Raw genomic sequence first — 143,184 nt, forward strand, 5'->3', positions numbered from 1 at the left:
GACACAAAATTGTTAGCGTGGCCTACAAATTAGTGTTCAGGTCTGAGGCTAAAGGGCCTTACCAGGAGTAAAGCCTCAGGGAAAGGACTGGTGCTTCCCAATACCTCTGTTAAGTGTTCAGCTATCGAATGCCTAGAGGATGAGCTACACGCCCAGTGGTGGATGACTCGAGAGAGGGCTTGGATGGCTCCACCAAAGGGGAGGGTGAAAGCTTACTCTCCAGCATTTACATGGGAATGCTGCTTAAGGTCTCGTGGAGAATAGGTACTGTGGACGCCTGTGATCTCCATATCAGCCCTGTTGAGAGGGGTCAAAGCAAGGGCCCTAGCCCATATTTTATAGTGCAGGGCATTGAAATTTAGAGAGATGAAGTGATCTGCCAGAAGTGGTCATGATGATGAGTGTTGGATCCAAGACAAGAATGTGGTTGGTCCCTGGGTGAGAGATCTAAACACCTGAGGCCTGCCCAAGGCCCCTGAGGAAAGGCCCCGGACCTCTGAACCAAGAGCACTCTGTACTTTCTCAATTTCTCCTGCCCCACAATTTCTGGGGGAGAGAGTAGGTACCCTAAAGGAGGTGTCAGGGCCAAGAGGATTATAGGAAACTTACTTCATGCTCCCGACTCTGTATTCAATCTCTGACAGAAAAACAGGATGGTTTCCTCCCAACCAAGCCCCTTGGAAGGACCAGGGAAGTTCAACTGTGGCCCTCCTCCCCGAGCTTCTTCCCACAGTCAGCTTTCTCTCCCAGGGCCTTTCGAGGACCAGCTGACCACCCTCAGTGACTGGTGGGCTGCTCAGCCCCCAACTGACTCTGAATCCATGGCATTCCAAACCAACTGTCATGTGATGGCTCTGCCACGAATCAGCTTCCCTTCGGCTGGCCAACCATACATGACCAGTTACAGCATGCTAATGGGAAGGTGGTGTTCTGGGCTAGGGCTCTAGTGTTTGAATGAATTAATTCTGCGATGCTCAATGTCTTACTACTGATGTGACCGACTGAGCAGGGTGTACTTAGGCTTGGCTGACAGTGGGCAAGGCTGCACTGGCTGAGCGTGTGCCTTCCCTGTCCTGTCCTCCCACACATACAGTCTGTACTCTCAGATCTCTTCTCATTCATCTCTACACCCTGTATTTGCCAGGAACAGGCTTTTCCCTCCATACCCATCAAACCCCAGCCTGGATACCCCACCCCTTTGAAGGTCACTCTTCAAAGACCACAACACAGACCTTCATCCTCAGCTCCCAAACTCTCAGTTCCATCAGGCCGATGGTACTGTCCCTTCTCACCATTCTCCCGGGCTTCACCCGGTCAGTTATCCCAATCATGTCAACCCATAAAAACCCCACAGGATATCCTGGTTTGGGGACTTTGTCCCTTTTTTTGAGGACTTTTGGAAATAAACTGATAATCCTGGCTTCCAGTTTCGACATCTCAGTTCAGGAAGACTTGACCTGTAATTCTCCTACCCTGTAATGTCTGTCTCTGGGATGGCACCATCAAGACTCTCCTCTTCCTGTGAAAGCACTGTGAATTTGTTCCTTTTGCTTGTTCTCTGTATGGCTGTACAGAAAACTGGCAATTGGCACACACATACAATGGAATATTACTCAGCTACCATAAGGGCTGAAATCCTGCCATCTGCAGTGATGTGGATGGAGCTAGAGTGGCTCATGCTCGGTGAAACAAGTCAGTCACAGGAAGACAAATACCATATGGCTTCTTCCCATGTGCAACTTACAGGTAGCCAGAACTCAGTGGCTGCTAGAGAAAGCTTTTTGAGTACCGTTTTGGCGCCATCTCGTGTCTAGTACTGAGATCAGCATGTACAAACAAGGAATCAAATACACAGAGCAGAGAGGTGTGGAGGTCTTGAACTACTCTGCGAGGGGTGAGTAGCCAGGTGTCCCTGAAAGCTTAGGGACGGAAGGGAGATGCAACTGGAGGAGCTGGCCCGAGCCTGATCTCACAGGCACTGAGGGCAGGGGGCAGTGAGCACCTCAGTAATGTCATCAGATGTGCGTTTTAGAACAACTCAGCTGTAGGCGTCTAAGCAGGGGTTTCGAGAAGGCATCAGCGCTGATTTAGTCAGCATGTGCAAGACTACGTTTGCAGTCTCAATTGTTCCGCCAGATCACAGGAAAGAATATCTGCCTTCTATCAGAATATAAGCGGGGATTGCTGGCTGTATTGCTCACATCTCTATCCAGACTGCCTAGAACCGTGCCTGGTACAGGATCGTTTTTATCCAAAAACAAAAGGGGCATACTTTACAATATAAAGGCGACATGATGGGCGTCTGGGTGGCTCAGTGGTTAAGCCGCTGCCTTCGGCTCAGGTCATGATCTCAGGGTCCTGGGATCGAGTCCCACATCAGGCTCTCTACTCAGCAGGGAGCCTGCTTCCTCCTCTCTCTCTCTCTCTGCCTGCCTCTCTGCCTACTTGTGATTTCTCTCTGTCAAATAAATAAATAAAATCTTTAAAAAAAAAAAATAAAAAAAAATAAAGGCGACACGATAATACTGTCAAAGTGCGGATCCCCTACCCCATCCATCCCTAAAGCACCTTTTTAGAGACTAAGGGACACGCCCCCAACTTCTCACCAGCTCTATGGGCATACATACATCATTCTCCTGAAACCTCACAGATGAAACAAGAAGCGTCAGTGAGTTGGTCCCGCTAAGGGACAAGGCGCTCTTCCCATCTGTGACTCTTTTCACTACTCATGCCCCAGAAATCTCCTTCCTGCCAGTTTCAGGCAAATACTTTGGGACCAGGCAAGGCTGACGGGTGTGTCAGGGGGGTCACACACACCCCTGATGGACCGCCAGGTTACAGCATCCCCCGCACGCCTGGGAAATGTTCTCTAAACAGCGTGAGGGACAGTTACAGCTTCAGAAAAACACTCTTTCGTGTGACCTTGCCCAGGACGCACCCCAACGACAGAGGCAACATTCGGTGCCACTAGAAAATAGGAAAAGTCAGTATCACCCCCTGAGGGGGAGGCCTTAAGAAAGGCTACACACACCGGAGTCTACGGCATCCTTCCATTGCCCCAATTTTACAAATGGGGAAACTGAGGCCACCAAAGGAAGAGAGTCTCTCTGAAAGCTACTTCACAGGCTCAGGAAACACGAGCGTGCGGCTTTCCCGCTGGTCCTAGAAAGGAGGGGTCCAGCGGTGACGCGCGACAGGACTTGCGGAGCAGCCTCACCTCTGCACACACCCACCGCCTCCACCAGCCATGGACACACTCGGCCTCAGTCCTGGCTCCCAGCTGCTTGGCTCCCGTGGCATCCACGTTGCCCAGCCACTCGGCTCGGCCTGGCCCGCCTGGGTTCCACCTGACCAGCTCGGTCCACCAGCTGGGCTTCACGTGGCCCCACTTGGCCCAGTTCGGCTCACCAGGACACTAAAGAAGAATTGAAAAAATCCATAGAAACAAATGATAATGAAAACACAACTGTTCAAGATCGGCGGGACACAGCAAAGGCAGCCCTGAGAGGAAAATACATAGTGATACAAGCCTCTCTCAAGAAACAACAAAGGTCTCAAATACAACCAAACCCTACACCTAAGGAGCTGGAGAAAGAATGGCAAAGAAAGGCTAAACCCAGAAGGAGAAGAGAAATCGTAACTATCAGAGCAGAAATCAATGAAATAGAAACAAAAAGAACAGTAGAACAAATCGATGAAACTAGGAGCTGGTTCTTTGAAAGAATTAATAAAATTGATAAACCCCTGGCCAGGCTTATCAAAAAGAAAAGAGCAAGGACCCAAATAAATAAAATCATGACTGAAAGAGGAGAGATCACAACCAACACCAAAGAAATACCAAGAAATACAATTATAAGAACATATTATGAGCAACAATACGCCAGCAAATTTGACAGTCTGGAAGAAATGGTTGCATGCCTAGAGACAGAGACGTATAAACTACCAAATCGGAACCAGGAAGAAATAGACAACCTGAACAGACCCATAACCAGTAAGGAGACTGAAGCAGTCTTCAAAAATCTCCCAACAAGAGCCCGGGGCCAGACGGCTTCCCTGGGGAATTCTACCAAACATTTAAAGAAGAATTCACTCCTATAATCCTGAAAGTATTCCAAAACATAGAAACGGAAGGAAAACTGCCAAACTCACATCATGGGGTCAGCGTTACCTTGATCCCAAAAGCAGACGAAGATTTCAGACCAACATCCTTGATGAACACACACGTGAACATTCTCACCAAAATACTAGCCCATAGAATCCAACAGTGCCTTAAAAAGATTATTCACCTAGACCAAATGGGATTGATTCCAAGGCTGCAAGGTTGGTTCCACGTCTACAAATCAAGCGGTGTGATACAATGCACTAATTAAAAAAAAAAAAAAAGAGCAAGAACCATAGGATACTCTCAATAGATACCGAAAAAGCATTTGACAAAGTACAGCATCCTTTCTTGATCAAACTCTTCAAAGTGCAGGGATAGAGGGCACAAACCTCAATATCATCAAAGCCATCCATGAAAAAGCCACAGCCAATATCATTCTCAATGGAGAAAAACTGACAGCTTTTCGGCTAAGGTCAGGAACACAGCACGGTTGTCCACTATCACCACTGCTATTCAACATAGTACTAGAAGTCCTAGCCTCTGCAATCAGACAACAGGAAGAAATTAGAGGCACCCAAATCAGCAAGGAAGAAGTCAAACTATCGCTCTTTGCAGATGATAAGACACTTTATGTAAAAAACTCAAAAGACTCCACTCCCAATCCGCTAGAACTTCTATGGGAATTCAGTAAAGTGTCAAGGTATAAAATCGATGCACAGAAATCGATTGTTGCATTTCTTTTTTTTTTTTTTATTTACTTTCAGCGTAACAGTATTCGTTGTTTTTACACCACACCCAGTGTTCCTTGCAATCCATGCCCTCTCCAATACCCACCACCTGGTTCCCCCAACCTCCCACCCCCCGCCCTTCAAACCCTCCGATTGTTTTTCAGACTCCATAGTCTCTCATGGTTCTCCTCCCCTTCCAATTTCCCTCAACTCCCTTCTCCTCTCCATCTCCCCTTGTCCTCCATGCTATTTGTTATGCTCCACAAATAAGTGAAACCATGTGATCAGTTGCATTTCTATTCACCAACAGCAAGACAGAGGAAAGAGAAATTAAGGAGTCAATCCCATGTACAACTGCACCCCAAACCTTAACATACCTAGGAATAAACCTAACCAGAGAGTCAAAGAACCTCTGCTCAGAAAATGGTCAAGTACTCAGGAAGGAAACTGAGGAGGACACAAAGAAATGGGAAAATGTTCCATGCTCATGGATTGGAAGAACAAATATGGTGAAAATGTCTATGCTACCTAAAGCAATCTACACGTTTAATGCAATCCCTATCAAAATACCATCAACTTTTTTCAAAGAAATGGAATTAAATAATCCTAAAATTTATATGGAACCAGAGAAGACCTCGAAAAGCCAGAGGAATGTTGAACAAAAAAGCCAAAGTTGGTGGCATCACAATTCCAGACTTCAAGCTCCATTACAAAGCTGTCATCATCAAGATAGTATGGTACTGGCACAAATACAAACACATAGATCAATGGAACAGAACAGAGTGCCCAGAAATGGGATGCCCAACTTTATGGTCAACTCATCTGCGACAAAGCAGGAAAGAATGACCAACGTAAAAAAGATAGTCCCTTCAACAAACGGTGTTGGGCAAATTGGTAAGCAGCCACATGCAGAAGAATGAAACTGGACCATTTCCTTATACCACACACAAACACAGACTCCAAATGGACGAAAGACCTCAATGTGAGAAAGGGATCCATTAAAACCCTTGAGGAGAACATAGACAGCAATCTCCTTGACCTCAGAGGCAGCAACTTCTTCCTAGAAACATTGCCAAAGACCAGGGAAGCAAGAGCAGAAATGAACTATTGGGACTTCATCAAGATCAAAAGCTTTTGCACAGCAAAGGAGACAGTCAACAAAACCAAAAGACAACTGACAGAATGGGAGAAGACATTTGCAAACGACATATCAGAGGAAGGACCAGTACCCAAAATCTGTGAAGAACTTATCAAACTCAACACCCAAAGAACAAATAATCCAATCAAGTAACGGGCAGAGGACGTGAACAGACATTTCTGCAAAGAATACATCCGGATGGCCAACAGACACATGAAAAGGTGCTCCACATCCCTCGGCATCAGGGAAATACAAATGAAAACCACAGTAAGATACCACCGCACACCAGTCAGAATGGCTAAAATTAAGAAGTCAGGAAACGGCAGATCCTGTTGAGGATGCGGAGAAAGGGGAACCCTCCTACACTCTTGATGGGAATGTAAGCTGGTGCAGCCACTCCGAAAAACGGCATGAGGTTCCTCAGAAAGACGAAAATAGAGCTACCCTATGACCCAGCAATCCCACTACTGGGTATTTCCCCTAAGCATACAAAGGCAGTGATCCGAAGGGGCACATACACCCGAATGTTTATCACAGCCATGTCCACAATAGCCAAGCTATGGAAAGAATCCCATCAACATCTGTAGATGTCCAGCAACAGATGAATGGATAAAGAAGAGGTAGAAGGCAGCCATCAAAAGAAATGAAATCTTGCCATTTGCAATGACATAGATGGACCTAGAGGGTATTATGCTGAGTGAAATAAGTCAATCAGAGAAAGACAATTATCATATGATCTCCGTGACAGGAAGAATTTGAGAGGCAACATTGGGGGTTTGGGTGGTAGGGAAGGAAAAAATGAAACAGGATGGGATCGGGAGGGAGACAAACCATAAGAGACTCTTAATCACACACCAAAAACTGAGGGTTCCTGGGGGAGGGGGGCAGACAGAGTGGTTGTGTTATGGACATTGGGGAGGGTATGTGCTATAGTGAGTGCTGTGACGTGTGTAAACCCGGCGATTCATAAACCCGTACGCCTCGGGCTAATAATACATTATATGTTAACAAAAAATAAAATAAAACAAAATAAATATTTGTATGCTTGAATTAGTACAAAAATGGAGCACCTGGTTGGTTCAGTCACTGGAGCGTGCACCTCTTCATCTCTCGGTCATGAGTTCAAGTCCCACATTGAGCATAGATCCTCATTTCTAAAAAAAAAAAAAAATTAAAAACCCAGAAAAAAATGTTCACTACCATTTTGATTGCTCTGTTTTAGGGACATGAACCAATGAAAGAGAAAAGAGAATACTCTGGATCAAATAAATGAGGAAATGTCCAGAGTACTTTAACCTGGGCCACCTGTAGGGTCTACCCTTGTGAGGCCACACCAGTGAACTTCCCAGAACGGCCAGAAGGGGCCAGAAGTTGATGTTCTGCACTGGGTGTTTCCAGCACGCCCCAAACAAGATCCTGGGGAACAGGTGTATAATAGAGAGCACTGTTGGCATCTTGCTGACAAAAGACCATAGGGAAATTAGTAATCATTCAGAGTGCCATCTTCTCCTCCCTTTCCCCACCAGCTGCCCAGCAGAGCCTCCTGAATCAACGTTGAACTTAGGAAGATGTTGCAACTTGGTGTGCCCTTCAAACAACCAACAGACTGGCTTTGTGGGCAGATCCCTTTCTTTAGCTCAGACACTATAGAAACACAGCAGAGTGACCATACCTGATGGTCTAGGTTCACATACAATTTAACAGTGACACATTCCTGAGAGAGTTATAGAGACCCCTCTGTGCCTCAGTTCCCTGTTCTGGGACACAAAATTGTTAGCGTGGCCTACAAATTAGTGTTCAGGTCTGAGGCTAAAGGGCCTTACCAGGAGTAAAGCCTTAGGGAAAGGACTGGTGCTTCCCAATACCTCTGTTAAGTGTTCAGCTATCGAATGCCTAGAGGATGAGCTACACGCCCAGTGGTGGATGACTCGAGAGAGGGCTTGGATGGCTCCACCAAAGGGGAGGGTGAAAGCTTACTCTCCAGCATTTACATGGGAATGCTGCTTAAGGTCTCGTGGAGAATAGGTACTGTGGACGCCTGTGATCTCCATATCAGCCCTGTTGAGAGGGGTCAAAGCAAGGGCCCTAGCCCATATTTTATAGTGCAGGGCATTGAAATTTAGAGAGATGAAGTGATCTGCCAGAAGTGGTCATGATGATGAGTGTTGGATCCAAGACAAGAATGTGGTTGGTCCCTGGGTGAGAGATCTAAACACCTGAGGCCTGCCCAAGGCCCCTGAGGAAAGGCCCCGGACCTCTGAACCAAGAGCACTCTGTACTTTCTCAATTTCTCCTGCCCCACAATTTCTGGGGGAGAGAGTAGGTACCCTAAAGGAGGTGTCAGGGCCAAGAGGATTATAGGAAACTTACTTCATGCTCCCGACTCTGTATTCAATCTCTGACAGAAAAACAGGATGGTTTCCTCCCAACCAAGCCCCTTGGAAGGACCAGGGAAGTTCAACTGTGGCCCTCCTCCCCGAGCTTCTTCCCACAGTCAGCTTTCTCTCCCAGGGCCTTTCGAGGACCAGCTGACCACCCTCAGTGACTGGTGGGCTGCTCAGCCCCCAACTGACTCTGAACCCATGGCATTCCAAACCAACTGTCATGTGATGGCTCTGCCACGAATCAGCTTCCCTTCGGCTGGCCAACCATACATGACCAGTTACAGCATGCTAATGGGAAGGTGGTGTTCTGGGCTAGGGCTCTAGTGTTTGAATGAATTAATTCTGCGATGCTCAATGTCTTACTACTGATGTGACCGACTGAGCAGGGTGTACTTAGGCTTGGCTGACAGTGGGCAAGGCTGCACTGGCTGAGCGTGTGCCTTCCCTGTCCTGTCCTCCCACACATACAGTCTGTACTCTCAGATCTCTTCTCATTCATCTCTACACCCTGTATTTGCCAGGAACAGGCTTTTCCCTCCATACCCATCAAACCCCAGCCTGGATACGCCACCCCTTTGAAGGTCACTCTTCAAAGACCACAACACAGACCTTCATCCTCAGCTCCCAAACTCTCAGTTCCATCAGGCCGATGGTACTGTCCCTTCTCACCATTCTCTCGGGCTTCACCCGGTCAGTTATCCCAATCATGTCAACCCATAAAAACCCCACAGGATATCCTGGTTTGGGGACTTTGTCCCTTTTTTTGAGGACTTTTGGAAATAAACTGATAATCCTGGCTTCCAGTTTCGACATCTCAGTTCAGGAAGACTTGACCTGTAATTCTCCTACCCTGTAATGTCTGTCTCTGGGATGGCACCATCAAGACTCTCCTCTTCCTGTGAAAGCACTGTGAATTTGTTCCTTTTGCTTGTTCTCTGTATGGCTGTACAGAAAACTGGCAATTGGCACACACATACAATGGAATATTACTCAGCTACCATAAGGGCTGAAATCCTGCCATCTGCAGTGATGTGGATGGAGCTAGAGTGGCTCATGCTCGGTGAAACAAGTCAGTCACAGGAAGACAAATACCATATGGCTTCTTCCCATGTGCAACTTACAGGTAGCCAGAACTCAGTGGCTGCTAGAGAAAGCTTTTTGAGTACCGTTTTGGCGCCATCTCGTGTCTAGTACTGAGATCAGCATGTACAAACAAGGAATCAAATACACAGAGCAGAGAGGTGTGGAGGTCTTGAACTACTCTGCGAGGGGTGAGTAGCCAGGTGTCCCTGAAAGCTTAGGGACGGAAGGGAGATGCAACTGGAGGAGCTGGCCCGAGCCTGATCTCACAGGCACTGAGGGCAGGGGGCAGTGAGCACCTCAGTAATGTCATCAGATGTGCGTTTTAGAACAACTCAGCTGTAGGCGTCTAAGCAGGGGTTTCGAGAAGGCATCAGCGCTGATTTAGTCAGCATGTGCAAGACTACGTTTGCAGTCTCAATTGTTCCGCCAGATCACAGGAAAGAATATCTGCCTTCTATCAGAATATAAGCGGGGATTGCTGGCTGTATTGCTCACATCTCTATCCAGACTGCCTAGAACCGTGCCTGGTACAGGATCGTTTTTATCCAAAAACAAAAGGGGCATACTTTACAATATAAAGGCGACATGATGGGCGTCTGGGTGGCTCAGTGGTTAAGCCGCTGCCTTCGGCTCAGGTCATGATCTCAGGGTCCTGGGATCGAGTCCCACATCAGGCTCTCTACTCAGCAGGGAGCCTGCTTCCTCCTCTCTCTCTCTCTCTGCCTGCCTCTCTGCCTACTTGTGATTTCTCTCTGTCAAATAAATAAATAAAATCTTTAAAAAAAAAAAATAAAAAAAAATAAAGGCGACACGATAATACTGTCAAAGTGCGGATCCCCTACCCCATCCATCCCTAAAGCACCTTTTTAGAGACTAAGGGACACGCCCCCAACTTCTCACCAGCTCTATGGGCATACATACATCATTCTCCTGAAACCTCACAGATGAAACAAGAAGCGTCAGTGAGTTGGTCCCGCTAAGGGACAAGGCGCTCTTCCCATCTGTGACTCTTTTCACTACTCATGCCCCAGAAATCTCCTTCCTGCCAGTTTCAGGCAAATACTTTGGGACCAGGCAAGGCTGACGGGTGTGTCAGGGGGGTCACACACACCCCTGATGGACCGCCAGGTTACAGCATCCCCCGCACGCCTGGGAAATGTTCTCTAAACAGCGTGAGGGACAGTTACAGCTTCAGAAAAACACTCTTTCGTGTGACCTTGCCCAGGACGCACCCCAACGACAGAGGCAACATTCGGTGCCACTAGAAAATAGGAAAAGTCAGTATCACCCCCTGAGGGGGAGGCCTTAAGAAAGGCTACACACACCGGAGTCTACGGCATCCTTCCATTGCCCCAATTTTACAAATGGGGAAACTGAGGCCACCAAAGGAAGAGAGTCTCTCTGAAAGCTACTTCACAGGCTCAGGAAACACGAGCGTGCGGCTTTCCCGCTGGTCCTAGAAAGGAGGGGTCCAGCGGTGACGCGCGACAGGACTTGCGGAGCAGCCTCACCTCTGCACACACCCACCGCCTCCACCAGCCATGGACACACTCGGCCTCAGTCCTGGCTCCCAGCTGCTTGGCTCCCGTGGCATCCACGTTGCCCAGCCACTCGGCTCGGCCTGGCCCGCCTGGGCTCCACCTGACCAGCTCGGTCCACCAGCTGGGCTTCACGTGGCCCCACTTGGCCCAGTTCGGCTCACCAGGACACTAAAGAAGAATTGAAAAATCCATAGAAACAAATGATAATGAAAACACAACTGTTCAAGATCGGCGGGACACAGCAAAGGCAGCCCTGAGAGGAAAATACATAGTGATACAAGCCTCTCTCAAGAAACAACAAAGGTCTCAAATACAACCAAACCCTACACCTAAGGAGCTGGAGAAAGAATGGCAAAGAAAGGCTAAACCCAGAAGGAGAAGAGAAATCGTAACTATCAGAGCAGAAATCAATGAAATAGAAACAAAAAGAACAGTAGAACAAATCGATGAAACTAGGAGCTGGTTCTTTGAAAGAATTAATAAAATTGATAAACCCCTGGCCAGGCTTATCAAAAAGAAAAGAGCAAGGACCCAAATAAATAAAATCATGACTGAAAGAGGAGAGATCACAAACAACACCAAAGAAATACCAAGAAATACAATTATAAGAACATATTATGAGCAACAATACGCCAGCAAATTTGACAGTCTGGAAGAAATGGTTGCATGCCTAGAGACAGAGACGTATAAACTACCAAATCGGAACCAGGAAGAAATAGACAACCTGAACAGACCCATAACCAGTAAGGAGACTGAAGCAGTCTTCAAAAATCTCCCAACAAGAGCCCGGGGCCAGACGGCTTCCCTGGGGAATTCTACCAAACATTTAAAGAAGAATTCACTCCTATAATCCTGAAAGTATTCCAAAACATAGAAACGGAAGGAAAACTGCCAAACTCACATCATGGGGTCAGCGTTACCTTGATCCCAAAAGCAGACGAAGATTTCAGACCAACATCCTTGATGAACACACACGTGAACATTCTCACCAAAATACTAGCCCATAGAATCCAACAGTGCCTTAAAAAGATTATTCACCTAGACCAAATGGGATTGATTCCAAGGCTGCAAGGTTGGTTCCACGTCTACAAATCAAGCGGTGTGATACAATGCACTAATTAAAAAAAAAAAAAAAAGAGCAAGAACCATAGGATACTCTCAATAGATACCGAAAAAGCATTTGACAAAGTACAGCATCCTTTCTTGATCAAACTCTTCAAAGTGCAGGGATAGAGGGCACAAACCTCAATATCATCAAAGCCATCCATGAAAAAGCCACAGCCAATATCATTCTCAATGGAGAAAAACTGACAGCTTTTCGGCTAAGGTCAGGAACACGGCACGGTTGTCCACTATCACCACTGCTATTCAACATAGTACTAGAAGTCCTAGCCTCTGCAATCAGACAACAGGAAGAAATTAGAGGCACCCAAATCAGCAAGGAAGAAGTCAAACTATCGCTCTTTGCAGATGATAAGACACTTTATGTAAAAAACTCAAAAGACTCCACTCCCAATCCGCTAGAACTTCTATGGGAATTCAGTAAAGTGTCAAGGTATAAAATCGATGCACAGAAATCGATTGTTGCATTTCTTTTTTTTTTTTAATTTACTTTCAGCGTAACAGTATTCGTTGTTTTTACACCACACCCAGTGTTCCTTGCAATCCATGCCCTCTCCAATACCCACCACCTGGTTCCCCCAACCTCTCACCCCCTGCCCTTCAAACCCTCCGATTGTTTTTCAGACTCCATAGTCTCTCATGGTTCACCTCCCCTTCCAATTTCCCTCAACTCCCTTCTCCTCTCCATCTCCCCTTGTCCTCCATGCTATTTGTTATGCTCCACAAATAAGTGAAACCATGTGATCAGTTGCATTTCTATTCACCAACAGCAAGACAGAGGAAAGAGAAATTAAGGAGTCAATCCCATGTACAACTGCACCCCAAACCTTAACATACCTAGGAATAAACCTAACCAGAGAGTCAAAGAACCTCTGCTCAGAAAATGGTCAAGTACTCAGGAAGGAAACTGAGGAGGACACAAAGAAATGGGAAAATGTTCCATGCTCATGGATTGGAAGAACAAATATGGTGAAAATGTCTATGCTACCTAAAGCAATCTACACGTTTAATGCAATCCCTATCAAAATACCATCAACTTTTTTCAAAGAAATGGAATTAAATAATCCTAAAATTTATATGGAACCAGAGAAGACCTCGAAAAGCCAGAGGAATGTTGAACAAAAAAGCCAAAGTTGGTGGCATCACAATTCCAGACTTCAAGCTCCATTACAAAGCTGTCATCATCAAGATAGTATGGTACTGGCACAAATACAAACACATAGATCAATGGAACAGAACAGAGTGCCCAGAAATGGGATGCCCAACTTTATGGTCAACTCATCTGCGACAAAGCAGGAAAGAATGACCAACGTAAAAAAGATAGTCTCTTCAACAAACGGTGTTGGGCAAATTGGTAAGCAGCCACATGCAGAAGAATGAAACTGGACCATTTCCTTATACCACACACAAACACAGACTCCAAATGGACGAAAGACCTCAATGTGAGAAAGGGATCCATTAAAACCCTTGAGGAGAACATAGACAGCAATCTCCTTGACCTCAGAGGCAGCAACTTCTTCCTAGAAACATTGCCAAAGACAAGGGAAGTAAGGGCAAAAATGAACTATTAGGACTTCACCAAGTTCAAAAGCTTTTGCACAGCAAAGGAGACAGTCAACAAAACCAAAAGACAACTGACAGAATGGGAGAAGATATTTGCAAAATACATATCAGAAAAAGGACCAATACCCAAAATCTATGAAGAACTTATCAAACTCAATACCCAAAGAACAAATAATCCAATCAAGAAATGGACAGAGGTTGTGAACAGACATTTCTGCAAGGAATACATCTAGATGGCAAACAGACACATGAAAAAAGTGCTCCACATCACTCAGCATCAGGAAAATACAAATCAAAACCACAATAAGATACCACTTCACACCAGTCAGAATGGCTAAAATTAAGAAGTCAGGAAACGACAGATGCTGTTGAGGATGCGGAGAAAGGGGAACCTTCCTACACTGTTGGTTTAAATGCAAGCTGGTGCAACCACTCTGGAAAACAGCATGGAGGTTCTTCAAAAAGTTGAAAATAGAGCTACCCTCTGACCTATCAATTGCACTGCTGGGTATTTCCCCTAAAGATACAAATGTAGTGATCTGAAGGGGCACTTGCACCCAAATGTTTAAAGCAACAATGTCCACAATAGCAAAACTATGGAAAGAACCTAGATGTCCATCAAGAGATGAATGGATTAAGAAGATGTGGCATACAGTATTCCATTATGTATATATAGATATATGTGTGTGTATACACATATACATATATGTTTATATATACATATATATATTCACACATACAATGGAATACTATGCAGTCGTCAAAAAAATAAAATCTTGCCCTGTGCAATGATGTGAATGGAACTAGAGGATATTATGCTGAGCGAAATAAGTCAATCAGAGAAAGACAATTATCATATGATCTCTCAGATATGAGGAATTTGGGAGGCAATGTGTGGGTCTTGGGGGCTAGGGAAAGAAAAAATGAAACAAGATGAGATCAGTTGGGAGACAAACCATAAGAAACTCTTAATCTCACAAAATAAACTGAGTGTTGCCGGGGGAGTGGGGTAGGGAGAGGGTGGTTGGGTTATGGACACTGGGGAGGGTATGTGCTATGGTGAGTGCTTTAAAGTTTTAAGCCTGACGATTCACAGAACTGTACCCCTGGGGCTAATAAAACATTATATGTTAATAAAAAAATAAACATAGACCAGTGGAACAGAGTACAGAGCCCAGATATGAACCCTCAACCCTATGGTCAATCACTCTTCGACAAAACAGGAAAAAATATACAGTGGAAAAAAGACAGTCTCTTCAATAAATGGTGCTGGGAAAACTGGACAGCTATATGTAGAAGAATGAAACTCGACCATTCTCTTACACCGTACACAAAGATAAACTCAAAATGGATAAAAGACCCCAACGTGAGACAGGAATCCATCAGAATCCTAGAGGAGAACATAGGCAGTAATCTCTTCGATATCAGCCACAGCAACTTCTTTCAAGATATGTCTCCAAAGGCAAAGGAAACAAAAGTGAAAATAAACTTTTGGCACTTCATCAAAATAAAAGCTTCTGCACAACAAAGCAAACAGTCAATAAAACAAAGAGGCAACCCACGGAATAAGAGAAGATATTTGCAAATGACAGTAGAGACAAAAGTTGATATCCAGGATCTATAATGAACTCCTCAAACTCAACACACACAAAACAGGCAATCATATCAAAAAATGGACAGAAGATATGAACATACACTTCTCCAATCAAGACATACAAATGGCTATCAGACACATGAAAAAATGTTCATCATCACTAGCCCTCAGGGAGATTCAAATTAAAACCACATTGAGATATCAGCTTACACCAGTTAGAATGGCCAAAATTAACAAGACAGGAAACAACATGTGTTGGAGGGGATGTGGAGAAAGGGGAACCCTCTTACACTGTTGGTGGGAATGCAAGTTGGTGCAGCCTCTTTGGAGAACAATGTGGATATTCCTCAAGAAATTAAAAACAGAACTTCCCTATGACCCTGCAATTGCACTCCTGGGTATTTACCCCAAAGATACAGATGTCGTGAAAAGAAGGGCCATCTGTACTCCAATGTTTACAGCAGCAATGGCCACGGTCGCCAAACTATGGAAAGAACCAAGATGCCCTTCAACGGACGAATGGATAAGGAAAATGTGGTCCATATACACTATGGAGTATTATGCCTCCATCAGAAAGGACGAATCCCCAACTTTTGTAGCAACATGGACGGGACTGGAAGAGATTATGCTGAGTGAAATAAGTCAAGCAGAGAGAGTCAATTATCATATGGTTTCACTTATTTGTGGAGCATAACAAATAGCATGGAGGACATGGGGAGTTAGAGAGGAGAAGAGAGTTGGGGGAAATTGGAAGGGAAGGTGAATCATGAAAGACTATGGACTCTGAAAAACAATCTGAGGAGTTTGAAGTGGCGGGGGGGTGGGAGGTTGGGGTACCAGGTGGTAGGTATTATAGAGGGCACAGATTACATGGAGCACTGACTGTGGTGAAAAAATAATGAATACTGTTATGCTGAAAATAAATAAATTAATTTTAAAATAAATAAATAAATAAAATAAAAACCTAACATAAAATTAAAATTCAGGTAACTTGAAAAAAATATATAAAGAATATGAATAATTTTGAGACATCTCAGTGTGCTTTCCCAAAGTTAGTATTAATTTATAATCTCACAAATATTGCAGGAGTACCTGTTTTAATATTGAGAATTGAGAATGTAGATTATAAATAGTATTTCATTGTGGTCATTGTGGTTCTATTGCATATTTCTCTATCAATGAGTATTGTAATTTTTATGTATTTTTGAAATTGATTTTTTCAATCTGTAATTGTCTTCATGTTCTTCTTTATTAGAGTAATAATGATTTTTAGAGCCTTTTATTATGTCTTAAGGATAGTTACCTCTTGTCAAAATTATTTTTACCAACTAAGTATTTATTTTTATGTTATGTCTTGTGCTTGTTTTTTATGATGGACAGAAATTTTAACTTTAGAATTTTACTTTATTGCATTATTTCTTCCTTTGTGATCTCTTTTACTGCCTTTCTCTTAGAAAATTCCTTTTTACTTTTATATCATTTAAAAAGACATATGTTTTCATCTAGTATTTTAGAGTTTCATTGTTTACACTAAAATATTTAATAAACCCTTTAATATGGTGTAAGTTACTTGCTTATTTGTTCTTCGATAGGTACAGTTCCAAAAGTCTTTCCCGAATAAATCATCCATCTCTTTTGCATTTGTTTATGACGCTTCTTCACAATATACCTATTTCTTCTGTATGCTAAATTTTAAAAGTAAAATACGGAGCTAATTTAGACTTGAATTTAATGAAAGAAAACGAATTTAATTGAAATAAAAGCAGTTAGCTTTACTCATTGTTTTGTTACTGTATCAGATATTATTTCCTAAGATATTATTCCCCTAAGATTATAAAAAGCATTAAGAAACTGGAGGTCATGTATTGGTTTAAATTACATGTTTTACTCTCAGCTCTGTTTTTCCCTGCTGTGAAGGATGAGAAAAGTTAAGTTCCTCACACTCTCTTCCCTGCCCACACCCAACACTCTGCCACAGGGTTATTTTTTTTATAATGCCAAGGTCTGTGATAATCACATTTACTCTGCCACCTCCCTTCCCTTGGATGTTTAGACCTAGTTCTGGGTTTATTTGGAAGTATTGCTTACCTCTGGTCCTGTTACTTTGCCTTTTCTCTCTTTGAGTTCCCTGTCTAAATTTATCTCTGTGCAAAACTTTTATTTCTCATAGCAGAACTGGGAAGCTAGTAAGTGTGAAATCAGGCTTGTTCAAAGACACTTTGCCCATGGCAAATCAGTGCAGAAGTTGAAGATTCTCATCTATACTCACCAGACTCCAGAGACTATGCTCAGGAAAGCAATGGAAGCCATGAGCTTTTAGTCTTGAGCGGGGTGGGGGGAGTACAGTACTCTCTCTTCTGGAAACTTTTAGGGAGGCCAGAGGAGCCTGGATAGGATTGCAGCTAACTCTGATCTGGCGGATGAGGTTTGGGGCTGGGCAGCCTTTCTGTGGTGCCTCTGAAAGGGCTGAGGAGGGAATTAATGAAACAGGTTGCTGGTCCTCGTGGCATAGATTTATCTGGAGTCTGACAACTATGGACAGAAAGTAGAACAGTGAGTGTGCTCGCTCTTGGGGCACATATACAAAGATTTGAACGATACAGAAATTAACATGCCCCCTGTGCAAGGGTGACACACAAATTTGTGAAGCATTCCATATAAAAGGGGAAAAAAGACAGTAGGACAGTGAGGAAGCCCAAAGCGTCTGTTTCCCTTCTATTAGAAACAAAATTCCCCAACCAGGAACCTAAGCAAAAAGAGATCTATTTTCATTTCACTTGGGGGAAAAAATGAAATCCCAGAGGGGTAGTCTGGTCTATAATGGCAGCTCATTCATGCTGCAAACCCCAGAGTCCTTCTTGGTTTCCATTCTTCCCTTCTCAAGATGGCAGCCGGAGGATTACCAAGAAGGAGAAACTCAAGGGACTAAGAACTTGTGACTTCCACCTACATCTCTGGCCACAACAGAGTCCTGGCCACTCCTAACAGCCTCAAATGCTGGGATATATCATTTTGTGAGTCTGTCAAAAGACAAGAGCTTTGTCTCATGATAATCTCATGTTTCTTCATTGCTTTTCAAGTTATGGTAGTAACCACTACACTTAACTCATTTACAGATATTTGTAGTAAGTTCCAAATGTGGGTCAGGCACAGCACTCACTGCCGTGGTCACGGTGGTGAAGTGACAAGAGTCTGTTCACATGCATCACTTGGGGTGCTCACTATGTGCAAAACTTTTATTTCTCATAGCAGCACTGGGAAGTTAAGTACTATTATCCCCATCTTGTGGAAAAGTAAATAGAGGCTGTGAGAAGTTAATAACCAATTCAAGTGTCCATAATTACGTAACAGAGTCAGAATCTGAACCTATGTTGGTCTCCTCCAAAGATTCGGCTCTTTAATAATTTTTCTACACTAGTGCTTTCCATCCCTGGCACATCCAGTGCCTGGGACCCAGCCCTCAGATTCTGATTTAATTGGTTGAAGGAGAAGCCCAGGTATCAGTAAGCTTGTATTATCTTATTTAATCCCCACAACAACTGGAAATGGAGGTATTTTTCTATTTAAAATTAGGCAAACTACGATCCAGAGAGGTAGACTCACTTGCCCAAGGTCACACAGCAAGTCCACAGTGGAGCTGGGATGTGTGTCCACAACTCTACCATCTCCAAAGGGCTGTCCTTGGCTCCAGAAAAAGATGACTTCCATTAAGTTGTTGAGTACACTGGCCACCCCCTCTGCTCTAGCCAGCCCAGAAGCCTCCCTGGGAATGTGTGTGCCTGAAGCGCAGGGCATCATGTGGAAGCTGGGTGATAATCAGGCCAGGTTATGCCAGGATGTGCGGCGGAAGCCCAGCCTGTTGAAGGCAGGGGTGTGTCTGGGCCAGGGTGGGGGCCAGACACGGGGATGCACTTTTTCCCCAGCACAACAAGCTGTGGGCTTCCTCCTCCCTCGCTGAGCCCTGCCTGATATGTCCAGCCCCGAACAGGTCATTAACCAGGGACTGGAGGGCTGGCAGGCAGGCAGGGGCCCAGGGCCAATCCCCAGAGGAAGTCACACGGCAGGGGTCATAGGACTGACCCAGGAATGGTGAAGGGAGGGAGATATTTCAAGCTTGAGAGGAAGGGCCCCGCCCACGAATGAATCACCCGGGACAGATTATCCTGAGGAAGACCTTGGGGTGGAATTGTGATAAGCACCATCCTCCCAAGGTGACCAGGAGCCTGCGGTCAGCTGGCCAGTGATCAGCCAGGCCACATGGGACGGGCGCACTCAGATGTATCTAAGAAGCCCGTGATGCATTGTCGAAGTGAATTCTCAGAGACCTTACACATAAGAATGAGCATCTCCCCTTTTCAGGATGAGAAAACGAAGTTCTGGAGCTAAGTCACTCACTCAAGGTCACATGGCTGAGGTGGGGTTTGAAATGGGAGCCTGGCTTTCTCTTGTGGCCCCCTGGCTTCCCCAAAGCAGGAAGCTGAGATCACAATAGCCCTCCCTTTCCACTTGCTCCCTGTGAGGACCCACAGTTTCACAGACAAAATGACCAGGTTCTACCCGTAATGGCAAGCCTGGCCTCAGGTCTCATGCTTGCTTCTGGATGAGGCACTAGACTCGTCCAAACTCCTCAAGGTATGAATGGGAACGATGGATCTCAGAGAGGGCAAAGGACTTACCCAGAATTCCAGGGTAAGACAGAGGCCCACCTGATTCCTGCCTCCTAGCCCATGGGTCTGTGCACTGCACTAGTATTTGGATCCTCAACAGCTTCCGCTCCAATGAAGCCAGACATGGCTGGTACCCAGGGAGCTGCTTAGAAGCGGAAAAGTGACTCCCACCACTGCCAGGAAGTCCTGCTTGATCTGGAGGGGACCTGGGCATCTGTATTTGTAACCAAGTCATTCTGATAGCCTAAGAAGTTTGAGAAACACTGGCATAGATGATCTTTAAGATTCCTTCTGGTCCTGAAGGCTGGGTTCCAGTATATGTCATTACCATTAACATCACCATCATCATCATCAAATACCAACATATGTTGAGTGTGTAATATATATGAGACACTCTTCTAGATGCTTTACATATATGACTGTGTGTAACTCAGAGGTAGCATTATTATCATCCCCATTTTACAGAGGAGGAAACTGAGGCTGAGGGAGATTAATCATTTTCCTAAGATAGCACAGCCAATGGCTGAGCCAAGACTCAAGGCTAGATCTGCTGCTCCGGTGGCCTCAGCAGCCTTTTTTATGTGACTTTTTCCCAAGATGGCCATGTTTTGGGGCCCTCTAGTACCTGCTTTGGGGTTCAGTCTCCCCATTTATGGGAAGGACAGTCTCCTTGCACCCTTCACGCCCTGCCCCAAATTTGCAAACAGCCCTTTGTGTTTGCTGCCCAGCCAGGCAGTTAACAGGGCTTTGGCAGCAAGAGGAGTGAGATGCTGCTTTTCCAGTCCTGCTGCCCATGTTCCAACTCCTCCCAGTCAGGATGCTTTGGCCCTAATCATCCTGGCCCTGCTGTGTTGCACGCTGAATCTGGAGTAAGCAGAAACTCATGCATAGCAGTGGGAGGGCTGGGATGGAGATGAAACCAGCGGAGAGCATCCCCACCTGTTGTTGGCAGGGGTGGGAAGATGCAGGGGGAAGACAGATAGGGAACTGATAGTTAATTTTTATGAAGCACTCACTGTGGGCCAGACAGCTTGTTGCCAGACAAGCATCTGAACCTCTCAACACCTCAGTTTTGTCTTCTGGAAAATGAGGTGGTTATGAGGAGTCAGTGAGACCCATTCTATGACTTGGTTATCCAACTCTCATCCCCTGAGGGCTGATTGTGTGGCAGCTGTCGTTCTAGGAAATGCAGCAGCAAGGCGATAAGTATCCGTCCCTCACAGGGCTAACAGCACAGCCGGGAAAACAGGCTTATAAAAATAAGTCAACAAAGAAACACATCGTGTAAAGTGGGACCAACTAGCAATAAATGCGAGGAAGTGAAAGAAAGCCAGGGTAAGGTATGTGTAGAGTGCCGTGAAGGGACAGGATGGATGGTCAGGGACTGCTTGAATGAAGTAAGGAAGCATTGATAAAACTACCTGGGAGGAGTGTTTCCAGGGAGAAAAGAGATAAAGAGTCCATCTGGGAGCACACAGTAGGTGCTCAATAAATGCTGAATGCCATCATAGTTCAGAAGGAGGGACCATTTCCTTATTTCACTAGGTGGGAGGTCTCCATGTTGCTGCTGCTTCCTAGCTGTAGAAGGCTAGGGAACCTGCAGTCTCCCCCTTCTCATCCCACTTGCCTCCACCCCCAGGACAGAGGGCCTGGAGGTCAATAGCACCAAGCAGGAGGGGGAGGAAAAGCTTCTGTGGAAAGGTTGCACAACACCAACCAGCCTGACACATAGTAGGAGCATTCCTGAGTGGAGACTGTGCTGCCAGTCACACAGAGGCTTGACACTGTTCAGCCACAAGATAAGAGAGGCTCCCTCTCTTGTGAAAACCTCCACAGGACTGGGTCACTGCTCTGCTCAGATACAGGGGATATTAGCGGCTTCCCACACTTACAGAATGAAGTCTACAGGCTCTCAATTCCTCTCTCAATTCCTGATCAGCTTTAGCAGCCTTCTTTCCAGCTCCTCCCCATCTCCTGCCAACTCGTGACTCTCTACAGGCTGGATACCCTGAGTCCTGTGAACATCACCTGAGCGTGACATCTGTGAATCCTCTTCTGGAAGTTCTCATGTGAGGTCAGGGAAGACAACCAGCACAAGTTGTATCAAGGTGATACAGTGAGCTGGCTTCTGTGACAGGAGCCAGCCTGGGGGCTTCTGTGACAGGAGCCAGCATGGGGACCCATGGAGATTAATATTCTTTGTGGAGTCGTCTTCCAGGGATGGCTTCTGGAGGAGGGTAACTGCATCTCAAAGTGTGTTTTTTGTCATGCAGTTCTCAGAGGAGTCCTCAGAGAGGTCTTTTCTGGCCACACTGGCTGAGGGACCCCGCCAAGCCACTCTCTTTCATGTTACTTATGAAGACTGCCCTGTGATGGTGACTGGCCCCTGACCTCTTGGAGATCCCCCTTCAGCATGAGGAGGCAGACAAGGAGGAGACAGGGCACAGGAAGAAAAGCAGAGTCCCCTCAGTAGCCAGTTCTGTAAAGGGAATAGATGGAGGAAGGGAGGGAAGGTGGCTGGAGGTGAGGCTACTTTAGACCGAGTGGCCTGGGAAGGTGTCTCAGAGGGGTGACATTTCAGGGACTTTCTCAAAGCCACACAGGGTCATGACAAAGTGGAGAGGAGAACTCATTCTCTTGGCTTCCTTAGAAGAGCTTCTGCTTCATGTCCCATGGTGCCAGAGCTCCCCTCTGCTGAAAAACCCACACTTTTCTAACAGCTTTCCCCAGACACCCATCACCAGGGACCTGGCTCATGGGAATCTCTGCTCCTCCCAGTCACTCCCAGAGCTCTAAATACTTGAGTTATAGAAACTTTCTCTCTGGCTTGTGTTGCTACAGTTTTCTTTTAAGCACAAATGAAGAAACAAAAGAAGCAAATACACATGGGAAGATTCTATGACCCAAACCCCATGAATCGACACCAAAGGCTGTCTTTTAACACCGACATCCTATCCTGATTGGTGGTGGCACCAAGTGGTGCCTGGGATCCTTCCATTAATTTAATGCTATAGTAGCGTACACAGCATTGTAAACACCTTATGATGGGGCATCTCAAACCTCACAACAACCCTAAGAGGTAGAAGCTGTTATAATCCCCAGTTACAGATGAGGGAACTGAAGCAAAGAGAATTTAAGTAACTTTCCCAAGATCACAGAGATAACAGAACGAAGCCAGAATTTGAACCATCCTAGAGCCTTCATTTACAACAGGGTCTGGTAACTAGCAGTGCTCAGGGCATATCCCTAACAATGTTAACAAAGCCTCTCCTTCTGTATCCAGCAGGGGGTGCCAAAGGTCAGGGTCCTCGGCATCCCTGCCCCAGGCATGCTTGGCAGGATGGCTGCACCGGCCAAAGAGACACCCTTCTCCCTTGATCCAGGCAGAAAGAGACAAACGGTGAGAAAGCCTCTTGCTTAGCATAGCTCTGTTAAAGAAGAGCTTTCTGCAATAGATCCCACTGAGTCATGAAGCAGTTAGTTAGCCGGTTCAGGGTCTTGCAATGAATCAGACACAGCTCCTGCTGGTGGAGCTCTCAGTCAAGTGATTTTCAGCCCTGAAGCCCAACAACTCTTAAAAAAAAAAAAAAAAAAAAAAACTGACCTGGGACGCCTGGGTGGCTCAGATGGTTAAGCGGCTGCCTTCGGCTCAGGTCATAATCCCAGCGTCCTGGGATTGAGTCCCACATCGGGCTCCTTGCTCAGCTGGAAGCCTGCTTCTCCCTCTGCCTCTGCCTGCCACTCTGTCTGCCTGTGCTCACTCTCTCTGACAAATAAAATAAAATAAAATAAAATAAAATAAAATAAAATAAAATAAAATAAAATAAAAACAAAACTGACCTGGATTTTGCAGCTATTAAGTGGCAGAGTTGGTATTCAGACCCAAGCCTTTTTGACCCCAAGGTCTATGCTCTTTTTATCAAGCCATAGTTGTCCTCGGTCAATGCTGGCTGCTGGGGATACAGAGAGGCAGGAGAGGGGGTCCTGTCTACAGGGATCTCAAGTTCTAATGGGAAAGGGAGGCACGTGAGCTCAGATATCCTTCCAGGATCAGCTAAAGGGCCATGGAGCACAAAGGGAAAAAAATGCATTATGATATTCTCTCCTCAAAGGAGGGAGTCATGTCCGCTGTGTTTACTGCTGGATCCCATATCCAGCACACTTTTATCTTCAGTGAATGTTTGATGGATGGATGGGTGAATGAAAGAGGAAGAGACCAAGTGCCTTGGACAGAGGCAAGGTTAATCAGGGAAGGCTTTTCAGATGAGTTCCCATTTGGGAGGACCTTGAAGGATGAGAGGCATTGGCCAGGTGAAAATGAGGGGAAAGGCATCCCAGACATATGAAAAGGAATAGCAGGATGGAGTAACAGTCCCAAGTTTGTTTGTTTTTTATTTGCACTCACAGTACGCACACACAGTTGGAGACTTATTATATACAATATCCTGTTATTTTCTAGTCTATTTTCATTTTGCAAATATTAGTGGAAGCTCACTAATTTTTCATGATACGGGTACAGGGGATTTGGACAAAGTGGAGGCTGGAAAGCCAGACCATAAAGATCTCTGGATTCTTGAGTTGATGAGTTTGGACCCTTTTCAGTCCTTGCTTCCCCCTCTGAGGTCTGACCCTGCAAACTCTTTTCTCCCTCTCTACCTCTTCGAGAAATTTCCTGCCCACTCTACCTTCTTCCTCCTCAGTTCGTCTTTTCAATCGTGCTGAGCTGGGGCTCTGTGCTGGCTGTCCCCACTTGGCCTTCTCCACCTCTCCAACATCTCACCCAGGCCTTGCGGAGACTGTCACTCTCGAAAGCCCACACCCGCCTGCCTGAGAGCCTGGCCCATTTATCAGCGGCCCTTTCAGTGACCACAGACACATCAGCCTCAGACCTGCTTCTCCCTGTCTCATTTCTGTGTTGCCCTCACCAGCCACAGTGCCTCCAGGACGGAATCTTGTTCTTGGGGATGTCATGCTGTCTATTCTTCTTTCAAACCAGATCGCCCCTCTGTCCACTTTTCTCCTTGCCACCCAGCACCACCCTTGTGTGCACTGGCCTTCCTGCTCCACCTATCTTGTCGACAACCCCTGCCTCCACGTGTTGCCCCTTCTCTCAATTCCCCGTAAAAGCTGCCATGAGCCTTCCGAAGCATGAATCTGATTGTGTGACACCCTTCTTCCCTTTATGATAAAGCCCAAACCCATTAATAAGCCCTGTGTCCCCAGACTCCCTGTTGGGTCTTATCTCCGCAGCCCTCCCTAACCCTATTCCCTCTGATGCTCCATTCACCAGGCTCCTCAGACTTTCAGAGGCCCTGCTTCCTCGGGCTTTGAAAGCTCTGCCTGGTGAACCCCAACTCATTCCTTCTGGATCCCAGATTAGGAACATATTCCATGACCCACCCGTTTGGGAGCCCTCTTTTCTGTGTTCCCACAGCCCTCTGTGCATCTCCCTCCTCGATGCCTAATACCTTCTTCACTATCCCAGTGGCCCCTGCCTCTCTTTTCCACTAGACAGGAAGCACAGTTGAAGGATTAAGAGCAGAAGTCAGAACTCCATAGGTTCAAATCCCAATTCTGCCATGTGACAGCTGTGGGAGTTTGGGATTTTATTTAATCCCTACATGATTTGCCTTCTCCATTCTAAAAGATGATGATAATTATGCTAATAATAATATTAACAAAAAGAATGGCACCTACCTCAGAGTATTGTTAAAGGATTAAATGAGTCAAGGTGCTGATGACAGAGTCTGGCACATAGGAAGCTCCACCTGTATGCCAGATCATCGAATCAGTCCACAGACTAGGTGCTCCAGGAGGGCAGACACAGGATTTACTTTACCCACTGTTACATCCCAGCACTTTGCCCCGATGTCCCAGTCGTGAGTGTCCCCCAATATCTGTAACGCAAATGAAACTTTGGTCTAAGAGGAGGACAATGCATACAGGAAAGAGAGGACACATTTGAGTGATGCCTTGAAGGAAAACTGCTCAGAGCTCGTCTGAGAGTGGAAGAGGAGGAGGAGGAAGACAGGAGGAAGAGCATGGCTAAGACACACTTTGTGACTGTTCGTCCCAGTCCCTTGGCTGCTCCATTCTTCCTCCCCCACTGTCATTCACTGCTACCTTCGTCAATGGGAAAGATCCCGCCAGCCTAGGGGTCACTGTTCATTCCTCTCTTTCCCTCCCCCTTCTCAGTTGGGCCCTTCCAAGTCCTATCAGAGCTGCCTGTGACCTAGGCCCAGCATCCCCCTTCTCCCCACACCTCACTCCCACCTTAGTTGTTACAATTACTAGGTAACAGGCACCACCCCCAAAAATAGTGGCATAAAGCAATCATTTCATTATATTCACAAGTTATGAGGCTTGGAAATTTACACAGGGCACACTGGGATGAATGCAGAAATCCCTGTCCACAGTGCCTCAGCGGGAGGACTCCAAATAAGGGGATTCCAAGTGCTGGAATCATCTGGAGGTTCCTTCACTCACACGTCTGATGCCTGGGCCGGGATAATCCCAGTGCTGAAGTGGGACTGTGGACTGGGCTTCCTCACATCATGGCAGCCTCCAGACTCCTTCCAGAATAGCTCAGGGCTCCGGCGGGAATGCTCCAGCCAACAAGGCGGAAGCTGCATTGTGTCTTATGACCTAGCCTGAAAGCCTTGCAGCATCACTTCCGCCACACAAGAGCCCACCTGGATTCAAGCAGGGAGAGCACAGAAAGCCCACCTCTCAATGGGAGGCATGTGGAATAATTGTGTGGCTGTGTTTTAAAGCCACCAATGTCTCGTGCCTGGACCCATGGGGTAGTCTCCTTTCTGGTCTTCCTGGCTCCACCTTGCCCAGCCTTACACTTCACCCCTCAGCCGCCTGGGGGTCTCCACAGGGAGCTTTTGAACACACACATCAGATGAATCACCTTTCCTCCTATCCCTCCAATGTCTTCCCGCTGAACTTCCCCTGTGAAATCTAAGCTCCCTGACATGCTTACGCAGCTCTGTGGGATCTGTGAGCCCCCATCTCCTCCCATCTACCCCACCAGGCTTCTTTCTTGTTCTTGAGAACAGCCCCACATCCCCTCCTGGGGTTCATGTGCACCTCCAAGCTTCTATATGGTTGTCCTCCCTCTTGAAATGCTGGGACCCCAGATCCTGCATCCTTCAGGTCTCAACTGGAATGCCACCTACTCAGATCTCAGATAAATCCCCAGGAGTCCAATGTGTATCTCTCTCATCCCTCTGCCTTATCATCTTCACCTCTCCCTGTGATGTCTGAAATTATGTTTTTGTTGACCTCTGTCTGTCTCCCTGACTCCAAGAGAGAAGGTCCTTTGTCCTTCTTTCCTTGTATCCTTGGTGCCCACCATGATGCCTGGCACAGACACTTGTGTGATGCGAATGAAGGCATGAACAGCGGTTTTCAGGGAAGACTTAGAAAAGCAATTCTAAAGGACAGGCAAGCCCTGCGAGGTGGTGGTTAATGTGTGTGGTGGGGGGGCTGTTTCCAATCTGGCTCTCCCACTTACCAGCTGGTGACTTTGGGGAAACACCTTCGCGTCTCTGAGCCTCAATTTCTTCAGCTGAAACGTGAGCCCAAGGGCTCCGCTAGCTCACTGGACTGGGGTTTACGTCGCAGGAAGCTCAGAGCACCGGGTTTGGGGAGGAGGTGAAGCTACAATACCCGCCGTGCCCACCAGGTGTCGCCGCGAGCGCGCGCTGAGCTACCGGCCGCGCCAGGCGCCTTCGGGCGGCTCGGGCTGCTTGGGAGGCCTACGTCTGGGTCCTGTGCGGGGCATCCTGGCCGCAGCCCGACTCCGGCTGTCCGCTAGGAGCGGCATTCCAGAATAGGCTGCCCTACCAGGGCACCCACCTGCCGCACCTCCTAGAATAGACAGGGGTGAGGAAGGAATATGCTGAGCCAGTTATTCCCACTCCGCGGAAGGGGGCGCTCTCTGAAGCTGGGCAAGGAAGCCTGGGGAAAGGGGGAACCCGGGTGCCACCTAACACCACCTAGCTCTGAGCGCCCGGCCGGGCGGGAAGGACAACGAGGCAAGCCAGGGCGCGGGAATTCTCGACTGAGCCTTGATCCTCTCAATCCCACGGGCAGTCGCAGGGCGCCAGCTCGACCGCAACTTGAGAGTTAGCGACCAGTGGGGGTCCAGAGGACTCCCACCGCCCCCTGCCCGGCTCCGCGCCCTGGAGCCGGGAGGGGGCGCCGCGGGAGCGCGTGGGGCAAGGCGTGAGCGCGCTCTTAGAGCTGGCGGCCGGGTCCCGCGGTCGCGGGGGTGCGGTTCGGGCGCTCCCGAGAGACGGGAGGGGGAGGGGGAGGGGACGGGGGAGGGACGGGAGAAAAGAGGGAGGGAGGGGCGGGGGCGGGCGGCAGCAGCGCCCCCGCACTCCCCGCGCCTCACACACTTGCACCCGCCGCTCGCGCGCAGCCCGGCGTCGCCCCGCGCCGCGCTCGCTCCTCCCTCCCTCCTCCCGCTCCGTGGCTCCCGCGCTCCCCGCGAGGCTCAGGCGCCGAGCGAGCGGACGGGCGCACGGACAGACGGCACCCGGGACGCCTAGGCCCGCGCCTCCCGGGCGGGCTATGTTGATAGCTCCGCCGGGGCCGGCCCGCGGGATCAGCACAGCCCGGCCCGCGGCCCCGTCGGCCAGCGGGGACTATGAACCGGAAAGCGCGGCGCTGCCTGGGCCACCTCTTTCTCAGCCTTGGCATGGTCTACCTCCGGATCGGGTAAGGGCCGCTCGCATCCCCTGCACGCGTGTCCCGGCAAAGTTGGCCTGGCCCGGGGAGGGGGTCGGCCGCTGGCCACCAACTTCTTAGGCCCCTCAGAGAGTCTGGGTGGGCGCACAAAGACACCGCCCCCCCGCCCGCAGGCGGGAGCCCTAGGGGCGCTCAGGGCTCTGGAGATTGGGCAGAAGTCCGGCCTTCCTGAAGATGTCGGAGTCGGGTAACCCTCAGAACCAGAGACAACCAGTACGACGGTGCAGCCTGGGGGACTCCGAACTAGCTGCTGCAAAGGCCAGCCTCTCCTAGGGTCACTTCTGACCCGGGCATAGGAACAGCAGGTTCCCCCAGGAACACCGGAGCCAGGAGTCAGGACGACAGCCGCTCCCAAGGAGCTCAGACCCCAGAGCCCGAGAGGACTTCTGTTCACAGAGTCACGGACACAGCTTCTCCTAGAGACAGGGCAGTCCCCCGGTAGCAGGCGGGGCCGGTCCTTGCAACGGGGAACAGGTACCTAGAGGGAGGGACCTTCGCTGGCACAAACACAAACCGCTCTCAGATCCCTGACACCACCCAATTTCCAAGAACCCTCAATACTCCTAGAGCCCTTCCCCAGGCCAAGGGGACAGCTCCTTCCATCCCCAACGCACACACACAAAGGTGGGACGAGAGATGGCCCTAGACACCCAGAGAGGCAACCTCCAAGAGCCAGCGCCAAAGAGAGGCGGGCCACCCCGCCCCCTAAAACCCGGCACCAGAGTCCTCTGGCGCGCGGAGCAGCCCTCCCTGCTGCACTCCAGCATTTCCACGGAGGTGGGGCCCGGGGCGGCGCTCTGGCTGGAAAGTGGGAGGCGGTGGCTCAGGACGCGTCTTGGAGCCGCATTTACAGGGCCAGTCACCCTTTGTACTTAGGAGATAATGCATGTGAAGCACGGAGGGGTAGGGGTGGGGGGCTTTAGGGTTTGATAGAGGTACTGGCGCTAAAGGGTCACCTTGGCTGGTTTCACAAAACCTGCTTTCCCACCGCCGGGGGTTGGGGGGAATCTCCCCACTGCCCGGCTTTGGGGAGGCGGCCGGCTGCGGGGTCTGCAGCGAGAGTGTGTGTGTGTCTGTGTGTGGCAGAGCCTTTGTGTTTTGCAAGTATCACTCCTCCCCTTTTCCCACCCCGCGTCTCGGTAGCGGGCTTTTCGCAAGTTGAACGGCCCTGGCTGCAAGCAGGTGCGCGAAGAGCGGACGAGGCGGCCGCCGGCCGCGACCGCGGACCGAAAGGCGACCGCAGGCGGAGAGGCGGCTGCGGGGCTCGCGCGCTGTCTGCCTGCGGGTGTGTTTTAAGTGTTATTGATTCGTCCGCGTCTGGGTGGCTTTTTTCTCCCTGCTTTAATCTTCATCTTGGCCCGGGCCCCGCCGCCCCGCGCGCGTCCAGCATCCAGGAAGCTGGTCGGGCTGATTGGCGCTGGCCGCGTGAGGCTTTATCTTCTTTTTAATTAGAATCGGGGCGGAGGGACCAGGGAAGGGAGAGAGAAAGGGAAAACAACAGAAAATAACCTCCCCTGGCTGCCCCGCCCGCGGGACCTCCCGCCGACTCGCAGAGACCTCGTTGGCCCGGCGGGGGGGGTGGGGAGGGGGAGCGGGGGCGCTGCCCTGGAGGGAGGGAGCTAGGAAGGACGCTAGCTAGCCTTCAGCCTGGCAGTCGCCCTTTGTGGCGGGGAGAGATCCAAGTCAGGAAAAGGAATTGCAGGGTGAATTTGGCCCTGGGCCCTGCTGCTCCCTAAGCCTCCCGTTATCCATCTGTAAAATGGGCATGGGGGGTAAAGTCCCAAGGTCCTCAAGAAGCCTTCTGGCTCCCCAGATGTGCCTAGTTCCTCCCTGCCAAGGGCTGATGGCAGGGCATCTGTGGTATTCTTACTTAATGTGGCTTGTTCCAGCGACTCAAGCACTGTCCCCCTGTAATAATCAAATCCCATAATAACAAAAACCACAAAGCAGCACATTAATTGAGTACATACTAAGTGCCTGGCACCTTTTGAACACTTTCTGTGTTTTAACACATTTAATGTTCACAGCAACACTGTGAAATGAGGATTAAAAATCAATATCCTCCTTTTAGAGATGGAAAAGCTGAAGTACAGAGAGGGGATGCAACTTGCCCAAGGCCGCACAGCTAGAAGGCCAAGGGAGCTTCAATGGCACTCTAGGCCCGAACTTTTAGCTGCTAGACAACTGTTCCTATGAATTTTTTACTCTAATAAATCATTATACTCTGTTGGGGTGGGAGTTCCCTGGCCGTCAGCTAGGGCTTGACAGGTTCTCGCTGACTTGTGGCCCAAACATCTCTGCTTGATGATCTTTCCATGCTGCCTCTTCCTCAAACATTTCAAACATTCTAGCTCTGGCCGTGTTAGACTCTCTTTCAGTGGCTGAAATGAATGAATGAGAGCTCTAGCAAGGCTTCTGTTTCAGATCGGTGACCCACTAGCCTCCAGATCTCAATCTCTGTGAGCCTCAATTTTCAGATATGTGAAAGGGTGAATCCTGCCCACCAGGCTGTTTAGAAAGGTCACATGTATCCCGTGTTTGCAGCAACACTTATGCTCCTGCCTTGGCATGGTAGGGATGCTGCAAAAGTTCACTGATGCATTCGGGGCATATTTGGGCAGGCACACCTGCTGTGTCATGGGTACTTACCTTGAGCGATATTTTAGAAACTCCATAGTTCACCCATTCATCATCCATTCATTCAGAAGCCATTTAGTGAACCGACAGACATCATCCCTACCTCAAAAAGCTCATAGTCCAATGAGAAGGACAAGTGATAAACAAAGTGGGCACACAGAACCAACCATGGCAGAAGACCATAAGTAATCCAGAGAATGACATAAACAAAACAGAGACTGTGATGCCAAGTTATGAGGGGTGAGAGGGTGAGGCAGATTCCTGTAGCTGGGGTGGTCAAAGAAGGTATCCCTTGAAGCCAAGCCTGTGAAGCTCAGTGGGAAGAGAGAGATTCCAGGGAAGGCAACAAGTAAGGACAAAGGGCAGGAGGCAGGAAGAGGGCCAGTGTAAGGCAGGATTGAGGGAAATAGGGTAGGGACCAGTCAGTAATGTGCTTGGAGAGGAGTGGGGGTCACCTCTTCTCCTGCACTCTGGGTACACAGATCCTCGCTTTAAGAAATTCCAATTCCAGAACAACTTCCTGTAGCTGAGTCCCAGGATGGAAAGTGTGAGGCACTTTGCCCAGGGCTGGCTGTGACCTTCAATAAATGAAAGCTCTCTCTTATTATTATGTCCAGAATAAGGCATCAGAGGTGAGGTCTTCTCTTTAAAAGCTCCAGACATGTGGACCATCTTTGTGCAAAGGAAGGGCTACCTGCATCATCAGGGTCGTCACTGGAGCTTGTCTGGGGTTATCTTGATATTAGGAAATGGCCCTACCCCCCGCCAGATACCCCGGAGTCACACTGACGCCTGTCTTTCCCTCATACCCTTCCCCATTCCTCTGCTCAGCTCCACCCTTCAGTCAGCCCATCAGGAAGTTTGGTCAGCTCCATCTGCTGCCACCCCAGCTAGTGCCTAGGCCAAGCCACCACCCCCTCTTCCCTGTCTCTTCTCCAAGCTCCTGCTCTGGCACCCCACATCCCCACATTCCTCTCCCCTGTGGGGCTGGAGGGATGGGACCCCGTCAGTTTCCTGCATATAGCCTTTCAGTGCTCCCTGATACACCTGAGAAAATTCTAGCCCTTTCTACCAGATTGTGTCTTCAGACTCTCTCCGTGCCTGAGCCCTACACCAGATTCTGTGGCATCTTTCTGCTTGCTGCCCCTGCCATCCCCTACCAAGAAATGGACATTTGCTCTTCCCTCTGCCCAGATTACTCTGCCCCAGACCTTCCTATGACTGGTTCTTGGCCATTCAGGCCGTGCTGCACTGCACCTCCCCAGGAAGGCCATCCTTGACCACCCCAGCTAAATTGTCCCCTCTCTATTCCCTCCCAAGCCCACCCTCCTCATTTACGGCCTCCTGGTTTACTCTCCTCACAGTGCCTACCATGGTCTGAAATGGTCTGTTTTATTCATTTATGAAATGGGTGTGGTCTCCCTCCAGAACTCCTGGAGGGTAGGCCCCTGCCTCTCTCCCAGCATAGTGATTGGCACCTGCGAAATAACCAATATCTACCTGCACAGAAGGTGAATAAAGAAGACAAGAACTGTATGAAGAGTCATAGGCATCCTTTAGGACTGATCATGCCTGGAGTGGGGTACACATGCTCCATGGGCACACAGAAAGAAAACACCAGACCTCCCATTCACAATTACTTTTTGAAGATATAGATCATACATACTGGAGAGTATATATAACATGTAAAAGCAGTTGCAGTTTTTTTTTAACGTGTCCCCACAACCTTTCAGGGCCCCCGCTGCAGGAAACTTGTGATTATCGTCCCCTTGCTTGCCTTTGCAGTTTGATCACACAGACATGATTCCTAAACAATAATGGGTTTTAGTTTGCATGATTTTAAATTTCATCTCAGTTGAACCCTACCATAAATCCGAAGGCAACTTGCTTTGTGCACAATGTCATATTTGCAGCATATGTCGTCTTTTTTGTGTGTATAGTAAAAGGAAATCAGGCCTCACTCATATTGACTATACATTCTAGGCAAGTACCGATATGGGTTGCAAAATGAGTAATTGTGGGTTTGGGGTGCAGTATCAAAAAGTTGGGAGACCCCTGCTGGGAGCAACGGGGTAGGGGGCTAGTATGATCTGTATGTGTGTGGGAGGAGTGGGGACAACAGCCTCAGATACCCCGGGAGGGCGTGGAGGCCATGCCCCCACCTTGCTGGCCTAACACTCCTTTTCTCTGTGTCCCCTTGCTCCAGTGGCTTCTCCTCGGTGGTAGCTCTGGGCGCGAGCATCATCTGTAACAAGATCCCGGGCCTAGCTCCCAGACAGCGGGCAATCTGCCAGAGCCGACCCGACGCCATCATCGTCATAGGAGAAGGCTCACAAATGGGTCTCGACGAGTGTCAGTTTCAGTTCCGCAATGGCCGCTGGAACTGCTCAGCACTAGGGGAGCGCACCGTCTTCGGGAAGGAGCTCAAAGTGGGTATGTGCTCACCCAGACAACTTATGCAAGGTCTGAGAGGCTGTGCGAGACCAGAATAGCCTCAGGATCCCTCAACGAACCTCTCACCTGCCCCATGCTGCAATGCTCCCAAGCATGGGATCTGCAGGTGTCATGACTTGAATCAGGTCTCCTGGGGAGGGTCGGCTCTCTAATTCAACTCCAGACCACTCCAACCACCTATGCAAAGTTGAAACCCAGCAACCAGTGGCCTAAAGGCTAGTCAGCTGAAAAAGCACGGATGTTTCTTAAATTGAAGTCCAATTTTTAAAAAAAATAACTTTTCTACCTCAAAGTATGAATTTCTGGCTTCTTTTTAAAACATGGAAGATCTATTGATAACTTATGTATGTGCCTACACAATTATTAGGGGGTCAGGCTGACAATGAAGATTCCTTTAAATGGAACCCCTGCCACAGTCCTCACCACTCCCTATTATCACACAGTCCACTTTCATGACTCACCAGGCTACTGTGGACATTTGAATTTACAAACCCTGTTCTGTGGGAATTGTGTGTTGCTCAGGCATGCATACATGGGACATGTGTCTATGTGTGTAGACACACACGGATACATGCACTGAGACATGGGTCAGGTCACACTTTTGGTTTTCAAAGCAGTTATGAAGAAAACCTGGTGGAAAGGAGGTTGGTCATTGGGAGGCCTCCATATTTTGTGGAGAAGGCCATGTTTTGTATTCTGCTTGTGTGTGTCTGGACTATGGGGCTGGGAAGTCCACAGGCTTGCTGCCAAGCTGTGAACTTCCCTAGAAATAAGTCCGCTTCAGGTCTCTTTGGGCTGCAGTGGTTCACCGGGCCTACTGGATGGCGCTAAAGGCACCCCCCAAGTTCTCTCTCTCCCTCATCAGTAAATTCAGTGGATATGGAAATGATTCACCCTAAATCCAGCCATTTCTCTGTGTCCTTACTTCCTCCCTTCCAGTCACACAGCTGGCGCCTCTGGGCTCCCCAGCACCGCAACCCTCCCCACCCCATCCCTTGGCATCCCACTGCCCCCTGGCTATTCTGGAGACCTTCCTGCAGGCAGGGTCCTCCTTTGTAAATGAAAATGAAGTCATGTCATTTTCCCTACTTAAAACTCTATGGAGTCTTCCTCTCATTTGAAAGCACTGCTGACCTCTGCCCCCTTCTGCTCCCATCTTCCCCCCCCACCCCCCCACGCACCGACACACCACACTGTGTCCAGCCCTGGGTCCCCAGCACCACACATTCCTTCTGCCTTAGATCCTTTCTCACAGCCAGCACCCCAGAACGCCCCTCATTCTCTGTGCAGACCTCTCTGTCATGGCCTCCGGGCCTCCCTTGATCACTGGGGTCTAAAGTCCCTCACACCACGAAGCTTCAGCTCATTGGCACTGTGACTCCTTCCTCACCCCTTGGGAATGCCAGCTCCATGAGAGCTGGGCTCCCCGTCGCACTCATCACTGGGTGTTTCCTTCCTCCTTCTTGGTCCTCTCAGTCCTGAGCGGGTCTTGTTTGGTCACCGTCTTCTGTAGGCACCTGCTTATCCACTCCTGAGGGGGACAGACCCCAGCTTCACGGTGAGGTTGGCAGGGAGCACTGTGGCCTCCTCTTTTAGAACTTCTCTTTACACCGTGTGCCCGTTCCAACATCTCCGTGCTTAGATTTCTGCCTTGTCCCACCTGCCCTTCCTTCTCTCTCTTCCAGCCTCAGGGCTGACTTTTCCGATAGAGAACGGGGCCCAGAGCGGGGTGGGGGTTGCCCTGGCTCACACCAGGAGGTGGCATCCACACTGGGAGTCCAGTTTAGGTCCCTGAAATCCCTGTCTGGGGAGCCTTCTGTGGGCACCCATGATTTTTCTGCCTTCTCTTGCTCACATTCCCCAGTCCCCTGTCCCTGGGACCCAGGCCTGGGCTCTGGCCTTATTTTAAACTTGTGTGTTGCTGACATATGAGATGTTCCAGACGAGGAAACAGGCTCAGAAGGGACTTGTCCAAGGTCATTGAAAGTTAGTGACAGGGTGTCCCGGGACTAGGATGATGGCACCCTGGAAGAACCCGCAGTCTTGGAAGAACCAGCCCATAGCCTGGCATTATCACCATGCATTTGGGGGATACAAGGAGGGTTATGGTTCCAGGAGCCCTGCTGTCCAGCAGCCCTTCCAGCTGACAAGAGTTGTAGAATTGAAGACGTCCATTGCACGTTGAGTGGCCTCAGGGAACCAAGGCAAAGAGAGGAGCCTAAGAAAACCCAGGGCGTAGCAGTGGTAGGGGCGACAAGTCCACAGGCCTGGAAGTGACTGGGAGCCAGGTCCAAGAGGCATGTGGCATCAGTCTGACCAGTCTGAACTCAAACTAGGTGGTGGGAGCCATTGCAGAATTGGAGCAAAGGCGTAGCTTCCAAAGTAAGGTCATTCTGTATGAAATAGCCTCTATTCAATGATTTTTGACCTGCAAAAATGGCAACATCACATGATCCAGCTTAATAGTCAGTCATTCTGGAAGGCTCATTGAAGAGTCGCTATAAAATTCATTCGTTTGTTTAACTCATACGTTCACCAAATATTTACTGAGTGCCCACCATGGCTGGAGGCTGCTGTTCCAGCCTGTTTGGTCAAGGAAGGCCTCTGGATTCATGAGGGAGGTGAGCCATGGGCATGTCTGGGGAAGGGCATGCTGGGCAAAGAGGATAGATGGGCAAAGGCCCCGAGCCAGGAACATATTTGGCTGTTTGAGGACCAGTGAGAGGGCTGGTATAACTGGAGTACAGTGATCAGGGGGAAGAAGAAGTCTCAGAGGTCAGAGAAGCAGCCGGGAGCTGGACAGTATGACATCTGTCAGACCAAGTCAGAGATTTGGGTTTTCCTCCAGTGAATGGAGAGCAAGGGAATGACAGGATCTGACTTTGGATCCTAGTAGCCTTGCTCTAGCAGCTGGGAATAGAATGAACTATGGAGGGGTCAGGGTGGGAGTTAGGAGTCTGGTCCAGTTTTCCTGGCAAGAGGTGACACTGTGCCATGAGTGAAGTTCTGCTTTGGTAGTGATGCTGAGGATGGGGGTAGGATTGATGACCTGAAGGCCAGTTAGGAAGGAGTTACCCTGGCCTGGAACCTGAAAGGTGGTAGCGGTGGAGCAGAGGACAAGGAGGCCCACATAAGACCCCCAGGTGTCTGAGAAGTCACTTCTCCTCTGAGCCTTGGTTTCCTCATATGTAAACATACCCTGCTTGAGGACACCTCAGATTTTGGCTCCTGGGCTCTTCCTCAGTGCCTTCGGGGCTCTTGCCCTCATGGGATTGCCTCTTCCTGGCAATGACCAGCCAACAAGCCTGCCTTTTGGTGAGGCATCAAGAGTAAGGTCTTTGACTTTGGGAAGAGGTCTGGCCATCAAGGCCTCACTCTGGATGGCCTGAAACATGGCCTCCCCCTGCAACCCCACAGTTCTACTTATACCTCATTGGCCAGAATTCAGTCACATAACCACGTCTAGCTGCAAGGGAAGCTGGGAAGTGTAGTCTTTTATTCAGAGTAGCTCTGAGACCAGCTCAGGGTCTGTGACTGAGGAGGAAGAAGGGGAAAATTGACATGGGGGGGCGCTGCCCCTTGGCATAGTTATCCGTCTCATGCTGAGACGCGAAGCCTCACCTTCTACCACTTCCTCAGCCTCCACTCTGGTCTTTGGCTCTGTGTTTCATGGCTCTGTCTCCCCTCATGAATGTTCTAAATTTTACTGTCTGTATCTCAGGAGAAGGCCATGGGCATGTACCCAGCAAAGCCTTCTTGCATGCTAGAAACGGAAACCCAGTTCAAGCCCTCTCATCAGGCCAAGAGAGGAATTTATGTTTGCTTAAGTCATTGCAAAGTCAGGGATGGTGCTGATCCTTGAAATGGTTTCTACTGGGGTGCCTGGGTGGCTCAGTGGGTTAAGCCGCTGCCTTCGGCTCAGGTCATGATCTCAGAGTCCTGGGATCGAGCCCCACATCTGGCTCTCTGCTCAGCAGGGAGCCTGCTTCCTCCTCTCTCTTTGCCTGCCTCTGCCTGCTTGTGATTTCCGTCTGTCAAATAAATTAATAAAATCTTTAAAAAAAAAAAAAAAAGAAATGGTTCCTACCAACCCCAGAGTGGCCTCTTGGGGCAGCCAGATGGCTCTGAATATGCCAGAACCACAACTTCCAGGTTCTAAATTTGTGTGTTTGTTTGTTTTTTTAAAAAAGCATTAGCTTTTCTTTGGGGGCACCTACAGAAGTCCTAAGGTCCATCCCACCTGGATCAGCTAACAGGACTTGAGTTTGGGTCATGTGTCCCATCACATGCCCAAGCGAAGCAGTGCTTTTGTTGGCCAGACCTGGGAGCCCCACCTAGACCACCTCTCAGGGGAGAGGGCCTGCTCATGAGTCCATTAGCCAGCTCGGGCTTCTGTAACAAAGAACCACAGACTGGGCAGCTTAGACAAAGATGCTCCTTTTCTCACAGTTCTGGAGGCCAGAAGTCCAAGAACAAGGTGTCAGCAGGTTTGATTTCTTCCGAAGTCTCTTTCCTTGGCCTGCAGATGGCCATCTTCTCCCTGTGTCACATGGTCTTTCCCCTGTGCATGCCCTTGATGTCTCTGTGTCCTAATCTCCTCTGTGACAAGTGAGCTAGAAAGTGGAGATGGCCTTTGATCTGGGTCTTAAAGAGTAAGAAGAGTTTCACCAGTGAATAGGGTCCTGGCTGACATGGGGCAACGACATGGAAGTTGGATTGCTAAAAGGATCTTGAACACGGGTCTGCAGCCTCTGGAGGTAGGGGGGTTAGTAGTCTCAGATGAGATTGTGGGCCAGCTCTTCATGGGTCTTAAATGCCAAGGATTATTAAAATGCTGTATGTGGCCCCACATCAGCTTTATCGCCTACTACCTAGTGTGGCCCTTGACAGCTTGAGAAGGTATTCACTCCCTTCAGCCTTTTCCTTTTCTTTTTTTTTTAATTTATTTATTTGACAGACAGAGATCACAAGTAGGCAGAGAGGCAGACAGAGAGAGAGGGGGAAGCAGGCTCCCCGCTGAGCAGAGAGCCCGATGCAGGGCTCGATCCCAGGACCCTGGGACCATGACCTGAGCCAAGGCAAAGGCTTTAACCCACTGAAGCACCTAGGTGCCCCTTTTCGTTTTCTTAAATAACACAATGAACCTCCCTCCTTGAATCTGCCACACAACACAACAACTAGAACAAGAATGAGTAATTTACACGCCCTCCTCTGACCATCCCCTGTGTACCCCTGCCACTCCCTCCTGAGCCATGCTTTCTCCATCCTGAATCTTGGGTTTCCCATTCCTTGCTTGTTTTTGTCTGTTTTATCATATTGATATAGTTCCCAGAAAGAAATTATTTGGTTTTAGTTGTATTTAATCTTATAATGAAAAGACATCATCACTCTATATCCGATCTTTTGGATTTACTTTTATCCCTCAATAGCAATAAAACCCATCCACGGTGTTCCTTCAGCTGTTGTGGATCCCTTTTGGCTGCAGTAGTAGACTCTGATCTATGCTTCCATGCTTTTGGTGGTGGGTCATCTGGACCACCTCTAAGCATTGACTTGTCACATTGCCACCATGGGCCCCTTTGTGCATGTTTCCTGGTGCTAGTGTATGCACGTTTCCCTTGGGTGTATACAGAGGAATGGAATGGATGGTCACAAAGTATGAACAGCAACCTGATATCCACAGTGACTGTGCCAAGTGCCACTCCTGCCAGCCTGTGGTGTTGATCCACAGCTTCTCCAACACTTGGCATTATCCAAGACTTCATTTTTGCCCAGGGAACAGTGGGAAACACTGCTGTCTTGATTTGCATTCCCCTGAGAAGTAATTCGGGTGAACCCTCTTACTGTATTTATTAGCTATACACATTTTACTCTTCTGTGAGTTGCCTGTTCATGCTTTTGCCCATTTTCCCATCCACTTGTGTGTTCTTTCCTCGGGCTTGGCCATCATGATTGTAATATTGAGTCATAGCATAGGGGAGGAAGGCTGGATTGGGCAGCACCCCAGGAGTGATGGCTCATGTGGGGCTTCACTCTCCTTTCTTTTGTCTTTTCGTTGAGGATCCATGGGGCCAGGCCCTGTGACAGCCCTGCCTCATGCATAGCCTCATCTGTCCCCATGAAAGGAGGTCTGTCTACCTCCATCTTGGGCTCTGAGCAAGCTGGAGGCTGACCAAAGTCACATGGCTCTTTTGTGGCAGAGCTGAGATGGATAGTTAATTCCCTTATTCTGGAAGATTCTTCTATTTTTGTGAGCCTGCTTGACTTCAGATTCTCCAAGCAGACAAGTTTTTGAGAACCTCGTCTTGTGGCTGGGCCATGTGACAGCCAAGTGAGCACTGGCATCAAAGTCATATGGCTGGGTTTCCATCCCAACCCCACCCCAGAACTCTGAGAGAGTACCTCACTTTCCTATCTCAGTCTGCCCATCTGTAGAATGGGGGAGTTGCATGACCCACCTTGCCAGGTGCCAGCCTTGTGCAGGATTATAGACCCTGGCACCTGTAGATTAGGGCCATCAGAAAGCATCCCTTTGCCCCTCCCAAGAGACTCACATGATCTCTTTACAGCACTTACCACTCTCAGAAGTGACATTGCTTACTTTTGCAAGGATATGTCCAATATCAGTCATCTCCCTGACCATGGGGGTGTCCATGGAACCCAGGCCTGTCAACCTTCTTCTCCTGGAGCACCCCCAGGGCTTGGCACACAGTAGGTGCTCAGGAAACTCATGAAGAGATGAACCACCCTGAAGCTGCTCTCTACCCTGTGTGCCAGCAGTAGCTCTGAGCCCCTGAGGACAAAGCCTGGGTTCTTCTTTCTCTTCTGCCTCCCAAGTCTGGGTTGTAGCTCCCTCATGGGAATCACTCTGTTCCCTCCATTGTGAGTAAATGCTTTTCATTCTGATCCCAATTCAAAACTGAACATGCATTCTTGGTCTGTTGGGCAGAATGGTAGGGTCTATCCCTTCCTTCCCCTCCTTCCTCCCTCCCTCCACCAGCTTCTCTGGAGAAACATAGGAGGTTGGTTGGATGATAAATTGGGGAGCTCAGAATGCTGTGCTCCCTGCTTGAGCTCAGCTACAATGGCCACCCACATATTAAAGGCTCTGAAAAGTCTTACAGACAGGAGAGCAGCTTGAACAGGCTTCCCCTGGAGGGTCCATTCATTTCTAACCTTGGACTAATAGACCATCTGGTGGAGCTGCTCTTCAGAGGCCCCAACACACCCACTCTGGGGATTCTCACAGACTGACCAGGCTCCTAATATGGGTTTGGACCTAACCAGGAATTGACCTAGGTGTATTCACTCACCAAGTCCTCTGTCTTTCCCCAATGGCTAGCTTCTGACATTGGCATGTGCAGTGAAACCTATCCGAGTAAGCATTACCCCTGAAAGTCCCTTGAATCAGCCACAAAATTTCAGAATACCTGATTTTCTACCATAAAACATTCATATGAATGTATAATATATAGGTAGTAATGCCCACTATAGAAGAGTATGCATCTAAAATATAAGTATATACATTAGAGTTCTTTTGTTTCTTGATTCCACATATAAGTGAGATCATATAGTATTTGTCTTTCTCTGTCTGGCTTAGTTCACTGAGCATAATGTCCTCAAAGTCCGTCTGTGTCATCACAAATGGCAAGAGTTCCTTCTTTTTTTATGGTTGGATAATATCCCATTATCTATCTATCTATCTATCTATCTATCTATCCATCTCACTTTTTTTTTTATCCATTAATACACTTAAGATACAACATATCCATTGATGTTCACTTAAACTGTTTCCACTTCTTGGGTATTTTTAAATAATGGTACAGTGAACACAAGTGTGCAGGTATCTTTCCAAGAGAGCTATTTCATTTTTGGGGGGTATATATTTGGAAGTAGGATTGCTGGGTCACGTGGTCATTCTGTTTTTAACTTTTTGAGGAAACTCCATACTCTCCTCCATAGTGGCTACGCAAATTTACATTCCCATGCATTTGGTATTTTCATTTCTTTTCCCCTAGGTGCTTTTGGTTGAATTCATATAATTTAAATTCTCCTGGGCTCACACACCACAAACGCTCCCTGCCCCACAGTTTGTCTACCTATTCATTCACTTACCCGTCCCGCAGATATTCTCTAGAATCTTCTGCATGGTAGACTGATGAATCGGCCACAGGCTCCTCCCTCAGGGTGCTCATTGTTTGGTGGGGACAGACAGCGAGGCCAGGGCTGGAAATGGGCTCTGGAATCTGATAAGAGAGGAGAGGGCACTGGGCAGAGGACCAGGTGGACTGTAGGTGGGCTGGTCTACAACTGAGGGAGGGAAGGCTGTGGCAGAGGAGAAGCAGTCAAGACAGGCTTGCAGGTGTGACCCAGCACGGAGCCAGTGTATCCAGAGGGACCCAGGTTCCCTGGACTCTAGGGTATACAGCACGGAGGGCAGAAAGAGTAGGACATGAATCAGTCCGGCAGGGCTTTGCCTGGGAGGGGAGCTGTTGGAAGAATTTCTTTCCCCTGTGTCAGGGGAGAGACAGGATGTGGGAAGATAATCACATTCTTAGCACATAGAGAAATTTGCAATGTCCCCAGCATCACTGTCAACAAAGAAATGGTGATTTCCCGATGTGTGCTCCTGGGGACGGCTGCATTCTTTTCCAGATACTCACAACCTCCTGTTTGGTACTCCCCTGCCAGAATTTTTCCAGGGATGGGCACCAGTGACCTAGGATTCAGGCCCCAGGAGGGGAACACCATCTTCCTGTGTCTGCAAACCAGGTGACTTGGAAGCATTTCTGGACTTCTGCTCCGGTGGCATTTGTCACCACTTCTCGAGACCAGTCACTTGAGCAGCTCTCCCTCTCTCCCTGGAGTGACCTGCTGGGCCTCAGATCCCTCCTCTGGGAATCCGCCTCTCACACAAATGGCTCCATCTTTTTTTGCCCATTTTGGGCAGTGAAAGAGACTAGAGCACATGTCTGGTGAGCTAATGGCTGCATGGAGGGACAGATTCGAAGGCCTTTCCAGTGAAGGAAAGAGACAGAAGCAAGGGGCGGGCCAGCTCCACTTTCTCGGCGCCATTTCTTAACAATACGCCATCTTGCCCCAGCGAAAGACCTATTCTTTCCCTATTCTTGCTTAGAAGCAGTGAACAAAGGACTTTTTGTCTCGTTTGCATTTTTTTTGCAAGCCTCAGTTCATCCTGGGTTTTAGCCCTCCTGACGCTATTCTTTGAGATGAGTCTTTTGTTCTAATGTTCTCTTTCCAACTCTCATATGGTGGACAGGCAGACACACACACACACACTCACATGCTTACACGCTTTTACACGCACTGTCATTCATTCAGCGACTGTGGACGCTTCTCAGAGAAACAATCCTGCTCTCCACAGCCTACTGGGGAGGGACAGAATTCAATTCAGCACAAAGTGAGGAAAGCGAAGGCCCTGGGCCACAACCAGAGGGAGGGAGGATCAGGAAGCTCCCTCAGGGAGGGGACACTGCCTCTGCGTCCTGAAGAATTGGGTTAACCAAGCATGCATCTTGTGAAAGCTACTGTTTATTGATCCCTTACCTGGTGTGGACCGAGTCTGTCATGAGCTTTCGAGTCTGTCATGAGCTTTCGTTTTTTTCACCATCCAAACAACCTTAAAAGGTCCCCGTATTCCCAATTTACAAAGGAGGAAACGAAGGCCTTTGAGAGGCCAATTAACTCACTCAAGGTCCTGCCACTCGAACCCAGATTTATTGGCGTCCAGAGCCCTGCTTCTAAGCCCTGGCTACATTTGCCCATCACCAGGCAGATGGGAAGAAGGGCATGTCCAGGCTGAGGGAACAGCACACACAAAGGCACGGAAGCAGGAGGGGCAGACGTTGACACTTTGCGGATTGTCAGAGGTGTGTGCCTCAGGGGGAGGAGAGACCCTTGGTTGGATCTGACGCAGTTGAATCCAGCTGCACACGCCCCTCTCCCAGTTTCCAGCTCTACTGACCTATTATCTTAACCAGCCTCAGCCCAGACAGGTACTCCCTACACTCCCGATTCTTCAGTTGTTCACCAAGAGGCTCTGTGCGTCCTCTGGCTGGAGACAGCCAGCTATGTGGCATTCCAAGCCCAGAAGGGCTGAGAGCCGCCATGCTATGGGACTGGCAAAAGCAGCCTTTTTCCATCTGTATATTTTCCAAATCATCATATATTTCAGCTCGTGTCACGGCAGATTGCTCACTCTCTGACCCACTGGCTTTAAATAGCAAATGAAAAAAAAAAATACAATGCACTTTGTGGTTTCCAGTAAGATACCGTAAATACACCCAGATAATATTCCGGTGCAAGCCATTTACAGCGATTGCACAGGGCGGTGGAATGGAATCTTTTGGGCAGACTGGCTCATCAGTTTATTTCCTCTGTACCCGCTGGGATCATTATGGAGCTGAGCTGTGTGGAGGGCATTAGCCAGACTCCCCATTTTCCCTCAGTGTTAACACAGTGCTTTACTGAGCACCTTCTCTTTACCCAGAGGCTGCATTGACCCTTCACGGCAACTTGCCAGTGTCCTCCTGGTGGTTCCTATTTCACATATGGGCAAGCTGAGACTCAAGGAGGCAGAGTCCTTGCTCAGGGTCACCCAGCTGAATAAAAAGTAGAGAGGAGGGATGGACAAGACCCATCTTATCCAAGCTTTGAGCTGAAGCCAGCCACTGGGGCTTCCGGATGGAAAATTGACCTGCATCGAGAGTTAAGGAGGATGGGGTGGAGGTGGGGGGAGAGTTAAGGAGGAATGGGATGAAGGTGGAGACCCCATGCAGGAGCCAAGAGAGCCTGAGTCTAGTCCACCTGGTCTCACTGAGTCACTGCTGACCTTGGTTGAGACTCCTGGTCTCCATGAACCTATCATTCCAGGAGGAACCCATGGGCTTTCTCTCTGTGGCTCTAGGAGTCTATTTTCTGATTCTGGGGACATGGGGAGCCTCTGTGCAGGGCAGGATGGTGGACCTAGCTTCAGCTCCCCTGTGTTCCTGGTTTACCTGCTTCTGCCATTGGCTAGATCACACCAGGGTCATCACATGGGCCTGGAGCCCTCTGATCCACAGAGAGAGCTGCATGACTGGCCCCTCCGAGCCACCCCAGTTGCCCCCTGCTCCCAGCACTGCTCTGTTGTATGTTCGTCAGAGTTCTCAGCTGCCACTGAGTGATGTGATTTTGTTGTCTCTCTCCCTACGGAGATAAGGCTGTGTCTGAATCTCTCCTCTCAGCATCCCTAAGCCCCAGTGCTAGTAGATGCTCAAGAAATATCTGTGGAGCGAAGGAACATGGCACATGGCTTGGTCGAGGAGATTTGATGGAGGTTCTTCCTCGGCTCATGGGTAGAAGGGACAGATGGATGGTCTAAGCAGAGAGTGGTAGGTCTGTTCTTGGAGGGCACGTGGTCAGCAATGGCCAAGCCCAGTGTGAGCTGCTCACTGGCTTTGTGCAGAAGACCCGGGAAAGAGCCGGGGCTGGGGTCAGTAGGACTGAGTGGGTATCATGGCCTTGGGACAGGAGAGTGGGTATCATGGCCTTGGGATAGGAGAGTGGGTTGGACTCTGCAGCCCAGCCAACTGGGTTTAAATCCTTGCAGGCTGCATCACCTCTCTGGGCCTTAGATTCCCCATTTGTAAAATGATGACCATAATGGTCCACACCTCATTGGATAGTTGCCAGGATCGACTTGATCTATAATGAGTGCTTAGGGAAGAGCCTTGAAATTAGTAAGCATTTTTTTTTTAATTTTGCTATGGTTATTGTGAACTGTGCCATTGGGCATAGTTTCTGCAGCAATAAAACAGATATCCTAGACACACTCTTGCAGATGTCTCCTAAGACACAAACAAGGTGGCATTCAGGAAATTACCCAGCTGAAGGGGCTTCCTCAGGCAGATGAGACAGAGGCTGTGCTGCGAGTCCCAAGCATGGTCAGGGTCTAGAGCAGTCCCCTGGAATGGCTGGAGACAGCAGGTGACCTCCAAGTTTGCACCCTGGCTCTGCCTGAGTAAATCCCTTTTCGGAGTCTCAGTTTCCCCTTAATAAAATAAGGTGTTGTTATTCATCTGGGATGGGTGCAGGAGGCACGAATGGATAGGCTGTTATATAGCCTCTCACCCTGGGAGTGAGGTTTTAAGATTTTGGGATCCTTGGGGCACCTGGGTGACAGTCAGTTTAAGTGTCTGCCTTTGGATCAGGTCATGATCCCAGAGTCCTGGAATCGAGCCCCACATCGGGCTCCCTGATCAGTGGGGAGTCTGCTTCTCCCTCTCCCTCTGCCCCCCCAACTCATTCTCATTCTCTCTCTCTAGTGCTCTCTCTCTCAAATAAATTTTTTTTTTTAAATCTTGAAAAATAATTTAAGGGTCCTTTTCTACATTCTTCCTGCCATCAAAACCTGTTCTTAGCTTAGCAAGCCATCTGATTGCAATGGTCTTCTAAATTATTTGTTGATACGTTTTAACTGATAACAAATGGCATTTTGATAAGCATCCATGCCTTAAGCCAAAGAAATTTATGTTACCCATGGACTTTCAGATGCTTCAAAAAGCCAGGAAGGGAGGCGGGTGGGACTGAGAAAGGACACAGGGGCCTGGAGTCCCAGTTCTGGCCAGTTTGTAGGTGTGGGGCCTCAGTGAATCACATCTACCTCTCAGTCTCGGTCTCCTCCTCCGTAACACTGTGGGGAATGGTGTCTACCAGTGGGGCTTTTGGGAGACACCACACAGAGAGCCAAGTGTGGGTCTGGCCCATAGTAGGTGCTCAGTGCCCTTCTCCCCCCACCACAAAACTCCACAATCCCCCCACCCCAGCCTGTGGCTAATTCTGGTGCAGACATTCTGGGGGGAGTAGGCTGTCAGACCCTCTCTGAACTTCACCTGGGGTGGTTTTCCTAAGGACTAGGTGAACATAATTTTCTGAAGTGCCTAGGAGGGCGCCTGGCAAATAAGCCCTAAAAAACGGTCACGTGGTTGTTGGCCACTGTTTGGAGTCTTCATCCATCCATCTGTCCATCCATCCACCCACTCATGCACCCATTCATGCAACAGAATGTACCACTACCTACTATGTGTCATTCTTGGGACCCAGTGGGGAATATGACAGAGTTCTTGCCTTCAAGGAAATTATACTCCAGTGGGACAGTGGGAGTGGGAATGGTGTATGAGGAACAAATGATCAACACATAAATCTAAGATGGCAGGAAGGGCCATGGAGAAAACTAGATTAGGGGTGGAGAGAGTTTCTGTACCTCCATCCCAACGGTGTGCCTGTAAGTTCATCAGTTATCATCACTGTAACACTCACTAACATTTAAATACCAGCTATGTGCCAGGTGGTATATATTTCCTCCTACAGAAATAGGTAATACTTACAGACATGGACTTGGAGGGGCAGAGAGGTTAAGTGACTTACCCAAGGTCATCCAGCTTCTGGCAGGGTTACAGCTGGAATGCAGGCCTGCCCATTCATTCATCCCTCACATCTTGTGGTGGGAGCTAAAAAAAAAAGGTGGAGGGGTAGTGAGCCAGACACTGTCCTTGTCCCCTTGGGAACCCAGAGCGTGGCTGAGCAGAGAGACAGACTAGGCCGGATCAGCCCCATGCACTTGCCTCTATGTGAGGCTGTCCTGACCTCCATGGCATCACGGAGCAAAATGGAGCTCGGAAGTAATAATAACAAAAACAACCATGATGTCTGGCATTTCCTGAACACTTGCTACATGCCAGGCTCTGTGCTCAGCACCTTCCCCTTGTTCTATGATTCAGTCTACTTACACAGCCCATGATGCACAGATGCTGTCATTATGCCCATTTCACAGAGGAAGCAACAGAGGCTTCAGAAAGTTAACAGACCTGATGGGAGTCATTCAGCCTGCCTGATGCCCAGGCCAGTATCCTCAGTGTTCAGGTGGGTGGTAGGAAGAAAAGGAGGTGGGACTGGGCAGTGCCAGTCTGATATTGGCGGGCAAACCCAATGTCAAGGTCAACGGCAGGGGTTCACAGTGACCCTATAGCATCCAGAGGCATTGGACTTGAGCAGCCAATACCTGGGTTCCTGAGAACTCTGAAGCCACAGAGTTGGCTTCTCTGGGGGCAGTGGATGCTGAGGTGAGGGCTGGCTTGGCAGGGAGAGGAAGACCTTGGCCCATGATGGGACTTCACTCTGGTGTGGGGGTTCCACCTTGAACTCAGGGGAGTTAAAAGTGTCAAGGTACATCTCCCTTTCCCCAACCTTAAGGGAGGTGCCTGGGAACTGAAGCCATGTTTAGGTAGCTGTCAGTCCGTCACTGTCTGCATCGCTGTGTGTTCAGGGGCTCAGAGAGACCAGGGGACCATCAAGCACAGGGGTTAGAGCAGCCCTGCACAAAATTACCAGGAAGGGTGCTGGTCCTGCCCCTCCTCACCATACCCTTGGCCCCACCCCCAGGGAGGAGTCTGGAAGAAGGGTAATGCTCGGATGACAAGCCTGACTTCCCGCCCCCTCCTCAATTTGCATACTCCATTCTTGGTCTGATAAAGTGGACCCAGTCTCCTTTCAGCTTCCAGAGCCCGCCAGCTGTGCCCACTGCACCTCAAGTCATTTAAATCCTGCGGATCGTTCTTGATCTCTATGAGGTGTCTAGAGGCCGTGTCTGCAGCTCACCTCTGCTGTCTACTGGATGGGTGGCCTGGACAAGCTGGACTTTTCTCTTGGCCCCTGTTCCTCCAACCATAAATGAAGATCAAGGTAGCCTGGACTCTTTACCTCCCCAGCCTCTCACAGAGAACAGTTACTACCATCATCAATAGAAATTTTAATACATCTAATATTGGGGGCTCCTTCTTCATACCGGGCTGTGTTAATGCTTTACCTTTGTTAGTTTTTCTCATCCTCTCAGCTACCCTAAGAAAGTGGGTGGTTGCCATCCCTATTTTATGGAGGAGGAGCTGGAGCACAGAGAGTTTAGGTGACTCACCTGAGGTCACACAGCTGGCAAGTGGTGGAATGGGGAAGACCCCAGGCCCCTCATCCTGTTCTCTGTATACGCTCCATCTCTTTTCTTTGATGTCACTGAGGGTCTAATCGCACTGTTGGCTGTCTCCAGTATATTATTTTCTTGTGTGTCTGATAGTCTGTGCTGGGAGCTGGTGCCTGGGGGCTTTGTCTTTGCTTCTCCAGGGATCTTAGGGAATCACCAGCCTGGAGCCAGTCTTCGCCCTTAACTGGCAGCCTCTGAGCATGCAGAGGGACAATTCGGAGCCAAATCTCAAAGGCAAGGGCAAGACTCCCAGGTCCCAGGAGGTTCTGGTTTCCTCATCCCTTACCCTCACACCTCCTGTTCTGGCTATGTCAGACCTGCTTACTTGTTGTCTAGCTTAGCTGGGTGCATGTAGGTGTTGGCGGAGGGGGTGATTTTTCCAATCTACCCTCTTTCTGGGAGTCTGTCCATCAAGTACTAGCTCCTTTCCAATGTCCTGCCCTGGTGGGACTCAGGGCCTGATCACTGGTCCTTGAGGCCTTAATTCGTCAGCTCCCTTTTCTGCAGAGCCCAGCAACATGAGATGGCCACCTTCTGTTCCTGCTTGCCCTACTGGTGGTCAGCTCTCTCTCCTACACATGGCCCCCATGGGTTCCCTTTCCTTCCCAGGAAGCCCTACCATGCACTGGAAGATCTTACACAGCATTTCTTAATTTCACATAACCGTTGTCAGGTATCCAGCCTGCCCAGAGGTTGAGTCTGTGCATGTGTCCGCTGTCGATGCCACTTTGTGCCCAGCCCTCTGCAGGGCCCTTGTGACACACTTACGGTTTCTAATACTGATACGATCGGTGATGTGTTTAGAGCCAGGAATCTGGGAGGTGCTCAAATCATGTCCTTCTCCATGCCCCAGAGGTTGAGATGCAGTTAAAAAGAGAGTGCCCAGGGTAGGGGTGTCTGTTGACCCAGGCACCGGGCTAAGATTGTCACACATACTACCGGAACTTCACAACTCCTCTCAGGTAGACACTGGCATCGCTTGCATTTCCCAAGCAGGGAGACTGAGGCTCAGAGAGGAGGACGAACTTGCCTAAGGCATACGCGGGAAGTGGTGGACCTGGGATTGGAAGCCCTGTGTGAACAAGGGTACCAGGGATGGGCTGGCGTGGAACATCAGAGCCAGGGGCTCTGGTGTAGTAAACCCATCCCACAGGTGGACACAGGCATCTGTGTCTGTAGAGCGCGAGGGTGGTGGCTGGGGATGGGGTGCGGAGGCAGGTTGTTTGTGTCTTAGCAGCCTGGGTGAGGGAGGCCTGGAGGTGGATGAGGGTTGAATGGGGATATCATCTACCTGAGCGTGGGTCAGCATGATCTGAGGCCAGAAGCAGGTTGGAGGCTGCCTCACCCACCCGTCACCTATTCCCCCCACCCCACCCCCACTGAGGTCATCTACATCACAACACCCTGGAACCCTTCTCCCTGCCCCTTCCTGAATGGTGGACCCTGCTTCATCTGTGTGGAGCCTCTTCCTCCAGGGAGCCCTCCCTAACCTCCATTCTACCCCACTGCAAGAGCTAACTTGCTGAGTGCTCACCTGGGGCTTCCCATGCCTGGGTTCATCTCTGTCCTGACACTGCTCTTGAACCCATTTTGCAGATGGAGAGACTGAGGCTCAGAGAGGTTAAGAGATAGGGGGACAGCACTGCTGTGCCCAGCTACTCAGACCCTTCCATTATCACTTAAAACCTTGGCACCCTCTTGAAGAGCTTTTGTAAATCCCTACTGACTACTCCCAGCCTCCTGACAGGGCCATCTCCAGACAGCCAGGAAGACCTGTGGGAAAGCACAGCCTCAGTGCTCCCCAGACCCCCTCCCCACATTGAACCTTCCTGTCCAGGTTCCTTCCTGCCCTTTTCCACCCTAACTGTGGGCAGTCCCTCTCCCCTTCCCCAGCCCTTGCCTTCTATATCAGACTGATGCTCAAAGACACAGACATGAACAGGGGCCAGCCTTCCCTGGAGAGGCTCACAGTCTAGTGAGTAGACTGTGGTGAAGAGGAGGGGCTGGACCTATAAATGTCAGGTGACCCACAGCAATAATAATAGGGACCATGAGCCTAAGACCTGCTGTGTCGGGCAGGTGCTGTGAGCCAGGCATGGAGCTGACAGCTTGACATGGACAAATTCTTTTTTTTTAAATTAATTTATTCATTTTCAGAGAAACAGTATTCATTATTTTTCACCACACCCAGTGCTCCATGCAATCCGTGCCCTCTATAATACCCACCACCTGGTACCCCAACCTCCCAATTCTTAATGCTCTCCATCATTGCTCTGAGAAAGTACACTCGCTTTGTCTCCATTTTACAGCTGAGGAGACTGAGGCACAGGGAGGGGTCATGGCTGGCTGAAAGACACAGAGCCAGGGATTCCCGTTACTGGGATTTAAGCCCCGGCCTCTGTGCATACCGTAGGTGTTTAAGAAATGCTGCTATGGTGTGTCGCCAGATACTATGAGCGTGCACGGGTGCACAGTTTACACAGCTATGTCAAGGGTGGTGAGCAGTAGGTGGTCATCAACAGAGGGGTCCCCAAATCCGATCTTCCAAAGGCTGGACAACTGGCCAGCATGCCTTTCTCGTGCATTGCTCAGTTGACGTCCAGGAGCATTAGTGATGGGACTGGGTGGGTGTGTGCATGGGGGAGTGGGGTGTCATCAGGCAGGGCCATCAGCCCATGATGGAGATTTCTGGAAGGTCAGGAATGGTGCTCAGTGAGCCCAGCTCCCCTTCTTACCCAAGTCTGGCCTTCTTCCGGGGTGCCTTGGACTTGACCCCCGTCTTCCTACTCTTCCCCTCACAGGGAGCCGGGAGGCTGCCTTCACGTACGCCATCATCGCCGCTGGCGTGGCCCACGCCATCACAGCTGCCTGTACCCAAGGCAACCTGAGTGACTGTGGCTGCGACAAGGAGAAGCAAGGCCAGTACCACCGGGACGAGGGCTGGAAGTGGGGTGGCTGCTCTGCCGACATCCGCTACGGCATCGGCTTCGCCAAGGTCTTTGTGGATGCCCGGGAGATCAAGCAGAATGCCCGGACTCTCATGAACTTACACAATAACGAGGCAGGCCGAAAGGTAGGCAGCCAGGGAGGGGAGCCGGGCAGCTCTTGCAGACGTTCGGGAAAACAGCTGATCCCTAATGACTGGTGTTGGGTCTCTGGTAGCGAACCACAGGGCTCTGCTCTCAGCCGCGTTCTGCTTGATGCTGTTGTCCATTTGCTGCTGGTCAGGACCTGTGTACTGCATAAAGCGTGGCGGTTACTGGTGGGACTGAATAAGCGAATCTCTGTTAAAATCAATTGGATGTAACTCGGCAGGATGGAAAGAGGGAGGGACGGATGCGAAATCCTTGGGTCCACAAAAATCAGCTATACAAAACTCTGACAATGGGGACGGGTTGAAGTGAGTTCTGCCAGGGCCGCTAAAATGTCCTTGGTCACCTTAACCAAGATCTGGAGCTCAAAATAAGGGAGGCAACTGTTCCATCTTTATTGTCTCCTCAGATCCTCCTGGATTCTGGGCTCTTTATAGAAGAGAGTCAGGGATGTTTCAGGGTATTTCTATCAGAGGTGGCTGGAATAGAAAGGGGGCTGGACACCCTGTCCCATGAGGAGCTGGCTGTCCCAAGGCAAGGGAGTACAAGGCTCTGCAGGCCCAGAGTATGGATTGAGGGCCCATGGGGACTGAGGTCACAGAGAGGCAGGTCCTGCCAGTGTTAGGACAAGCCAGGGCCATGGAGAAACAGATTGAGATATCAAGAAAGTGAGATCCCCGTCCCAAGAAGTATTCGAGCACAGGTATCTTTACCAGGTGACTCGGGGCACCCACTGCCTGGTGTGGGCAGTCTTCCAGGACAGAGGCCTGAGGTTGGGACCAGGTTCTGGGAGTGCCTGTGAAGGCCAAGGTACTCAGAGCCCCCCCTGGAGCTCCCAGGGGGGGTGCTGGGAGAAGGTGCTGGGAGAGGAAAGTCTCTGGGGACTGGTTGGAGCTCCATAGGGAAGTGCCTGAGAACCAGGGCAGACAGGGAGTGGGGCTCCATGCCACCTGGGTGAGGGACAGACCACTGTGGAGACAGGACATGTGTGAGCACCACCATAGGCCACAGGGGCCAGGCAGGAGCAGGAGTAATGAGAGTGAAGGAGACCATGCATAAGAGATGGTGAGCCAGGGAACCCAGGCCCCTTTTACCAGACTCCACCTTGGTTCCCACCTGCTGGGGCCCTGCAGGAATGCCGGCCCTCCGTGGCCGGACTCAGACTTGACGTGTAATTGCGTCCTTTTTAAGTGTTGGCATTGAGAATGGGTAGTCACCAGCAGACTCTTAAAAGCTACAGAAAAGATGAAAAGAAAAATCGCCAGAGGCTCAGACACCTCCATCTCCCAGCCGAGAGTGGGCCTCAAGCTGCTCGTTTTGGGGGACAGGTGATGACATGGCCCAAGTCTTGTTCTGCAAGAGCACGTCCGTGGAACGGGCTGCCTTCTGGCTCCCGATGTTTATCAGCTCACTTAGTCCTTAAGGTGTCCCTGTGAATGGCCTTGTCCTTGTCCCTGTTTCACAGGTGAAGACATGGAGGCACAGAGCCGTGAAGTAACATGCAGAGGTTCCCACAGCTAAGGAGCCAAGTCAGAATCCGAACCCAGCACGTCTGGCTCTCCAACTGGCCTTCTTGGCTCGCTACGTGCTGCCGCAGCCCCCTGGGTTCCCACTCTGGCTCTGTCACTCCTTCCTTCACGGCAAGGAAGCAGAGCTGGCCAGAGTGTCCTTGGGGCTGAGGTGGAGAGCTCTTACCCCAGAGCCTGGCACATATTTAGTCCTCTGCCCAGGTTGGGTGGGATGACAGATTGTGCAAACGTGTGTCACGTTCGAGGGAGTGTGTCTGGCAAGTGGTGTTGGGGGTAGCCCGCACACCAGCAGGGAAGCAGCCCCCCTGGCAGAGGAAGGAGACCGGCTTGCTGGCCCTTCCTGCTGTCTTCAGGTCCCCCACCCTCCTCCACCTCTCCGGCCTCCTGCCACATCCTGTGTGTCAGAGCTGCCCAGGCTGCGGCAGTGAGTCACTCATGCAGAGCTGCTCACCTGGCCCACCCCAGGATGGTGTCCTGGAGTAAAGTGTGAGGTCCTGCCTATTCAGTCCCATGCCAGAAGCGCCTTTCTGGGGCCAGCACAGCCCTCCAGGTTCTCAGTTATTCATTCTTTTCTGTTTCTGTGGTCACATCGCTCCTTAGGGCTGAGGTCACAGCTCCCGGGCTCCCTCCTGCCCTAGCAGCTCTTACTCCCTGAAGGAAGGCAAGTGGCTTCCCTCTCCCTGTGCCTACCTGGTTGGGCCCCTGGGAGAACTAAAGGAGAGAGAGTTCTTAGCCTGGGATAAGAAAGGCTCTGTGACGTCACAGGTGAGAGGGGTCTAGAAGCCACACCACTGCAACAGGCATGATGGCCATGATTGCTGTTCCAGGCAGCTCTGGGGTGATGCCGATGCTGGGAGCTGTCAGAGTTCATGAAACCAACCTCAGTGGGCTTCCTAGAGGAGGAGTCCCCCAAAATGAGTGAGGTTGGACTAGGCAGAAAAGAGAGGTGAAGATAACCCAAGTCTGGTGTGGGGATCTAGGGGCCAAAAGCCCAGAGATGGGGACTTAGGGCCAGTTCAGGGGCCCAGGGAGGCTAGTCTGTGGATCCCTGAAGGGGGTCACAGCAGCCAAGGAGCTTCAAGGTCACTTGCCAAGCTAAGGAGTGAGGGCCTTGCATTCTGCCCTCAGATTTTTCCTGTGGCTGCTTTCTTCTTGCTGTTCAGGTTTCAGCTCAGATGTCCTCTCCCCAGAGAAACTTCCCTTTCAATTCCTTCCAAGCCTTTTTTCAGATGTTGCCTTGTTCTGGGGATTTCTCCTCTCCCTAGACCATAAGCCTGATGTGAACAGAGACCCTATGTGTCTCGTGCACGGCCACACACCAGAGCCTGGCATAAGAGGCATTCCACGTATATACGGAGTGAATAGTTGGGTACCTGATGGTCACTGGTGAGCCACGGAAGGTTCTGGAGCAGAGGAGAAGCAGAAGTCCTAGGCACTGACTCCCAGGGGAGGCAGAGTGAGGCCTTGGACAGGATGAGGAATAGGGTCTGGGAAGACAGTGAGCTGGGTCCAATTTGATGTTTTTGAGTAGGTGTAACTGTCCCAGCTCAGGGAAACAGAGCTGAAGGGATCCTCACCATACCTACTAACTCTGGTTTGGGAGAACCCTTGAGCTGCCTTCCTGGAACAGCCGTTCACTCAGGCACTAAGTATTTTCCACAGCATGGAGGTGGAATTTGGAACTTCCCAGCATACATAGGGAAAGGCCTGAACTACTACCAGTCCGGCCCATTTGTGGGGTACAGACGGAGGTCACCCAGGGCAGTGGCCATACCACTCAGGCAGAGCACAATGGGAAGACAGCTTCCCAGCCTAGCCCTGCAGGTGCCAGACCCACACCCTGCTCCAGGGCACCCTGGAGGCCCAGGCACATATCCAAGGGGTCAGAAGCAAGGACAGCCACTTAGCTGGGGGTTAGGAAGGCTCAGTGTGTCTCTCAGCTCTGGGTCCCCTCCCTATCTGAGGCCTCCATTGAGCCATCTAATCCCCAGGTGCTAGGCAGGGCCAGGTAAAGGCATCAGGGGGAGATGGCCACAGGGTCTCGCAGTGTGCAATCTATTAATTCAAAGGCATGGGGTCTCACCACGGGGCCTTCCCTGCAATAGGCTTCCATGGGCCCCACGCACAGCAGAGGTAGGGAGCCAACAGGAGAAAGGGGGCCAGCCCACAGCCGCTCCTGGCTGAGCATCTTGGAAAGGATCACAGATATGTTTATCACTGGCTCCCTTGCTCCTACTGTGAGAAGACAAGACTCAACCCGACTGCAGGCTCTGAGCTTGTTGGCAGTGATGAGAGAGAAAGGGAGGAGGAAGTCGGGGAAAGGGTAAGTGTCCTAAGGGGCAGAGGTGGTGGCAGGCCCCATGAGGGGGGACCCGGCGCAGCCCACTGCCTCACCTGGCAGATGAGGTAGGGTAAAGGCTATGGGGCACCCTCGCCTTACAGATTTCCAGCTTGGGTGTGGGCCCGGGAGGAGCCAGGCGCTCCCCGCTGCAGATGTGGGCCCTGGGCCTAGGGAGGTGGCAGCAGTGCTGCAGGCCAGCAGGGCTTTTCCTCCCCGCATCGTCTCCTGCAACTGTGTGGTCCACAAGGTCGAGTGAGAGTGGCCAGGTGAGAAGATCCGGGTGGGGGGGGGGGCGGGGGGCGTGGTTCCTGACAGCTCTTTCGGGAAAGTGATTTTAGAATTGCAGTCTCTGTCTACTGGCATTTTAGGGCCATAATATTTCTGGGTTGAAATCCCAGACTGTTCAGGTTGGGGTTGTAGAATATTAGGTCCACATTCTCACAGGTGGAGTTGGGAATCATAGGATCTTTGGCTGGGAGGGAGAGAGGTATTGGAGGCATGGGGCTGAAATCTTTGGGTGGTGGAATCTGTGGCTTTGCGTGAATTCTTTCCGGCCTTTTGGGGAGATGAGCTAGTCTGGAGACCTCTAGGAAGAAAAAGGGGATCCTAAGCAGGGCTTTGAAGGCTAAGTAGGAGTCCTATTCACAAGGCAGATGGGAAGAAGGAGGATAGTTTAGGCAGTGCGGGCAGCTGGTGGGGTGCTCGGTATGTCTGGGAAAGAGGGGTCATAGGTGATGAGACTGTACAGGGAGCTAGGACCAAATGCAGGGCCTTGAATGCCAGTTCAAGGAGTGAGACCTTCCCTTCCCCCTGCAGGAGGCTCCTGAAGGGGCTTTGGTCAGGGAGTGTCTGGGCAGATTTCTGGCCCTCTCTGGGACATAGTAGAGAACAGAGTGAAGGGGGCAGGGCACCAAGATCTTCCCAAACCCAGCGGGGGGGCCTCAGGGGAGTGGGGAGGGACAGCCATTTAGGAAGCAGAATAGACAAGACACACTTTGAGTTGTGTTTGGGACAGATGGGTGGGTGCCACTTCTCACTGGGGTCAGGACCTGGAGCCAGGGGACACCGGCTAAATTGATTAGGGTTCCTTTGGGACTAAGAGACCCTGTGGGCAGCAAGTGGGGGCACCCAGGGGCATTCTGGATGCCTGTACCTTAATTCTGGAGAGAGGTCTGGAGAGTGGCTGGAACCATTTCCAGGCAGCCACCAGCAGGAGGCAGTAACAGAAGCCCTGGTGTTTGAGGATTCAAGTGGGAAAGCAGGAGAGCCGGGCACAGCCCTGGGGGGATGAGCACTGGGCAGGTGGACTATGGGGAGCTAAAGAGCAGCCATGGAGGTGGAAGCAGAGCCAGGGGTGGACCTTTCTAGATGCATTCCCCTGCATGAGTAGAATGCCCCCCCGTGGGGGTGCAGAAAAGCCCAGCCTCTGCCAGATTCCAACTCTGGAACCCCAGCCAGGGGGCTAGAGGCCCTGCCTCTCAGAGCCTCCACAATATTGCACCTGGCAGGGCAGGCTGTCGGAGATCTTGCTGTGCAAAGGGAAGCGTGCCGCAGTTCTGAGGACCTTGAGGGAGGGAGGGGCCCCCGGCAATCCCTTCCTGGGAGTCTGGTGACTGAGCCCCAGAGAGGCAGCCCTGGGGACAGGGGCCCAGCTGGGACGGGGCTGGCCCTGCTGGAATGTGCTGCTTGCTCCAAGGGAGGTGAGCTCAGGGGGATGGAATTCCACTGGAGTGAGAAGTCACCTTCCAGTCCCTGCCCAGCCTCTTGCTCATGGGAGGGAGGGAGGGGGTCGGTCTTGTCCCTTCCTGCCCTGCCCCGTCTGGTCTGGGTGCTCCTGGGAGCTGGATTCCCACCCTGTCCTGACTGCAGGCGGGCCTATGAGTCAGGGGACACTGGGGACTTGGCCCTGGTAGCTGGGGTGGGTCCCAGATAAGGTTTACTCAGCTATGCTCCTCTCCATCGTCCGGAGGGCCACTTGCATATTTGACCAGATAGAGTGGTCCGCGGTGGCACGCTGAGAGCCAGAGGAGCCAAGTCCTGCCTGGTCTGAAGCCAGCTGACCAGGTGAGGCTGTGAGGAGACCTCCTTGGGCCTCCCTGGCCTCCATTTCTGCCCCAGATCCAAGTGCAGATGTGGGTTTTCACCTTCCCAGATGGAAAGGCTTCAAGCCAAAATTGAGGGGCATGGGCCAATGGTGGCCTTAGACAAATCTTGACCTCCTGGGCTTTGGTTTCTAGATCTGACATGTGGGGAAGGGGAAGACACAGGGTTCTTAGGACCAGTGGACACCAACTCTGTCTGAAACTACACACTCCTGGAGTTTGCCAGTCTTATTCCTGCCCCAGGGCTTTTGCACATGCTCTTTCTGCTGTCTGGAATGCTCGTCCCTCAATCTTTGCACAACTAGCTCCTTCTTTTTCTTCAGGTCTATGCTCAGATTTCCCCTTCTCAGGGACCCCCTCTCCCTGATTTTCCTCCCCTACATCTGCCTCAGCTCTCTTTGTACACTCCCCTGCTTTATTTTCTATGTCACACCACCATATGAGATTATCTTATTTACACAGCTCATTATGTGTTTATTGCCTGTCTTCTTCCACTGCAGTGTCAGTCCCCAGGTAGGGATGATGTAGGTTCACAGGTGCATTCCCTGTGCCTAGAACAGTGCCTGGCTTATAGTAAGAGCTCAGAAATATTTGTTGAGGAAATGAGTAAAATGACAAGTATCTGCTCTTACCTTGGGGAATTCCCCAGGAGTAAGATTGTCAGATAAAATACAGGACTCCCTGTTAAATTTGAATTCGAGATGATGAATTATTTTTTAGTATGAGTATGTCCCAAATATTATGTGGGACATACTTACACTAAAAAGCTCTTTGTTGTTCACCTCAAATTCAAATCTTTCTGGGTTTATTGTATTTTTAAATTAAATTTCAGACGTCAACATATTATAAATACACACGGAGGGGTCAGAACTCAGAAAGATCCAGTGTCCCTTTGCCTGGCTTTCTCCAACAGCCTGCAAAGCTACAGTACAATATCACAGCCAGAATACTGATATTGGTACAGTCACGACACATAACATTTTCGCCGTGGGAATTCCTGTGCTACCCTTTTTGAACTATATCTACTTCTCTCCCTCCCATAACGCTGTCCTCAGTCTCTCTTCTGTTCTCTGTTCCTGCAATTTTATCATTTTAAGAATGTCGTAAAAATGGAATCCTCCGGTATCTAACCTGTTGGCATCGGCTTTTTTCACTCAGCATTATTCCCTCCACATCTATCCAAGGTGTTGTGTTTATCCACGGTACATTCCTTTCCATTACCGATTCCATGGTGTGCCTGTGCCTCAGTCTCTTTATAACCATTCACCTATCGAAAGACGTCTGGGTGGCTTCCAGTTCAGGTCCATTACAAACAAAACCACATTGAACATCTAGGTATCAGTTTGGGGGGAACACGAGGTTCCCTTTCTCTGAGATAAATGCGCCACAGTGCAATTGAGGGGATGTGCGGTAGTCATATGTTGAGCTTCGTAAGAAAGTGCATTCCCACCAGCAATGCACGAGGGATCCGGTTTCCCCGCATCTTCACCAGCACTGAGTGTTGTCACTGGTTTTTGCTTTTGCCGTTCCGGTAGGTATGTGCAATATCACACTGCGGTCTTCATGAACATTTCCCTAATGGCCGATGACGCGGAATGGCCTTCCATGGGCTTATTTGCTGTCCATAGATCCTCTTTGGTGCGGTGGCTGTTCATGTCTTCTGTCCATTTTCTAATTGCATTGTTTACGTCTCTATTGTGGGATTTGGAGATTTCTTTATTTATTCTAGATGCTAGGCTTTTGTCAGACACATAGTTTGCAATTTATTTTTTTTTTCTTCAGCGTGTAGCTTATCTATCCGTCCTCATTCCAGGGTCTTTTCCAGGCAAGAACGTCTTAAGGTTTGATCAGGCCCGGCTGATCAGTTTTCCCTTTTCTGGGAGCTGCTTTTGGTAGTGGCCAAGAACTTGCTGACTCCTGGCCCCCAAAGGTTTTCCCCTATGTTTTTTTCTAAAAGCTTTTATAGATTTCCATCTTCCATCGAAGTCTGTGATTCGTTTTTTAAATTAACTAGTTATTTTTAAATCAACAAAGGCTTATTTCTTTTTTTTAACTTGTGTTTTAAGATTTTATCTATTTATTTATTTATTTATTTGCAAGAATATAAGCAGGGGAGGTGCAGAGGGAGAGGGAGGGAAGCAGGCTCTGTGCCAGACACAGGGCTCCATCTCAGGACCCTGAGGTCATGACCTGAACCGAAATCAGGAGTCGGCTGCTCAACTGACTGAGCCACCCAGGCACTGCATAAAATTTATTTATTTTAAATTTCAGTAAAATATATCTAACACTTAACATCATAATTACTCTGAGATGTACATTTTGTGGTATAAATACATTGTCTTGTTGCTCCACCATCCCCACTCCGCCCATCACCAGAACTTTCTCATCTTCATAAAAACTGAAAGTCTGTCTCCATGAAACACTAACTCCCCGTTCCTCCTCCCCTGCACCCACCATCCTGCTTTCTGTCTCTATGCATTTGACTGCATGCGTGGAATCATGCAGTATTTGTCCTTTTACACCTGACTTATTTCACTGAGCTAAGTGTCCTCAAGGTTCTCTGGTCCCTTTTGAGTTAACTTTGGTTTAAGGTGTGGGTTTGAGGTCAAGGCTCACTTTTTTGGGCCGTATCGATACGCTCAGCCTTGCCACCTGACAACCCTACCCAGCCCCTACTGCTCTCTGGAGGACGGTGGCTTTGGGACAGTTGAAGATAATTCTAGAACCATTTTAGAACTGAGACACTTCCTTGGGCCCTTTTAAGAGAGACAGACACCAGATGTAGAGAGCCCTTGCCAAGACCATACACATGCCAGGAGAGTGGAGGGTGTAAGAGGTGTCCCTGGGGCCTGGCTTCCAGCTCTGTCTCACTCCTGGTCCCCACCACCAGCCCAGCAGGGAGCTGGGCTGGCTAAGGTCTGATGTGGGAGCTGGGTGGTCCACTGGGGACAACTCCCTGGGATGACCAGTCTAGGGTATACAGGCCCGGAGGAAGGAGCCAGAATAGGTCTGGAGTAGAAGTTGCTATGGATGGGTGAGAGGAACACCAGCCCAGGCCCTGGATGGAGGATACCCCTGAGGCCTGAGTTGTTTCCAGTTTTCTCTGATGACACAGCAAGGGCAGGTCCCGGCCGGGCCTAGTCACTGATGCCGTGGTGATAGCTGTGGTGGTGCTGGGGAAGGGAGGGGAGGAGATTGGGAGGCTACAGGATGGGGAGCAGGGCCAGAGCCCATAGAGGACGAACATCTCTGGGTCCCCAGCTCCACAGAGCCTGGTGCTCAGTAGCCCCCTTCGTTCCACGTGAGCGGCAGAGACCACCTCCCGACCCCGACCTGAGAACAGGTCACAGGGAGCCACAGGGAGCCCAGGGTATGCCCAGGGGAGGTGGCTGGACACTCTGGCCTGGGTGATTCCCCCCCAACCCCCACAATCATGAAAGATGGGCTAGGGGTGATGGTGGTAGGGTAGCAGGCAAGACCAGGACTCATGAAAATGGTGGAGGAATAAGGGAAGATGTCAGTTTCAGCTCTGGTGAGAACTAGCTACCAAAAAAAAAAAAAAAAAAAAAAATAGGTTAGTGGGAAGGTGTGTGTTTGCAGGGAGAATAAAGGCATAATGCTAATATCGGCTCTTGAAATGCATGTACTCATTTACTCCAGCTAAAGTTTAATGAGGTTAGCATTCTCTGTTGTCACCATTTGACAAAGGGAAAAACTGAGAAACAGAGAGGTTAAGAAACTTGCCCAAGGCCACACAGCTGGCAGGAGCTCCCCCTCAGATTTGAACCCAAGCCATGTGGCTCCAGACTCCATTCCTGACCACTGAACTGTCTCACCAGCCTCTGGGGTTCTTGGGCTTAGATGCATTTATCCTCACACCCAGTTCTGACACGCCGAGATTCTAAGAGTCTCAGATCCCCTGTTTTGGGGAAGCTTACAGTCCTCACTTAGCCCCTAAAGGACCCCAGCATCTGGTAGTTTGGGAGCTGTGGATGACTCTGGCACTGTGTATCCTCTCCCACTCTGGGCACCGGGTCCTGGGTCAGTCCTGGGCCAACCATCCTCTGCCCGGGAGAGGACACTTCCGACCAGGAGGGAAGTTGGCTGTGTGAAGAGAATTCTTCACATTGTTCCTCCGCAGTGGGAAGGAGATCTGGGCTGTCATAGTGGGGGGCTCAGGGTGCCACTGGACGAGACGTCCAGACCTGGCCTTACCCAGGAATGCCTACACCTGATCAGAGACCTGGGGTTCCTTCTGTTTTAACGGGGTTTCTGGGCTTGCTCAGCCTGTGAAGGCAGCCTGCAGGGGGGGCACATCGTCTCCCCCTGCCAATTCCCCCCTTATCCCCCACAGACAGTTGTGGGGGTCACCTTGGCATCTCCCAGAGCCCAGCATGGGGCCTGGCATACAGTAAGTGCTCTCAGTGACACGGGGTGCTTAAAATTGTGCCATCCGCTATGTTGCCAAAGGCCAGGTGGGGCTATTTCTATTGAAACTAATTACAAACCAAATGAAAAGAGACACTCAGTCCTGCAGTCTGCACTTCGAGGGCTAGGACCCGTGTGGGACTCGTGGCTTCCATGTAGACGGTTCGTCACTGTGGGGAGGTGCGTTGGACGGCACCTGGCCAGCTTAGGGTGGGTGGCAGTGGGCACAGACGCTGGCGCTGTTATTAAGGGGACTCGGGAAGGTCTTGGCAGCAGTGGCAGCGAATCCTTTCACCTCCTGGCCCCTAGCCAGCCCAAGGGGTTCTCAAATGGTTGCCATCTGATTTCTCTTGGAAGGAATCCCCGGTGTGGCCGCTGGCCCTTCAGCCAGGGGGCTCATTTGAAACCGACCTGAGGTGAGAAGGGGGCCCTGACAGGCCTCCCAAGTGAGGTGAAGTCGCGGGGGCTCGATTTCACCATGGTGAGACCTAGTCAAAAGGTGCCCACCAGGGACAATTGCTGCCTTTGTCCTCAGGAGGGGGAAGTGGGACTCCTGGGTGTTATCAAATCTGCTGGGATGAGAGGCGGGGGAGCCAAGTGGAGGTGGGGGGAAGACGGGGAGGGGAAGGGCAGGAATGGTCCTAGAGGGAGAGAAGAGGAGGGGGGCTGGGGATGTGAGGGAGCACGCAGGTCACTTTCCCCAGTCCTGAACACTTGCATGTCCTTTGAGGAGAAAACCAGGTGCTAGTGTGTCCTGCAAAGGGGCTCCTTGTCTGACAGAGGGACTTCTTTAAATCTTGGCCTTGCGGGGTGTCTTTGAGATGTAGGTAATAAACACCGCTCACAGAATTCTACCCGTTTCACTGGCCTAACAACCCTGGGGAATGGGGTTGGGGGGAGAATCCTTGTGAACTCCATTCCACAGATGGACAGCTGAGCTCCAGGCAGCAACCTGAACAGCTAAGGCTCCTGGGTCATCCCAGGGGTCGGAATGAGTGACCTCATCTCAGGCCCTCCCCAGGAAGTGGGGGGTGGGGCCAGGCTGTGGGCCAGGAGGTTGCAGGCTGTTGGAGAACAGCACTCAGCTGCTCTGTGCGCCTCTCTCAAGGCCTAACATGTGCTGGCTCATTCCAAGTGACCTTGTAGCGTAGGACCTATGTGATCACTCCCATTTTACAAGATGAGGAAAATTGAAGCACAGAATAGTTATGTGGTACACTAAGGTTGCTCAGGTGGAAAGCATCAGTCAGGATTTCCTCCCAGCTCCCTGCTTTTGTAGCTTGCATTCCATGAAGCCTCTGCTCAGCCCACAGTAGTGCCTATTGTGTGTGTGTGTATAGTATGTATATATATGTATGTATGTGTGGTGAGATATATATATATATATATATATATATATATATATATGAAATATGTGTGCTGAGCAGAGAGCCCGACTCAGGACTCAATCACAGGACCCTGAGATCAAGACCTGAGTGGAAGGCAGAGGCTTAACTGACTGAGCCACCCAGGTGTCCTTAACAATAACATTTGTAACAATAACTTTGTAATTCACAAAACCTTTCTTTTTTTTTTTTTTAAAGATTTTATTTATTTACCTGAGGGAGAGAGATCACAAGTAGGCAGAGAGGCAGGCAGAGAGGGAGAGAGGGAAGCAGGCTCCCTGCTGAGCAGAGAGCCCAATGCGGGACCCTGAGATCATGACGTGAGCCAAAGGCAGCGGCTCAACCCACCGAGCCACCCAGGCACCCTCACAAAACCTTTCTTTAACACATTGATGGCCAAGGCTCAGAACGCACCTCCAAGGGAGGGGTGAAATTGTGCCCATTTTGCAGGTGAGGCAACTGAGAGTCTGGCTGGGTGCCACTCAGTCTGCTGCGAGGGTGGGGAGTTATTCTTTCCTGGGCTTTGAGGGTCCTGGGCAGGGAGGCCGGGCAGGGGGGACTCCTAGCCACACTGTGCTCTTGACTCATGAAGGGATTTTGGCCTTTTGTTCTGAGCTGAGAGATGGGAGTGATATGCTGTGGAAAGAGCTACAGGAAAACCCCAGCTCTGCAACTTGTTTGTGGCATGACCTTGGGCAGTCCTCCCCCTCTGAGCCTTAGTTTCTTTGCCAGGAGAAAGGCAATGATTGGTACTTCCCAGACCCATTGTGCAGACTGAAGGTTCTCATGCCTACAGAGTGCTGGGCCCCATGCTCTCCTGCATGATGAGGGCTGGGAAAACAGTAGCTACTATTATGAACATTGTTATTATTAGTAGCCATAGTGGTCATTTTAAAGCTACAGTAAGGTTTTAATCCCTATATTCTATTCCTAAGGATCTTTCTAACTGTCAAGCTCTATTTTTCCCACATGCCAGACAAGTAGCATGCTAAAAGGTCTGGGGAGAAGGAGATGTCTGGGAGATCATCAGGATTTGTCACTTTACCGAACAGAAAAGGTCGCAAGGGGAACAAGCCATTGCCATGCCACACTGGTCCTGGGCCCTCCAAGACAGGGGCAGTCCATCTGGGTTTGTCAGTCATGTCTAAGCAGCCACCTCCAGAGAGGGCCCTGCTCCTGTCCTTTCTGGACCCATGACACGGGTACCCAAGATCTTGCCACATTCTGGGACCTGCAGAGTTGCCCAATCCAGTCTCCTGCCCAGACTTCCCGTCCCAGCTCCAGCCTCACACATCCAGCTGCCTCCCACTCCCCACTCCAGGATGTCTGCGGGAAGCCCCACCTGTCCCAAACCTCCCTGCTCATCTTGCTCCCATCAATAGGCTCCTACTTTCTTACCCTCCAGCTCAGGAAATGGCAGCTCCATCCTTCCAATTGCCCAGGCCAAAAAGTTTGGCTTTGTCCTTGACTCTTTCTTTCACACCCCACATCCAGAAGGTTGGCTCTGCCTACAACATCTATCCAGAATCTTCCCCCTTCTAACAAACTATATCCCTGATCCTCTGGTCTAAGCCATCATCACCTCTTCCCTGAAATAGTACCACAGCCTCCTAGCTTATCTCCCTGCTCCTCACCTTGGTCCCCTGCAGTCTTTTCAAGCAAAAATGAAATCATCCTTCCTCTGCTCATAACTTCACAGTGGCTCCCAACACATTCTCAGGTCTTCACAGTGTTGGACAAGGCCCTTCATGACCTGGGCTCCTGTGGCCCTCTGACCTCATCTCCCTCTACTTCCTCTTCACTCATTGTGTTCGACCTACACTTTTCCTTAAATATACTGGGTATATTTATCCCTACCTCAGGGCCTTTGCATTTGCTATTTCTTCTGCCTGGAATGCTCCCCATCCAGACCTTTATTTCTTTATCTTCTCAAGTGTTTGCTCAGATATTACTTTCCTAAGGAGCCCTCTCCTGACCACCCTATTTGAAACTGCTGTCCCATCGGCCTCACCATTTCCTGTCCCCTTCCATGTGTTCTTTTTCTATATAGCCCTTATGATCACCTGACATAATATTGGTAGTTTGCAAAATGATCCGAGTTTGGCTGGGAAAAAAAGTGTTTGCTGTAGCAGGCCTCCTGTGGGAACAGGGCAAGCTCAGACAGACACTTCCTTCCCACCTTTTAAACTCAAGACTCTGTGCCATTGATATTTGTTCCTGTGGGCCAGCTTTAAATGGTGATTTCATTTTTAAACACCTAGGTAGCCTTTGCCTTACTCTGGGCACTATTCTAAGTACCTCATATCTATTAACTCATAAAAATCTCATAAAAACCCAGTGAGATGAGGAGTATTATTATCTGCCTCATTCATAGAATGAGGACACTGAAGCACAGAGAAGTTCATTGACTCACCCAAGGTCACACAGCTAATACAGAGAGAGTCAGGATCTGGATCCAGACAGTCTGGCTCCAGAGTCTACACTCTTGCTTTATTCCTCTCTTCTGCACATTCACTCATTCACTCATTTGTTAAATATTTACAGCGTATCTTTTTTGTGTCAAGTGCAAGACTTTAGAGACCCTCAAATGGCTAAAAAAGTGGCGCTTGCTATCAGGGAGCTCACAGGCTGTTAGGAAATGCAGAACAAGTAAATAAGGAGAAAGGGGAAAAAATACTCATTTGAGAAACCTTCACTAACACTAAGTGTTAGGCATTGAAAATCGGTAATAAATGAGACACACAATTTCTGCTTTTAAGGTTCTTACACTGTAATAACAAAGGGAAATGATGAACCTACTGCATGTGTTCGTGATGCATGAGCTGGATTTGGTAAAGGGGATTGTAGGGGATTGTGGGACACCAGGACAAGAGATCTAATCATCTGGGAGTTGGTTGGGATGTGTGGGTGGATGGTCATGTGGATGAACGGATAGATGATCAGGTGGATAGATACTACAGGATGGACGGATGGATGGATGGATGGATGGGTATTTAGAAGGCTAAATGGATGGATGGATAGTATTTGGAAGGGTCGTTGGATGAATGGTTATATGGTTGGACAGGTCAATGAATGGATGGATGGATGAATGGATAGTTATTGGGAAGGATGGCTGGTTGAATGGGTGGGTGAGAAGCTGAGCTCACTGCTGGCAAGTTGGACATTTTCCCAGTGAGATCACCAGACCAGCTAAAAGAAAGGGATGGAAATCCATGCATTCATTAATTCAACAAATGTTTATTAAGCACCTATTTGTGTCTCTGGTACTGTTTTATGCTCTGGGATTAGATGGTACTTGCCTTTATGAAGCTGACATTCCAGAGGGAAAATAGAGGACAAACAAATAATCAAATATAGAGAGAATCTACTGGCAGAGAATAATAAATGCTATAATGAGAAAATCGAGCATGGTAAGAAGACAGGGAGGACAGGGGAGGACGCATTTTATCTTGGGTAGTCTGAGAAGGTGAGTTCTGAGCAGGAAGTGAGAAGTGAGCCATGTGGGGAACAGCATTTGAGACCCAGGGAACAGTGGGCACAAGAGCCTGAGGTCAAGGCCTCTCCCTGAGCAAGAGGGGTTGGGGGAGGAGATGAAGTCATGTGGTGTGTCTGGCAGTGGGGCTGGGAAGAGAGAGGGCACATCACCTCCAGCCCCGGGGTGAGGTGGGGAATGTGGGTTTGGTTGCGTCCTGGAAAGCCAATGGTGGACTTTGAACCTGGGCTGATGTGCCTTTGGAGAGGCATCATACTCCCTGCTCCCTTCCCTGGGTTCCCAGCCTGCTCCCTCCTAGCCTGCTGGCAGTTGGGAGGCTGTCAGCATTTTAATTACAGCGCTCAGCTCTCAATGGTTTACAACTCAACCGTGAAACAGGCCCTGGGCAAACCTGTGGCACCTCTAACTGATTTACTTGCTTACCATTTCTATATTTAGTGCCATTTAATGCCTGTGGGCCAAGTTTTCAGAGAGAAAAAGAGGGAGGAATTTAGGGGGAGCTGGTTACTTTGGGGGGGGTTTTGGTTGGTTTGGTGTTTTTGTTTTTGTTTTTGTTTTTTGACACGTAACATTTCAGTTATTTTCTGAGATTATTATCCCAACCTTTAAAAAGTTAGGATGCCAACCAATGGTGTAGTCCCTGATCCTGTTCATTTCTAAGAGAGACTAGTCCCTCATGAAGCTGCCCTTCTCTCTTAAAAGGATTTTTGCTTCCTGGCATGAGAAAGTGGGGCTTAAAGGACACGATGGACCAAGTATATGACTCAGGGACAAAGACATCAATTAATATTTCACATAGTACAGGCTGGACTTCAGGTCACTGACTCCAACTCCCTACCTGAAGGGGGGATCCCCGAGGCCCCCAAGCAAGGTGTCTCAAATTTAAATATGCAGATCGCCTGGGGGCATGTGGAAAGTCATTCTCCTAGTCTGTAGGTTCTGGGATGGGGCCTGAGAATCTGTCTTTCCAACAAGCTCCCCTGAGGCCATGCTCTTGGTCCTGGGACCACTCTTCCCCCCACCCTGGGACCACATTTTAAGCAGCAAGGATCCTAACTAGCCATCCCAAAGATATTCATATGAGCCGTGCATTTAATTTAAATTTTCTAGTAGCCCCACCAGAAAGGTTAAAAAGGGAACATGAAGCTTAACATACTCACTTAATCTAATATACCTTAAATATTGTCATTTCAGTATGTAATTGACCTGAGCATACTGAGATACTTTACGTTATTTTTCCCCCCATAGTAAGTCTTGGAAATCTTGGCATTTGCTTCATACTTAGAGCACATCTCAATTCAGACTAGTCACAGTTCGAACGTTCCTGTGGTGGGGGGTTCCCTTTTCGGTTGGTGCAGATTTAAATCTGGCTTGCATACCTCTGGTGAGAGGGAGCCCTCTCCCTCCAAGTCCATTCCCATCTTGCAGGCTTTCAGTTGGGAGCTGCCCCTCCCAAACAACTAGGAAGATCCACCTTTGCTCCCCAGGTCATCAGGCTCATTGGCCTCCTCTGCAGAAATTTGGCGGCCCCAACCAGGTCCCCTTGAAGCCCTCCAGCTCCCTCCTATAAGGCAGGCACCACACCTACTCTGAGTCAGTTAGCAGCCTTGAGATGGCATCTCTTGTTGTTCTTAACCCCCAGTTTCCTTGTTGAAGAACCTGGCTCAGAGAGGTCAAGTGATATTCCCGTGGGCGCCCAGCCAGGTGGCAGCTGAGTTAGGGCTCCCAGTCAGGACTTTGAAGACTCCTCTCTCTGCAGTACGATGCTTCAGTTCCTTTGGTGTGACACAGCTTCCAAGGTTCGCTCACACTCCTCCAAACACACAGGGCTGGCCCACAGAGTACTGTCGGAGCCTCAGAGATGGCCGGGAGAACAGCGCCCAGAAGCGACACAGCTCTCGGTGGCAGGACTGGCACCAAACCCCAGGTCCCTCTGAGCCCTTGGGTCTCGGCTCCAGGGGGCAGCTCCTTGTAGCTTGAGAACAGTTTACTCCTCGACGATGGCCCCCCCTCCCCCCAGGAGGCCCCACCCCACCTTTCTGGAAACCGCTGAGCACAGAGATAACCCAGGGTGTTTTTCCTAGTTGCCCGGCTGGAAAAAAACCTGACTCCATCGGGGCAGGAAAAAGCCTATCTCAGGGGGAGGTGTCCCTGTGCCCCTGTCCTCTGGGACGTGTGGGGCAACATGGAACCTCGGGCCAGGATAGTCCACCCTCGCAGATACCAGCTCCTGTGCCTGGACACTAGCACAAAGGGAACTTCTGTTCTGGGATGAGGGTTCAAAGGGCTTTATTGGTACCTGGTCACCACGCAAGCAGGGCCTCACTGGAGTCAGGGCGGGTCATCTGGGGGGTGTCCGGGGGCAGAGAGGGTGTGTAGCCAGCATGACCTCATTCCTGGGTCTTTCCTCTGTCCCAGAGCACCCATCCCTTACGTCCCCTGTCACAAAGCCCCTCCCTGGGGTGTCAGCCTGAGTCAGGACCTCTTCTGCGAGATCCCGCCATGAAGGAAATGGCTGGCAGGGCCCCTGATCCAGGATGAACTCGTTCTTATGCTCACTCTGTCCCTCCTGAATTGCATTCAAATGCTGCTGAGCATCTCTGGTGAGACAAGCCTCTTCTAGATGCTTCCTGAACAAGACAGATGAAAGCCATGCTCTTCTGGAGCTTAGGCAGGGAGGGGAAAGGCAAAGTGATCATCTTCAAGTGCCCCAAGGGCTTGGGAGGATGTTAACGGGATTCTATGACCGGGGGTTACCCTGGGGAGAATGCGTGGGGCACCATGGAAAGGCTGTCAAGCGAGGGTTGCTTTGAGGAGCAGAGCTGGAGCTGAGGAACTGGAGGAAGTGTGTCACAGGCAGAGGAAGAGCAGCCTCCAAGGTCCTGAGGTGGCCCGGCCACCGTGGGGTTCAGAAAGATCTGTCATTAAGCGCGCACAGAAGGGATTCACAGAGTCGCACTCTCACTCTCACTGTAACAATTTTAGGGTATTTTCCTCATCTCACCCCACAAAGAAACCACATACCTGTTAACAATGAACAGTTAGTTCCCACTCCTGGTTCCCCCAGGCAACTGTTAATCTGCTTTTTTCTTTCTCTGTGGATTTGCCAACTCATATAATGGAATCATACACGAGGTGATCCTTTGCGTCTGGCTTCTTTCACTTAGGACCATGTTTTCAGGGACCATCCATGTTGAGCCTCTCTCAGTACTCCATTCCTTTTTATGGCTGAATAATATTCCTTTGTACAAATATGCCCCTTTCTACATATCTGGTCAGCGGAGGGACACGTGGGGGCTCCTGTGAATAGTGCTGGTTTTGTGTGGATGCCCGTTTCTGGTGTGGCTGTTGCACCGTCCTTGTCGTTCGATAACATGGGTCTTTGAAGTTCGCCACATCCAGGGTTGTCCCTGCAGGCGCCTGCATCCCGGGGTGAAGAGAGGAGGGTCTGGACAGGCAGAGGCACCAGGCTGCTGGGCTGTGTGGACTAGCCGTGCCCTGGGAGCACGGGTTCTTCATCCTCCTAGGACTGGCCAGGCCCAGGAAGGGCTGCAGGTGCTGTGACTGAGTCACCACCAAAGCAAGTTCACAGGAGCCCTTTTCTGGAAAACGGCCAAGCAATCCTCTAGTTTCTGTGAGTTTCCTTTCCTTTCATCTGTGGATCTGCCTGGCTGAGCCTCCATCTTACTTCTTTCTGCACCTGCTCAGGCCTCCAGGCTCTCATCCACAGGACGACCTGAAGGGGCTTCTCAAACACCAAGCTTCCCCACCACCTCTGCCCCAGTCCCGTCAGGAGGCCAGGCTGGCTCTCTCTCCGTGTCTCCTCGCGTCTCTGCTCCCTTCTGTTCCAGGGCCTTTGCCTGTGCTGTTCTCTCTGTCCAGCCTCATCCTCCTCAATGTCAGTTCTCAGCGGAGGAGGATTTCCTCACCTCACTCTAGTCAGCCTCCACCATTATGGCTCTCGCTGGAGTCGGGGCGGGTCATCTGGGGGGTGTCCGGGGGAAGAAAGGGTGTGCAGCTGGCATTACCTCATTCCTGGGCCTTTCCTCAGTCATTCATTTGGCAAGTATTTTCTGAGCACCGGCTATGGTCATGGCACCAATCTAGACCAAGTCCCTGTCCTTGAGCAGTTTACATTCCAGTGGGAGACAAGAGAAACCAAACAAAGCAAATGTGTGCCATGTCACTTACTAACCCAAGGGAACAGGGTGAATCAGGGCAGGGGTCAGAGAAAGTGTTCTTGGAAAGGAGAGATTTGAGCAAAAGTCAGGGGAGGGAGGGAGCCATATAGAGACAGGGTCGGGAAGTATTCCAGGCAGCGGGACAGCAAGTGCAAGGGGCCTGAGGCAGAAGCATCCCTGGTGTACTAGAGAAACAGAAAGGAAGGCATTATAACTGGAGTTCAGTGGACAGAGGCATAGAAGGCGAGGTAGGAGTTAGCAGGGGAGGATGAGGTTAGATGGACGGAGAACAGTATAATGAAGCCCACATACCCATCCCCCAGCCACAACAACCCCAATTTGGCCAACAGCCATCAACATTACTGTAGAGTCCACCACACCTCCCCTCAGTAAGGCAAACCCCAGACATTATGTTATTTCAGTAATAAATAAGGATTTTTTAAAAACATAACAACAATACTCTTTATTACCCAGAGCGACATGACCAGTTCCTTAGGGCTATATGCTACCCCAGTTGATTTAGATTCCTCCATTGCCTCAAAAACATTTCCCATCAATTCATGGGAGGAGAACGGCTGGGGTCTGGGGTCACAGGAGGGGCAGGTGTGGGCTTTCCTTCAGCGCCAACATTGGTGGGAGCTGGCCTCGGCCTGTGAGACCATTGAGTCTGGTTCCCTTCGCCCCAGAATGGAAGCTTCCAGAGAGCAGGGGGCTTGCCTCTTTCTGCCCAGCTGGCCTTCCACCACAGGGCCTGGCCCAGAGCAGGGATTAAATGAACACATATGTAGTGGAAGGATGAATTAGTAAGAGAATGAATGTATGAATGAATGAACGAATGAACAAATGAATGAATGCCAAGGCCAATTCACTGATGCTCCAGAAGTTGGGAGGAACATATGGCTCAGGGGCTCCAGTGCTCTCCTGCTGGCTTCCTGCCCCTCAGGCTATAGTTGGGGTCACTTGACTAAGCTCACTCCTGGCCACAGTCCACATCACCCACCTGTGGGAGGTGGCCCCTGCCTCTGGGTCAATCCTGCTCCCTCTGGGTGAGTCAGCTCATGAGAAAGAAGCAGACAAGAGTGTGCCTGGGAGAGGTGGGCTGGGGTTAAGAGGCGGCACCGTGAGCAGCCTTTGCCCCAGCTGGGCCTTGTCTGTTCCACCTCTGAAATGGAGTTTCTACCTTAAATGCCCACAACAGCCCTTCGAAGGGCTTAAGGGAGTCTCAGTGTACGGGGAAGCAAAGCTGAGGCCTGGCCCAGGGCCCCTGGCTAGGAAGCACAGTGGAATCCATTTGCTGGCCTCCTCCATGGGGTTCCCTCAAGTCTGTGTAAGCTGCGTGTGAGTGTGTGTGAGAAGTGTGTGTGTATATGTACAAGCATGTGTATGAGGGTTCTTTGTATGTTGCATGTGTGCGAGCATGTGTGTGAGGACCTCTAAATGTGTGTACAAGGTGTGCAAGAGTGTGGGGGGAGGTTGTATGTGTGCGAGTATGTGGGGGGCTCTGCATGTGTAGGTGTGTGTTTGAGCATGGGAGGGTGTGTGGTGTGTCCAGGTAGGCGAGAGGCTATATGAGCGTGTGCTGTGCGGGGGTGAGTGACGTGAGATGGTATATATAAGCATGTGTGTGCGTGTGACTGGGAGTGAGGATGTGTGTGTGAATGTGCGTGTGATAGTGTGTGTGGTGATGACTGAGGGTGTAGACAGCGTGGGGGTCGTTGGGGGCTGTGCATATAGGGAGGACACATGCGCGTGTAAGGCATGGGGTGTGTTTGAGGGAGTGTGACTGTGTGCGGGGGCATACAGGTGTACTGGGGGAGGGGTGGGAGCCTAGAAGGAGACAAGTCTAGGGGGGAGGGGGTGTTTGTCCCTGAGATGTGGCTTCCTTCAAGTCCCCAGAGTTGGGCAGAGGCCAAGTTTGTGGGGGCCCAGAGAGCCAGGCAAAAGACTGGGTTTTAACCCCAACAATAAGGAGCCATAGATGGTTGTTGGAACAGTTGTAACCTAGCCAGCTCTGACTTTCAGAAGGTCCCAATCTAGACTGGGAAACTTCTCTCTCTGGTTTAGGTTGACAGTCCTTGTCCCGAGGCCCTGGCCGGATGCTGTGCCCCCCGGCAGTCAGGGGCTAACCTGCTCGCATTCCTGGGGCTCTATTCTATGGAACGCTTGGCTTTCCCCCTGCCGTCCCCACCTGAGGCAGACAGGAATATTTGCTTGAAGTCGGTGCATCCAATATGACTTAAAGAATGTGGCTGAGAAGAAAATACTCCAAATGTTTACCCAAAAAAAGCTGCCTTTTCCTCTTTCATCTGAGTTGCCCAGAGGAATACAGCTGCAGCTCAATGACATGGAGCTTTCTGCCCATGATGGATTGACACGCAAGAGGAGGGGAGCTAGGGGTGGCGGCAGAGGAGCAGAGAGATAAGAGGGGGAGGAAGAAAAGCAAGAGAGGGAGGAGCAGGGGGAGGGATAAGGAGCAGGAGAAGGAGGAGGAACAAGAGGAGCAGGGAGGAGGAGCAGCAACAGGAAGTGGGGAGGCAGTGATGATTCTGGGCTGGCAGCCTGCAGGCTTTTCTCCTGGGACGGTGTTCCTACCTGCTCTCCGGGTGGCATGGTCCACAGCCAGCTGCCCACTGAGTAACACACGACCTCAGATCAAGGCCACCAGAAAGGGCTCCCGACGTGGAAATTCACATGCAGGGCATTTCCAGAAAGGGCTCTGGGAAGATACATCTGTTGGCAAGCAAGGGAGAGAAGGTGGGCTGTGTTGTAGCCCCAACAGAGACTTCAGCGGGTCGCGCGAGATGCTCTGGGGCTGGAATGGCCCTTTGGAGTCATCCCCAGCTGAGGCACAGAGACAGGTCTTTAGGGCCAGCGTCAACCAGTCACTGGCTAGAGTTGCCCTGAGGAGGGGCATGACCCTGGGTGAGGTGGCTTCCATGCTGGGAGAGCAGCTCCTAGGAGGAACTTGCCCTCTGGGATCAGCAGCCACACCCCGGGGTGGTGGGATGGTGAGTGTGCATCCTGGAAGAGGACCCCCGGTGTGGACACCCCAGTGTCTGTAGCCTAAGGGAACAAGGCCATCCTGGCTCTCAGCCTTCCTTCTGTTCCACTGCCCCACAGAGCTCCGGAGGCAGACTGCTTGCCAGAGAAGACCAGTTCCCCCACTTCCTAACTCCCTGGTGCCTTGGCTTTCTCACCTGTAGAATGGGGATGAGGATGAGAAATCTGCCTCGGGGGCTTGCTGTACGGGTTCCGTGAGCTGCTTCATGTGAAGAATTTAGAATAGCAGCTGAAGGAAGTGAGTGGCTGTGCTTGGGGTTGAACGTGGTTTCCTGCCCTTGTGGGCCTCACAGTCTTGCAGGGAGGAAGAGGTGAAGCTTGGGTGGGAAGCCAGCCTGGAGCTCTTCCTGAGAAATTGTCCCTACTCTTATCCAAGACCAACACAAAAATGTCACATGGTACTGTGAATAATTTAATGGTCAGAATAAGAGCAGCCACATGTCTGGAGAGCCTCCTTTGGCCTGGCACCTATACCTTTGGTGATTTGGTCCTGGCCTCGCCCACCAGGGGGTGAGTTCCACTGAACAAGGAAACAAAAACCAAGGCTCATAGAGGTGGTGTATCTTACCCACCTGTGTCCCAGCCAGGGTCTGGTAGATGACACAGTTGTAGGAAGAGAAGAGAGTGTAATGAAGGGATTACTTCAAAGGGTGTGGGCAGCATTTGGGGACTCCTGTGAGGGCTATTGCAGCACCTGGTACCAGTGACACCGGGGAGCTCTTATTACCTAGAGGCCTGAAGGGACAGGTAAGGGAACGTTGAGCAGAAGAGCCAGGCTGGCCAACAGTGGAGGGATCAAAGGAAAGCAGATGCCCAGCTAACCTCAATCTCCAGCCCTCAAGTTCTTGGCCTCCCCAAGGCCCTTTCAAGCAAACCAGTCTTCCCCCACCTCCCCCAGATCTTTGCATACTGTGACTTAAAACCCATGGGCTAGCTATCAGCTTTACAAAAAGCATCTCTCCTACACAGATAAAGGGAGCTGTGTATCAGTTAGGATATTTTAAGATATAGGAGACAGAAACTACTCAAGCCAGCTTTAAAACAAAGGAAATTCATCAGTTCATGGAACTGAATTGTCCTGGGATAATGCATTCAGGTCCAGCTTGATCCAGGATGCAGATGATATTCCTAGGAGCCAGTTGCACATACCCATCACACTCTCTTTTTTTCTCAGCTCTGCTTTCCCAGTTAACTTCATCTTCACACCCATATGATTGCAGGATGACTATCCATAACTCTGGTTCCTGCATTCCTTCTTCACATCTGGTGGGAAATGACCAGAAAAGTTCTTATCTTTTCTTCACACTGAATCCCCAGGACTTATTCTTATTGGCCCTGACTGGCCTGAGTCAAGATCCTATCCTTGGCCATGACCAGTGGGACCTGGGAGCAATGGGCAATGTGAACCACGAGCAATGAGCTGTGGGATCGGAGAACAATGAGCAATGGGACCTGGGAGTAATGACTGGTAGGAACTGGGAGGTGAGCAGTGGGATCTGGGAGGGATGACTGGCAGGTGCTGGGAGCCATCGCTGACAGGATGACCATAGTGTGGGTGGCTGGGAATGCCTCACTGAGGAGGCAGTGTTTGCAGAGCTCTGAAGGCCACAGCAGCCTTGTGAAATCAGGCACAAAGAGAAGGCTGGAAGCAGGAGAGATCCAGGCTTGCTGAGTCCTGCCGGCATTGGTGGGCAGGGCAGGATGCTCTGAGGAAGAAGACCATTTTCTGCGGCTCCTGAAGGTTTGGGGGGCGGGTCAGACAATGGGGAGAGGAATGGAGCTGCACACCCAGGGGAGGGTGTGGCAGGAGTCACGAACCACCCTGAGGTGGGATATCCTCCTGGACTGTGGGGGGGTGTCACGATCTTCCCAGTGGCCTCAGCGTGGGAGGGTCTGTGAGAGGGAGCAGTGGAATTCAATGCTGAGAAACAGCTTTGGGTTTTTTCCAATTTAGATGCCTTCAGAATGCTTCGGAGGGTGACAGAGGCTCCCAGTCACAGGAGTGCCACGCAGCATGGACTGGGTGGGAGTTCGAGGTCACTGTCTGATCTCCCTCCCCTCAGAACCCCTTCTGCTTCCCAGAAGTTCACCCCCAGATCCTCTGGGCAGCCCCAAGAGTCTGCCATGGCCCAGGAGGCCAGCTTCAATAGTATCTATTTGGTGTTATGAATCAAGGAATTTCTGGAGCCAAGTTTCTCCCAAGGCCCCTCCCAGGCCTAAGAATCCTGTCCTGGGTAATTCTGGGCTCTGGGCAGCACCTGGTACATTGTTGGCACTTCCTGGGGGACCAGTCAGAAAGAGATTGATTTTTCTCCCTCCAGCAGTGCAGAAAATCCTTCCTGCTCTCCAGATAGGTTTGGGGCTGAGTTGGGGGATAGAGAAGCAGATTGAGAGTAGCCCCACCCTACCCTCTGCAGGCATCCCCACTGCAGACCCCAACTGCTGCTACCACACTCTCTAGGACGGGGAGCTCATCACCTCCCCAGCAACCCCCATCCAGGTCTGGTCAGCTTGGTGGGGAAGGCTGGCATCTCACTGACCAGGGATCTACTATCCTGTGACTCCTCTCCAGCTGGAGTCCCTGTTCTGCCCTCTGGATGGACACACTGTCCCTCCCACTCACCCTGCCCCAGGACAGATCTGCAGAGCAGGTGGGGCAGTGACCAGAACAACCAGAAACTGCCTTCTCTAGGCTGGTCAGCTCCATCTACTTCAGTATGGGGTCTCCAGCCCTTTTTCCTATACATACTCTGTCTCTGTCCATCTGGCAGGGCATAGCTCAGTTCTGAAAATCACATAGCAATCTCCTCCCTTACTGTGGGCACCAGACCTCAGTTAATATGACCTCAGGCTTTTTAGCAGCTTATTAGCTCATAATGAACCTGTGGTCATGTAAAGCTTTCAGTTTTTCTCAGAATATCTTATCCTGTGCTTTTGTAATTTTTTTTTAATACCAAAGATTATAGGTGTTTACCCCACTTCTGGCTGGTTTCAACCACATGCTTTAGTCTGTGAGAGAGACTGAATACTGACTGGGACTCCAGTCACATTCTCTCCTGTGGGCACCCATGCTGACTAGGGACAGATTTCAGTGGCACCAAAAGCATCCCCAGACACCCCTCTTATGGGTTACTCACTATGCCAGAAATTTCCCCATCATATCTTCAATACATGCTCTTCCTCCAGCCTAGTCCTTCTTTGGGTTCCTTGTTTCAGTGCATAGTGTCCATAGCCATGGGAGGCCTGTGAGTTGCCCTGGGCCCCCAACAATCTCCCCACGTTTCATTCACCAAGTATTGCTGATGTTTCCCTCCCATCCCCTCCATCTATGTCAGAGCCACTGTCGTCTCTGGCTTGTGTGATGGGGACGGTTTCTTTCCATATCACTATCCTGCCACTCTGACCTTCTCTAACTTGATGTCTGCTCTGTCTGGAATGATCTCTAAAGGTGTCATTCGGACCTTGCTACTCCCTTGCCTGAAAGGCCCCTAGTGGCACGCCTTGGCTGGAGGGTGATCCAGGCTCCTCCCTGCCCTGAGTGGCCAGCCACGGGCCCCTTCCCATTTCTCTCATGGACAGGCCGCATCCCTCCTACCTCAGGGCCTTGGCATGTGCTCTTTCCTGGTCTGAAATGCCCCTTCCCCATCCTGCTAAATTTGGCTAAGTTTGAGCCCTCCTGTTTTCTGGCTGCCAGCTCGGCCTTTGCCTTCTTGGGGGAAGCTTCCTGGAACTGCACCCAAGCGCAGCTACTCTTGGGTCGAAACTTTTCTTTGCATTCTGTCCCACTCCTTCATGGAACACACTAATTTATAATTAGATTCAGGAGGGCTATCATGGCTGCTTCCAGCTGGGATCTGGGATCTGCAGGCCCAGAGAAGGCAGGGATGGTATCTTCCTGCCTCAGGGTCTTCCCAGGTCTCCGGTAGTGGCGGTGATACCAAATGGACCGAATGGCACACAGTTAGTGCTCAATGCAAAATGAGTCAGTGAATGAACATGGATAGACATGCACTAGGTCCTTCTTTCTGCTTCCTACTGGTCAGTACCGTCTCCACGCCAGGCTTTCTCTGCCAGAGGCCAGGGAGGTGGAGGTGAATGTCCTGGCCCCCATCTCCGAGGAATATCACAGGCGGGGTTCTTGAGAAGCAGAGGCTGAGATGGTGTTTTAGGTTCCAGGTACTCAGTAGGGCTCAGCCGAGGGAAAGGGGAGGAGCAGGACTGGACCGAAATGCTCGTGCTGCAGTGTTGGCCAGACAAAGCCGTGGGAAGAACTCTAAAGCAGGTACTGGCCATCAGAGTGGCCAGACCTGTTACCCCTCCCTCTCTCCGCCTCTGGCTGCAGCCCACCCAATTAGGCTGCAGTTCTGCAACTGGGGCAGGCCCTGGAGTATCTCCACTGGGGGCTGCATGCTGATTGCACTCCTGGCCCCATAATGCACTGGGGCTCGCTCGTGTGGGCTCACAGACACCGTGTTAAAGATCCAGGGATTTGTGAGCCAATTGCTAAATCACTTGTAGCTTAAAAATCAGCCATGATAGGAACATTGCTCCCGAAGAAATTAGCGAATACTACACAAGGTACAAAAGGGCTTATTTTCCTGCCCGCCCCCCCACCCCAAGCCAATTTGCTAGCACCTTACTAGCTGTAGCTTGGATGCAAGACTTCCCTTGAAGGGGCATATGAATGGTATAGTTCCACGTCCACCACAGAGACCCACTGGCCTGATGGGAGATGCTGACAGGTAGACAGTCTCACAGGGCCAAGGTGACAGGTATCAATAGCCCAGGACAGCCATGAAGAACCTGAGGGAGTCACTGACAATCAAGGCAGGCTTCGTGGAGGAGGTGACTTTTTTCTGACATGACAGCATGTTCAAAAGGTACAAAAGACAACCCCATGAGAAGGAAGGCTCCTGTCTCCCCAAATCCCCGGCACTGGGTACCCTCTCCGGAAGTTGCCACTCTTACCAATTTCTCATGCATTCTTCCAGAGAGATTATTCTGTGTTCTTACTAACACCAGTGCATGTATTTTTTTCTTTCTCACACCAGTGAGCTCGTGGTCTGCATACTTTTCCGCACCTTGCTTTGTTCTCTTCCCCGTGTCTCTTGCCAATCAGCCCTCATTAGTAAGTACAGAACTGCCTTGTTCTCTTTAACAGCTGCAGGACATTCCAGTTTAGAGAATCGTCAGAATTTATGTAACCAGTCCCCATTGGTGGAACTTTTGATTCTCTTGGGCTTTCGATATTTCAGATAACCCCCTCTGTGAGGTACTCTGTGTCATTTGGCACATGCATGAGTCTCCCCCAGAGGGCACAGACCCGGTGGTGGACTTGTTGAGTTGAGCCTCTGATATGGCAGTAAAGATTAGCCGGGTAAGGAACAGGAGACCAGATCCAAAAGGTAGACAAAGACAGGCCTGGCAGTCAAGAGGAAGGGGCTCGTTCTCAGCTCACCTCAAAGGAGCCGCGTCTCGCCACTGGCATCACAGTCATGGCCAGTCCACTGGCTGCACTCAGACTAGGAAATTACAGAGTGTTTAGGAAGGGGCTGCTGTCCAACAACTGAGGGACGGGGGACAGCATGTAGCATAGCCACACAATGGGATATTATACAGTCATGACAAAGAAAGACGTATTGGTACAAGCTACACCATGTTACATGGAGGGACCTTAAAAACACTGTGCTGGGGCACCTGGGTGGCTCAGTGGGTTAAAGCCTCTGCCTTCAGCTCAGGTCATGATCTCAGGGTCTTGGGATTGAGCCCCACGTCGGGCTCTTCTGCTCAGCAGGGAACCTGCTTCCTCCTCTCTCTCTGCCTGCCTCTCTGCCTACTTGTCATCTCTGTCTGTCAAATAAATAAATAAAATCTTTAAAAAAAAAAACAAAAAAAAAAAAACAAAAAAAACACTGTGCTGAATTAAGGAAACTAGACCCACAAAAGGCCATCTTATTATAGGGTGCCATTTATGTGAAATGTCTCAAATGGGAAAATCATAAAGACAGAATACTATTCAGTGACTGCCTGAGACAGAGGGGAAGGAAGAAATAGGGAGCGGCCCTTGGCAGGTATGCAGTGTCTTTCTAGGGAGATGAAAATGAGGGTCCCGGTGGGGAGCAAGCAGGAGGAGTTCCCTCCTGCCCTCTAATCTCCCAACAGGGCTTCCGCAGTTCAGGCCTAACTGGAGGTGGCAGCTGCATTCATACTGTCCCATGACCAATATCCACCAGGCCCAACCAGCCAGTCACCAGTAGCAATGGTTAAGTGCCCTATACTATCTCCTGTGGCATGAAGCAAGGGTCAGGAGCACAGGGAGTGGTCTGGAAAGACATACAGACTCACACTCCGGTCTTGCTTAAGTCCCTCCCTTTCTCTGAACCTCACTTGCTTCACCTGTGAAATGGGATGATAATGTCCACCTCTGAGGGAATGTCAGGAAAATCAGGAGTTTTACCTGATGAGGGGAACATATTTCCTTCTCTTCTCCACCTGTGGCTGCGTGTTGGCTACGAGGTGGGATTTTATTGTGAGTGGGCAGGGAAGCCAGTGGAGGCCAGGAACAGGAGTGAGGATTTATAAGGTAAAATGTGAACCCCTATTGCAGCCGCTTCTTGTCTCCCCCAAAAGAGCCACCCCCTCCCCCCGGCACCACCAGCCCACTAATCTGGGGCCCCTTGCTGTGTTCAGATCCCAGGCCATCGGTGGGGTGAGAAGTGGGAGACCTCCATGTTCTCCAGAGACGACACTCTTGAGACACCAGACCGTGAACCTCACAGATTTATTTTCTCCGTTACTTTCCTGCTGCGTCGAAGCAACTCTCTATCCCAGGATGGCCAAACAGCAGACCCCAAGCAGGCTGCTGTGGCTACCCTGTAAGCTGGGACCCACCAGTGCAATCAGGGTCATAAAATATTGACATGAGTCCATTGCAGCTGCTCCAAGCCCTCTGACCGCCCCTCCCCTGATCTCAGTTGCTCCCAGGATCCTCAGCACTTCCCCTCTGTCCAGCCTGGCAGGGCCTCCCAGACCCTAAACATTCGGGAGAGTTTGTTCTGTCTCACTGCCTGCTGGTCATGGAATAGTTTGAATGCATCCTGTTGGTGAATTTCCCTTTGGGCATTTCCTGGGCACCTGCTCTGTGCCAAGCTCTAGGAAGGTGCAAGAGGTTGTATCATCTTAGAGCCTGCAGACTCTTCAAACCCTTAGAACCTACATGTCCCTGGATCACAATCCAGACTGTCCCAATGGAAAGGGAGCTCTGAAGTCCCTCTAGACAGCCAAGAAGCTGGTAGCCAGCCTGGTCTTCGGGGGTGTGGGGTGGGGTCAGGGGGTGCAAAGAATGTGGCTTTGTCCCACACTTGTTTCCTCTGCTCTTGTCCCCTGCCTCAGGCAGAGGGCTGGGTGCCCATCCGGATGCCCGCCTGGGTGGCCAGTTCTGGCCAGGGCAGCTGTGATTATGCACAGCTTAGCACAGATATAATGCAATCACCGGGGCTCTGAAAATGCAAAGTTTGCTGGGTTCACAGGCTGGACATCATCTGATGAGGGCCCCACACAAATACTGCAATGGCCTCAGGCCAGCTGTGGCCTCACAGGAAGAGGGAGGCAGTGTACGGAAGGCTCCATGAAGTGGGAGTAGCAGCCATACCCAGCCTGACCCCAGAGTCTGACCTCGGCACTGGGGGTCCTGGCCCAGCATCCGCCGAACGCAAACAGTCGGTGTCACAGCCTCAAAAATACCACCTATTGCTTTTCCACTAAAACCTTTAAGGATTTTTTTTAGAGAACCCACTCTATTAAGGTATAATTCACATACCATCCAGGGCACTCATATAAAGTGTACAGTTCCATGCTTTTTTTTTTTTAACATATTCTCAGATGTGTTCCACCATCATAATTTTCGAGTATTTTCATTATCTCGGAGAGAAACCTGTAACCCCCAGCAGACACTCATTTCCCCCAGGCTCTTCCCAAACTGCTAATCTACCTTCTGTCTCTGTAGATGTGCCTCTTCTGGACATCGCATGTAAATGCAGCCATACAATTTGGGTCTGGCTTCTGTCACTGAGCGTGATGCTTCCAAGGTCCATCCGTGTTGTAGCGTGTGTCTGCACTTCATTCGTTTTTGTGGCCAAATAATGTTCCATTGTGTGTGCCTGTGCCATGTTTTCTGTATCCGTTCATCAGGTGATGGACACTTGGGTTGTTTCCGCTCTTTGGCGATTATGAAGAATGCTGCTGTTCACATTGGTTAATAAGTTTTTGTATGGGCGTATGTTTTCATTTCTCCTGAGTATATACCTAGGAGCAGAATTGCTGGCTGGGTGTCTTAGTCTTTTTAGGAGGCTATGACAAAGTCCCACGGACTGGGTGACATATAAACAACAGACATTTATGTCTCACAGTTATGGAGGCTGGAAGTCCAAGATGAAGGCACACAGCATCTTGCCCTCTTTCTAGTTCAAAGCCAGTGCCGTCTTCCTGTGACCTCACATGGTGGAAGGGTAACCCCTAATGGGGTCTCTCTGGAGCCTCTTTTATAAGGCATTCATCCCATTCATGACAGCTCCATCCTCATGACTTAAGAACCTCCCAGAGGCTCCTCTTACTAGGATTTCAACACATGAATTTGGGGGTGGACTCAAACATTCAGTCTATAGCACTGGGCCATATGATAACCCTATGTTTCACATTTTGGGGAACCACATGGCTGCTCCATTTCACATTCCCACTGATGGTGTGTCAAGGTTTCCATTTCTCCACACTCTTGCTAACACTTGCCATATCTGTATTTCTTCTGTCAGCCATCCTAGAGGGTGGGAAGTGGCTATTCTGATTTGCATTTGCCTGATGCAAATGATGTTGAGCTTAGTGCTTAGTGGCTTTTGGACCCACTGCATTTTTATAAATTGTGACATATAGCTTCTATGCAAAAAAGCTCATGGGACATTCGTACTATTTAAAAGAAAGATTATAAAGCATCAGTGCCCCCGGTGACCTTTGTCAACCACAGCCCCTCACACCCCAGCCCAGAAACAGCCACTGTCTTGGTATTTGTGACCCTCATTTCTTTACTTTTTATTGTACTTTCCCCCTCTGTAGGTGGCCTTGAAACATACAATTCACTTTTGCCTACCTTTGAACTTGATATACATGAATTCATCCCGGGGACATCTTTTCCGACTGCTTTTTGCCCTCCCCACTGTATTTCTGGGCTTGACCTCTGTTGGTGTGCTTTGCTATAGCTGTTCATCATCACTGTCCTGTAGGATCCCGAAGAGCGCGCCTCTTAGCTTATCCATCCCACCGCGCTGGACATACAGAGAGCGCCCAGTGCGAAGACACCATGAATCCACTCTAGGCAGTCTCCATACATCCATCAATGCTGCTGCTATGAACATCCTTGAACCTATTTCCTGTGCACATGAGCGTTTCATTCTCTCAAGTATATGCCTTGGAAGTGAGATTTCTGAGCCGTAGGTCAGCACGTGTTATGAGACGCCATGCCATGTGTGCACACCCCCCTGGCCCCGCATCTTCAGGAGCGTCAGAATCCATTCTGATTATCCCCCAGCATGTCCATGTCGAAATGTCTGACTACACTGCAATCTCAGTCAGCCGGAACCTGCTGCCTAACCCTGCCCCCAAGCGCATCGCCACACCCCTGAGCTGTGCTCTTTTCCCACGCTTCTCAAGCCGAGGCAGGAAGGAAGGCTGGACTCTTAGGAACTATATCCTCACTGACGTCCAAAAGGGACATCTGTGTTATTTGACGGGGCTGCTCACCCAGGAGGTGCTCTGTCCCACTAGGTGTCCTGAAATCAGAGCATTCAGCCAGCTGAAAGCTCTGTCCCTGAACATTCTGGATGCTTGTGGCATTGCTGGCTCATCGGATTACAGACACCATGGTTTAAACAGGGTGGTGCTCCCTTCCTGGTGAGACCACTGACCCAAGCTCTGGTCCTCTCCTGGATGCAGAGCTCTTAGGACGGGGAGGACCCTGAACACAAGCCCATTCTTGGAGACAGGAACCAGATCTTGCCACCTCTGTATCCCCAGCACTGGCATTGGCCCAGGCCCAGAGGCAGAGCTAATGACTATTTTTTGAATGTCTGATTCTGTTCCAGCACCCTGACTTTTGCCAGAAAAGATGGAATTGCCTTTATTCCATGTTTCAGTGACGGCAGCTGAGGCCCAGAGAGGGGGTGTGACAATTCCAAGGTCACAAAGCAAGTAAAAGCGGCAGTTGGTTCAAGCAGTTGGTTCACAGCCCTCAGCAGTAAAATCCTCGCCCCTGAATGCCCCCACAGACCAGCTCCAGGACTTAGCTGAGCCTCAGTTTTTACCCCTGTAAAATGGAATCATACTAACCTCATGGAGTTCAACGATGCCACTTACAGAGGCATGGGCCCAGTGCGTGTACAGGTGATTAATAAATGTTTAGGTATTTACTCATTAATCCACTTTTTTTTTTCACTATATAACAAGCCAAGTAAATTTGACAGTCCACATGGAGACCATGAAAATGCTCAGACACTGTGACCCAGAAACTGCTTACTCGTACCTTCCCGCCCTAGTGTCTGGTACACAGTAGGACCTTCATAAATGTCGACTGCGATAAAATCAGACTGAAGATGATGAGAAGGGAAGAGAAGCTTTAGTTCCAAAGATACTTCCTTCTATAATATAGTTTTTAAAAAGAAAGAAGAAAGAAGGGAAGGAGTGAAGAGATTTTAAAAAGAACAAATCCCAAAGCCTAATAACAACCTAAATACCAAGTACCACAGGGGTTTGGTAAATGTTGCCTCCTTTGCTTGCATGGATATTCCAAGGCAGGGGTCAGCAAAATATGGCTTTACGGGCCATCTGTGGCCCACTGTCCGAGTATGTAGAGAAGAATGAAACCCAGGCATTAGCTTTCCCTGTTCTTCAACCTCACATCTGTTTAATCACATTGTATGTTCTTTTCAGCATCCAACTTCTTTCTCTCAGCATTACGTCTTAGAGATCTGTTCTTCCTGTGTGTATTAGTTCATTCTTTTCTGTTGCTATCAAGTGTTTTATTGTATGATTACAATTAATATCAATTGTCACTCCCATTTTGCACAAGGGGAAAATGCAGCACAGAGGACTCAAGGAAGTTGCCCGAAGGCACACAGCAAGTTTGTGTTAGATCTGGGATTTAAACCCAGGGTCCAGCTTCTGTGCTTTTCATTCCTCGTACAACACTGCGTCTCAGTGCTAGGGCAATGGGAGCCTGAGGGGAATTGGGAACTCAGAAAAAGAGGTACCCCACGTAGGCTGGAGGTCAGAGAAAGCTGCCAGGGACATCCAGGGGAATGGGGCATAGCCCAGGAAGGCTAAATCAGAGCCAGGGTTCCCATCTTTGGGTGTTCACCGTGCCTGGCAGATGTCTTAAGTGGTCAAGCAGATGACCTCTGAAAATACAAGCTCGAGGTCAAGGAGGCAATATGGAGAGGTGGGGACTATGGCAAGTTGAGGGATACCAGCCAGTGAAGGAGGCAGCTCCAGGTGTCGCTGCCGTGTGACAGTGCTGACAAAGGCTGTGGTGCGCAGGGCTGTCACGCTGCCATGTGTAGTCAACTCTCCACCCAGCAGGTCTGCCCTCAGTCATACCAGTTAGTAAATGCTTTGAATCGCATCCTAGAGTTGCCAGATGCCCTTTCTATTTGTCAAAACACAGAAACCAACCAACCAACCAAGTGAACCTGGAAGTCTGTCTGCTGGTTTTTAAATGTTGGTTCAAAAATGATTTAAAACCTGTGCAGGCTAAGGGCACCTGGTGCGGAGCTCAGTTGGTTAAGTGTCTGCCTTCAGCTCAGGTCATGATCCTGGGGTCCTGGGATCTGGTCCCTCCTGGTGCTCCCTTCTCAACCAGAAGTCTGCTTCCCCCACTACCTCTGCCTCTCCCCTGCTTGTACTTGCTCACTCATTCTCTCCCTCTCTTACATAAATAAATAAACAAAATAAAATAAACCTGCCCAGGTCAAAAAGAACCCTCTGTGTGCCCTGGACTGGCCTGAATGCATTTGAGCACCAATCTAATCACCAGATAGGAGTTGGGAGGGACCGGGAGAGCAAGTGGGCTCCAGGTAGAAGCACCGGTGAGAGGGATTTGAATCCAGGTCTGAGTTCCCCCACCACAAAGAACCACAAAAGCGGGAGCCAGCTAGGCTGGGCATGGCAGGGCAAGGGTGGGCTGGGCTGGGGGCCACCCCAGGCCAGTGCATGCAGTGACGGGTGCTGTGCTCTTCCCCACCCACCCCTGCAGATCCTGGAGGAAAATATGAAGCTGGAGTGTAAGTGCCACGGCGTGTCCGGATCGTGCACCACAAAGACATGCTGGACGACGCTGCCGCAGTTCCGGGAGCTGGGCTACGTGCTCAAGGACAAGTACAACGAGGCGGTCCATGTGGAGCCCGTGCGTGCCAGCCGCAACAAGCGGCCCACCTTCCTGAAGATCAAGAAGCCACTGTCGTACCGCAAGCCCATGGACACAGACCTGGTGTACATCGAGAAGTCACCCAACTACTGCGAGGAGGACCCGGTGACGGGCAGTGTGGGCACACAGGGCCGCGCCTGCAACAAGACAGCCCCGCAGGCCAGCGGCTGTGACCTCATGTGCTGTGGCCGCGGCTACAACACCCACCAGTATGCCCGCGTGTGGCAGTGCAACTGCAAGTTCCACTGGTGCTGTTATGTCAAGTGCAACACCTGCAGCGAGCGCACCGAGGTGTACACGTGCAAGTGAGCCCGGGACTCAGCTTGTCGCCCTTGGGGCCAGCTGGGCACCTCCAGCCGCAAGTTAGACCGCAGCGGGGACCGGACAGCTTCCCAGCTGCTGTCACCCCAGCGGGTCTCTTCCAGGATATCCGTGGGAGGAATGCTGAGCTTGTCTTTTCTGCTGTGGGGAAACCTCTCCCAGGTTTCCCACAGGCACCCGGTGGAAAGATCTCCCCAGAGCCCTGGACTGTTCTCTTCCACACCCACTGCTGTGTCGCCCCACCCCACACGCCGCCAGGGGAGGGGGCCCTCCTCGGCTGGAGCAGAGCCTTTTGCACCAGGAGCTCTGGACCCAGGGGCCTCAATATAGCAATATTTAACAATTTATTCTGATAAAAAAATAATATTAATTTATTTAATTAAAAAGAATCCTTCCACCTCGTCGGGATCCGTTTTCTGCAATCAAAGTGGACCGCTTGCTTTCTTTGCGGGATAATTTTGTTGCTAGGACAAGGAGCCAAGTAGAACTGTAAATAACTATCCTTTACGCAGATATTTCTACTAGTTGATTTCGCGAGTACCTCCCCACCCACCCCCAGCACTAGATGTTTAAAAGCAGACGTCCTTTATACATATATAGATATATATACACACACGTTTATATTTTTTTGCTGTTTGCTGCTACTTATCCAGAAATTTAAGCTGGTCCAGATTTGGAGACATCGCCCAGATTACGATTTCCATCCTTTAGTCCTCCCCAGCTCAAACTTACACCAATAGAAGAATCCAGTTTGGAATACAGAGAGAGAGGAAAGATATTAATAAAACTCCCAACAGTTTCCATCTTTTGGAAAGTGAGCCACTGGATAAGAGAGAATATTTTGTAAGAGACTATTTTTATATGAATATTTTATTTATATTGAGTCTGCCTGTATCATTCCATGGCCTGTGCTTCTTCTTAATTCTGGTACTTGCTTTGGGGTAAGGAGCTGCGAGGCCTGGTTCCCATGGGGGCCCTCGCATAGCTGGGTTCTCGAGTTCTGTTGGCCAACCAGGCAAAAGTGGCCCCTGGATGCCTGGGTTGGGGTGTCATTGTTATTACCTGGGACAGAAATCAGATCCCCAGCCTAGGCCTTTTGAGCAAGGTCACTGAGCAGTGAGCTCATAGTGAGCCATGTGGGGGGCAGGCCTGTGCCCTTGGCATTGGGTGACTATCAGAGGGCTTGATGAATCACCACACGGCATAAATCAACTCAGGGAGCCCGTTCCCCAGCCGGATGCCCCTGCCATTGCCATGTGTCCTGAGAGGTGAGGCACAGTCCTCAGTTATGGGGCAGAAAAGCTGGGGTGAGGGGTCCCATGAGCAGCAGGGCTCAGCAGGGCTTCCTGGATGTCAGGGTCCTAGGGCAGACTGGCAGAGAGGTGTGGACAAGGCCTCTCTGCTCCTACATCCAGTGCCTGCCAACCTGCAGAGCTCTCCTCTGAGAGGCTGTGGGTATTCTAATATGTGTCTGGTTGCATTTCTGTGCATGCGCAGGCGCGCGCGTGTGTGTGCATGTGTGTGTGTGTCCCTCGGTAGTCTTGGGTAGTCACGTGACTTGGCATCTTCAAGCACCTCTGGGGTCCTGGGGCGCCTACATTGTGTGGGCTCCTGCAACTACCCAACTCTGTGTGTGTCTCTCTCCATGGGCCTGAGAGATTCGGGGGGGGGGGGGTTGCACGTGGGTGTGTTTCTGTGCATCTGCTGGTCCCCAGGTGTGTCTGCTTGCGGGTGAGGTGTGGTGTGAGGCCGACCACAGGGACCTTTGGTGATTGTGTTGAGCCACCAAGAGATGGCATCTCTGAACTCTGTGCCCACAGACACTGGTGAAACTCAGATACCTCTGAGACCACAGCCTGATGGCCCCACACGCTGGGAGTCCCTTGGTGTCTAGGCTGTGCTGGAACTCCCCAATGTTAGCACTGGGCCTGGATCACAGCATGGACAAATAAAATGGCTGGATGGTTGGTTGATATCTTCCGTTGGATCATTTATTTCTTCTTTATGTGGGTGTCACGATGGGTAGGGATGTGAAGCAACGAGTGGATGGATGGGTGAGTGGATGGATGGATGGGGGAGTGGGTAAGTGGATGGGTGCACATCTGGTTGGGGGAGTGGGTGGGTGGATGGGTGGATAGGAAGTGTGTGGCTAGGTGAGGGAGGAGAAAATACATAGAAGCTTCTTTTAGGTCCCATGTCACAGTTTATCTCTGCCCCGGAAAACCAGAGTTTACCATGAGCAAAGAGAGTTTCCAAGCTGTAGTCCCTCTCTTCCTGGCCTCATGGTGTCTGAGAATTGGGAATGTTTTGCGGCGCCTCCCCAAATACCAGAAATTACCCCCATGTCCTTCCTTAGTATCCAGATGAAAAGTGTGTCTGGCATGAGGGCAGCAAGGCCTACTAGAAGAATTGCCAGGTTAGCTGGTGGCCTGTCACCTGGCCCCTCAGCCCACTTTTAGTTCCCGACCCTGGGCCTGCTCCCTCTCAGAGGTCCCCAGCTCAGCTGAGCTCTGAGCCTCAGCTTCTCTGTCTGTAAAATAGGACAATATTTACACCACAGGGTCCTCCTAGTGATGATTGTATCGTACATTGAATTGCAGAGCAATAGATGAATGGTAAATATTATTAATATTAATTATTACTATCCTTTCCATAGCTATAAGATTTTTTCAAACACAGCTTACGGTAAGAAATATTGGGCTCTGTGTTAGGCAAAGGTATTTTTTGCTCTTTGGTTTATTCCTAAAGTGACTTTTCAATAAAACGGACATTAAAAAGGCCCAAATCTCAAGAGACTGAATCAAAATTTTAAGTAAATCTCCCATGTTTTATGGTATTTTGACAAACACCATGAGGACAGAACAGGCTGCAAGCTGAACTCAGCCTTTAGACCACCAGCTTGCAGCCTCTGGTTTGGACCAGCCCTCTCATTTTAAAGATGGAGAAACTGAGGCCCAGAAAGAGTCAGGGCTTTATAGAAGGGCTCACAGCAAGTCTAGCAGAAACAAGACAAAGGCCAGGACTTGTGCCTCCTGGGAAGTTCTTTCATCAACACCGCGCACCCCAGCAGCAGCAAAATCACTTGGAGGGGCTTGAGGAGGGTAAAGTTCCTATTTGTTGTTCAGACATACATATGCTTGTATACATGTGTGCACACACACACTCACATATCCTCTGACTTGAGTTTAAGCCTCGTTCAAGGCTCCACAGGGCAGGATCTGGGCCTTCCCAAGGGCCCTAAAGGAATAGGCCTACAGGGTGTGCCCTGGCAGCTGGGCAAGGGAACCCCCAGTTCTCCCATTCTCCCCTACCCCAGAGCCTCACCTTCTCTACCTCTGTCAGCTGTCCAGTCCTGGAGTCAGTCTTGGATCCTGTCTTCTTCTACCTCCTCACCCCATCCATCAGCAAATCCCATTACTCTATGTAAATATACCCAACTCTAACCACTCAGTGGGCCCACCCCAGCAGCCACTGGTGGCGGAGTCTGACTACATTTGCACCACGCCTGGGTCCTCCTCTTCCAGGTCACATGGCTGGAGCATGTTTCAGTCTCCCTTGCCCTTGAGCATGGCCAGGGGACTAGGCTCTGGACCACGAAGTGGGCATAAAGTGCTCCGCTCCCAGCCCATCACCCTTCTGCCGTGACTAGAGCCCCAGACAGACCTCACTGGCAGGCCCTGAGGGACACACACAGGCCACCCCAAGAGGTACCAGGTCATATCACAGGATGTACACTCAGAGATGTAGAGGCTGCTCACAGACTGAGCAACCTGGTTACTTGGAAGCTCACTTGACCTTCACCATTCACCTATAATTTCAGGCATTGGCCTGGCATCAGGCCTGCCGTGTGTGTGTGTGTGTGTGTGTGTGTGTGTGTGTGTGTGTGTGTTGGATGCAGAGGCAGGGTGGGAATCAGGGCGTGCAGGCTGGGGCACCCAGGACACTGGGCTTCACTTGCAGCTCTGGCCTCTCTGACCGTGGAGGGACTGGGCCAGGGAGGCCCTTCCAGCAGCTGAACCTCAGAGACCTGGCTGGGAAGCACACTCGAGCTGCAGACCTGCTCCTTGTGGCTCTGGGAGTGGACCAGAACCTGAGCAGTCTGACTGGAGAGTTCTACCTCCCCCAAACCCAGCCATCTCCTGCCCTTCCCTGTGCCTAGGGCTGTCAGGTGACACACGAGAGGCCCAGTTAGCTCTGGATTTCAGGTAAGAACCAACAAAATGTTTAGCACAAGTAGGTACCAATATTAACACAGGGCCTACTTATGCTAAGAACAATTCATGGTTTATTTGAAATTCAAAATTTAGCGGCCCTTATTTTTATTTACTAAATCTGAGTGACCCAAACGGTGTCCTGGGCCTCTGGGGGCCGAGGGCTCCCACATCCTGACGTCTGCCCCAGGGAGACATGACCCCAACCACTTTCTGGTTATATACCATGAGATCATGTCTTCCCTCTTTGGTCTGCATTATGATCCCTCTTCCCAGGGCAGACATGAGGGGTGGAGAGGGGAGCTGAGTTGTGATGATCTTGGGTACTTTTCATCCTGGTGACATTTACTCTCTAATTCAGAGCCCGGGGAAGTCTCAACATCCACCTAACTGCTCCCTTCACACACACACCCCACCACTCTACTGCCCTGCACCCCTTCCCCATCATGGGTGATCAGAGAGGACTCTGTTCTCTGCAACCTCACCCTGACTTTCTCTGGCCTCCAATAAGACATGACTGGAAGTTGCTACTGGGCAACAGGCTCTTGAACACCACCCTCATCTCAGTGGCACCCCTCCTACAGACAAGGAAACTGAGGCTCGGCTCCCAGCACCCGTCATTTAGCACTTAGTCAAGGAGCCAGACAGCCCCAGTCTGGAGTGCCAGGCCCTCCTCTCCACAGGAATGTCTTCTCCCTGCACAGCCTCCAGCCCCCGACCTGCTAGCCAGCACACCTGGATGGTGGCAGAGCCTTGACTTGCAGCAGACACTCTGACATGGTTCTTGCCACTGGAAGGCAGCCAGGGCTGCATATCCATCAGGGACACGGCGGGGCTAAATCCATGAGCACGCCGGTGGACTTTTCCAATTAATATATAATTACTTCCTTGAGTTAGATCCTTTCTCTGCCAGCCTGGCCCTCTTTTCCACTGTTTCATTTTCTTCCCCTTTGGCCTCTGAAAGGATGATTGATGAATGTGGTTAAGCATCAACTCTGGGCAAAAGAGGCACAGGGTGGTGGGAACTCCGGCAGAGGGCACTGAGTAAAGAGCTTAGACAGCAGTTCAGGCAGGCCGGGAGAGTTGTTGGGGATGTAGGGTTTGGGTTCAGATACTGTGAGTTGTGTGATCCTGGGAAAGCCGCTTCACCTCTCTGGGTCTCAGCTTCCTCACCAATTTCTGAGTATTAGGGTATGCCAGGCCCTTTCCCAAACACCTTACATGTGCTCTCATGTAATCCTCACAAGATGAGATGGACACGGAAATCAGCCTTGGTAGAGGAGTTTGGTAGGGCTGCCGAAACACAGTCCCACAGACCTGGGGACCTTAGACAACAGAAGCTGACTTCCTGACCATTCTGGAGGCTCAAAGTGCACCATCAAGGCATGGGCCGGATTGGTTCCTACTCAGGTCTGCAGGAGAGAGTCTGTTCCTAGCCTCTCTCCTTGGCTCCTAGAGTGCTTCTTTCTCCCTGAGCCTCTCCACATTGTCTATGCTCCATATTCTCTGGGCCCGAATGTCCCCTTTTTATAAGAACACCAGTCATACCTGATTAGAGCCATCCAGATGGCCTCCTTTCCACTCGATCACCTCTTTAAAGACACTATCTTCAAATAAGGTCATGTTCTGAGGTCCTGGATATTAGGACTCCAGCATATGAATTTGGGTGGGTGGGAGACAAAATTTGACCTATAACATCTGGCTATAGGTAAAGACACTAAGGTGAAGAGTTTAAGTAATGAGTTCAAGATCACATATGCTTCAAAAGCAAGAAGTGGGATTCAAACCTCCATTCCAGAGCCCACTACTCTGAAACCCTCAGCAGCATTGCCTATTGGAAACTGAGTCAGGTGTTCTAGCCTGATGGGGCTGTGCCAGGGATAGCATAGCAGAGCGTGGAAAGTGTTTAGAACAGTGCCTGGCACAGAAAAAGTACCCAACGAATGTTACCTATCAATACCAAAGTCGTCCAGGCCTGGGTTCAAGTCCTGCTCTGCCCTCTTGTGCTGTGTGATTTTGGAAGGGGCTTTGCCTCTCTGGGCCTCAGTTTTGTCAGCCGTGGGGAGGATGACAGTCCTTCCCTGGACAGCACAGCGAGCTTCCTCTGGCTCCCGGACGTCTTCTGAGTACATGCTGCCAGGTGTGTGGACGGCACTACAGGGAAAATCTCTCCACCTTCTCCCTAGGTTCTGGGCCCCTCCAGGTCCAAGGCCCTCTGACCTGCCCATGGCCTTAAGGGCACGGTGGACAAGCTGACCCAGGCCACACATCAGTCTGAGTTAGCAGAAGGAGAGGAGGTGGAGGAGAGAAGAATTTAATTCAAATGAGGAGGGGACAGAATTGTTGGGGGTGTCCTCTTCTGGCCAAGAGGCAGCCACAGCCACCAAGTTACCCACCTGCCTAAAACCAACAAAACAGACAGGACCCATGAAGCAGTGATTGTCAAAGCACAGGATTTCAGGCCACACAGGACAATGATCCCCATGAAACGGGGAACAAATGAAGTCAGCTCGATCGTTGCTCAGCTTCCTGCCTTGAGGGTTTCCAGGCTAGGGCACGGGGACAGGGAGCTGCAACACCCAGAGTTCCTTGGGGTCCATGGAGACCGAGGAGCCATGGTTCACAGGGCAGAGAAGCGGAGGATAGAGTCACCTATATCTGCAGAGGGGCCCAAGGACCCAGCTATCAGTTCAGGCACAGGAGGACACACCTTGAGGCCAGGGGAAGAACATTATGAAAGGATTAGAGACAAGGTCACCCAGTGTCACGAAACACTGGGAAGAGTAATTGTTCCACTGACCAGAATGAACGTCTCACAATTCACAAAGTGGCAAATGGAGCATTCTGGAAGGTTTTGCCTCAGTCATGGGGAATGATTAGCTCTACACTGAGCACTGCTTCAGAGAAGATCTGAAGGAAACAAACTTTCCAAGTGATATGACCACATCTCTGAATAAAGATAGAGAAGATCCACAGGAACACTAAAATACCCATCACCCAACAAGGTAACATTGATGATGTCTGGCCTCTGATCAAAGATCACCCCCACTGTCGCTCCCTTCTCAGGCATCAGGACTGTGGCCTTGGCCTTCCAGTTCTTCCTGGGCTCCTCTGACCTCTGTGCCTCTCTCTTCATACTGGAGAGTAGTTGCCTGTTTGTGACTGCCTCTCCCACCACACAGGGAACAACTCAAGGACAGAGACTGTGTCTCATCCTGCACTGAGGCCCCAGCAGGGCAGGGAGCTCTGTGGGCACTGAATAAATGCTTAATGGATGGATGGATAGATGGATGGATGGATGGTATTAATGACCAGGACTTTTCTTTCTTCCTTATTGGATTCTAAAGTCTTCACAGTTAAGGATTATTTCATTCTTCTCTGTGTGATTATTTCATTCTGCACCTACCCAGACTGTGTGGGCCCTAATAAATAAATGTTTGTTGATTGAATAACAAAATAAGCTTTGGTCCCTGTTGCTTCTGTCCGGAATGTTCTTTTCCAAATATGCCCATGGCTCACCCCTCCACCTCCCTCATGTTCTCACTCATATGTCACCTTCTCGATGTAGCCTGACCACCATATTTAAGACTGAGAGGGCCTTCTTCCTCCCAGGACTCCAACCTTGCTCTTGTTTCCACCTTTTCATTTACACTCTCTTTCACTGATGTATTATGTTGACTCTTTCTTGTCTATGCTTCTGCTACCGCCAGGAAAAAAAAAAAAAGAAGACGTTTTAAACACAGAGCCTTCTGACTCTCTTATTTTGCATAATTTCCCCAATGCCCTAGACAGTGTCTGGTACATAGTAGCCGTTCAGTAAACGCTTGTTGAATAAGGAGACGGCTTTTGATCTGCCCAGGACTTCTCTGTGGTCTGGGCTGACTCCTTAATCCCTCTGGGCCCCATATTTAAAATAATAACAGCAGCAGGGGCGCCTTGGTGGCTCAGTGGGTTAAAGCCTCTGCCTTCGGCTCAGGTCATGATCCCAGGGTCCTGGGATCGAGCCCCCGCATCGGGCTCTCTGCTCAGCAAGGCTCCTGCTTCCTCCCCCTCTCTCTGCCTGCCTCTCTGCTGACTTGTGATCTCTGTCTGTCAAATAAATTTTTAAAAATCTTAAAAAATAAAATAAAATAATAATAACAGAACAATAATAGTCAGGAAGATTGTGTCGCTCCATCCTCTGGGCGCCTAGCAGGGTCGAGGTCCCTGCCTTCTCAGGGTGAGCCTATGACTGGCGTTGGCCAATCTGAAAGGAAGGGGTGGTGATGTGTCTCTCCAGGGCGCACACTGCATCTCCCAGCTCCCTCGTCCCTTCTGCCAGAGGGATAGGCAGTGTTCCCCACAGTGGTTGCTGCTCTTTTAGGCCACAGAACAAAGCCACAGCTGACCAGTTTGGGACATTTTGCATGAGTGAGAAATAAACTTTTGTTGCATTAAGCCAGTGGGATTTAGGGCTTTTGTTATGGCAGCATAACTTACCCTCTCCTGACTGAGGGTCCTGACAAATGTGATTTTGCCACCCCGAGGCTTACCCTGAGGGCTCAGCCCCCTCTGCGCTGGGAGGGGTGGGACTTGTCAGGATAACAAAGGCTGAGGCTTATCAGGGTGGTGAGCTTAATGCCCCTTGATTGCCCCATTGTATGAGCACAACAACCCATGAGTAGGCACTGCTGTTGTCCCCAGGGAGGGACTGGGGGCACAGAGGTGAGACAGAAGCTCAGCCCAGGTTGCTGAGGGGAGCAGGGCTGGGACTTGAACCCCGAGGGGGCTCTTGCTCTGGTTCCAGCCACCATGGTCCCCAATGCCAGCTGGCCCCACGAAGAGAGTGTACATCTCCATGCCTGTCGTCTCTGGCATATGCGGGTCCAGGCTAATGGTAGGGGAGGCTGGACTGTTAGTGAGGGCTGTTTCGTGGAAGTGGGGCTGCTGGTCAGAGAAGGGGGGGTCTAGTCGGCAGCAACACACTGCCTCTGGCCGCTGGGAAGCCCCCTTCCATGTGACCTCAAGTCAGTGTGACTCATCCACACTGCCTCTCCCCTATGCCAGGCCCTTTCACAAAGAGCCCCCAGAGGTCCCAGCTCCCCACCAAGTAGCAGTATTTGGGTCACAGTGTCGGCTCACCTGGACCAGCTGGTTTAGCAATGGGAGAGGGACAGGCACTGAGCGAGGCCCAAACAGCTGGAAGGAGAGCATGGTTGACTTGGACTTAACTTTGGCAAAGCCAGTTTCCATGATTAGATATGCCCCCTCTGAGAAGCCTTCCTATTTTAAACTTGGCATGGTGATGAGAGATCTCCCCTGTGCATCTGGGAAGCAAACACTGACATGAGAAGCTTCACTAAGGTCTCTGGTATGATTCTCCCTATACCCATTTCTCAAGCATGAAGCTTGAGGATGCCAAACAAAGGGACGACTTGTCTGAAGTCATGGAGCTGTGAAGAAGCAGAGCCGAGACTCCCTCCGCCAGGCTCCTGACTATCGCCTGGGTATGTCCAGAAGGACCAGGTCCTGCCCAGCCTCCAGGCCACTGTCTCTGCAGGGGCTGCCCCTTTAATAGGGAGCTGAGCAAAATCATCCAGGACAGCTGACTTTGGGGAAGGCAAAGTCACACAGACCTTAGCTCCTAACCCGGTGACTTGGGCCAGGCTTCCACTAACTGAGCCTCAGCCTCCTCAGCAGTAAACAGGGATAGAAGGGACTCTTTCTGCAATGAAATATTTAGGTCAAGTGTACTACATTGTGTTTAGCAAATAGTAGGAGCTTAGTACATGGCCATCTACTCATGAGTGATGGGCATTGTGCCGGCAATGCCCACTGCCCCAAATACCACTGCAGGATGCCTCCTTACACATCAAATGTCCCCTAAGACAAAAATGAATGATTGGGACTTCAAGATCAAAAGCTTTTGCACAGCAAAGGAAACAGACAACAAAATCAAAAGACGACTGACAGAATGGGAGAAAATATTTGCAAACGACATATCCAGTATCAAAAATCTATAAAGAACTTATCAAACTCAACATCCAAAGAACAAATAATCCAATCAAGAAATGGGCAGAGGACATGAACAGACATGAACAGACATTTCTAAAAAGAAAACATCCAGATGACCAACAGACACATGAAAAAGTGTTCTACATCACTCGGCATCAGGGAAATACAAGTCAAAACCACAATGAGATACCACCTCACACCAGTCAGAATGGCTAAAATTAAGAAGTCAGGAAACGACAGATGCTGTTGAGGATGCAGAGAAAGGGAAACCCTTCGCCAGTGTTGGTGGGAATGCAAGCTGGTCCAACCACTCTGGAAAACAGCATGGAGGTTCCTCAAAAAGTTGAAAATAGACTACCCTATAATCCAGCAATCACACTACGGGGTATTTCCCCTAAACATACAAATGTAGTGATCCGAAGGGGCATGTGCACCCGAATGTTTATAGCAGCAATGTCCACAATAGCCAAACTATGGAAAGAACCTAGATGTCCATCAACAGATGAATGGATAAAGAAGATGTGGTATATATACACAATGGAATACTATGCAGCCATCAAAGAAATGAAATCTTGCCATTTGCGACAACGTGGATGGAACTAGAGGGTACTATGCTTAGCGAAATAAGTCAATCAGAGAAAGACAACTATCATATGATCTCCATGATATGAGGAAGTGCAGAGGCAATGTGGGGGGTTTGGGGGTAGGAAAAGAATAAATGAAACAAGATGGGATCGGGAGGGAGACAAACCATAAGAGACTCTTAATTTCACAAAACAAACCAAGGGTTGCCGGGTGGGGGAGAGAGGTAGGGAGAGGGTGGTGGGGTTATGGACATTGGGAAGGGTATGTGCTATGGTGAGTGCTATGAAGTGTGTAAACCTGGCGATTCATAGTCCTGTACCCCTGGGGCTAATAATACATTATATGTTAATTTAAAAACAAACAAACAAATGTCCCCTAAGGGACCTGGGTGATACTTACCATCTTGGGTAAGTATCCAGGAGTGGAATTGTCCTGTCCCAGAGGCTGGGGTAGGTGTGCGGAGGTGGCTCTCTTGAGAGCTGCCGTCCCCACACAGGGCACCAGGAATCCTCTCTGCCCATGGCCACACCAGCACTGGGCAGTACCCGGCTTTTTAATTCTTGCCAGGCTAACTATCGCAATATGATACCATGGGCTTCTCTGGTTAGTACTAATGAGTTTGCTCATCTCTTCATAGGCTTCTGGGCCTGTTCTGCCTTCTTATCTGTGAATGGCCTGTTTATGTCTTTGGCCCACTACCTGGAAAAATATTTCTGAGTGTGCTACCTGGCCAGCTATCGCTGCTCCACAGGCATCTTGTTCTGAGGAAGCCTGCACTGGCCACATGTCCACAGGGCTCCGGGGACACCTTCTGTTCCCTGTACTTGGCTCGTAGAATGCATGGGCTGCATTCTTCCCCCTGGATCTTTCCTGCTTCCTTCATTCATCCATCAGTTTCCCAGCACAACTGTAATAAGATTCAAACACCATGGCCAGCCCAAGGGTCCACACCATCTGTCCCCTGCTAGAACCTTCCTCTGCTAATGTCTGGCTGGCTCAAGCCAAGACTTTCTGGCTGGTCTGAACTTCCAGGCTCATCCCCAACCTCAGAGACACTCCCTCCATGCAGGCAGGTCCTTGTTCGGAAGTCACTGCCACATGGAGGCCACCCCGATGAACCGTCTGGTCTAAGATACCAGCACATCACTATCTACGGCCCCGTAACCCCGGACCCAGCTTTATATTTCTTCTCAGCACTTACCCATGCTGGTCACTATGCTGGATGAACTTTTGGTTTCTTTTTTTAAGATCTTATGTATTTATTTGACAGAGAGAGAGAGACAAAGAGAGAGCCTGAGCTGGGGGAGCAACAGGCAGAGGGAGAGGGAGAAGCAGGCTCCCCAATGAGCAGAGAGTTCGACCCCTGGGATCATGACCCAAGCCAAAGGCAGAAGCTTAACCAACTGAGGCACCCAGGCTCCTGCCCCCTTTATATCTTTTGATAATGAAAGTATTATACCTTCCTTGTTTTTAAAAATATACAGAAGTGTCTATAGTAAAAAGTGAAAATGGGTTCCAAAATCTTGTTCCCCAGAGAGAGCCACTAGGATCACACTTGGTATGTGTGAATACGAGCATATACATAAACGTCCCCAAGACATACCCGTTCCTCAAGTTATTTTCTCGACCGCACATTACACATAAGTAGACCTGCATCATCCTTTTTTTTTTTAAAGATTTTATTTATTTATTTGACAGAGAGAGATCACAAGTTAGTAGAGAGGCAGACAGAGAGAGAGAAAGAGGGAAGCAGGCTCCCTGCTGAGCAGAGAGCCTGATGTGGGGCTCGATCCCAGGACCCCGAGATCATGACCTGAGCCAAAGGCAGAGGCTCAACCTGCTGAGCCACCCAGGCACCCTTCCTTATCCTTTTTAATAGTCATAGAGGATTTCACAGTACAGAGGTACCTGGACAAAGATCCCATTGCTTTCCCACTGTCGCCAACTATGTGGTAACGAAGATCCTTGAGCATCTATCTTTCAGCACTGGTGTTGAGTCTTGCTGCAAAGTCTTCTTATCTACTAGAAATTGGGGTTCTAGGTCAAAGAGAACATATTGAGGGATTCCCCGAGAAGGGAGTTGGTCAACCCACAGGATGGCCCTGGATAAACTGTGGAAAGCCTGGGAGGTAAGGGAGCTTTCCTTTGCTGGAGGAATCCCAAGGGCTTTAGACAAGCACCCACCAGGATGCTGCAGAGGGGGTCCTCCATCAGGTTCTGGGTTACCCCGGACAACCCCTGTTCGTTCCCACTAGAGTGTTTGATTTCCGTGCAAATGTTCTGGGGCTGATCCTGGCGGAGAATCGCACGAGGTTCCTTCATGGCCACTGTCTGAAATTCTCTCTCCCTGGGGCCTGCTGGGGGAGGTAGAGCAGCTTCCTGCCAACCCCCAGCTTGAGGGTACAACTGCCCCGTTGTCCCCTGGGACAGCCCTGTTAAATCTGCACAAGAAATGTGCGCAGCCTTGTAATCAGTGCCACTGTTTGTCACCAGATGTTCAGAGGCAAGGGTGCTAATTGATGCAGGCAAAGAGGAGGGAGGGGAGGGGAGGTGGAAGCTGCTGGGAGGATGGGTGGGCTAGGGGAGGCAGGAGAGCCCCACACTAGGAGTGTGCAAGAAAGTGTGCCTTAGGAGGGACTGAGCAGCTGGAGGGACATAGGACATCTACGGTCTCCAACAATGAGATGAAATAAGCCTAAGAATAAGGGTCTCTGATTTTATTACAAGATCCTGTAATACGAATGAGAATTTCTGTCATCTGGTGTCTGCGTTCTATGACTCTGTTTTGAAATGCTCTGATGTCGTGATTCAGAGTCTCTGATTCTGTGTCAAAGCTTCAAAGGGTGCACAGGGCAGGTGGTTTTGGAGCGGGGCTCCTGGAAACCCAACTCAACTCTTAGGAGTGTTGAGAACTTGGGCGCACTGCCTGCCAGCTCCATGCCTCAGTTTGCTGGCTGATAGATGGAGGTAGCAAGGTATTGGCTCACAGCATCTCAGCGAGGGTTCAAGTAGCTGATGCACGTGGATACTCAGGCTGAGAAGGGAGCCCGGCACACAGCAGGTGCTCAGCAAGTCCAGGCTTGGGTTGTTCTTCCGTTAGCTTCGAGGGCAGGCAGTCCAAGAGTTGATTCTGGGAGCTGAGGCCAGGGATTGGGCTATTGTTCTAAGCTGCTTCTCCGAGTCTGGAAGTGTCTGGGCCTCCAGGACCTGGGTCCACTGGGCAGCCAGCCCTCCACAGCGGGCAGCTGTTGGAAAGCAAAGCAAACATGCAGAGGGAAGGAAGCTCCTGGGGCTGCAGGAAAGCAAACAAGGGCCACTTCCTCCAGCCACATGCTGCGGATGGCCAACCTTTCCCAGAGCTGTTCCTTGGGAGTCCTCCTCGGGCGCCCGGCCCGTGTTTGGACAGCTTGAGGGGTGTGGGGGGCAGAGAAAGTGGAGCAATAGAGAGCCAGGCCTGGCCTGGCCGGTCACAGGCCCCTTCTGCCTCTCCCCTCTGTGGGGCATTGCCATGCAGCCTACCTGACCGCATCCTGGGTTCTGGCCGTTGGGGGGCCAGGCCTGGGGGGACGGTCCTCAGGATGGGGCCCTTGGGCTGGGAATACAATAACATCAATAATGAGTGTTGATTAAATGTTTGCCCGGAGCCAGCTCTCTTTTCAGGGCTGTATGTAGAGTATTTTCTATCATCTTCGGAACACCCCCATTATTATGGTAATTGTACAGGTGAAAAAATGGAGGCAGGGTTGAGTAATTTTAGAGCCCAGATGGCCTGCCTTTGGTCGCTACCCTTTGGGTAAACCACACATTGCCTTTTACAAGGTCATGATAATGATACCAGCAGGGAGCACTTTCTGAGTAATCTGCTTTCCCGATTTCTCTTAAGGCCCTTAGTAACCCCTATTGGGTGGGTCTCATTATGAGTCTCATTTATGAGTTAAGGTAAACTGGGATGAAATGGAGCCATTTCCCCAAGATTATCCAGTCAGAAAAGGTAGCAGCTGGGATTAAAACCTGTTTCAGTCCTGTGCCAAAACCCATGATGTTAAGCATGATGCTAGTATGTTCGTTTCCTCTGGCTGCTATAATAGATCCCACCACGAACTTCGTGGCTTAAAACAATGCAGATTTATTCCTTTACAGCTCTGGGAGTCAGAAGTCGGAAATCAGTCTCACTGGGCTAACATCAAGGTGTTGATGGGGCTGGATCTTTCTGGAACCTCTGAGAGGCAAGTCCCTTTCCTTTCCTTTGACTTTTCGGCTTCTAGTGTCACCTGTATTTCTTGGCTCATGGCCTCTTCCTCTGTCTTCAGAGCACATCACTCCACCTCCCTCCAATTTTTGCTTCTGTGATCTCATCCATGCCTCCTTCCTCATATAACACCATTACGGTCACAGTAGGTCCTTCTCCATAGTCCAGGATAATCTCCCCATTTCCAGATCCTTCAGTTATTCACACACTCAACATCTTTTTTGCCATAAAGGTTATGTATTGGCAGGTTCCAGGGATTAGGATGTGACCATATTTGGGGGCATTATCCTGCCTACCACAACTAGCCTAGACTAAATTTTGCTAAAGTGGAGATAATGAGCTCCCCATCCTTGGATGTATGAAAGCACATCTTAGGCCCACTCAAAACCTTGGCAGTGGGAGTCAGGGGTGCTTAACTCAGAATCTGAAGACCTAGAAGCTTATCCTCAGACCATCTGGCATGCTTCCAGAAGGAGACATGGAAGCTCCTTTGCTCTAATGGGGGTGACTTCACCACTAGGGCCCCCAGCACAACTCCCAGGGGACTTCCCACACCCCAGGTTTATGTTCCTGGGATTCGCATCCAACCTTTCACTCCCCTGCCCACTGGGAGCTTGCCTAGGGCAGAGCTTGGATGCCCCTCCCTCTGGCGCCAGCCCAAGGTCCGAGCCCAATTAATGCGTGTGGAAAGAGCAAGCAATGGAAATGCAGAGGGTGCCTGTGGCTGGCAGGCTGTGGGTGGCCCAGGTGGGGCCTGGCACACTGTAGGGGCTCAGCAAGCGGGTACTGAATTAAGTCACCCACCAGGCTCTAGAGTAGCGCCATCCAAGAGAACATTTAATCAGAGTCCTTCAAATATGGCTTAGCATGACTTCCCTGAGGCTGAATTCTCTCTCTAGATCCCCAAGACCCGGCCTGAAACCAGGCCTCCTTTGTCTCCCCTCCCCACCCTCTGTGCGGGTTCTGTTGTAACAATCTCTAGCCCTGTGTCCGCCACCAAGCCAGGTCCTTCTCCCCGTCCTCCTGCTTTGTCGCAGCTCTCACAGGCCTGCCACCACCATTCCAGCCAGTATTCCCGAAGGCCCACGGCACACTGTGGACATTTGGTCCTCGCAACAACACAGCAAGGTAGGTCTCATTATTTCCACCTTGGAGATAAGGAAGAGAGGGCTCAGTGAGCGTGAGAGGCTTCTCGGGTCATCCAGGAAGCTGAGCAGAACTAGACCACTTGACCAGGCCCCTGTGTGCTGCTGCAGAGAAATGGGGTGAGCAAAGGAACCCAGCGTCTTGAGACTGGTGCCCCGCCCACCACCCCCAGTCTGCTTCCTGAGCCTGGAGCACCCACCAAGAGAGCTTGCCAGCCAGTCGGAGGCCGACGGGCTGCCCACAGGCAGATGGCGACCTTGGCAGAGAGGCTGGGCAGCCAGCCCCTTGCTGTGCCGGACCCAGTTTCGACCAGGGCGGAGGAACAAAGGGCTTTCACGGGGTGTAATCCAGGCCGAGGGGAGAAGAATGGTCAGGTGTATCGAGAGGCAGGTTCACATGGAGGGAAAGGGCAAGCGGCGCGGGCTCGGCTGGCACAGGGGCCCGAGTTCCGGCCCACACTCCCAGGGCGGCAGACGGTCGCTGGCAGCGAGTGAAGGCCCCATTTGTGCGATATGTCAGCAGGGAGGGCAGGCCTTTTAGGGGGTGAGATCGTGTGGCCCGATAGCACACCGGGGCCTCTCCCTGGGGGGGCCCAGGCCCCCTGTGAGGACTGTCGGCCATTGTTACCTGTGCCTCGAGCGAAGGAAAACGGGACACGGGCGGTCAGCCGATACCTGTGCGATCTGGCTGCCGGGGGCAGCTCTGCAGGCTGCGGCTCAAGTTACAGAGCCAGGATAGGTGAGGGGGGCGCACAGGCTCCGGGAAGGGCCCACGGAGCTGCGGGCCTGGCAGACAGGGTGGAGTGATCCACCCAGAGTAAGGACTGGGAGGCCACAGGGGTGGGTGCTGGGTGTCACTGAGCGCTCCACCCACCCCTGCCCCAACCAGGAGATCACTCACTCCATCAGGAGAGGCCATGAACACGCTGTCCAGGACTGCTTGACCACAAGGGCCCAACAATCAACACGGAAAAAGAAGTCCAGGAAAATGTGGGAAAACTAAACCGCAATGGGGGAGCAGAGGAGACTCCTGTGTTTACTGTTTGCCAATGAATGTAGTGTAAATGCCGGTCCCAGACCCACCACAAACGTTTAACTCTAGCCAGCACACATGGGGATTCTATGGCCACTAGCTAGTGGCAGTTACAGCCCTTGCTATTAGAGTATTTCGTGCTATTAATGTGTTTAGCCCTCCTGTGATAGATATTAGCATTCTACAGAGGAGGCACAGAGAGGCTGAGTGATTTGCCCAAGGTCACACAGCTGTGATAGGGTAGAGCTGGGATTTGAGCCCAGACCATCTGACTCCGAGTCCGTGGGACTAAGAACCACTCTGTCCTGCTCCAGTCCCTGCCCCCGCCCCCCATCATAGCACGGTGAAATTACAGTCATTTCCTGTGCGTTAGCAATGAGCTGAGCATGCTCCCAGGTGAGTTCTCTCTCATTTGACCTGTTTAGCCACCATATCTGGTGACTGTACCCCACATCACAGAAACCAAGACTCCAGTCTGGCAAATGACGTGCTTGGAAAACAGGGAACAGGCGGCAGTCGAGTGGGTAATTAACAAAGGGGCTGGTTACAGAGACGTGGTCAAAGAAACCAGCCAGGGATGGTGAGGCACACAGGGGCTGCCAGTAGTGGGGGGATGCTCCCTCCTGGGGCAGAAAGGCCCTTCCTGACACCTGCAGCAGGCAGCTGCCCCTGGAGGGTGGCTGCCGGACAGGAGCCATAGGCACTGGGGGACAGAGCTGCCTCCCCCTGCCACCCAGCAGGAGGGGCCAGGGAGCCTCACTCACCCTCTAACCCCCTTTCAGGCCAAGGGAAGCCAGTGGGCTGGGAGACCATAGAGGCAGACCCACAGTCAGCCCCCAGGGCACAAAGCAGCGCTGAGAGTGGATTGGGAGGGGCTTATGGAGAATAGCCAGGCTGCTATCTCCCCAAAGCTGGGGGATGACAGAGCCCGGGCTCCCACAGGGCTCACACACCTACCCATGTCTCCCATCGGTCCACTAGCTTGACGTACCGCCAGGGGCCCAGGCCCAGCACTCAGACCCAGCACTGGCCACAGAAATGGCACAAAGTCCCAAGGATATCCTGCCTCCCTCTAGCGAGGGCCTGTTTATCCACCTACCAACCATCTCTTCATGCTGAGTGTGCAGGAGGCCCTGTGCTAGGTGCTCTGTCGGACAGACTAAACCACAGAAGCTGTGGGGGCTGCAGAAAGCATTCTCAGCTCCCGGCACCCCGCTGGCATCTGTGGGGTGTGGAGTTGCCAGAGTCTGACACTTACATGGCATTTTTAAATGGTCTTACAAATTGAACATGTCCTTGATGACATTTTATATATGCACGTACATACATATATATATGTGTGTGTGTGTGTGAGTATGTATATGTGTTTGGGTGTGAATATGCATGTATGTGCAGGTGTGTATATGCACTGGATATGTGTCTCTACATGTATGTATCACACAACATACATATGCATACGTGTATCCGTCTTGGCTTGCAGACTGTGGATATTCCATATTACTTCATTTACTCAGCCATTGAACAAAATGTCCTGGGGTCACCTGCAGGCCAGGCCCCGGGATAAAGGAGATGGGGAAAGAACTGGATGCAGAGCCGTATCTCCAGAAGCCCCTGGGCTGGGTCAAGGACCCTGTCACTGAGAAATAAGGCGCTACAGGCCTTGAGTGAGACCCAGTGAGGAGGCTAAGACTCACAGGAACTGACAACGCTGCAGAACGTGCAGCAAAGCAGATGTAGAGGGGCAGCTGCAGGGCCAGGGAGAGTGAGACAGGGCTGCCAGAGCTGGACTGCACCAGGAGCCAGAGCCAGGGGGCCGGCAGGTCCGGGCTAGACACAGGTGTCCCCTCAGCAGGGTGCCTGAAGAGCCCCAGACTAGTTACAGGGCTTGGACAGGACTCAGGGAGCCCCTGGGGTCAGAGCAGCACCCAGGGCTGGGCCCAGGGGAGTGTCATCCCTACCCTGGACCTGGGTACAGGGCGGGGAGTGGTCCCTGGGAAAAGGATGGAGCCACAGGAGGGGGCCTCATGCCACAGCTGCATCTAGAGATGAAGGCAGCTGTGGTGACCCAGGACAGAGAAAGATGGGGACTGAGTTCACCCACACCCCTCCTCTGCCTTTCCATTGCTAAGCCCAGCTGGGAGCAGGAGGGCAGCAAAGCCTGGATGATGGTGTCCTCAGCGGGCAGCCTCTGGTGCTGAGCAGGGCAGAGGAGGTAGGGAGTGTATGGGGTAGGGTAAGAAGAACAGCCGGCCTGGTGGATAGCAGGCAGGGTGTTGAAGAGCAAGATCTTTGGAGCCATTTAGACTGAGTCTGGGCGGCTGCCTCTCCTCCCCTGGGGTGGGCTGTGGCCCTCCTGCTCCCTCCATATCCTACAGACCCATGGCTTCAGAAATGCTGGACCAAGCACACTCGTAGACCAGGCTGTTGTACAAGCTGCAATGGGGCTGTGTGGGGGTGGGGCCAGGTCAGCTCTGTGTAACCTGTGGACAGAATGGCAGGGGGCATGTGAAGGTCAGGTCCACTCGGATGAACCTGGAGTTTTGGGGTGATGCACTGAGAAAGTGGCATAAAGGCTTGGGGATGAACCCCTCAGGGCCTACCATGACCCGACACATTGGATGCCTGGACGGCATCTGGCCATTGCCAGCAACCTGAATGCCCGCCCTGAGGTGCTGTGTTCCCCACCCCAGCTGCGAAATCTCCCTGCCTCTGCCTCAATCGCCACGCCTGTCAACTCGATTTCCTCGAGACTCTGATGGAGACCGGGGATGGAGGGGGGCGTGCTCCACCACGACCACCCGAGCAAGAGCAAGCCGTGCTCCCTCAGACATGGGGCTCCTTCTCCAAGAGCTTGTTTCCCGCCCCTGCCCCCGTCAAATAGGAATACTAAATAGGAAAACAAACAAAATGTCACAGGGTTCTGTCAGGATGAGATGAGTCACCGAGCTCTATCCACAGCAGCTGCTCTGATCACCGCAACTCTGCCTTCACAAACGTCCACTTAACGTTTCCGATTGAAATAGAACGCAAGTCATGTAAGTCATTACAAGCTTTTCTAAAAAATAAAAATAAATTGGTGCCATTAATTTTACTGTCATTTAGCCCTATACATCTCAAACATTTGAGTACGTGGAACAGAAGTGGCCACATTTTGAGGGCTCAGCAGTCATTCGTGGCCAGTGGCGAAGGCACTGGCCAGTGCAGGCTAATGAATTCATACAAACATGTTTCTGGGTTGGGCGGGAGGCAGAAATCAAGAGTCTTCCTGCCAGAGGCAGTATTAGCCCTGGGCGTCCACATGTGAGCTGAATTACATGTGGGCATAGGTAAGCATCATCCAGGCTCATGTCCTCCCTGTCCCGAAGATGGGAAACCAAGGCCCAGAGAAGCTGTGAGTAAGAAACCTGGGCACGAGTTACAAGATGGCACAATACTTAGAAAGTGAGTAGGGTACAAGTATGATCCCCAACACCAAGTACAGGGCAGATGGGGGGAGAGTGAAGAAGACAGGAGGGCAAGGGGAAGGGGAAGATGAGGAAGTAGGGAAAGTGAACCCCAAAGGAAAATCATCTATGGCTTTAAAAGAGCCGGCTGCCTCTTGCTGCCGCTTAAGAGGCTCACCCTGCTGTTGCCCTGGTAACGAGAGAAAAATCACAGAGCAATTTGTAATCAGTAGCGGTTCCTGCTGCTCCCTGGGAACATTGTTCCCCTTTGGAGGTCGCATCGCCGAGTGGGAGGGGCCCTGTGGATCCCACAGTCCAACCCCCACCCAAGGCGAGAGACCTTCTACATCACCCTCCATGCAAGGCTGTTCCTCCCCAGCTCACATAGCTCCCTGAATGCAGAGCTCCTTCCTGTTGGTCAGTCTGCCCCAGACCTAAGGAGCCTCTCTGGCAGGAGACTCCCTCACACCACACTGAAGCCTGCTTCTCTGTACTCTGGCCCCTGGAACCATAAGCCCCACCTTCTCCCCCTGCCTGGGGCAGCCTGCAGAGACTCAAGTTGGAGCACAGCATCTCCCCAGTCCCACTACAGACTCTTCCCAGTCCTGGTTGGTTCCTCTCAAACAGTCCCAGGCACAGGTTCCAGGAAGAGTCTGAGCAACGTAAAGCACAAACATCACTTGCCTCATTCTAGGTATAGACCTTAATTAATAGGACCTAAGCTCAAGCTGACCTGGCCATGGGCCCGACCTCCCTGCTGCCTCTGTCTCCAGGTGACCATGCATTGGTATGAAACACCCACCCCAGAGAAATCAGGCCTCCCACTACCTGTGTACTCAACATTCTAAGGTCTCAAAGGCAACTCCATGAGGCCAATATAGAACTCCTGATTATCCCCTGCCCCTGAGCTGCCTGCTCACACCATAAGCTTAGGCATCATTCCTGTTTTTCCATCCCACTTTCCTTGTCTGATCCTTGAGCTTACTGTTCCCTACTCCTAAATAGCTCTGGCATCCTCCTCCTCCACTCACCCCCCTGGACTTGCCACCATCAGCTTTTATCCAGGTGGCTAGCAGAGCCTCCAGGCGAGTTTCCAGACTTCTCTTCCCACCAAGCAATCAGAGGTGTCATTACCTTGCTTAGAACAGCCCAGAGCTCCCCATCCCAGTGAGAAAAAAGCCTGACTCGTCATCTGGGCCTCACTAGAGTCACTCCTGCCCTTCCTCTCCTGCCTTCATGGGCCCTTCCTGTTCCCAGGCTCCCCACCTCCCCCGCCCCAATCTCAGTGATTTTTCTACCCCTGCATGGTTTTTAATTCCTATCTCACTATACAGATTTTCCCTGGCCTTTGTTCCTTTGTCCCTACCTGCTCGATGAGGTCCCCAGGGGCGCAGTGTTCCTGGGAGCAGGCCTGGGACTGCTTTGCTGGGTCTACCCTAATACCTACTGCTTGATACATGGCAAGGGCTCAGTATCATGCGTGGCGCTCACATTCTCCCTCTGGGCTGCAGGCCTGTGTGAGACCGTTGGCTTCAGGGCCGGGGGTTGCACTCACACACTACCTGGGCTGCTCAACTGCCCTTTGACCCCAGGCAGATCACTCTTCCCCTCTTGGGATCGGTTCCCCCATCCCATCTGAGTTTCCCTTCACAACCCAGTAATGGAGAGGAACAAAGTGGTTCCTGGAGCCTTGCCTCATGGCTGCTCAGACAGAGGCACCCCAGCAGGGCCTTTCTTGGGACCAATGGCTCACTGTGCAGCCCCCACCAGGGGCCTTTCCCCTGTGCTGTGGTTGAGACAGCTTTTCCTCCTTCCAGGCACAGAGAGCCCACAAAGTTTCTGTGGTTGGAGGCAACTCCATGATCTGGGCCCCAGAAGCACTGGAGGTCAGGGGAGGATGTGGGTTCATCCTCCTCGGGGCTAGCCCAAGATTTATCAGGACCCCTAGTCTGAGTCTGGGCTCTGGGATACAGGAGGCCCCAGTGTCAAAGCTCAGACAAGCATGTCCTGAAGGGCCAAGGCCCTAATAATTATTCTCACATTGTTCCCAACTGCTCTGGGAACAGGTGCAAATTTCTGCTTCCTGTTTTGTGGATGAGGAAATGGAGATTCAGTAAGGAATGGCTTAGCCAAAGTCACGTGGCACGTAGAAGACCCAATCCAAGGCAGAGAATGAGTGGACTTGGGGGCCTCAGGGCTGGACCCTGAAGCACCAGAGCAGATAGGGAGGACTCATGGCCCAGGCTGCACAGAGGGTCCCAAAGCACCTCTGGACCAGGAGAAGAAGGTACTGGGACTCTTGGGTTCAGTTATTATGTTCACCGAGGGCAAGCCCCTTCTCTTCTCCAGGCCTCAGTCTCCAGTTCTGGAAAATGGAGCTGCCATGCCAAGCAGGGAGGCTGGAGGGAGGCTCAGAGGAGGATGGGATGTGGGGGAGGAGCCAGTGGGGGAAGGGCAGGACAGGAGGCATCAGAGTCCCAGTGGCATAGAGGCCAAGTGGCCCTGTCCTCCCCCACCCCAGCCCCCATTTCCTCCCAGTCTGCTCCCGGAGCTCCATCACTCACTCTGTGGTCCATTACTGCCTGTCCCAACTCCGGCCCTGGAAGTTGTCCAGTCGCAAATGGAAAGGAGCCGGGGGTTGGCAGAGCTGGTGGGCTTGCGGTTCTGAGGACAGGAGCCTCCTCTGATCAATGGGGTCTGGGGAGTGTGGTGTAGAGGGAAAGAAGCTAGGTCTATATCCACTCCCTTCGCCCTTCCACCCCTGACCTGGAACCACTTGCATGGGCCCACTTTCCTATCTTTGATGCAGAGAGAGACCCTGGACTTGCCCGGGAGCAAAGCCAGTAGAGGGTAAGTGATTTACCACTCATCACATAGATTACTACTCATCACACGGAGCCAGCCGGGACTAAGTTTGGGCAGACCCAGTTCCCAACCACAGGCTCTTCCCAGTTGCCTCTCCCTGGGTTTCACTCTGGGAAGCAGCATTTTCATTTGTAAGTGAAGGGGGTTTCATAGATCTTGAAAGAAACTGGAGTGGGGTTGGATTCTCCTAGCTAAACTTCTATACAAGGCTGGTGAACATGCAGCTCAGCCACTGCTTCCCTGTGTCTTTGGGTAAGTGGGCCTTTATCTCCACTCCTGCAAAATGGGTTCAGCATGGCGAGGTTTAGTAAAGGAAGCCAGTCTTGGGACTTCCCCTGACTTAGTGCACCACCTACCTGCCACATCCCACGGCCCCCATCCCAGTACTCCGGGGTGGGGGGGTGATGTACAGAAAATGCGTGGTCTCTGCTGGGCCTGAAAGGAGGAGGGGTTGCTCTAGCCAGGGTTTGGGAGAAGGGCCCTGCGGGGGGTGGAGGAGGGAGTCGCCCAGTGATCCAGGGTCTCTACAAGGCCTTGCCAGAGTGTCGACACCCAAGTAGCCATGAGCCAGGGAGGGCATCAGGCATCACTTTGCTCTTCTCCAATCACCCAGGTTGTGAAGGGAGCTTCAGAGGAGGAAACTGAGCCCCAGGGAAGTGGGGCGCTGGGAGTGTCCACTATTCACCCAATTCTAGAGACTCAGCTTGAAGAAAAGTAATATAAAATGTCTTATGAATAGCATTTTAAATATAGATTACATGCTGAAATGATAATATCTTGGGTAGAGGCACATAAATTCTATTATTAAAATTGATGTCACTTGTTTCTTTTTCCACTGTTTAACACAGCTCCTGGAAAGCTTGAGTTTTTAACACACGTGGCTGGGTTTCTTCTGGGTAGCACTGTGTCATGCTTGTGTTCCCGAGTCCTGGGCTCCCACATCCCTGCCAAATGGTGCTGTGTTCCTTCCTTCTCCTGGCCTGGTTACCTCTCTCAGGGTGCCTCCGCTGTCAGCTTGGGGTGGTAAAAGCTCCGCTCCAAGGTGACTGTGAGAATTAGTAGAGAGAACACCCATCAAGGGCTTGCAGCAAACACGCAGTGTCCACCGTCGTGTGGTGACTGTCACTGCTGTCATCGCTATTGTTACCCGCTGAGGCCCAGAGAGGGAAGCACCTGTCCTGGGGTCATGCAACAGGGCAGTGGGATCAGCAGCCTCCCCGAGTCGGGGTCTGGGAGCCCCTCCTCCCACACCCCAGACATGCAGGCTTCAGTGGCAGAAGGTAGAGGGAGGAAGGCAGCCGGGGGATGCTTTGAATCGCTCAGGTCCAAGCGCCTGACACAATGGAATTACTGACCAGGCCAAGGCCGGGTGGCCCGAGGCGGGCCTGGCCTCTATCTGCTTAGCATACTAGGCGGGGGCCCCTGTCCCTTCCTGGAGAGGGTTCCAGGAGCAACCATAATGTCCTGATTGTCGGACAATGCCCATGATGGAGGGCCCTGTCACATTTTTGTCCCCGTTACTGGGGTCCCCATTCATGGCCACTGTCACCACACTCAGAACAAGCCAGGCCTGGCAGCCTCCTTTGCATTAAAATGGGATGAGAAATAAGCCTCCTGCACTGTTCAGTTGGGCAGAAAACGGGATTAGGCCAAGGGACAGGGCTGAAGGCCCCCGATGGGGGTCGCCCGGGGAAGGCGGGTATCGGCTGCTGCCTGCCCCAGCCAGAGCAGGGCCTCACACTCACACAAAGCACCTCTTCCCGGGCCTCAGTTTCCCTGGATCTCAAACATAGAAGGGGAAGGGGGCTCCTGATTAAACAAATGTCTTTGGACATGGTTTTGTAGCTGAGAAACTCCACATTCACAATAAGAAATCCATAGAAAGTTGGGCAAAGCGGAGCTGTCACAGTTTGTTGGTGGTGATGAGGGACAGGGAATGGCCAGAGAGAGGTGCCTGTCGGTCCATCTTCTCACTCTTGATGCTGTTTCCCAGAAAAACCTCGGAGCTCCTGAACCGGGGCCAGAAGCCATCAGGATAAGGCTATTTCTAAAACGGTCCAGCATTAGCACGCAGCACCCAAAAGACGAATCAAATACCACAGGACTGAAAGCAACCAAAAGGCCCCATAGTGGGCAGGTGGGTGGGTCTGGCCTAGTCAGTTCAGGGGAGCTTGTCACCAGTGAACACCTCACCACTCGCAGATACATATGACAAGGTGTGAGCACAAAGATGTCTGTGCAGCCTGGCTTGTACTAGCAAAAAAATCCCAAACTGCCTGAGTGCCTCTAAATGGGGGCAGCTACATAAGTCATAAGGAACTCACCCCTTGGCACACCATGCACCACTAAAATGAATGGAGGAAGTTTGAGAATTCTGAAACAGAAGGATGTTCAAGAAATAGTAGCACATGAAAAAGAGATGCAGGCAAAGGGGTCCATTTGGAGAGAAATATAGACTACAGGGCAGTAGGAGAAGTGATTCACACTGGCTACCTCTAGAAAGTTCAAGAGGTTGAAAAGGAAAATTGTACTTTTACCCTAGGTGGTTTTGTTTGTTTGTTTGTTTGTTTGTTTGTTTTAAGAGAGAGGTGGAAGCAGGCTCCCTGCTGAGCAGAGAGCCGGATGTAGGGCTCCATCCCAGGACCCTGAGATCATGACCTGAGCTGAAGGCACCGGCTTAACCCACTGAGCCACCCAGGCACCCCTACCCTAGCCCTACCCTAGGTGCTTTTTTATTTGGATATATTTGTTTTCCCTGTGAACTCATAGTTCCTTTTCAAAGAAGTTAATTAAAAGGCATCAACCCCAGCACAGAAGTCCTCCAAGGGTCCTCCTGGTTTGCTGATTCAATCAGATCAGTTCAACCAACCGTTAGCAAGTTCTTCCGAGTGCCGTGCCCAGGGTGGCTATGATGACAGACACCCCTAACACTCCCACCCAGAGGCAGAGACAAGCCAATGGCCTCTTAAGCTGGATGCTCCAAGGGCAGCTAGCATCCACCAGACTTTCCCCTTGAGAAGGGGAAGCCAGCTGGGTTCTGAAGGATGAATAAGAGTTCTCCAGACAGATCAGCCAGGGGGAGTTTTCAAGGCAAGGGAAAAGAGAAGGGATGGCATGTATCATGTGCGCGTATGTGCGTGGATGTGCGCTCGTGGGTGTACATGTGCAGGAATTTGGGCTATATTGTCCCCCACTCTATCCACAGTTCCTCAGCATGTGATATATAATTATGGCTGCCATTTCCTGAGTGCTTACTATGTGCTAAACACTATTCTCAGGACTTCATATTCGTGCACTCATGGGATAAACTCTAGGAGGTAGGTGACACTCTTTACAACTATCCCCACTATACAGATGAAGAAGCAAGGACTTGAAGTGATAAAGTAGCATAGGGAAGTTCAGGCAGCTCACAGGTCCCAGGGCTGGGCTGGGAACCTGAGCAGTGGGCACCAGAGCCCACTCTCTTCATCGGTGCCCTATACTGTCTCTTGCAGTTAGAAAACGTGTGGGTCAGACCCTGCAAGCTAGGCATTTAATATTTGTGCCTAGTCTCTCTGGCCCATGGAGAGGCTCAGAGAGATCCTTTCCCCGGCCCATGGCCATGCAGATAGCAGCCTTTGGGTGTCCGGCTCCAAAGCCCACATTACTCTTTCCACAGGCACCTGCTTCTGGAAAGAGGCAGGCAACTCAAGGCTAAGAGCACCCAGGTGGTAAAAGTACAGGGGAAAGTGAAATCAAGTGGGCTTCAGGGGAGGTGATAAGGGAGAGCGGGAAAAGTAGGTATAGGAGGGCATGGGCCCTAGCTGAGGCTCTCAGAGGCATTCTTCCAGAGCCCTGTGCAGCCTAGAGAAGACACAGCAAGGGCCATTGTTACCTGACCTCTAATTTGGTCCAACTGTTGCCTGCAGACAGGAAGCCAAACCAGCCATTCCCCTCTGGGCTCCCCACCTGCCCCCAGCCAACCAGGAGGCCAACCTTCCCCTTCCAGACTCACTAACCTCAATTCCTCTTGTTAGGGTTCAAACTGGGGCTTAGGAGGAAGCCGCTGCTCATGGGTGGGATGCAGGTGGGTACAAACTCATGGCAGCCTGCGTTTGCTGCCCAGCTTCATGCGATTCACCTTGTTGTGGCATTTCAAGCCAAAGAGAGGACGTCCCCAGAACCCTGCCCTTGTCTGAGCCCCAGAGACACTGGCTGGGGAGCTCCATGTTAGATTAAATGGCATTTACAGCAGCTGTAAGCAGGTTTGAGTTGATTACCCTATAATTTGTACGCAGTTGCAGGTCATTACCTAAATGACAATTAAACACGTGCACCCTGTAATTAGATGTTTTTATGAATTAGGTCCTGAGGTATTAATGTCAAATGTCTAAGTTCAGCCCTTCCCCCCCAAATCTAATGCCCTTCTCCTGCCAGCCTCGGGCCCAAGGCCCACTTGGGCTTTTCAGGTTCCCTAGGCTGGCTTCAGCCAGAGCCTCTGCCCCTTCGCAAATGGTGGTCACCAGTGTGGGCATCTGCCACCACCCAGAAAAACGTCAGATCCCTGAGAACAGAGATGGCTTCCTATAGATGTACTCTGAGCACACAGTGTGTCTCCATTCCAAACATGTTTATGGAGAAACGTGTATGTGCAAGGCACTCCCTAGGTACTGAGCTTACAGTTGTGAATGTATCAGACAAAATTCCCCTTTCTGGCAGAGCTGATAGTCAAAAAACAGTAAGAACAAAAATGAGTAATATACCTTTGCATCACAAAGGTTAGAGAGAGATAGCGCTGGGATGGGAGACACGACACGTTGCGTGGAAGAGGGTGTTGAAATTTTAGAGACTGTAGTCAGAGGTCTCCATGAGAAATGAAAGGTCTTTGGAAATGAGGCAGTAAGCAAGGGGCATCTGGGGAAAGAGCTTTCCAGGAGCGAGAGCAGCCAGTGTAAATACCCTGGGGCATGGGTATGTGAGGAAAGGCCAAGGAGCAGCCAGGCAGAGGATGTGGCCTTTAGTGCAGGGGATGAGGCTAGAGAAGTCACAGTTTCCAGATCACAGGGGCTTGGAGGCCCCAGGGAGACTTTGGCAGGCATTTGAAAAATACTGGTTGAAGGTATGAATGGAACTGGAAGGAACCGGGAGGCAGTCTAACTCCAAAAAGGCCTTTAAACATTTTTTTCGTTTTCTTTCATTGTAAACCCTTTCGCCCCAAGTGCTCAGCTCTGCACTGAGTAGCACCATTTGGATATTGTCCCATGCCCCATGGGGAATATACTGTTGTCCCCAAATCACAGTGCAGAAAGCGTGCCTTGGAGGGCACCAGCCTGGCCCAGTGTCATTTTTGGAGTGAAACCTGGCACCTTACAACCCCAGGAGGCAGAGCCGTTGTGGAGTGGAGAACATGCACCCAAAGCAGCCTGCTCAGGTTCAAATCCCAACTTAGCCACAAGCTGGCTGTAAAGCTCAGGCAGATTGCTAAGGCACTCTTTGCCTCAGTTTTCTCACCTGTGAAAAGGGGGCAAACCAGCACTTACCTTAGAAGATGGCTAGGAGCATCTGGGTGGCTCAGTGGGTTAAGCCTCTGCCTTCGGCTCAGGTCATGATCTCAGGGGCCTGGGATCGAGCCCCACATCGGGCTCTCTGCTCAGCGGGGAGTCTGCTTCCCCCTCTCTCTCTGCCTACTTGTGGTCTCTGTCTGTCAAATAAATAAATAAATAAATAAAATTTTAAAAAAAAGAAGAAGAAGAAGATGACTATTAAAGAGAGACTAGCCCTGGGGTGACTGTGTGGCTCAGTCGGTTAAGCATCTAACTTTGGTTCATGTCATGATCCCAGGATCCTGGGATTGAGCCCTGCATGGGGCTCTCTGCTCAGCGGGGAGACTGCTTCTCCCCTCCTCTGCCTACCCCTCCCAGATGCACCGTGCTCTTTCACTTGCTCTTTCTCTTTCTCTCTCAAATAAATAAATAAAATCTTAAAAAAAAAAAAAAGTGTGAGTTTTACCATTTGCTCTGCCCCTCTCTGGCCATGGGACTGACCTTGGGGACTCCCTCCATGTCTCTGAGCCTTAGATTCCCAATGTAATGGTGTGTATGTGTGTGGGGGGGGGGTGTTTGTGAGATAAGGGTAGGAAAAGCAGGTGTTGCTGCTGGTTATCACGGTGGTGGGGTCATTAGAGCCAGCCCCCACCCCCAGATGCCCTCCTGATTCCCTTGAGTGTGATGGGGCTGAAAAGAGGCAAAAGTAAAATTCTCAACACTTGGAAGTCATAGTTATGTCAAGTGAAATGTATTTTAAGGCCTTCTTGAGAACTAATTGCAATCACCAGTGGGACTGTGCCATAAAGAAGGAAGTGCCTAGGGGCACCTGGGTGGCTCAGTGGGTTAAGCCTCTGCCTTCGGCTCAGGTCATGATCTCGGGGTCCTGGGATCAAGTCCCGCATCGGGCTCTCTGCTCAGCAGGGAGCCTGCTTCCCTTCCTCTCTCTCTGCCTTCCTCTCTCTCTGCCTGCCTCTCGGCCTACTTGTGATCTCTCTCTGTCTAATTAATTAATTAATTAATTAATTTAAAAAAAAAAAGCCTCTGCCTTTGGCTCAGGTCATGATCCCAAGGTCCTGGGATGGAGCCCCGCATCAGGCTCTCTGCTCAGCAGGGAGCCTGCTTCCTCCTCTCTCTCTCTCTCTGCCTGCCTCTCTGCCTACTTGTGATCTCGGTCTATCAAATAAATAAATTAAAACCTTTAAAAAATAAAAAATAATTAAAAATTTTTAAAAAGAAGGAAGCACCCCAGTTGAGGTCATATTAACCAAGATCTACACCCAGCATAAGGGAGGTGATTATTCAATTCTGTTTAATACTATGCAGAGTCTTCCTGGAAGGAATTGAGTCCTACCATGAAAGTGAAGCAAGAATACCCTAAAGTGTGGTCAGAAAAGGGGAGGATATGGGCTGGAGACCCCAGCTTGGGAAGAGCCAGAACTATAAGGAAAGTCATGGGGAGTCAAACTCTAGCTCCTTACTAGAAAGCACATCCTCAGTGTTAGAGCTATGTGGAGATTAAATGGGCTGCCTAAGGTATGTGGGTTAGTGGTGGAGTGGAATGCAAGCAGGAGTAGAGGAAAGCCTGCAAGCATGCTAGCGAGCAAATCCCAGCCCAGGACTGGAGTTCTGGCCCTTGATCCATGAGTATTCACCTCTCCATGAGATCCAGGTTTATGGAGGCAGCACAGCAAGTGGGTTTGAATCCTGGCTTCTCTGGGCCTCAGTTTCCCCATTTCTAGCAGTTCCCAGGTCACAGAGTGTTGGGAAGATTCAGTGGCTAAGCACAGGTGAGGTGTTGAGAGCAGTGTCTGGCATTGCTGTTCGGGGCAGGGACTTAGGCTGCGGGCTCTGTGTGTGACTGTCTTGGAGGGGGGAGATCCGATGAGACTCACCCCACCGGAGATGTCATGCCACACGGGCACAGAGCTGTCTCCCAGGAGCTGGCTTCCCCACACCCCCAGGCTGCTGAGGGATTCCCCTGCGAGTCGCCACTGCCCCGGGAGACGGTGAATGGGTGCTTTGTGTCTCCACCACGGCCTGTTGCCACATGCCCGGACCCTGCACGGCTTGCAGCCTGTGCTCGCGCCTGGCTCCTTCCCGGCTCCTTTCCGACCTCATGCGCATGCCGTCTTCATCCCCAAGAGAGGGCACCTCCCCACACACCGGGCCAGAACTGGCCCAGCTTCCTGAGCGGCACTCAGGCAGGGTAGGGTGGGATAAAAGAGGCCCAGGTAAGTCCCCAGAGACCGCCCCCCATCCACTTGCTCCAGCCCCTGGAGCAGTGGGGCTCCAACATGGCACTGATGGGGGTCTGCTGGGCTACTGTTCAGCATCCACCAGAAAATTCCCCATCTTCGGCTCCCTATATGACCCCTTCCAGGTCAAGCTGGTCCCTCCCCTATGGGTTAAGGGGAACAGCCCCTTGGAATCCCTAAAGCAGAGGTTTCTGAGGGCCTCCTGGTGTGTTGACAACAGAATCACAGTGCAGGACCCTGGCCGCCCCTCTTGCCTCCCTGGGGTACACTATGTCCTGTGGTGAACAGAAAAGTTTGTCAGTCCATATAGGTAGAACCGCTAACGGCATAGACCCTTCAACCACCAGGCCAACAACCAAGCTCAGGCAAGCACCAAGGGGAAAGGGGCTCGGGAGGGGAAGAACACATCATAAATGCAGCTGAGGCCACGTGACTAATCGAAGGCTGTAGAACTTATGTATTTCCCTCTGCTTTCATATGAATATACTTGTACATGGTAAGTCATTATTTTTCTCCTCCTCCTCTCCCATCTCCGTCCTGTCAAGACATAAGGTACATGGACAGTGATGACCCTGTATCTCAGCATGTAAGTCACAGACATCAAAGAGGCACATGGCTCAGCTGGAAGGGACCGGGGATGTTGCTTCCCCCTTGGGGAACAGGCACAGTGTGCCTTCAGGGGGCAGAAGGGCAGTTGCACTGAGGTAAGGACAAATGCAGCGTTGTCGCAGTCTTATTCAGAAGGTAATATGGTCCAGCTGTGTCATTAGAATGTGGAGTGGACACAACATGGCTGCGCTGGGTTGTCTGCGACTCGCCTGGGCACACCACAAAGTCTAGAACTAGTGCTTCCCAGGATCCCTTCCCTGCTGGGCCAGCGGAATTCCTGCAGGACGGGGAGCAGAAGAGACGTGGCTGGGGCGTGGCAGGGGCGTGGGCTGACATGGGGGCTCCCATGCTGTGCCCTTTTGAAAGCCTGACCCCATAACTTCCCAGACTTCTGTGCTTTCCCCATATGGAGGATCCCGTATCAGCCAACATGTGATCAATACCTCTGCAGGATGCTGATGGGACAGGACTAGCTTTTCTTTTTTCTTTTTTTTTTTTTTTTTTTTTAAGACTTTGTTTATTTATTTGATAGAGAGGGAACACAAGCAGGGGGAGTGGGAAAGGGAGAAGCAGGCTTCCCGCTGAGCAGAGAGCCCCATTCAAGCCTCCATCCCAGGACCCTGGGACCATGACCTGAGCCAAAGGCAGACACATAACAACAGAGCCAGCCAGGCACCCTAAGAAATCTGAAATTTTAACAAGCCACAGCCTCCCAGGCAATGGGGGAGCTGAGGAAGCCAAGGTGGAAAGCAGAGATGGAGGGATGGAACTCAGACCTTATCTGCCAAAAATCTCGATGGACTGGATCAACAGGCAAAGAGTTCTGATGGTTCTGATGATTCTTTGCAGACAACAATAAACCAAATCAGCATTGCATGGTTCCGAGGATCCTACATAATCTAAAGGGAACATTTGTCAAAAATGGTACACAAAGCCCTGGAGGTCATTGAGATGATTTTAGGTTATTTTCCATTTTTATACCTATAGTGTCAAACCTATCACAACTGGGGGATATTTTTTTATTAATTTATTTATTTTCAGCATGGGGGATATTTTTTCTTACGGTTGGATAAAATTAGGTAGTACGCTAGAAAAAGGGGGAGGGCATCGGCTTAAATATAAACACAGACGACAGGAGCAGGGAGAGTAAGAAGGCACCTGTGTTCCCATGATATGATGGCCCGAGGGGCACTCATGTGGCATTCTCACCCCAAATGTATAATCTCTTTCCCATCATGAGAAAAAACAAATGCCAGACAAACTGAAACTAGAGGGCATTTGGCAAAATAACTGCTCAGCATGGTTTCAAAGCCTGAAACAAAACAGAAATGAGACAAGACTGAAGACTCCCAAAATGCTAGAGAGGAAGGAGACAGGACCACTAAAGGCGAGAGGGGATTCTCGATTAGATTCCAGACCAGACAAGGGACACGGCGCAGGGGGGCGGGTGGTGATGGTGAAAATAGCAAAGATTCACTTAAGGTCCTCAGAATGGTAAGTGGCATTTTTATCCATGTTCATTTCCTGGTTTTAACAATTGCACTCATGCTCAAAATTGTCAACATCAGGAGAAGCTGGGTGAAGGCTCCGCAGGAACTCTACACACTCTTTCCGAAGGTCTAAAGTTACTCCAAAACAAATTTTTAAAAAAAGATAAATGGTACCTGACTGAACAAAAAAGAAAAGTATATATAACAGGCATGGATGCGGGGAAGACAGAAGTGTTGAAGACGCAGAGAAGCATTTGACATCTGCGAAACCCTTGCTCTAAGGCATCTGAACATCCTAGACTTTGAATGGTTCTTCAAAAATGAAAACACCTGGAAGTTGTAATAATTCTAAACATTCTCCCTTCCCCCGAGATCCAAATATTCCAGACTTCTAAAGATTTTCACAGCCCAAAGAATCTGACCATTGTAAAGTTCCCAAACCGCCAAAGGTTCTACAATGCTAGAATCAGGCACTCATTTTTAAAATTCAGGATGAATATGAGTTGTTGGGTCCCTTCTCTAAGGAAGTTAAAAAATTAGGATTGCCAAAAATGAAGCCTCATGAACTTTGTCCCCTGGGGATTTGGATCCGGTCTGTTGGGGAGGGATAGGGGCCAGGAATCTGCATTATGATTTTACTATTAGCACTCCAAGAAATGCTATACCTCCTCCAAGACACACTCAGACCCACGCGCACACACACATGCACACACACTCTCCCAACAACCGTTTGGGGTCTCATCTGCCTTTGGCCAGGTTCCCACCTTCCCCAGGGGGTGCTGCAGGCTCCAGAGCAGAGGACATCCTCTTGCAGTGGCCAGGGGAGCCTCAGTGCTGGGCACCCTGACTGGGGGACCATGAGGGGCAGTAACCTCCTGTTAACCCAAGAGCTCCCCCCTGCCCCTTCCCTCAGCTTTGCCAGTCCCTCTCTCGTTTTATTTGGAACCAAATAAAAGATTAAGATAAAAATAATTCCCAGAAGGCGGATCATTTGGTAATTATGTGCAGGTGTTAAATCACTCCTGGCTCCTAGGCTGCCCCCCTTCTACCTCCCTGCGCCCCCCCCACACAGCAGGGGTGTGATCATTCCAGAGCCAGCCAACCCTAACCACCCCACCACCATCCCTGTCGTGGGCCCAGCCTGCCTGCCTGTCTGGCCTGCCCACCTGCCAGCTCATCCTCAGAAGCCAGCCCCTAGGAAATAAGGGAGCCCAGAGAGTCTCCCCTGGGGCCAGGCCTCACCATCACCCTGCAAGGTGAGCTCTGTGATCCATACCCACTTTCCACAGGCGGAAAGGCTGGAGAGAGGAGAGAGGAGACAGAGGCTGAGAGAAGGGTTGTCACACAGTCAAGGTCACAGACAAGTCCAGGGAAGACGCACCCTCTGGCTCTGCAGGGCAGGTTGGAGATGGGTCTGTGAAGAGCTGCACAGAATTCAAGTAGTCCAGCCTGGAGAGGAGCAGCCTCCCCCTCCGGGGCCCTGTCACCACCACCAGGCTCTGCAGGGCCCTCCAGGACACTCAGAGCAGGAGCATTTGTGTCCCTGAACCCAGACTTGGGGGAGGGGGCAGTGATCGTGGGGGTGGGGGTGCAAACGCAGCTTTGTCCCAGGAGAACATCGATGGGTCCTCAGCTTCCTGGAAGGAGCGGCAGCCTTGTGCAGGGTGGTGTGCCAGCAGTGGCTGCCCTGTCATATGGGGTACTAGACATGAACTCACGGCTGCTGACTTCTCAGCCTCCCTTCAGCAAGGATGCCCCAGGTGCTCTGGTCCCATTCAGAGCAGACTTGAGCAACAGCCACCACTCCACCATGAGCACAGAGCCCCCGGGGCGGGCGGGGATCTGACAGCCTCTCCCTATAACCTCCCAACCCCACCCAGCGCTCAGTACCACCAGGGGCTCCATGGCTCCAGCCTCACTGCCTCTTGGCCCAACCCAAGACCCTCTAGGCCCTAGTTAGCCTTCCCCTCCCACCCCGGATGCCAGATGCCACTCCCTCTGGGAAGCCTTCCCATCCCCCCTTACCTCTGCCTCTGGAATCCCACACCCCTCTCTGACCAACTCTGCCGTTTTACCTCACTTCCTTGGAATTCTCCAAGATCCCTATCACCAAGGACCAAGGACCATGACCAAGGACCACCCCATGCCTACCTGGGCAGCCCAGATCCCTCGGACTCCTGCCCCTCCCCAAAAGGCACTGAGACCACCTGCCCAAGCCAGCCCCAGCTCCTCCATTTCCACAGCTTCCCATGGGGCCACGGTGAAGGTGGAGTCCCCTTCGAGGGCGCGGTTCTTTCGCTGTCTGGCTCTGGTATGGGTCAGACACAGCAGCAGCTTCCATGGCTTCTCCCACCTGCTAGGGCCCATGGAACAACCTCCAGGAGCCCCTCAGAGCCTCTGGGCAGAGACAGATCCTCATAGGTTAGGCAGTAAAATGTATGGGGCAAAGTGGGCCAGAGGGTGTTTGGACCCGAATCCAAACCTCACTTGTTCTATAGTGCTCTGGCCCCCACCACTGTGGACCCCAAAACTCTTCCCCTCTCTCCCACCCCCATTCCAAGTTCCGATGCTCAGGAACAAAGCCCAGCACAAAGGCGGACACAAAGGCGCACTTGGCTCCTCCTACTTGGCTACCTTAAGGGCTACCACTGTGTGTGCTGGGTACAGCAGTGGGAACGGGGATCCCTGTCCTGCTGGGGAGGCCCAGATGACAGATGAACAGATAAGCAAACCTGTAATGCGCCAGAGAGGGTAAGTGCCGGGAAGAAAGAGATGGGGCTGAAGGGGCCACCCATGTAATTCTAAATTTTCTCCTTGTCACTTTGAAAAAAGGAAAAAGATGGGGCACTGGGTGGCTCAGTGGGTTAAGCCACTGCCTTCGGCTCCGATCATGATCTCAGGGTCCTGGGATGGAGTCTCGCATCGGGCTCTCTGCTCAGCAGGGGGCCTGCTTCCCTTCCTCTCTCTCTGCCTGCCTCTCTGCCTACTTGTGATCTCTGTCAAATAAATAAATAAAATATTTTTTAGAAAAAAGGAAAAAGATAAAATTAATATTAAGAATTATGTTTTATCCAATAGATCCAAAATATTATCTTGGCAACATGTAATCAATACAAAAAATTATTGAGATGCTTTACATTTTTTTTTAAATACTAGGTCTTGGAAATCCAGTGTCTATTTGACACCCAGAGTATGTCTCAGTTCTGACTTGCCGCATTTCAAGTACCCAGGAGTCACACATGACTGGTGGCTGCTGTACGAGCTAGAGCCTGTCTAGAGGGTACAGGTCATACAGGGGTGGTCGGGGAGGGCTCCTTGGAAGAGAGGATTTCTGAGCAGGGACCTGGAGGCCAGGGAGTGAACCAAGTGTCTAAATCCAGGAAAAGCCTCCCAGGCGGTGGGATCAGTGAGTGCAAAGGCCCTGAGGCAAACATGAGTCTGCAGCTGGAGCAGAGTGAGCAAGGCAAGAGAGGCACTTCTCAGTTGACACTGTGGCCACCCTGAGGACTTTGGTTTTTCCTCTGCATAGATAGGAGCTGCCCAGGGCGCTGGGCAGAACACAGGGCCCCACCTGGCTTGGGTGCTCACAGGAGCCCTCTACATCAGTGTGCAAGCTCTAGCCCCAGACTGCTGTGTGTGAATCCCGGCTCTGCCTGTCCCCAGCAGTGTGATCTAGCAGGCTATAACAGCACCTGCTGTTGTGAGGGTCACGACAGTACTTGGCATGCAGTGGGCACTCCCTAAAAGCCAACATTATCCAATGCTCTGGGAGTGTGGGTCTTCAGGAGACGCTCAATGCCTTCCCAGATGCCAAGGGTCTGGATTCTCTGCGTCCTGGAGAAAAGAAGGACAGCCCCCTCACTCTGCCTCCTCCAAGGTACCTCCCTCCAACTTTGGCCCCTCTATCTCCGCATTCCTGGAATTGCTACAGGTGATAAATGGCTCCAAAGCAAGGCTGCCCTCAGGGTTCAGACGTGGCAGCCTCGACTTCCTGCGTCCCAGCGGTGGGCGGTGGGCGGGTGGCTGGATGGGGCCTCCTGACCCTGCCAGGAAGCCCCTCCACCCTATCCTTGCCCCAGGGCTCTCCCCTCCCCCTGACCCGAGGGGACAGTCCAGCCTCTGAATGTCAAGCCTTGGAGGGTGTGCAAGGCCTTCTTCTCTCTGGTGTGTGCCACCTGCCCAGCTCCGCACCCGGCACTTACTCCCACGGTCATTCCACAGCGTGTGCACCTTCTCTGGGCCAGGCTCTGTGTAGGTGATGGAGATAAAGGAGTGGAAATAGAGGAGACAAAGATAGATGGAGATAGAGGACAGAAGACAGACACAGGCACCTGCCCCATGGAGCTGGACTTTCGGGTTGCTGGGGTTACTTAATGACCCCTTAGCCTTTGTTTAATGGGGTGCCCAGAACTCGGACCAGATTCCAGTGAAGACCGTCTTTCTCACCCACCTCTGCAACCCAGGATGGCAGCCTCTTAGGGTTCCATGGCTTCAGGGGGACCTGACTTGCAGTGAACCCCATGAGACGCATTTAGGTTACATGCAGGGCTTATGACCCCCTGGAGAACAGAGCCTGAAATATGAAAGCAAAAGTTGGCTCCTTCTGGTTTAAATAAATGCTTTGAAATCGTGGGTAAAGAGAAAAGCCTGCTGGCAGGACCCACTGGCATTCATAACAGCTATCTCCTGGAGAGATAACAGCTATCTCCTGGGGGGAGGGCGGTTTGCAGGATTCTAAGAGCCCTTGTTTGCTCTCTGCTTTTCGGTCTTCCAGTCATTCTGCTGCTCATACATCTCTACTATACACTCCAGGGTTTAAAAAAAAAAAAAAAAAAACTAACGAATATGTGATGACAATCATGGTATTAAAGCCCCACACTTCTTAAAAACTCCTGGAGCAATGGTGTGTCTGGTTGGCCGGCCCAGGAACTCTCCGGCCTAGAGCAGGACAGGGGTATTGTTCTCGCCAGCCCGGGGAGCCAAGGCAGCATGGGAGCTGGAGGCCAGGAGCCAGACTTGTGGAAAAGGAGAAAAGGGTAGGGCAGAGAGCAGGGTGGGTAGTGGGGGGAGAAAGATGTTCAGAAAGATGAGGCTGGCCAGGGAATGACCAGCAGGTGATATGGGTGGTGAAGGGTGAGGAGGACACAGGGTTAGGGGACCAGGGCCCTGCATCAGTCCTGCAGGCACTGGGGAGCCACAGATGGTATGTGAGCCGAAGACAGCTATAGCTGCAGAAGACCAAGGGGGCATCTTCCAGATTCCTCTTTCCTTCTCTTTTCTGACACTGATCCTGTACTTGTTTGTAGTATAAAGATACTCAGCGTTCTTGGAAAAGCAGCACGATTCCATGGTCAAAAGTGGTGGCTTTACAACCTGCTAGCCTGAGTTCACATTGTTGGCCGGCCACTTCCTAGCTGTGTGTTGTGTCCTCAGGCCATGTCCTAGCCTCTCTGGGCTTCTGGTCCTCCTCCCAAAATTGAGAATAGCCACAAAACACCAGCCTGGTGTTTTGGCCTGGGATGGCGTGGTGGAGGGCATGCGATGAGATAAAACAAGCAGAGAGCATTTAAGCAGGGGCTGGCACACAGTAGGTGCTCAATAGATGCTGGTCCCCTCTATCATCCTTGTCCTCTCTGTCTTATCTCCCATCATACTTTGCAAGTTCCTTGAAGGCAGACTGGCTAGGAGTCTGCCAGCAGGTAGACCCCAACAGCAGGCTCCTGTCGCCCTTGGGAAATGGCATCCCTAACCTCACTGACCCCCAACCCCTGTGGCTTGCACAAGGTGGGGTCCCATGGCTGCTGTGAACCAACACCTGTGAGCCCCCTGCTTCAGCTATTTCTCTAGCTCATTTATTCCCCTCTGCAACCCTGTGAGGGAGAACATTCTTCTCCCCATCTTACAGAAGAGAAAACAAGCTCAGAGGGGATGTACCCCCTCTAGAGCAAGCCTTCCAGCACCTCCATTCTATCTGCAGGCCTGACACCTTCTAGCCCAGCAAGGCAAAAAGGACAGTTGGGGAGGACAAGGTCCCGCATAGGGAGTGGAATAAAGGAGAAGCACTTTGGTTTCCCAGGATGCCCTCTGGTGTCTGAGCTCCAGGTGATAGAGCTGGTTGGGAGCCGGGGCCCCAGGTGGGGAGGCATAGAGATGTGGCGGGGTGGGGGGCACTTCTGGCCTTTCATCTGGAGCCTGAGGACCCCTCCCCCAACTCCTCAGTGGGGGGCCCCATGATCACTCACCTGGAGCCATAAATGAGCTGGTTCTGAGGCCCACCTGTTGCCTGGCAGGTATGCCAGGACCCGAGGGGGGGAGGGGTCCTGAAGAAAGAAGCACCGCCCACCTCCAACTGAACCATGCCAAACTTTTGAAGCCCCACAAAAGCTCACAGACCTTCCTTCTGCCAAACCTCACCTGCCTGCCTGTCAGCCACCCCCTCCCCCAGCCCAGCTGGGGTGTGAAGCCAGGAAGCTCAGCCCAGTTTCCAATCGCCAGAGATGGACCTCTCTGAGCCTCAGTTTCCTCTTCAGGAAAGAGCAGAGGGAACAGTCCAGGCCATCTCAAAAAGCTGCCGCCAGGCTGGGGGGGCATGGCGCCAAGTGTGCACTATGTGGCCACCCCTGGCCCGGCATGGCCCTGGGAGGACTTTCCGACAGTGGGGAGGAAGCTGGGATCCTGGCAGCTGTCAGCTGTTTCTGCGGTTCCGAGCTGGAGTCTGCCCCGTAGCGGGCAGGCTGGCTGGGTGGTCCCTGGGGAGGTACCTGGGAAACCAAGCCCAGACAACAGCCCCAGCTTGGGGCTGTGTGGACTCTGTCTGCTCTGTCCCAGGACAGGCAGGAGCTCTGTTTACTGAGCACCTGTTGTATGCTCGTTCCCTAGAGAAGCATTACCTGGCCTCATTTTGCTGAAACACAGAGGCTCAGAGAGGGTAGGCCCCAGCCCAGGATCACCAGGCTCGGGATCCGAACCCACATTTTGAAGCCCCAGATCCCAGCAGCAACTGGGAAATGGTTTTCAGCAGAGGGGGCCCTGCCCAGAAAGGGCCAAAATGCTCCTTTCCTTGCACCATGCACCAAATCGCCTGAGTTTCAGAAGTTGGATTTTCTAGAAAAACAGGTATGGAGTGGAATGGGGACATACCCTGCCCTAGCAAAAGGGAGAGGTAAGCCTGAAGGTACTAATCGTCTTGATAAGGGACTAGTGCATGTATTTTCTTTTGCTTTCGCTTTTTTTTAAAATCTTCAAAGTGATTTGCGAAGCCAGGCTAATTAATTTTCCCCAGAACAGCTAGGACTGTCACCTGTCTCGCTCTCCAGAGTCCCACCCCAGCCCCCAAGCACACCTGAAGGAACAGGGGTGGGGGGCGCTGATCCAGGAGTCCTGGAGATGGCAGAGAGGATAACTCAGCTGGCAGAGGCCTGGGGGGGAAAGAGGGTGGGACTGGCCCTTGGGAGGCTGCCTGCCCGAGATGGAGGGAAAGAAGGAGAGATTAGGGGAAGCGGGAGGGCTGGGAGCAGGCAGGCCTCCACCTGCCCTGTGAGCAGCAGGCCCCCTGGTCTACCTTCGAGGAGAGTCACCTCCAAATCATTGCAACAACCACTGGGCCAGCAGGACCCCTGTGCTCTGCCCTGCACCTTTGCTCATTCACTCACTCCCTTGCCCAACTCATTTAGCTAACCAATGAAAATCATTAGCCCCTGCTCTGAGCCCTCCAGTCTTTGCATTAGGAATGGGGACCACACATATAAATGAAAACCTGGTTCCTGGACTCTCCAGCCTCTGGCAGGAGAGAACATAGCCAACAGGTGTGAGTTGCAGAGCAGAAGGAAATATGCAAGAGATAGTAGAGCAGAAGCTTGGTGGCTTAGAGAATTTTCACAGAAGATGCAACATTTGATCTCTAACTGGGATTTGAGGGATGAGTAGGAGTTTCCTAGATAGGACATTTGGGCAGAGAAGAGCAAGTACAAAAGCATGAAGCTTGATAGGGTCTGGGGAGTCTGGGGAACAGTGAAGAGTACCCAACCTCTACCCCAGCCCTCCATGGTATACAGAGAAAGGATGGCATGGGTTGGCTACTGTGGGGAATAGAAGGCACTGCTTGAGGCCAGAAGCTGGAAGTCTGGAAGCTCCAGCCACTCAGCTGGCTCTAGCTGCCTGAGGCTGGGCAAAGTCATAGCTCAGCACACAGAGAACCACTAATACCTGCCGATTGGAAGTTTTATCTTAAATGTCAGTGTTGACTGAACAAGAAGTTCTAAAGTGAGGACCCTGTGCTTGTTCAGTGGTTTACTGATGTCACCGAAGATACAACGCCCCCACTCTGCCACTCGTGGCATGCCATCTCTAACTCCCCTCACGGTCACAGGAGAGCTGCCACAGCTCCCAACATCACATCTCCTCATGAAAGCAGCTCAAGCAAAAAGTAAGAGGAGATATGGCAAAAAGGGGCTTTCTCTCCATATGTCCCTTTCTAGAAAAACCATTCCTAGACGCCTCTGGAAGTCTTTCCCTTCAATATGACTGGCCAAAATGGAGTTATATGCCCATCCCTGGCATGTGACCAGTTCTTGGCAACAGGGAGTAGAACTGCCCAAATCAGCCAAATCCAATCGAAATTCATCCTCAGAATTAGGCACAAAACGTTCATAGGATCAAAATCTGGATTTTTTTAAGCCAGGAAAGACAAAATGATATCTGACTGACACTCCAATTTTAAAAATAGGTATTTAAGAAGACTCTTTCCTTACTCTCTGTACCCTGACCCTGCTGTGTTTTTCTTGTCTGTTCTTAACTCCGACTGTCAGTTCATGGTTTTGGGTTTTCTTGCCTCTCTCCCCACCAAAATATCAGTTCCATGAGATCTCTTGATTGGGTTTTACTAATTGCATGGCCTCTAGAGCAGGATCTGGCATAGAACAGGTGCTTAATAAACATGTGTTGAATGAAAACATGAATAAACCAGAGAGTATGGGCAGGAAGTCCCAAAGTAGAGGCTGGAACAACCAGTGGTCCAAGTCACTAAGAATCTAAAAGTCTGGCAAAAGACTTCAGCCATACAGGGTATAAGCAGAGATAAACAAGGTTATAAGTAAATTGGGGGAAGATGTCCTCTTGGCAGAAGGTGTCAGGGATGGATTGGAGGGGCACAGCTAAAGACCAGAAGACTGAGGAAGCATGGGTCCAGTGGTGCAGGCTGGAACAGACAGGGCCTAATTTAGGCTAGTAATAGGCAGAACAATTTTCTAATTACCTTCCATGTCCCAGCCTCTCAGAAATTGACCCTAACACTTCTTCTACCCAGGATGCTCTTCTCCTCAGAGCTCATGTCCAAGCTTTCCCTATCCTCAGGGACCTGATCAGGTACCTCCTCCTCCAGGAAGCCCGCCCTGCTGCCCTCTAGATAGCACAGGGCTGGTGCTAAGCCTTGGATATGAGCCCCAGTCTGCAACTCCTCTCACACCCTCACAAGGCTTTTGGTGCACACAGCAGATGTTTAAGCAGTGTTTGAGTGAAGGAATTGCAGACCAATAGGGTTGCAGGTTTCCAGACGGCACAGACTATAGAAAGGCAAGGGAGCGGGGCGCCTGGGTGGCTCAGTGGGTTAAAGCCTCTGCCTTTGGCTCGGGTCATGATCCCAGAGCCCTGGGATCGAGCCCCGCATTGGGCTCTCTGCTCCACGGGGAGCCTGCTTCCCCCTCTCTCTCTGCCTGCCTCTCTGCCTACTTGTGATCTCTGTCTTTCAAATAGATAAGTGGAATCTTTAAAAAAGAAAAAAAAAAGAAAAGAAAGAAAAAAGAAAGGCAAGGGAGCTCAGATGCAATGCAAGACCAACGCACAGAAGCTTCTGGAAGCAAACAGGGCTAGGCTTGTCTGAACCCTCGTTCCTGAAGTGAGAGGAAATGTGGGGGCTTTGAGACCTGACCAAGGACTGCAGGGGATGGAAGGAAAGAGCTCCCATCCATTGAGTACTTGCCATGTGTCATTGTGCCATCTTACCTAATATCAAAAGCCCCCACTTAACAGAGGAGAAAACTGAGCCTCCGGGAGCAATTACCCATGGTGAGAGTCAACCCTAGTCTCTGAAGCTGCCAAACTCTTTTGTAAACTAGGGTTTCTCAAAGGGGGTTTTATCACTCCAAGAGTATTTGGACTTTTATGAGGTGTTTATGTTCATCTCAGTAGTTGCGAGTGGAGCCGCTTTCGTTTACCAGGCACGATCCCCGGAAACTGGACATCTCAGTGTGCAGAACTGTCCCCCCACCCCCAGCAAGAACTGTTGGCATCCTTCTTTGTGACTAGCAGAGTCTAGGCTCTCACTGGATTTTTGCATTTGAACATGTGGTTCGATTATTTTTTGAAAGGTGTTTGTGTACTGGTGAGCTTGCCAGGGATGGAACCACTGTGTAGATCAAGGGAAGGATATGCTTTCTATTTTCCAGGACTTTCCCCAGAGTTAAGAGTGGCCCACCCTCTCCTAACAGCACCTGCAGCCCCCACCTGTGTCAGTCTGCAGGTGCATAAATGGTGCATTCTACGCATGTGTGTGAATTCAGGTTTTAGCCCTTATTTCAGGGTATTAACATTAAAGCCTGTCTTGTTTCTCTTAAGTCTAAACATATTCATGGTAAATAGGCACAATCATTCGACAACTTTATCCTCTCTTCTGGCATCATTCCCATCCAAGCATTCATGTAATGAGATATGTATTATTTGTTACAAATTATTTTCCTTTTACTCCTCTGTGATATGGTAACTAGGACAACATATTGATTTGTTTAAATCCCAGGTTGCAAGTAGGCAATGTCAGCTATGAATTTGACTTTGGGAGAGGAAAGGAACCATCGCAATGTATTTATTGAAAAAGGGGACATTGAGTCTGAGCTCCAAGGCATGAGGTTTCAGCCCAGAAGAAGGCTCATAGAATGTGGATCAGACTGGCCCACAAGACAAGACCTTGGGGTGTGTTACCTTGACAAATACTTTTAGGGTCCCCTCTCCAACAGACCTTCTGTCAGTGAGGTGGGGGAGAAACAGTGGTGATTACTCAGTCCTCAAAGTGTCACTATCTATGGAACAGGTAGGGGCAGGGGTAGGGTTCAGGAAAAGTGGAGTGAGCACCCTTGAAAATCACAACTCTACCAAAATCACTAGCACTTTTAAGCCTTCCTAATCAGAATGAGGAGAGTAGGGCTTCTCTGGGGGCAAGAGATTATAAACACGTAGAGAAACGGAAGAGACAGAGCCAGAGTTTGGAGGGGGTGATTTCCAGAAGGCACTGGACAAGAAAGGCAACATGTGTAGGTCTAAGGAAATTGCCTGAACTGATCTGAGCTTCTTATAACTAAAAAGACATACAAGGGGAGGGATGACGCTAATTCTCCCCTGGGACACTGTACGAAGCGGTGGGAAAACACTGAATCAGACGTGCTTAGCCGCGGGGTGGACCTGCTGGAGCCATGAAGCTTGGTTGTGGGCTCAGACCATGTGGAAGACGTGGAGGGAAGCCAGTAAGTAACCTGATGGGTTTTCAAAAGACTGTGTGAAGTGAGGCATGTGTTTGGCCAGGCCAGTCAAAGGCCAAATATCATGATTTCAGCGCTGACTGCACTTGTGGAATAAGTTCTTTTTAAAAATGCGATTAGAAATATATGTAAATTTGGAGGTCACACTGTCTGGGAGGAGCTATTGTTTCAGACCCTTTCAGATGCGTAACCCAAGCTGGCTCAAGCACACACATAATTTTTTTCTCCCTGATTTAAAAAAAAAAAAAAAGCAAAGAGTAAATCTGCTTTCAGGCATAGCTTAAAGCAAGGTTCAGCTGTGTCACCAGCACGGATTTCTCTCTTCCCCTATGGAGTCCACCTACCTGCTTCTGCGCTGGCTCTTTTCTCTCCCCTGTTAGGGTGAAGGGAGGGAAGCAGAGGGGAATCAACACTTCGCTTCTCCAGCTTTAGGTTCCGGGGGCCAAAGAGCTCAAAGACCTAGGGTTGACACTTCCTATTTCTGATTGGCCAGGACCGAGTCATGTGATAGCCCTGGAGCCAATCACTGTGGCTGGGGAAGTGATGCACAGATTGGCCTGGACCAGGGTCAGGGAGCTAAGGGGAAGCCCTGCAGGACCGTGGGGCATTTACCAGAGGAGGGGGAACGGGGCGTAGAGATGTTAGACAGATGGAGATTCCTTTAACTCACAGGCATCTGTTTAGCACCTCGGAGAAGGCTTAGAGGGGATAATGATGACGACAGCTCAAACCTAACGTTTACTGGGGGCTTAGCACATGTCTGTTACTGTTCTGTGTTCCGTATCTCATGTAAACCTCTCAACCACAGATAGGGGTAGGTACTGTCATCGTCATCCCCATTTTACAGATGGGGAAACTGAGGCACAGTTTAAGTAACTTCCCTGATATCCCACAGTTATATGTGTGGTTCAAAGTCAACACTTCCTCCACCAGATCATGGGGCCACCCTAAGGAGAAGGCATCTTTACTAAGCTTATTTTGTGTTCAGGGAGACAAAACCAGACACAAATAACTGACACATGAAGGCAGAAAAACATGCACACCACTAACAGAGTGGCAAGTGGCTTGGGGCCCTGAGAGAGGTGTCTGGAGGAAGGACAGGATATCTCATATCTCATATCTCACATCTCATTTCCTATCTCATAACCTGTCAGACCTCAAGTGTCAGGGAGCTCCATGCTGCCCAAGGCAACCCATCCTGGCAGAAGGGAGTAGAGCGGCGGGGCAGCGTCCCGGTTGGTGTCACCCCCCAGGTTTGAATCTCAGCTCCTCCATAAATGAGCTGTTGGGGATTGAACAAGATCTCTTAGGACCCTGTTACATCTGATATCCTATCACCCAGGGCCAACTGTCCCTTGTGCCAGGAAGCTGTGATACTTTCACACGTCTGACTCTGGCAAAGTGGGCACTTGGCCCCCTCAAACTACCTGGCTCAGCCTTCTGTGATTGGAGTTCCTACCTCTGTATTTTAATGTTTTCCTGAATACTTCTACACCGGTATTCTCCCCAGCTGCCTTGTGTCTTCAATTCATCTGTTGTTTGTGCAAAAAAAAAAAAATCTCCTGGGGCCAGGCCCTGGCGTTATAGAGAGGAGGAGACATCCTGCGCTCAGGAGCTCACACACTTGTTCTTCCCATCATGATGTCTCTGAAAAGGCAGAGCTTGGTCAATGAGTGTTCATTTGTCATCACTCTGTTGAGGTCTGTGTGTTGTTGAAATGACATGTGTTACATTTAATTGCCACTTAAAGTGTCTTCAACAAGATCACACCATGACTTGGCAGTGAAGTGAGAAGTTCTTGTGTGTGCAAAAAGACTTGGGAACAGAGTACAAAGGTGACATTAGTAAAGTATATGTTTGTCCTTGTAGGAATAACCCTATTTTCTTGCAAAGTAACCACTGAATGTTCGAGCGTCCCTGAAAGAGAAGATCCACACAAAAAGATGAGGCTGTCATTCCCTGCGAGGGATACAAGTGAGAGGGTTGACCACGGCACACCAAGCAAGAAAATGCCGGGCTCAAAACTCACAGAATGGATATCAGAGGTTTGGAAGAGAGCCTCAGGGATAACAGCAGAGCACTCTTTCCAAAAATACTGCCATGGCATTGATGGCACAGACAACAATATTACATGGAAAACCAGAGGCATCGATGACCAAGTCGGAAATTATTCAAAACAGTCAGACTCTGAACGTGAGCACGTTCTAGGACTAAGTTACTCAGTTTATTTCTCTTCTGTTTTTTTTTTAGACACATGAGTAATAAAGAATAAACTGTCTAACTAGCTTCTTTTGATAACAATAAAAATGCCAAGTGATAAGAAAGTATTAGGTCAAAGTTTAGCTGGCAGAATTTTTCTTTCTCAAGTGAACATAAAATAAAGGTGCATCTTACAATCAGTGATATTTTAGACTTAGGAGAATACACCAGATTTTGAAAGGGTATTTTCCAGCCAGACAACGTGGCTGGACATTTCTGACAGAGAAAGCAGCCCCATGAGGAGGGGTGGATGGGGAAGGGCTCAGAGAAGTTCTATCACAAAGGACTTCACACAGATCAGTGTGACAAAGTGGCTGGGAGTGGCAAAACCAGGGTGGGAAAGGAGAGGCTGGGCCGGCAGTGTACTAAGCCCCGCATCACTGGGAACATCAAGCAGTGGCTGGAAGACCCTCATGAAGATGAAGAGGAAGATTCAGGCAATACAGAGTCATACAATATGAGGCCAGGTTTTAGATTTGACTGCGTAAGTTCACTTCTGCCTCAGCCCCCATTTCCTGTGGCTGATAACCTCAGGCATGGACATAACCCCTCTGGGCCTCAATCTCCTCATCTATAAAGTATAAAGCATAATGTACCCATAATGGATCATAGGGTTGTTTTGAGGATTAAGTGGTTTGTTGCATTTTAAATGCTAGTGATCCCTGAGACGGAGTAATCTTTCAAAAAACTGTCAGCTGGCTTTATCTCCATAGTCTCCCTGTGAGAATTAGTCATTCATCCTTCCAATAAATACTCCCAGCCTCAACCAGATGCTAAGCCCTCTGTAGGGCTACAAAGATACAAAGGAATTCCATCCCTGACCTTAAGCTTCCATATATAATAACATCTTGACGAAGGTCATAGAATTCCCTTGGAGAGAGCCTAGGCAAAACCATGATAAATAAATAGTAAATAAATAAATAAATAGTAGAATTTAAAGTGATTTATTGGAAGGACTGATCAGTAAAAGCAGCCAAAACCTGGAAATGCTGAGGGAATCAGAGCAGATTTTCTCTTTCTTTTAACTGGAGCACGTACTGTTCATGCTCTCTGTTCCAGACTGGAAAGGACTAGATGATGTAGCAGTTGAGAGCAAAGATCCTGGAATCTGCATCTCTCTATCACCTGTGAACTGGGTGACTTTGACCCCGTTCTTCCATCTCTTCATACCTCAGTTTCTTTAACACACAGAGATAAGAACAACATGGTGGGTTGTGGGGAGGATTAAGTAAGAACAGAGCTGGGCAGAGAGCAAGTGTTCAACAAATGCTAATTCTGGAATGCAAAGACGATAGAATGTTCTGGAGTTATGCAAGGCAGTGGCCCCATCCGCTTCCTCCATAAAGGCCCTGATTCTAGATTCAGACATTCTGGGGCTTAGCTTGAGGAGCGGAAAATGATGTCCTCATTCAGAATCACCCATGGTTGTGGTCAATGGCCCCTGAAATCTCTGCACCTTTAGGTGTCTTTAAGAGCTATGAAGAGGAGTCTTTTACCACTTATTGCTAACTGAAAATGAATCCCCTAGTGCTTGGTGTCATGACACTCCTGTTTCACACCATTAACTGTCCCTCTGAAATTTTAACTGGGAGAAACCCAGGGCCACTAATGTTTCACCCTTTCCTGTTCAGTTTCCTGTGGGTGGGGTCCATCTCCAACCGTGGTGAAGACAACCTTTGTACCTTTTGAATTGTATCTAAGCCCATGATCAATATGAGAACCAATAGAGATGAAGGTTTCATAGCACAGACCATATCATTGCATGGCTGACTGTGTCTAAGGTTCAGAGTGATACCACCAGAAAACAAACAACATTTTACTTAAATTGATATCAGATTTGGCTCCTTCCCACCTTTCAGGCCCCAAATGCCTAGAATTAGACTAATATTAATCCTTGACTAATAGGAATGCAAAGAGCTTAGAGAAAAATTAGTAAGCACAATGGAAAAGCTTAGCAAGGTGACTGACTATAAGATAAACATATGAAAGGCAATTGTAGTTTATGTGCCAAAAAAAAAAAAAACTTCAAAGCATTATTTTTTAAAAGATTTTATTTATTTATTTGTCAGAGACCAAGAGTGCACATAAGTAGGGGCAGCAGCAAGGAGAGAGAGAAGCAACCTACCCACTGAGCAAGGAGCAAGGACCCTGGGATCATGACATGAGCTGAAGGCAGACTTTTTTTTGAGAGAGAGAGAGTTTATTTATTTATTTGACAGACAGAGTTACAATGAAAAGAGTTACAGGGAATACAAGCAGGGGGGGTGGGAGAGGGAGAAGCAGGCTCCCCACTGAACAGGGAGCCTGATGCGAGGCTTGATCCCAGCACCTGAGCCAAAGGCAGATACTTAACAACTGGGGCAGCCAGGCACCCCTCAAACTGATTTTAGAAACTTGGTATTGTCCCCTGAGGGAGTGAACCATTCCAGGAAGTACTACAAAACCAGGTAGATGCATGAAATAGATGGAGTGAGCTCCTATTCTGTCTCCCTGCTCCAAAAATCCATTTACTATATTGTCCTTGGAGATAGGACATATCAGGTATTAAACTAATAAGAACAGATGCTACACTTGATCTTAGCCAAAAGGCCAGGAAATAATTGAAGGCAGAAGTTTAACTGACTAAATCACCTAGATGCCCCCAAAGCATTATTTTTTTAAAGATACCTTTGTAATATCAAGGAAAAAAAGATACACAGACTACCTAGGAGTAAATCTAAAAACAGGTGTGTAGAACTTGTACACAGAAAATTTAAATTGAACAAAAAAATATTAAAGATGACCTAAATAAATGGAAAGATTGTGGATAAGAAAATTTAAATATTGCAAAGAAAGCTGAATGGAAAGATTCAGGGAACAAAAGCTTCTGAGAGCAAACCCAAGCAGATTACTTAGCTTGGCCCCTGGCAAAGGCGGTGCAATTCCACCTCGGGCAAAGACACTTGAGAATCATAGCAGTAGGCCCCTTCCCAAGAAGATCAGCAAGAACATCCAGCCAAGAGCAAGTTCACAGATCAATGAGAATTGCAAAACTCCAGTGCTAGGGAAATATAGCATACTGAATTCATGACTTTTCCCTCATGATTCTATAGTCTTTCAAAGTTAATTTTTTAATTTTCTTTATTTCTTTTTTTTAACTTTTCTTCTTTTCTTTTTCAACCAACATCTTATCAATACCTTTTTTAAAATCTTTTTTAGTTTTCATCTTTACAGTCATATTCCATCCCTTCATCATATTTACCTTTATTTTTGTGTATATATATATATTTTTCTTTCTTTAAAATTTTGGGAGGCAGTTTCTTCTAACAGACCAAAACACACCCAAAATCTAGTGTGGCTCTGTTCTATTCACCAGCCTGATTTTTTATCCCTTTAGTTTCCCCCTGATTTCAGGTCTCTTGAATTTGTTTAGTGTGTATTTTTCTGGGGTCATTGTTAGCCTTTTAGCATTTTGTTCTCTCATTCATCTATTCTTCTCCAGATAAAATGACAAAATGAAAAGCTTTCCTTAAAAAAAAACAAAAACAAAAACAAAACAAAACAAAAAACAAGAGGCACTACCAACTGCCAGGAACCTAATCAATACAAATAGTAAGATATCAGAGCTAGAGTTCAGAATGGTGATTATAAAGATACTAGCTGGGCTTGAAAAAAGCATAGAAGATCAAGAGAATCCCTTTCTGGACAAATTAAAAAACAAAAATCTAACAAAGTTGAAATAAAAAATGCTATTAATCAATAATGGAGGCCCTAACTGCCAGGATAAATGAGGCAGAAGAGAGAATTAGTGATATAGAAGACCAAATGATGAAGAATAAAGAATCTGAGAAAAAGAGAGATAAACAACTACGGGATTATGAGAGGAGAATCTGAGAGGTAGCTGATACAAAAAGGTGAAACAGGGGCGCCTGGGTGGCTCAGCGGGTTAAAGCCTCTGCCTTTGGCTCAGGTCATGGTCCCAGGGTCCTGGGATCGAGCCCCACATCAGGCTCTCTGCTCAGCAGGGAGCCTGCTTCCTCCCCCCTCTCTCTCTTTCTGCCTGCCTCTCCACCTACTTGTGATCTCTGCCTGTTAAATAAATAAATAAAATCTTTAAAAAAACAAAAACAAAAACAAAAAGGTGAAACAATATTAGAATAATTGGGATCCCAGAAGAAGAAGAGAGAGAGGGACAGAAGGTATATTGGAGCAAATTAAAGCAGAGAACTTTCCGAATTTGGGGGAGGAAAGAGGCATAAAAATCCAGGAGGCACAGAGAACTCCTCTCAAAATCAATAAAAATAGGTCAACACTCTGTCATCTAATAGTAAAACTTATAGGTCTCTGAGACAAAGAGAAAATCCTAAAACAGCTCAGGATGAGAGGTCTGTAACCTACAATGGTAGAAACATTAGATTGGAAGCAGACCTATCCACAAAGACCTGGCAGGCCAGAAAGGACTGGCAATTAAATGAGAAAAATATGCATCCAAGAATATTATATCCAACTAGGCTGTCACTGAAAATAGAAGGAGAGATAAAAAAAAAATCGTCCAGGACAAACAAAAACTTAAAGAATTTGCAAACACCAAGCAAGCCCTTCAGGAACTATTGAAAGTGGTCCTTTAAGCAAAGAGAGAGCTTGAAAGTAACATGGAACAGAGACAACATACATTAACAGTCACCTTACAGGCAATAAAATGTCATGAAATTCAAATCTTTCAATAGTTACTCTGAATGTAAATGGGCTAAGTGCCCCAAACAAAAGACACAGGGTATCAGACTGGTGAAAAACAAACAAAAACAAGACCCATAGAAATGCTGTCCACAAGAGACTAGACTCAAAGACACCTCCAGATTTAAAGTGAGTGGGTGGAAAGCCATTTACCGAACTAATGAACATTAAAAGAAAACCAGGGTGGCAATCCTTATATCTGACAAATTAGATTTTAAATCAAAGACTATAATAAGAGATGAGGAAGGACAATATGTCATACTTAAAAGGGCCTTATCCAACAAGAAGATCTAACAAATTAAAAGTATCTATGCCCCTAACATGGGAGCAGCCAATTATAAAGCCAATTAATAACAAAATCAAAGAAACACATCGACAATAAAACAATAATAGTAGGGGACTTTAACACGCCCCTCACTGAAATGGACAGATTATCCAAGCAAAAGATCAACAAGGAAATAAAGGCTTTATGGCACACTGGACCAGATGGACATCAGATATATTCAGAACATTCCATCCCAAAGCAACAGAATACACATTCTTCTCTGCTGCATATGGAACATTCTTCAGAATAGATCACATCCTGGGTCACAAATCAGGTCTCAACCAGTACCAAAAGACTGGGATCATTCCTAGCATGTTGCAGACAACAATGCTTGGAAAGTTGAACTCCATCACAAAAGGAAATTTGAGAAGAACTCAAAAACCTGGAGGCAAAAGAGTAGCCTACTAAAAAATGAATGGATCAAACAGGAAATTAAAGAAGAATTTTAAAAATTTGTGGAAACAAACAAAAATGAAAACACAACTATTCAAAATCTTTGGGATGCAACAAAGGCAGTCCTGAGAGGAAAAGTATATAGCAATAAAAGGCTTTCTCAAAAAAAAAAAAAAAAAGAAAGAAAGGTCTCAAATACACAACCTAACACTACACCTAAGGAGCTGGAGAAAGAACAGCAAAGAAAGCCTAAACCAAGCAGGAGAAGAGAAATCATAAAGATCAGAGCAGAAGCCAATGAAATAGAAACCAAAAGAACAGTAAAAACAGATCAACAAAACTAAGAGCTGGTTCCTTGAAAGAATTAATAAGATTGATAAACCCCTGGCCGGACTTATCAAAAAGAAAGATAAAGGACCCAAATTAATAAAATCATGAATGAAAGAGGAGAGATTACAACCAACACCAAAGAAATACAATTATAAGAACATATTATGAGCAACTATATGCCAGCAAATTAGATAATCTGGAAGAAATGAATGCATTCCTGGAGACGCATAAACACCAAACTGAACCAGGAAGAAATAGAAAATCTGAATAGAACCATAATCTGTGAGGAAATTGAAGCAGTCATCAAAAATCTCCTAACAAACAAGAGCCCAGGGCCAGATGGTTTTACAGAGGAATTCTACCAAACATTTAAAGAATTAATACCTATTTTGCTGAAACTGTTCCAAAATTAGAAATGGAAGGAAAACTTCCAAACTCATTTTATGAGGCCAGAACTACCTTGATCCTAAACCAGACAAAAACCCCACCAAAAAAAGGAAAATTATAGACCAATATCCCTGATGAACATGGATGCAAAAATCCTCACCAAGATCCAACAGTACATTCAAAGGATTATTCACCAGGACCAAGTGGGAATTATTACTGGGCTGCAAGTTTGGTTCAACATCTGCAAACCAATTAATGTGACATAATACATTAATAAAAGAAAGGACAAGAACCATACAATACTCTCAATAAATGAATAAAAAGAGTTTGAAAAAGTACATTATTCTTTCTTGAACAAAACTCTTCATGGTGTAGGATAGAAGGTCTACACCTCAATATCATAAAAGCCATCAATGAAAAACCCACAGCAAATATCATTCTCAATGGGGAAAAACTGAGAGCTTTTCCCATAAGATCAGGAACATGGCAGGGCTCTTCACTATCACCACTGCTATTCAACATAGTACTAGAAGTCTTGGCCTCAGCAATCAGACAACAAAAAGAAATTAAAGGCATCTGAATCAGCAAAGAAGTCAAACCCTCATTCTTTGCTGATGATATACTTTATGTGGAAAACCTAAAAGATTCCACCCCAAAACTGCTAGAACTCATACAGGAATTCAGTGAAGTGTCAGGACATGAAGTCAATGCACAGAAATCAGTTGCATTTCTATACACCAACAATAAGACAGAGAAAAGAAAAATTAAGAGTCAATCTAATTTACAACTGCCCCCAAAACCATAGGATACCTAGGAATAAATCTAACCAAAGAGGCAAAGAATCTGTAATCAGAAAACTACAGAATACTCATGAAAGAAATTGAGGAAGACACAAAGAAGTGGGAAAACATTTCGTGCTCATGGATTGGAAGAACAAATACTGTGAAAATGTCTATCCTACCTAGAGTGATCTACACATTTAATTCAATCCCTATCAAAATACCATCAACTTTTTTCAAAGAAATAGAAAAAAATAATGCTAAAATTTGAATGGAACCAGAGTTATGTTGAAAAAGAAAACCAAAAATGGTGGCAACACAATTCTGGACTTCAAGATCTCTTACAAAGCTGTCATCATCAAGACAGTATGGTACTGGCACAAAAACAAACACATAGATCAATGGAACAGAACAGAGAGCCCAGAAATGGATGCTCAGCTTTATGGTCAACTAATCTCCAACAAAGCAGGAAAGAATGTCCAATGGAACAAAGACAGTCTCTTTAACAAACGGTGTTGGAAAAATTGGACAACCACATGCAGAAAAATAAAACTGGACCATTTCCTTACGCCACACACAAAAATAGACTAAAAAATGGGTGAAAGATCTCAGTGTGAGACAGGAACCCATCAGAATCCTTGGGGAGAACACAGGCAACAAGATCTTTGACCTTAGCTGCAGTAACTTTTTCCTAGACACATCGCCAAAGGCAAGGGAAGCAAGGACAAAAATGAACTACTGGGACTTCATCAAGACAAAAGGCTTTTGCACAGCAAAGGAAGCAGACAACAAAATCAAAAGACAACTGACAGAATGGGAGAAGATATTTGCAAACGACATATCAGATAAAGGGCTAGTATCTAAAATCTATAAAGAACTTATCAAACTCAACACCCAAAGAACAAATAATCCAATCAAGAAATGGGCAGAAGACATGAACAGACATTTCTACAAAGAAAACATCCATGTGGCCAACAGACACATGAAAAAGTGCTCCACATCACTTGATATCAAGGAAATACAAATCAAAACCACAATGAGATACCACCTCACACCAGTCAGAATGGCTAAAATTAACAAGCCAGAAAACGACAGATGTTGTTGAGGATGCGGAGAAAGGGGAACCCTCCTACACTGTTGGTGGGAATGCAAGCTGGTGCAACCACTCTGGAAAACAGCTTGGAGGTTCCTCAAAAAGTTGAAAATAGAGCTATCCCTACAACCTGGCAATCGCACTGCTGGGTATTTCCCCTAAAGATACAAATGTAGTGATCCGAAGGGGCACGTGCACCCAAATGTTTATAGCAGCAATGTCCACAATAGCCAAACTATGGAAAGAACCTAGATGTCCATCGACAGATGAATAGATAAAGAAGATGTGGTATCTTAAAAAAAAAAAAAAGAAGAAGAAGATGTGAAAATATATATATATATATATATATATATATATATATATATATATATATATATATATTTCCATTGCACTACTGGGTATTTACCCTAAAGATATAAATGCAGTGATCTGAAGGGGCACATGCACCCAATGTTTATAGTAGCAATGTCCATAATAAACAAAATATGGAAAGATGCTCATCAAAAGAAGAATAAGGATAAGGAAGATGTGATGTGTATACACACACACACACACACACACACACACACACACACACTGGAATATTATGTATCCATCAAAAATGAAATTTTACCATTTGACATGGATGGAACTAGAAGGTATTATGTTAAGGGAAATAAGTTGATCAGAGAAATACAATTAAGACATAGGGTCATAGGGGAAGGGATGGAAAAATTAAATAAGATGAAAACAGAGAGGGAGACAAGCCATAAGAGACTTTTAATCTCA

General features: G+C 49.9%; 1 protein-coding gene, 1 long non-coding RNA gene and 2 other non-coding genes across 7 annotated transcripts; 2 read left to right on the top strand and 2 right to left on the bottom strand.

The window, feature by feature from the left end:
* The first annotated feature begins 17,814 nt into the window (after positions 1-17,814).
* LOC116581612 lies at positions 17,815-17,918 on the top strand. Its single transcript, XR_004282136.1, has one exon. It is a non-coding gene; the product is annotated as a U6 spliceosomal RNA (small nuclear RNA).
* Positions 17,919-25,613: 7,695 nt separating this feature from the next.
* LOC116581894 lies at positions 25,614-54,116 on the bottom strand. Of its 4 annotated transcripts, XR_004282417.1 has the most exons (6): positions 53,883-54,116; positions 53,019-53,136; positions 51,861-52,048; positions 47,205-47,287; positions 41,892-42,022; positions 30,498-30,593 (listed from the first exon to the last, which is right to left on the bottom strand). It is a non-coding gene; the product is annotated as an uncharacterized LOC116581894 (long non-coding RNA). The 4 variants fall into 4 exon arrangements; XR_004282465.1 differs by lacking the exons at positions 30,498-30,593; positions 53,019-53,136 and adding an exon at positions 25,614-25,819; XR_004282389.1 differs by lacking the exon at positions 53,019-53,136.
* On the top strand, positions 28,256-89,182 carry WNT7A (Wnt family member 7A). The gene is made up of 4 exons (XM_032328557.1): positions 28,256-28,655; positions 33,529-33,755; positions 51,612-51,883; positions 86,717-89,182. Exons 1-4 carry the CDS (start codon positions 28,585-28,587, stop codon positions 87,194-87,196), a joined length of 1,050 nt encoding a protein of 349 aa, XP_032184448.1. The 5' UTR covers positions 28,256-28,584; the 3' UTR covers positions 87,197-89,182.
* A 47,624-nt stretch (positions 89,183-136,806) lies between these two features.
* Positions 136,807-136,997, bottom strand: LOC116580932. The gene has a single exon (XR_004281835.1). It is a non-coding gene; the product is annotated as a U2 spliceosomal RNA (small nuclear RNA).
* Positions 136,998-143,184: the final 6,187 nt, after the last annotated feature.

This window comes from Mustela erminea, chromosome 1 (genome assembly GCF_009829155.1).
Source record: "Mustela erminea isolate mMusErm1 chromosome 1, mMusErm1.Pri, whole genome shotgun sequence".
In the NCBI taxonomy this organism is placed as follows: domain Eukaryota; kingdom Metazoa; phylum Chordata; class Mammalia; order Carnivora; family Mustelidae; genus Mustela; species Mustela erminea.

What these genes read in the sequence shown, in the direction of transcription:
- WNT7A (XM_032328557.1), top strand. Translation starts at nt 28,585, where the DNA reads ATGAACCGGAAAGCGCGGCGCTGCCTGGGCCACCTCTTTCTCAGCCTT. An exon ending in ATGGTCTACCTCCGGATCGG is followed by an intron (nt 28,656 to 33,528) that starts GTAAGGGCCGCT and finishes CCCTTGCTCCAG; the next exon opens with TGGCTTCTCCTCGGTGGTAG. An exon ending in CGGGAAGGAGCTCAAAGTGG is followed by an intron (nt 33,756 to 51,611) that starts GTATGTGCTCAC and finishes TTCCCCTCACAG; the next exon opens with GGAGCCGGGAGGCTGCCTTC.